Source organism: Spermophilus citellus (assembly GCF_964194105.1).
Source record: "Spermophilus citellus genome assembly, chromosome: 7".
NCBI lineage: Eukaryota > Metazoa > Chordata > Mammalia > Rodentia > Sciuridae > Spermophilus > Spermophilus citellus.
Window position 1 is genome coordinate 143455264 of NC_138188.1, and position 144179 is coordinate 143599442.

Below are 144179 nucleotides of genomic sequence, written 5' to 3' on the forward strand. Positions count from 1 at the left end.
GCCACAGGTTTGAAAACGGGCTTGGGAGAGACAGTAAGGACCCACCCGTTGCATTGGTCTCCCAGCAAAGGGAAACAAACTGTCGCCATTTGCAAGAGAAACCACCATGGCAGAGAACTGACGTCATCAGACTGCGGCGGAAAAGATAACTTCATTGAAACCTGCGGCTACAGGTGTGTAATTCCCTAGCCGTTCCTCTCCACACATCTGGGAAACCTTAAGGGCCCCTCCCAGCTCTCCCATAAGGGCCCCTCCCAGCTTTCCCGTGAGCACGATAGCCAGACCGAGGGAATCACAGGTGGCGCGGGACCCGCGGCGCGGAACTACCGCCCCCACCAGTGCTGACAGCTGAGGCCTCTTGCACCAGCTACCGGGGGCGTGGCTACCAGAGGGCAAGTAAAATTCGCTGAGGATTCTCAGCCCCAAGCTCTACAAACTTAGGGTCTGAGGAAATGGCAAACAGGGAGAGTGTGCCCAGTCGTTCATGAAAACAGGGCTCCCGGGAGCAGCAGACCTGGCATGTAGCCAGTATTGTGGTGAGCGGCACCCGTGAGAGGGGCCTGGCTAGAGGAAAAGTGGGAAGTGACTAGACACAAGAGGAGGCCCTAGGCACTCAGGATTGGAGACTCGCCCAGTCTGGGAGGAGCTGCTGCACAGTGATTGGTTCCCGCGTATTGACAGGAGAAACTTGGCCTGGTGGGCACAGCGCCACCTACTGGAAGAGAAGTTAATCAAACTCTAAGACTGCATTTATTAGTTTTTTTTTTCTTTATTTCTTTTCTCTTTTTTTTTTGATATGGGTATTTCTTTCATTTTCATATTTCTTTCTTGTTGTTTTTAAAATTTTTTTTTACAATTTAAAAAAAAATTTTTTTCTTCTAATTTTAATTTTAATTTTTTTTTATTTTTTTTTATTTTTTTCTTTTTTTATTTCCTATTTTTTTTCTTCTTTTGTCTTTTCATTTCTTTTCAATTATCTTATCCCCCCTTCCTTGAATTCTACCTGATCACTCTCATTCTCTTTAGGGACTTCTTCCCTTCCCTTCTAATACTTTCCTCCCAAACATCTAATAAATTTATAGAAGTAAACAGTAACTCATCACTCAAACAGAACAAGAAGTAACATGAGCAGCTTCAAAAAGCAAGGAAGAAAAGGAGTACAAACAATGCAGGACAGCCTAAATATTCAGGAGGACCTAGAGTCATCAGAAAAATGGTCATATAAAGACCTCAAGGAACACCTTAGACAGATGGAATGGAACCTTAAAGAGGATACAAGACAGCAAATTCAAGCAGCGAAAGAACACATTGAGAATGAATTATATAAACAGATAAAAGAAGAAGTTAAGCATCTTAATCAGGAGATAAAGATTATAAAAAATAATCAAACAATAATTCTAGAAATGAAGGAAACAATAAACCAAATTAAAAACTCAATTGAGAGTATCACTAACAGAGTGGAGCAAGGAGAAGCCAGAACGTCAGATAATGAAGACAAAATATATCATCTTGAAAAGAGTCTAGCCAACTCAGAAAGGCTGGTAAAAAATCACGAGAAAAACATCCAAGAGTTATGGGATAACATAAAAAAACCAAACTTACGAGACATCAGGATAGAAGAAGGTACAGAGATTCAAACCAAGGGAATGAGTAACCTGCTGAATGAAATAATTACAGAAAACTTTCCAGAAATAAAAAAGGAAACAGATATACAAATTGTAGATGCATACAGGACACTGAGCACACAAAATCACAGTAGACCAACGCCAAGACACATTGTTATGAAGATATCCAATATACAAAACAAAGAGAAAATATTAAAAGCTACAAGAGAAAGGAGACAGATTACATTCAGGGGTAAACCAATAAGGTTAACAACGGATTTTTCATCACAGACACTGAAAGCAAGAAGGTCATGGAACAATGTATTTCAAACACTGAAAGACAATGGATGCCAACCAAGAATTCTGTATCCAGCAAAATTAAGCTTCAGGTATGACAACGAAATAAAAATCTTTCATGATAAACAAAAGTTAAAAGAATTCACAGCCAGAAAACCAGCATTGCAAAGCATTTTAAGCAAAACACTACACGAGGAAGAAATGAAAAACAATAACCAAAACCATCAGTGGGAAGTGCCTCGGTAAAAACAGAGAGCGAGGGGAAAGAAAATCATGGAGAAACAAACTAAATTTTTTTTTTAAAAAGGATAAATAATCAAGCATGGATGGAAGTACAAATCATATATCAATAGTAACTCTGAATGTTAATGGCTTAAACTCTCCAATAAAGCGACATAGGCTGGTATCATGGATTAAAAAAACAAATCCAACAATATGCTGCCTCCAGGAGACACATCTGATTGGAAATCACATACACAGGCTGAAGGTGAAAGGATGGGAAAAAATATACCATGCACACGGTTCTCGTAAGCAAGCAGGGGTGGCCATCCTCATATCAAATAAAATCGACTTCAAGACTAAGTTAATCAAAAGGGATAAAGAAGGACATTATATAGTGTTAAAAGGAACCATTCACCAACAAGACATAACAATTATCAATATTTATGCACCAAATAATGGTGCTGCGACATTCATAAAACAAATTCTCCTCAAGTTCAAGAATCAAATAGACCACAACACAGTAATTATGGGTGACTTCAACACACCTCTCTCACCATTGGACAGATCCTCCAAACAAAAGTTGAATAAAGAAACTACAGAACTCAATATCACAATCAATAACCTAGACTTAACTGACATATATAGAATATATCAACCATCATCAAATGGATATACTTTTTTCTCAGCAGCACATGGATCCTTCTCAAAAATAGACCATATATTATGCCATAGGGCAACCCTCAGTAAATATAAAGGGGTTGAGATAATACCTTGCATTTTATCTGATCATAATGGAATGAAACTGGAAATCAATGATAAAAGAAGGAAGGAAAAATCCTACATCACATGGAAAATGAACAATATGTTACTGAATGATCAATGGGTTACAGAAGACATAAAGGAGGAAATCAAAACATTCTTAGAGATAAATGAAAATACAGACACAACATATCGGAATCTACGGGACACAATGAAAGCAGTTTTAAGAGGAAAATTCATCGCCTGGTGGTCATTCCTCAAAAAAAGAAAAAACCAACAAATAAATGAGCTCACACTTCATCTCAAAGCCCTAGAAAAGGAAGAGCAAAACAACAGCAAATGTAGCAGAAGGCAAGAAATAATTAAAATCAGAGCGGAAATCAATGAAATTGAAACAAAAGAAGCTATTGAAAAAATTAACAAAACTAAAAGTTGGTTCTTTGAAAAAATAAATAAGATCGACAGACCTTTAGCCATGCTAATGAAGAGAAGAAGAGAGAGAACTCAAATTACTAACATACGGGATGAAAAAGGCAATATCACAACAGATGCTACAGAAATACAGAAGACAATTAGAAATTATTTTGAAAACGTATATTCCAACAAAATAGAAGATAGTGAAGACATCGATAAATTTCTTAAGTCATATGATTTGCCCAGACTGAGTCAGGAGGATACACACAATTTGAACAGACTAATATCAATGGATGAAATTGAAGAAGCCATCAAAAGACTACCAAGCAAGAAAAGAACAGGACCGGATGGGTATACAGCGGAGTTTTACAAAACCTTCAAAGAAGAATTAATACCAATACTTTTCAAGATATTTCAGGAAACAGAAAAAGAGGAAGCTCTTCCAAATTCATTCTATGAGGCCAACATCACCCTGATTCCGAAACCAGACAAAGACACTTCAAAGAAAGAAAACTACAGACCAATATCTCTAATGAACCTAGATGCAAAAATCCTCAATAAAATTCTGGCGAATCGAATACAAAAACACATCAAAAAAATTGTGCACCATGATCAAGTAGGATTCATCCCTGGGATGCAAGGCTGGTTCAATATACGGAAATCAATAAATGTTATTCACCACATCAATAGACTTAAAGATAAGAACCATATGATCATCTCGATAGATGCAGAGAAAGCATTCGACGAAGTACAGCATCCCTTTATGTTCAAAACATTAGAAAAACTAGGGATAACAGGAACTTACCTTGACATTGTAAAAGCTATGTATGCTAAGCCTCAGGCTAGCATCATTCTGAATGGACAAAAGTTAAAGGCATTCCCTCTAAAATCTGGAACAAGACAGGGATGCCCTCTATCACCACTTCTATTCAATATAGTTCTCGAAACACTGGCCAGAGCAATTAGACAGATGAAAGAAATTAAAGGCATAAAAATAGGAAAAGAAGAACTTAAATTATCACTCTTTGCAGATGACATGATTCTATACCTAGAAGACCCAAAATGGTCTACAAAGAAACTACTAGAACTAATAAATGAATTCAGCAAAGTGGCAGGATATAAAATCAACAAGCATAAATCAAAGGCATTTCTGTATACCAGCGGCAAAAATTCTGAAACGGAAATGAGGAAAAACACTCCATTCACAATATCCTCAAAAAAAAAAAAAATACTTGGGAATCATCCTAACAAAAGAGGTGAAAGATTTATACAATGAAAACTACAGAACCCTAAAAAGAGAAGTAGAAGAATATCTTAGAAGATGGAAAAATATACCCTGTTCATGGATAGGCAGAACTAACATCATCAAAATGGAGATATTACCAAAAGTTCTCTATAGGTTTAATGCAATGCCAATCAAAATCCCAATGGCATTTCTTGTAGAAACAGATAAAGCAATCATGGAATTCATATGGAAAAATAAAAGACCCAGAATAGCAAAAGAAATTCTAAACAGGAAGTGTGAATCAGATGGTATAGCGATACCAGATTTCAAACTATATCACAGAGCAATAGTGACAAAAACAGCATGGTACTGGTACCAAAACAGGCGGGTGGACCAATGGTATAGAATAGAGGACACAGAGACTAATCCACAAAGTTACAACTATCTTATATTTGATAAAGGGGCTAAAAGCATGCAATGGAGGAAGGATAGCATCTTCAACAAATGGTGTTGGGAAAACTGGAAATCCATATGCAACAAAATGAAACTGAATCCCTTTCTCTCGCCATGCACAAAAGTTAACTCAAAATGGATCAAGGAGCTTGATATCAAATCAGAGACTCTGCATCTGATAGAAGAAAAAGTTGGCTCCGATCTACATATTGTGGGGTCGGGCTCCAAATTCCTTAATAGGAGGCCCATAGCACAAGAGTTAATAACAAGAATCAACAAATGGGACTGACTCAAACTAAAAAGTTTTTTCTCAGCAAGAGAAACAATAAGAGAGGTAAATAGGGAGCCTACATCCTGGGAACAAATTTTTACTCCTCACACTTCAGATAGAGCCCTAATATCCAGAGTATACAAAGAACTCAAAAAATTAGACAATAAGATAACAAATAACCCAATCAACAAATGGGCCAAGGACCTGAACAGACACTTCTCAGAGGAGGACATACAATCAATCAACAAGTACATGAAAAAATGCTCAGCATCACTAGCAGTCAGAGAAATGCAAATCAAAACCACCCTAAGATTCCATCTCACTCCAGTAAGATTGGCAGCCACTATGAAGTCAAACAACAACAAGTGCTGGTGAGGATGTGGAGAAAAGGGTACACTTGTACATTGCTGGTGGGACTGCAAATTGGTGCGGCCAATTTGGAAAGCAGTTTGGAGATTCCTGGGAAAGATGGGAATGGAACCACCATTTGACCCTGCTATTTCCCTTCTCGGACTATTCCCTGAAGACCTTAAAAGAGCATGCTACAGGGATACTGCCACACCGATGTTCATAGCAGCACAATTCACAATAGCTAGACTGTGGAACCAACCCAGATGCCCTTCAATAGATGAATGGATAAAAATAATGTGGCATCTATACACAATGGAGTACTACGCAGCAATAAAAAATGACAAAATCATAGAATTTGCAGGGAAATGGATGGCACTAGAACAGATTATGCTTAGTGAAGCTAGCCAATCCCTAAAAAACAAATACCAAATGTCTTCTTTGATATAATGAGAGCAACTATGAACAGAGCATGGAGGAAGAGCAGAAAGAAAAGATTAACATTAAACAGAGACATGAGATGGGAGGGAAAGGGAGAGAAAAGGGAAATTGCATGGAAATGAAGGGAGACCCTCATTGCTATACAAAATTACATATAAGAGGTTGTGAGGGGAATGGGAAAATAAACAAAGAGAGAAATGAATTACAGTAGATGGGGTAGAGAGAGAAGATGGGAGGGGAGGGGAGGGGGGATAGTAGGGGATAGGAAAGGTAGCAGAATACAACAATTACTAATAGGGCATTATGTAAACTTGTGGATGTGTAACCGACGTGATTCTGCAATCTGCATTTGGGGTAAAATTGGGGGTTCATAACCCACTTCAATCTAATGTATGAAATATGATATGTCAAGAGCTTTGTAATGTTGTGAACAACCAATAAAAAAAAATAAAAAATAAAAAAAATAAAAAAATTTAAAAAAAAAATAAATAAAATAAAAAACACTGAGTTGAGATTAACTCAGCAAAAAATAAATAAATAAATAAATAAAAATAAATGTTAGGGTTGGGGTTGTATTCATAAGTAGAGCACTCGCCTCATAGAGGGGAGAGGGGGCTGGATTCAACCCCCAGAACCACCTAAAAATAAATTAAACAAATATTACTCAGAAATGCATTTTAGCACACACATTTTTCTTTTACTTAATACATAAGTCTATTTTCCATAGGGCTAAGGTAATTTGATATCTCAGTATAGCCTAGAAAACTAATTTTTAAAATATATTTTATTTTAGGAAATATTTAAACTAGAGCAATTTTCCCCATATATAAGTGTTGTATGTGTATCTTCTTAGTGATATGTTTAATGTGATCTCATTTTAAGCTGATTCGATTCACAGTGTGTTTCATGAGTACTTCTGCATTGCGCACATATTGTTTAGTTTTTTTTTCTCTAAAAAAACATTCAATTTCAAGAATTTGTTTCATTTTTGTATGAAGGAATAATAAAATCCAGAAATTTTTAGGATTTAAAGACATTTTATATAAGTTTATCATTTTCCTTTTTATATTACACATGGTAATTGTGTGTACTTATAGGGCACAGTGTGTGACTTCAAGGTATATGTATAAGGTGTACTGATTCTATTAGAGTACTTAGAATTTCCATTTCCATATCAATTCTTTGAATTGAAGGCTTTGTGCTCCTCTCTTCTAGTTTCTCCTAAAATATGTCACAGCTTGCTATAAACTTTAGCCACCCTTCTATGTTGAAACACTAAAACTTATTCTTCCTACGTGTGTTTGGTACCTTTTATCAAACTTGCTTCTATACTCTTTCCTTCCTAAACTTTCTAGCCTAACCTTTATTCTACATTTTCTATTTTGAAAGCAACTATTTTAACGTCAAAATTCTAGAAAGATTATGTAATATTTGTCTTTCTGTGTCCCAGTTATTTCACTTAAAGCAATATCCTCCAACTCTAACCATTTTGCCATAAATGACAATTTTATTCTTTTTATGGGTGCATAACATTTCACTGTGTGTATATACCACATTTTATTTTTCCACTCACCTGTCAATGGACACTTAAGTTGATTCCACTTATCATGGCTATTATGAAGATTGTTTCAATAAAAATGGAACTTCAGCCATGCCTTTTCAACATTGATTTTATTTTCTTTGGATGCATAACCAGAAGTGGAATTAATGAATCATAAGGTAGTTCTATTTTTAGATTTTTGAGGAACCTCCATACGGTTCTCCAGAATGTGTGTAGTAATACACATTCCCATTAACAGCATATAAGGGCTTCCCTGTTTCTGCATTTTCAATTATATTTGTTATTTATTACTATTTGGATAATAGTCTTTCTGTCACAGATAATATCGACTATTCTTTTCTATCATCCATATGTTGGGGTTTTATATCAATCCCATGTTCTCTTAGTCACTATAACTCATAATATGTCTTAAAACAAGGAGTGCTGATTCCAGTTTCATTGCTTTGGGTCAAGATTGCTTTGATTAGGGCTGGGGATGTGGCTCAGCGGTAGCGCGCTTGCCTGGCATGCGTGCGGCCCGGGTTCGATCCTCAGCACCACATACCAACAAAGATGTTGTGTCCGCCGAGAACTAAAAAAAAATAAAATATTAAAAAAAACTCACTCTCTCTCTCTCTCTCTCTCTCTCTCTCTCTCTCTCTCTCTCTCTCCCTCTCTCTTTAAAAAAAAAAAAAAGATTGCTTTGATTATTCAGATTCCTCTTTGTCTTCATATAAATTTCAGGTATTTTTTTTTATTTCTGTGAAGAATGCCATTTAAGTTTTGACAATGATGGTATTGAATCTGAAAATCACTTTGGATTGCATAGATATTTTAACAATATTAATTTTTTTTCAATCCATGAACATGGGAGGCCTTTCTGTTGTGTTACGTTTTCAATTTCTGTCCTCAGTGTTTTATAATTTTTATTGTTGATATAATTCATTTTGTTTGTTAAATTTATTCATAGCCTCAAGATTTTGCAGCTGTCGTGAATTTCATTGCCTTTTTAATTTCTTTTGCATAAAGTTTGTATTAAGTGTGTGACAATCCTTGTACAATGATTCTACATCTTGAAACTTTATTGCATTTTTTTATCAGTTTTTACAATTTTGGGTGGAATCTTAAGCTTTTTAATATGTTTAGGATCATATTATCTGCAAACAGAGATGATTTTATTTTCTCCCTTCCTATTTGTATGCCTTTTATTTTTATATCTTGCCTAATTGCTCTAGCTAAATCTTCCCACACTGTGTTGATCATGAGAGATGAAAGTGGACAGCCTGTCTTATTCAAGACCTTAAGTGAAACACTCAGTTTTTTCCCTATTCAGTATGATGTGGGATGTGAAATTATTATATACTGTCTTTATTATGCAGACTATATTTCTTCTAAACCTAATGATGAGATTTTATCATGAAGATATGTTAAATTTTATAATTTTTTTTCTGCATCTATTGTGATGATCATGTTTTTTCTTCATTCTTTTAATATAATAGATTACTTTATTGATTTTCATGTGTTGAATCATACTTGCGTTGCTGGTGTAAATGCCACTTGACCATGATGTATAGTCTTCTTAATAATGATGGATTTGAAATACTAGTATTTGTTAAAAATTTTTGCATCTATGTTTATCAGGATTAAATTAATATCATTTTTTTTTTGCTTCACCTTTGTCTGACTTTGGGTTTTTTCCTACTATTTAGCTTCCCACAACACATTATTATATTTTAAAGTCTTTTTTTTTTAACGTAGATGCTTATTGCTATAAACTTCCTCCAATTTTAGTAACTTTTGCTATTTTCTATTGAAAATAGAAACAATTTGTATATACTGTGTTTTCATTTATCTTTTTTCAAGATACTGTTTAATTTTTCTTTTGCTTTCTCAATTACACATTACTTGATCAATAACATGCTGTTTAATTTCTATGTACAATTTTCAAAATTCTTTTTGTGTTCAATTTCTAGTGTCTTCCATTTTGGTCAGAGAAAATGCATGGTATGACTTTTATTTTTCAAATGTTTTTGAGACATATTTTGTGATCTAACATCTATTGCATCCTAGAGAACATTGCATAAGTTGATGAGAAAGATTCATTCTGTATCAAATGGATAAGTACCTATTTGATCCATTTGCTCTATCATAGAGCTTAATCATAACATTTCTTGGTTGTTTTCTTGGTTGGATGGTGCATTTGTTGATGTAACAAGTTCAAATAGTATTGTATTGAAGACTTTCTATTCTCTTAGATTAAGTAATATTTTCTTTGTAACATGGAACTTGATTTTTTAGACTAGAGTACAAAAGACCATGTTCTGTTTAGGATTTCTTACAGCATTGGAAAGTGTTGTCAGACAAGCAATACCAAATGTAATTATTCTCTAAAATATTTTTACTGTTCATAGTATGTTATGCAATAAATGTTTTCCCCTGAAATTCTCATATTGATGCACTAATTCCCAATGTGACAGTATATTATATGCTTCAGTTTAGATGAAGTTATGATGGTGAAGCCTTAAGATGTTATCAGCATCCTATAATAAAATAAAAAGACACTGAAGTTCTCTCTCTCCTTCCCTTTCTCCTTCTTTCTGCCTCTCTCCTCTTCCACACACCAAAATAGGCTTTATGAACACATAGTAAGAAGGCAATAATCTTCAATTCAGTAACAGACTTCTCTCCAGAACCCTGATGCTGGTACACTAGTCCATTATACTTGCTGGTACAGTGATCACAGATTTCAAACCTGTAGAACTATCAGTGTGTGTGTGGGGGGGTTATTGTTGAAGTCGTTCAGATCATGATATTTTTGTTATAATACCCAAAATGTCTAATACAGATCCAAGGAAAGAGCTATGATTCATATGAATCATTGTGACATTTTTAAAGACAAAAAGCTATACCACCACACTATTGTTTCTATTTAACTAATACATAAACTCTGAATGTGGCTTTAGGTAGCAAACACAAAATTCTTTCTTTACCCAGAGAAAGGAGATATAGTACATTTTATAAATAGAAAATATCATAGGTGTAGGAGGTTATTGTATCATTCAACAAAATAATGTTACTACAAACATGGGCCAAGACACCAAGTGGGAAGGCAATGTAGAAGGCATGGGATTTGATACAGATTTGCTAATTTTTCAAGAAGTCAGAAATATATTTAATGTCCCTCTTTGAGAAAGAAAACACACTCTCCTCTAAACAATAATTGGATGTTGTCATAATTATCTGCTCTATGTGTAGTTCCTTCAGATACAAAATAAACACACAGGCTGTAGAAGTAACAATGATATTCCATGACACAGTTACTGAGTAAGACAATCTACTTTTTGCCCCCATATGTATAAACAGAGATGATTCTCATCAGGCCCCTTGAAGTGAGGTACAACCAAGAAGAGGTATGCTACACTCCAAAATATCTTCTTGATTTTTTAATTAATACAAGAATATATTTGAGTAACATGTATGATAATGAATTTTAACGGTTGAGATGGAGGGAACATAAAATTAAACAAAACTCAATTTATTGATGTAGGACTCTTAAGTAGAGATTATTTAGTTTTGAAATCTGTGGAGTGAAAAATAGTAGTTTATTTGGCTGGTGGACTAAAATATGGATCAAAGATGGTATACTTTAAATGACCTGAAGATGTCTGGTACCCATTGATTTACTTTTGAAGAAGATATTTAAAGGCTCTGGGGTATTGACATGTAGAGTTAATTTATCATGAAAACCGATTCCTCCATACTGGGAGAATCTAGAAGATTTTTTCCTTCACCAATAACTTAAGAAACATATTTGTAAAGGGAATACCAGTGTCCGTGAAAAGCTCCATCATTGCTCTCTGCATTCAAAAACTTACAATGGGGCCTACAGTCACTCAATGGAAAGCATAAATGTAAAAAATATAATTTGAATCTAGCAAGTCAGAGGCAAATTTGTGGCACTCCACTGCCAAAAACAAATGGGTGTCCTTACCATAATGAATATATAGCAGAGTCAAAGCAATGATCAAAATGGTCTGACTTTTATAGACATATGTCACTGATAATTATGATATTCTCAAAAGTAAAATACATAGGTAACATGCTAAAATATTACTTGAATTGTATAATCAGAAAACAAAATTTGAGGATAATGATTGAAAATATACCTTGAATCATAGCATAGCAGCACAACCCCTCAACACATTACTAAACTTGAGACTTTTTACAATGAAGGACATTTGAATTAAGGGAAAGCCAGTTTTAGTTAAGGAAGAACACTAGTATGCTTCCAAAATCTTATAATATCAATCCTTCTTCCATTGTCCCCAAAGGAACCTAGGGCTTTTTACCAGGGTAATTGTACATTGGGGAAAAGGAAATAATCATAATATCCAAGGACTCCTGGATTCTGGCTATGAACTATTGTGGATTTTAGAGAATCTAAAATATTGTTATTGCCCTCCAGTTGGAGTAGGATGTTACGGAGGTCAAGTGAATAATGGAGTTTTAGCCAATGCCTAAGTCTAAGTCGGTCTAGTGTGTCCCTTAATCCACCCTGTGTTTATTTCCCCAGGCCCATATTGAATAATTAGGATAGGTATATCTGCAACTTGATAGAATCCCCATATCTGTTCTCTAACCCATAGAATAAGTTATATTGGTGGTTAAAACCAAATGGAAGCCATTAAATCTGCCTACATCTGGTAAAATAGTAAATTAAGAATAATATCACTTCCCTTGCAGAGGGAGGGAGCCACCTCTTAGTGTCACCAAGAATATGAAAGACCAAGGGGTAGGTGTTCCTAACTCTTTGCCATTCAGCTCTCCTATTTGAACTGTGCAGAAGACAGATGGGTCTTCGAAAATGACAATTGATTATCATTAGCCTAATCAAGTGATGATTCCAATTGCAGCCACTCTCCCAGACGTGGTTTCCTTGCTTGAGCAGACTCACAAATATCTTGATAACTAGTATGCAACTAGATCTGAAAAAATATTTTTGTCCATATCTATTCATAATATGCAATCAGAAGCAATTTTCTTGAGCTGGCAAGGCTAGTAATACACTTTAACTGTCCTAATTCAAAGGTATATATCTACTCTTGAGCATTTTGTCAGAACTTGGTTGTTATAGGTTTTGTTCATCTTTATCTTCAATAAAGTATCACTAATATCAGTAAGGTATCATCAGTATCAATAATGATACCTATGAGATGATAGTGATTGGACTGTGTGAGCAAGAGGTAGAAACAACTTTGGAGATTTTGGTAAAGCTTTTATGTGGCAGGCTATGGGAAATAAATCCAATTAAAATTCAAGGGACTCTTACCTCAGTGAAATTTCTAGGCATCCAGAGGTGTAGGGGTATGCCAAGTTATTCCTTCAAAGGTGAAGTATTGCACCTGCCCCCTCCTACAACCAAGAAAGAAGCACAATGCTTAGTAAGCCTATTTGAATTTTTGAAATAGCACATGCCTCACATGGTTCTGTTACTGTGCTCCTTTACTGAGTGATTTAAAGATCTACTAATTTTGAGTGAGGCCCATAGCAGAAGGTTTGTAACAGGTCCAGGCTGCTCTGCCACTTTTCACATATTATCTACTATACCCAATTTTACCTGAGATGTCAATGGTAGAAAGAAATGCTGCTTGGAGTCTTTGTTGAACCATACAGGTTGAAAGGGATATTTCTTGAAGCTACGTAGGTGAATCATAACAGAGGTCCTTAGGATTTTGGAGCAAGAATTTTCATGAAGAGACAACTATTCTCCCACTGAGAGAGAGCTCTTAGTCTGCTACTGAGCCTTAGTTAAAACTGAATGTTTGACCATGGGCCACCACATTAACTTGTGACTTGAGCTTTCCACCATGAACTGGATATTTTCTGCCCAACCAATCGATAAAGTCAAATGTGCATAGCAGCAAAAAAGTGTTATATTCAGGATTATGCCCAAGCAAAATTCTTAGGCATGAAGGCATAAGCTACATAAAGAAGTGGCTTAAGTATCCATGATTCTGCCCCTCCAACCTTGCCTTCTGTCTCCCAGCTTTATCCCCTGACCTCATGGAGCATACTCTATGATCATTTGACATAGAAAGATAAGACCAAGACCTGGTTTACAGATGGTTCTGTAAATTATGAAAACACCACTTATATGTTGACAGCTGTAGCACAACAGACCCCTTTTGGAACATCACTGGAGGAAGGTTGTGAAGGGAAATCTTCACAGTGGGTAGAAATTTTGGCTATGTGTATTGGTGTACCATGCACATGGTTGCTTAGAATGAAAACTGAACTGCTATACACTGAATCGTGGGATAGATCAATGGTTTGGCTGGATGGTTACAGTCTATGAAGAGATATGTAGAAAGACATTTCCAAATGGAAAAAGGATGTGAAGATATTTGTATCTCATTTTAATGTTGACTAAAAGGTGGACTCAATAGAGGACTTTAAAAACCTATGGATAGGATAACTCATTCTGTGAATCTCAGTCACCTCTTTCCTAAACTACTCTGTCATTGCAATGAGATAATGAAAAAATGAATGTGACAATGTGGTTGGAGTTTATGCATGGCCTCAACAATGGGGACTTCCACTCACTCAGGAGGACCCAGCTATGTCTACTCCTAAGTGGCAATTTGCCAGTAGGAGAGACCAACACTGAGGGCCTGATAGGGCAACATCCTCTAAGGCAATCTGTCAGCAGTCTGGTGGTAGGATGATCACATTGAAACATTGCAAACTTACGAGGAGCAGAACTTTGTCTTTACTGAAGTCGACAATTTGGTTATGGATTTGCCTTCCCTACATGTATAATGCTTCGAACAAAACTATCATCCATGAAGTTTTAGAATGCCTTATCCATGATCATATCTTCTGACCAAGGACCTCAACTCAAAGCCAAATAAGTAAAGTGATGGGTTCATGCTCATGGAATTCATTGTTATTGCCATTTCCCCACTCTCCTGAAATAGCTGTCTTGAAAGAATAATTGAACCACCGTTTGTAGATGCAGTTCACAGTGCCAGGTATGCGTCAATACCTTTCATAGCTGGTGAAAGGTTTTCCAGAAAGTTGCATACTCTTGGAATCAGCATCCAATATATGCTCACAGTTTTTCCCACAGCTAGGAACCACAATCTAGGAATTTAGGAATATAAATGGTTAATGGTGCCAGTCATTATTACCCTTAGTGAGCTATTGGCTAAATTTTTGCCTCCTGATCCTGCACACTTATGCTCTGGTGGCCTAGAAATATTAGTTTCAGAGTGGTGAATGCTTCTACCCAGATACAAAAGTGATTCCATGAAATAGGAAGACTGCCTTATGGCCACTTTGGCCTCCTTATGCCTCTGACTCAATAACCTAAGTGGGAATTTATGGGGTTTGTATTAATGATTTCCAATCTACCAAGGGGAAATGACTGTTACCTTACAAAAGAGGTGAAGAAGAGTATGAATGGAGCACAGGAGACGCCTTAGGGTCTCTTAGTGTTACCATGCCTTGGTACTAAAGTCAACGGGAAACTACAATAATCCAATCCAGGGACGATGACAAGTGTCCCAGATACTTCAGAAATGAAGAAGTGTGTTACCCTTCCAGGTAAGAAAACAACATACATCAAGGTACTTGTTGAAGCAGAGAAAAGGAAGAATGCTAATAAGATAACTGTAACTACAAGCTATTATCAATCAGTTATAGAAATGAGAATTGTAATCTTCATGTTTATTTCGATTTTAAGAATGTGCATATATTCATATATTAAACAATTATCATTGTTTTCTTGCCTTTCTTTTTCCTTTAACATGTAACATAATACTGATTGACTTAATACCAATACTTAAGTGTTGGTAAATATACATTCTAGTATTTAAGTTGTGGGATGTTAGAAGAGTAAGCATTGTTTAAAAAAAAAACTATGCCTCCCATTCTGAGGAAGGTTTTACTATGTTCTGCAATTTCAGTTGTACGCAGGATAGTTAATATCAAGCTAGGTGCAACTCTGACATCATTATTCTTTTTATTTGGAGATTAATTAGTAAAAGAAAATGTGTTTGGTGTTAAGTTGAAAAGGAGTGGATTTGTGAGGGTTAATGTTGATTGTCAACTCAATTAAATTGAGAGACACTTAGGAAATTAGTAAAGAGCAATTCTGAGTATATCTGTGAGGGTGCTTTCAGAGAGAATTCGAATATGGAGAAATCACCTAGAGAATATAGGTGTCATCATCTTACAGGCTGGGGGTAAAGATGAATCTAAAAGCAAGATTTTGCAAGCTCTTTTCTCCTTGGGCTGATTCATCTTTTGCTTTTCACCAACACCTGTGGACATAGACTCTAGTTTCTTCAGTCATTCAATGTGGACTTATCTGGTTTCTCTTCAGGGAGCCTCAGGGCCATTAGGTCTTAGACTGGGGCTGCCTCATTGGTTACTCTTGTTCTGACGCTTCCAGATTCTTGGATTGAGCAACTAGTGGTTTCTTTGACTCTCTAGTATGGTGGGATTTTTTATCATAAAAAACTAATCAAATAGGGACAGGGTTGTAGCTCAGTGGTAGAACACTTGCATTACATGCATGGGGCACTGGGTTTGATCCTCAGCACTACATAAATAAATAAAATAAAGCTATTACGTCCACCTTCAACTAAAAAAAATAAATTAAAAAATCAGATAAATCCCCTTTTATAATTATTTATATATATTCTATCATTTTTGTTCCTCTAGTGACCCCTTAAAATCCAATGTGTTTGAGGCTTTCGTTGAAAATTTTATATTTTCATTCTGTGCAGTAGTTTTCACCCAAAAAAGCCTTTTGATGTGTAGCCTGGGACTTCACTGAATTTGTTGTTTTGTTTTAATTATGGTATAGTCATCTGACTTTTGTACTTACTTTCCATAATTAGCATATTTCAATATTTCTGCAAAATTACCTTTCAAAAAGTACTTTGAAGTATAAATCTCAATGATTCATACATGAGCATCAATAAAATAGAAATACTGTTTTGAAATTTTTCTGTTTTACCCTTCATACAAATTTTATTTCAAAACCTGCATATATTCTCTGACCAGAATTGGATTTTAATCATAATCACACAAATACAGTCAATTCTAATTCCTAGTAGAATTATTCAAAACAAATTCAGTTTATGGAACTACAAAAAGAGTAGTTTGATCATTTACTTATAATTGATTTGACTAAGAAGCTAGTCAAATCAATTATAAGTAAATGAAACTTAGTTTTGTTTTTGCTACCTCATAAAGCTTTGAAATAAATAATGGAAGATATTTGACAATATGAAGTATTTTGAACATTCCAAAACAACATTATGAAATTTTAAGTACTATTTTTATGTCTGTATGCATTTATGTTAAAAATTATACATGTGTATCCATCCATTCTGAAAATGTAAATTTTTTTATTTTCAACTTCATCAGTTACCAGGAAAAAGATATAAGAAGACCGAGTCAACTGGATGTTCTTTCATATTTCACTTCTTCATACAACAATTAAAAAAGGATATAATTTTTAAATATCACACTTTGTTTTTTATCATTTGTATATTTTTTACCTAAACTCCTAATTCATCTCTCTGAAAAATGTATATGAAAGTAGAAGAGATTAATCTTGTCAAATGATCAAAAGTGATCCTTTCAACCTCCAAATAAAATTGAATAATATTTTTCACATCTTTCTGATTATCCATGCTACTTAAAAACTGGAAGCTAAAAAGTAGAAAGATTTTTATCTATAAAGTAACATTTTTACTGTAATAGTCATCATTCTTGTAATGCTCGTAAAATTCAATCAATGATAAATGTCAAAATTATAACTGAACATACTATGTGCTGTGTGGGGGAAGAGATACATGGAGAAAATCTACTGTGGAATGCTGAAAAAAAGATATGGCTTTTAGTCTCTGGGGAAATTTTTCCAAAGAAAAAAAATGGTAAGATTGAATACTAACAGTCTAATTTCAAAAGAAATTGGCTAAAGGGTAGAATATTTTCATTTGTTTCCAGCTTTCTCCAACCAGTGTTTCACTGAGTATGATTAATAGTTCCATTTAAAATTACTCAAAGACTATGAATAAGGAGATATTGTAAGTAGGAACACTTAGAATTATAAGCTAGTGAAAGAAAATAAAATGAAACGGGAAGTTAAGCAAAGGTAATTAGCATTTAAAAGTTTGTGTGTGTCAAGAACTTTAAATATATTCAATATTCACAATTAATCATCTATTATAGATATTATTATTCCACTTTACAAATAAACACAAAAAGATTAAAAGAGGTTCAGTAATTCTGGACAGGTGCACAACTTATAATATGAACATGAAGTGCTGACTTTATTCACTTGTTCTCCTTAGTGCTTCTACTTGGATAAATGAGGTGGAGAGTACTGCAGAGTAGGTATTTGATAAAATAGTGTTTGGCTTTGACACTAAATTCAGCTGGGAACATGTATATGAAAAATGTGTAAGAATCTAAGATTTGGGAATACTGGTCAAAGGTCTCTGCATTTGTTGAATCTATAGACTTGGTTAAATGGTGACTGAGCAAGCACTAATGTATGGGAGTTCAACTGAGGTGAAAAAGGACCATCTGGGGCAACATCAGGGGAGCTTAAAGGCACAATTCCTCTGAGAAGCTGCATTACTAGGAACTTTTGTTTGTACAGTTAATGGAAAAACAGAATTTTGTATAAATGTGTTGGGAGAAGTACAAATAGGTCACACCAGAAATGCAAAATTACAGAAATCAAAGGCACTCTTCAGGATCCTAAGATCTATAGGTCATGCTCTCCTTCTTGGCCAAGTGTCCTCATTGTATATATGTGTCACAACAGATTTTGCACCTTGTTTTAAAGAAGTGTTTGAGTACCTTCTCTTCCTCCCCATCAGTCATTAGGAAGATCAAATGGTTACAAAATGTAATGGAAAAAATATATCTTATGGAAAGCAGATTTTTTTTTACTTGTTCTTTTTAGATAAACATGACAGTACAATGTATTTTGGCATGTCATATATACATGGAATATAACTTCTCATTCTTTGTTATTGTACATGATGTGGAGTCACACTGCTTCTGTATTCATATATGAACATAGAAAAGTTATGTCTAGTTCATTCTATTGTCTTTCCCATTCCCATCCACCCTCCCTTCTCCCCAAGCCACTCTGTCCAATCCAGTGATCTTCCCTTTCTTTCTACCCTGTCCCACTTATTGGGAGTCAGCATCTGCATATCAGAGAGAAAATTTGGCCTTTGGTATTGTGGGATTGGCTTATTTTACTTAGCATGTCAGTCTTCAGTTCCTTCCATTTACTGGCAATTGCCTTAGTTTCATTCATCTTTATGTCTGAGTAATATTCCATGGTGTATATGTACAGTAATTTCTTTATCCATTCCTCTGTTAAAGGGGGCTAAGTTCAGTTTTATAGCTTAGTTATTGTGAATTGTGCTGTTATCAAAGTTAATGTGGCCACATCACTATAGTATGCTAATTTTAAGTCATTTGGATATAAAACAAGGAGTGGGATAACTGGGTCAAATGGTGGTTCCATTACAAGTTTTCTGAGGAATCTCCTTACTGCTTTCCATAGTGCTTGCACCAATTAACAATACCACCAGAAAAGTATGAGGGGTACTATTTTCCCCACAACCTCGCCCACACTTATTGTTGCTTGTATTCTTGACAGTTGCCATTCTCACTGGAGGGAGATGGAATCTCAATGTAGTTTTAATTTGAATTTATTTAATTGCTAGAGATGTTGAATATTTTTTCATATTTTGGTTGTCTAATGATATTTCTTCTTGTAAAGTGTCTGTTCAGTTCCTTTGCCCATTTATTGATAGGGTTATTTGTTTGTTTGTTTTGATGTTTAATCTTTTGAGTTCTTTATCATGGACATTAATGCTCTATCTAAAGAGCAGGTGTCAAAAAATTTCTTCCATTCTGTATGCTCTCTCTTGGTGTCCTGATCATTTCTTTTGCTGTGAAGCTTTTTAGCTTGATATCACCCCATTTATTGATTCTTGATTTTTACTTCTTGGGCTTTAGGGGGAATTTGGTTCGTAAACTAACATGATGAAGAATTGGGTCTACTTTTTCTTCTAGTAGCCACAGGTCTCTGGTTCAATGCTTAGGTGCTTGATCCACTTTGAATTGAACACTGTGCAGGGTGAGAGATATGGATCTAGTTTTATTTTGTTACATATGAATTTCCAGTTTTACCAAAGACATTTCCTGAAGAGGTTATCTTTTCTCCAATGTATATTTATGGCACCTTTGTCAAGTATGAAATAATTATATTTATGTGAGTTTGTCTATATGTCTTCTCTTCTGTACCATTGATTTTCACAACTGTTTTGATGCCAATATCATGCCATTTTTGTTACTATAGCTCTGTAGTATAATTTACTGTCTGGTACTATTATATCTCTTGCTTCACTCTTCTTGCCGAGGATTGCTTTGGCTATTCTGGGCCTCTTATTTTTCCAAATGAATTTAATTACTGCTTTTTTTTTCTATTTTTATGAAGATCATCATGGGAACTTTAATAAGAATTGCATTAAATCTGTATAGCCCTTTTGGCAGTATGGCCATTTTGCCAGTATGAATTCTGTTTATCCAAGAACATGGGAAATCTTTCCATCTTCTAAAAAGTCTTCTTCAATTTCCTTTTTAGAGTTCTGTAGTTTTCATTGTAAAGGTCTTTTCCTCTTTTGTTAGATGGATTCCAATTTTTTTTGAGACTACTGAGAATGAGATAGCTTTCAAAATTCATTCTTTCAGTTGATTCATCACTAATGTATAGGAATGTGGTTGTTTATGGGTGTTAATTTCATATTCTGCTACTTTGCTGAATTCATTTATGAGTTCTAGATATTTTCTAGTGGAGCTTTTGGGGGTCTTCTAAATATAGAATCATGTCATCAGCATTGCAACTCGTATTCTTTCAATTTCTTTTTTTTTCTATTTGCGTTGGGTAGAGTTTCTAGGACTCTGTTAAACAGAAGTGATAAAAGAGGGCATCCCTGTCTTATTCCAGTTTTTAGAGGGGATGCATTCAGTTTTTCTCCATTTTGAATGATGTTAGCCTTGGGTTTACCATACATAGCTTTTAAATGTTGAGGTTATGTTCTTATTATCCTATTTTTTCCTAGTGTTTTCAACATGAATGAATGTTGTATTTTGTCAAATGTGTTCCTTGCATCTATTGAGATAGTCATGTTATTCTTGCCTTTAAATCTGTTGATGTGTCACATTACATTTATTGATTTCTCTAAGCTGAAACAAACTTGCATCCTCTTGATAACAGTGCAAATATCTTTTTAATATGATTTTGTATACAATTTGCCAGAATTTTATTAAGAATTTTTGCATCTATGTTCATCAGGGATATAGGTCTGAGGCTTTCTTTCTTTGATGTGTTCTTGTCTGGTTTTGGTATCATGGTGATACTAGCTTCCTAGAACAAGTTTGAAAGGGTTCCCTCCTTTTCTATTTCATATAATAATTTTAGAAGTATTGGTGTTAGTTCTTCTGTGAAGGTCTGGTATAACTCATATGAGAATTCATCTGGTCTTGTCTTTTCTTTCATGGTAGGCTTTTGATAGAAATCTTCTATTTCATTGCTTGAAATTGATATGTTTAAATTTTTTATGTCTTCCTGATTCAATTTTGGTTTGTAATATGACTCTAAAAATTTGTCCATATCTTTAATATTTTATATTATTAGAGTATTCATTTTCAAAATAGTTTCTGTTTATCCTCTGTATTTCAGTAGTGTCCATTGTGATATTTCTTTTTTTATCATGATTTTTTTTAATATGGGTTTTCTCTCTCTTTCTTTAGTTTGGCTAAAGGTTTATCAATTTTATTTATTTTCTTCAAAGGATCAACTTTTTGTTTTGTTGAGTTTGGGGATTTTGTTTATTTCAATTTCATTTATTTTAGTTCTATTTTATTTATTATCTGTGTTCTACTGCTTTTGATGATGATTTGTTCTTTTTCTAGGGCTTCGAGATATGATATTAGGTTATTTATTTGGTTGACTTTCTGTTCTTTTAAAAATGAGCTCAATGCAATGAAATTTCCTCTTAGTACTACATCCATGGTGTTCCAGCAATTTTGTTATGTTGTATAACTATTCTCATTTATCTCTCAGTGATTTTTTATTTCATCCCTGATTTCTTATGCTATCCATTGTTCATCCAAACTATATCATTTAGTCTCCAGGAGATAGAGTAACTTCTATGTTTTTTTTTCACCACTGATTACTAATTTCATTCCATTATGATCTCCTAGAATGCAAGGTATTATCTCTATTTTCTTGTATTTACTAAAAATTGCTTTGTAGCCTAAGATATGGTTTATTTGGAGAAGGATCAGTGAGCTGCTGAAAAGAAAATCTATTCAGTTATTGATGGGTGAAATATTTGTATACATGTCTCTTAAGTCTGAAACATTAATTGTATTTCTTTTAGTTCCATACATTTTTTTTTATTTAGTTCTTATTTGGAGAATCCATCGAATGGTGAGAGAACTGTGTTAAACTCACCCAGTATTATTTTGTTATAGTCTATTTGATTCTTGAAGTTGATAAGGTTTGCTTGATGTACATAGATGCTTCATTGTTTGCAGCATAAATATTTATGATGGTCATTTCCTGCTGATATATAATCCCTTTAAGTATGAAATATCCTTCTTTGTCCTTCCTGATTTACTTTGGCTTGAAGTCTACTTCATCTGACATGAGGACAGAAACCCCTACTTGTTCATGCGATCCATGTGAATGATGTTTTTTCCCATCTTTTTACTCTCAGTCTATGGCTGATATTGCCTATGCTGTGGAGACAGCACATTGTTGAGTCTTATTTTTTAATCCAATCTGCCAGTCTATGTCTTTGAATTGATGATTTTAGGGTATTTAAATTCAATATTACTGTTGAGATATGATTTTTATTCCTTATCATTTTGATTTATTTCTGGTTTTTAATTTGAATCAGCTTATCCTTTGATTGACTATTCTTCTATTATAGTTCCTCCCTTTGCTTGTTTTCACTTTTATTTTTCATTTCTTTTTTATAAAATATTTTATTGAATGTGTTTGGTAGAGCAGGCTTTCTAGTTGTGAATTCTTTTAACTTTTGTTCTTTTATTTTGTCGTCAATTTAGAAGCTTAATTTTGCTGAGTATAGTAAACTTGGCTTGTCAGGTCTGAAAGTGCAATTTAATTCTTTTCCTTGCCAAATCTAGTTCAAAATCTGCTTATATATAAGCTTGAAAAATTTGTGGCTCTTAAAGAATTTTTTTCCAAAAAAATTAAAATAAAATGAAAGAAAAAAAATTTACAAGGTATATTGAGTGTTTTCAGAAACTGAAAAAGAAATTCAATCTCAGAAACATGGTCTAAATTCCATTTATTAATGAAGAGCTGAGAAAATATTTATTCTTCTTAAATGTACAATGGGTGAAAAATAAAAGAGAAGACTAGAAGTCAAATTATAATCTATCATTTGTTCATTGAAGGACCTTAGGCAAGTCACTTATATTCAGAGCTCTAGTTTCTTTTTGGGTAAATTTATCTATTATTTAGATAATGAGTGCATGCTTTCCATGTCCCTTCTCTCATTTCTTTGAAGAATTTATTATTACTTATCTTCGGTGCTTCGGTAACCTTTGTTAACTTCATTAGAATGTTCTGGTATAGATAAAAAATAAAACATATCTAATAAATTATTGAAATAAAGTATACATAAGATACTAGTTGGTAAACAAACTAATCATTAACACTTTGCTGTTATTGCAGAAAATAGAGGTGCTCCCCAAATATCTCAACCTCACTGATAATAACTGAAATTTTTATTGAAAATTTTGGTGTATAAACTTTTTCTTCTAATCAAATTTGGGTCATTGGAACTAAATGAAGCTTATTTAGAAAACCAGAGAAATCACTCTTTCCATTAGTGCAAAACTTGAAAATTCCATGAGGATTCATTATCTAAAATATACATTTAGGGTTATGCTGTGATGATAATTTCAAGTCTCATGGAGAAAACTAAGAATTCCTTTTTTTCTTCTCCCTGTGTGTGTGCCTATTTCTTTCATGGCACAGAAGACACAGAATGTCATTCTTTCATTATGTGTTTCTCTCTGTTGGACTATGATACCTCTGCATCAATAACTACTTGGGCTTTTCATATGCAAGAGATATTCCAGCCGAACACATATTATAGATAAAAAGAAAATAGAAAGAATGGTAAATGGTTATGAGCATGTTAAGTAAATACGTAATTCACATGTGGCTTTCAATTTTTTCTTACCTGAGTCCCTTAGAGTCTCTATTTTCTTGGATGAATAAAGGATTATTCTCTTTTCTTACTCTAACAACAACAACAACAAAATAGTTAAAACTACTAAGAGCCTAAGAGTCATTTCATATTTGTAAACATGTTCTGACTCTAACCACTTTCTGATAGTGGGTTTTCATGAAAGCCTTCAAAATCACAAATAGTTTGTGTTTGCAGTAGGTTTAGTAATCTCTACCTTACAAGGTAGATTTGAGAAATACAAAAGATAAAATATGGAAATCCCTACTATGGTACCTAGTGTGTGAATAGTAAGTATCTCTCAACAGTATTCTCATCACATCAAAAAAGAAGTTTCATCATGTAATGAGTTTCTCCAAATTGCCAAAAGATATTATAGCTCCCAAGATCACTTGTTAGTAAAATTTTTTCATTCTAATTATTTCTATATAGTGCTTATTCTAAAACCTTAGGCAATTTACTAACATTATGATATTTGTATTATCATGAGAACTAGGATTTCCTGTACACTAATCAAACATAAAGTCTTATTACAGTTTATAAAATAAAAAGAAATGTATTTTTCTTAATGCAGCATTTCACAACAGTTGCTAATGTTTAATTTCACTTTAACAAAATGAATAGCAATCCTACCACCAAAGATCATATTTTGGAAATATCTACAAAATTCTTGCTTTTTGCTGTATTATTATTTTTATCATCCTTACATAATGATGAAAATATGACATTTCCTCACCTCTAAAATTCTGATAATTAGAATTAATTGGAGGTTTTGAGACTTAAATGAAGCAACGAATTCAAGGTTCTTAGTAAATAAATAATTGTTTAACACATTTTTTACCAAGTATTTGACGATTATTGTTACTAAGACACTTACTCATGACTTTATTTATCTACTATCCCTAACTACGTGAAACAAAAAATGTTAAATTATACTTAATCTTCCTATCAGCACAGGGAAAAGTATTTCAATAATTGTAACAGAAAATTATATTTTAAAAAATCTAGATTTACATTTGTTTTCTCTTTTAGGCACTTTCATGATATTCTCTCCTTTGGTCTTTGCTGATAGTAATGATATGCCTAACTCCCAACATGTACAACTCAAAAAATAATCCAGATTATATAACCTTCAATTGTAACTGAAATGTTCTGTCTAACAAGGGCCTGATGACCTATTTTTCTTTTCTTTTTTTTTTTTGGTGGTGGTGGATGTTTCTGGAAATTGAACCCAGGGGAGTTTCACCAGTGAGATACATGCCCAGCTGTTTTCAGATAAGATGTCGTGAAGTTGTTGAGGCTGGCATCAATCTTGGTATCCTCCTATTTCTGCCTCCTGACTCACTGGGATTGTAGGCATGCACCACAACAGTAAATAATCCTTAAGAAACTAATGAAACAAATTTTACTGAAAGCTTTTCCCCCATGAAGGGATAGCATGAGTGCTTACTGTAAACATTCACAGGGATTCCACCTGTAGACATTATTATATTCATATCAAGGATGAGGAAATTGAAAGTTAATTTGTTGAAAGATACTATGAAAAATTTTGCAATAATGTTTAGTCTATAAAATAAATGAGTTTTGTTTCATCCCAGTCATTATTTTAAAAATGGATATAAATTTCCTTTTCAGAGTTGTTTCTACTCTTGAAATGTCCTTCCCCTGATCATTCTCTCTGCCCTTTTTCTCTGAGGGATAAATGTCCCATTTGTTGCCATCAACTATCATAAACTTTCTTTACTCTCTACCTTCCTGGCATTGGTAATGTTAGCTAGGGTTTGATTAAATTGGTGTCCTTATTTTATGTAAAACACATTTATTTTTGTTACATTATTTTTACATATTTTTTTAAATGCCCTCTGAAATAGCATACTTAAGACCTCTTGACAAAGAAGTGCAAAATTATAAATTCTAAGATAAAATTACTAAAAATAGTTTCTTTACATTAGTATTCATAAAAACATAACACTTAAAACCATATTTTCAAATTCAGAAAATATATCATTTGTAATGTACAAATGATAAAAGATGGTATAGTTAAAAGGTGGTATAGTTTACTAGAAAAAACATAAGATTGATTATGAAACTTTTTGGATTCAGTTCCTAGTTCTGCTGTTGCTCAATTTTGGCAAGATTTAAAATATAGTCAACTCTTCACTTATTTTATGCATATGAGCTAAATTAAATGATTCCCCTCCCACCCATATGGTGGTCTTTGTGCACAGATGCAGTTAGTGATACATGCTGTACAAAATCCCAGCTGAAAAGTGAAAATAAGGATTTCATTTATTTCTATTTTTTTTATTCTTAATAAGCTTACGAAGGAAAAGCAAAGAAAGAAACAAACAGATCATTCACTAAGTGATGGGAGATTAAAAAAAGGTTACAAACTAAAAGTCAGAGAAAAGAAATTTAAGTGAAAAATATATTCAAAATGGAAAAAAAATCACATTACTTGTAAACTTCTTCAAATACGTGTTTTCAAAACAACTGTTCTTCAAAAGAAGCACAAAATAGCTATGAATGTCCCCCAAAGTCCTATTGAAAAAAACACATTTTTAGATTAAAACTTGGGTTCTCCATTTTATTCCAAGAGTATAAAAATTCACAAATCAAGGTAGGCAAGCATAACCACTCTGGAAAGTGGTATGGCGATTACTCAACAACTAGGAATGGGAGGGCTGGGGATATAGCTTTGTTGGTAGAGTGCTTGCCTTACATGCACAGGCCCTGGGTTTAATTCCCAGCACCAAAAAAAAAAAAAAAAAAAAACCACAAAAACCCCCCCCTAGGAATGGAACCACCATATGACCCAGCTATGCCACCCCTCAGTATATATCCAAAGGATTTAAAATCAGCATACTACAATTATGCAGCCATATCAATGGCCATAGCAGCTCAATTCACAATAGCTAAGCTATGGCACCCATCCAGATGCCCCTCACCAGAGGAATAGATAAAGAAAATGTGGTATACATACAAAATGGAGTATTATAATGAAGAATGACTTTATGGAGTTTGCTGGCAAATACATGGAACTACTAAGTGAAATAAACCAGTACCAAAAATCAAAGGTCAAATATTTTCTCTGATATATTGAAACTAATCCAAAATAAGGTGGGTGGTGTTAAAAAAAAATAGTAGAAGATCGGAGGAGTAAACAAAAGGGAATGAAAGGATGAGAGGAATAATGGGATTGGGAAAGTCTGATCTAACTTTCCTATGTACATATATAAATATACCACAGTAAATCTCACCATCATTCACGTCCACAAAATACTAATTAAAAAAAAAAAAAACTATACACACGTATCAGAAAAATCAATAGAGTAGAGGGAAGGGAATGGGGTTGGAGGAAGGAGGGGAAGAGTAAATACTGGAGACTGAATTAAAACAAATTTCATGCTTTTATAAGTATGTTGTTGTATGTTCTATTGTCATGTGTAACTAAAAAGAAGCATAAAAATATTTACCAAAAAAACCAAGGTAGAGAATTTATAGTACTGCACATATTTAATTAAGACCATGCATAATTATCCATTTTTAATATTAAGCTCTAAGGTAGGTAGAATTTACATAAAATTAATCATTTTCTGTAATTTAATTCTCATAATTTTCTGTTCAGAATATTCTTTTCTTCCAGATTAATATGACATTTTCAGGAGAGAAGCAGATTTATAATTCTTCAAGGTAAATCTGATTTGAGTATATAGAAGGGTTTAGCATAGGTATGTGTATATATAATAGACACAAATCTACGTGACTATACATGTAAATTTACTAAAAAGATGCACACAGTAACTATGTCATTCAAAATTATGTTTTAGGTAAAATCATTTTTTCATCTGTATATGATATATTTTACTTGCCAGTTTATTCTTAGAAAATCTTAATTATGTCCAAATTGCTCACATTTTGAGTGAAAAAAAATCTTATTCTTGCAAATATCCTGTGTCCTTACTTCAAATAGTGAACAAATATTAGAAGTATATAAATTACACAGACAAAATTTGGTTAAAAAGAAAAATCTCAGATATTTTTAGCTATATGTCAGTCACAAACAGAGACTGAAACAATATTCTTGTTGGCATCTGCAAAATAGCCAATTAATGCCTGGCATGTTTACTTCTGGAGAAAGGACCAAAACACTGAAAAAGCAATTGCTATTCTACTGAAGTGTTTAGGATTGAATACTAGAGTGCAGTGGACTTATGGAGACATCATGGGGCACAGACACGCAATATATTCATATAAATAAGGAAACTGAGAACAAAGTATTTCTTGTCTTGTCTCTCTATTCACTATCAACCCTAAACAAAAAAAAAAAAAAAAAAAAAAGATAATCAGGAGGCTCTTAGAAGTCTCCACTAACAACATAGATGGTTGAAATACTGCTGCTGGAGACCAAAGAACACTCACAGGATCTAAGCTTTATTTCTGGTGCATCATAGCCCAAGAGAAAAGCACAACCCATGTTGTGTCCTTTTCCACTTATGTGGCTGATGCAATGTGTCAACTGGGAGTCCAACCACCCAGGACCCATCTCGGGTGGCTACTCCCAGTAGCTCAACCAGCCTGGCCTTAAGAACCAGCCCAGTGGTCTAGCCTTCCCATTTCTACCATGTAGCTTTGTAAAGTGGTCAGACAGCCTGCCCAGAGCCATGAAGCCCAAAACCCTAGACCAGGAGATGGACACCCATGCTGGATAACACTCAGCCCCAGGAAGCAACCAGGCAGCCTGCCCTAAGAAATTCCAGCTACGAGGACTTGGGAAGATGCTAAGTGGCCACACTCACCTACATGAGTCCCTGGAAAACATCTGGGGAGCCTTTCCTGAGTGGCTTGGTTCATTGTGACAACTAAGAAACAGCTAAGCAGCCGTATTTACCCTCCCTTGGTCTTAGGTAAAAACTGGACAGTCAATCTTGATCAGGTTGACCCCCTGAGATCAGGTTTTAGACACTGACTCCCCATAAAGGCTCATCAGTGTGGCCTTGATCCAACATGACCCTTAGGTATCTCACTCCTAATATCAGGCACACTGCACTACACCTGTCTGAACCCTACAGAACAGGCCTTCCTTCACCATGTTCTCAGAAACTAATGAGTGACCTGCTTTTCCTACCACACCAGCTGCAGCTTGCATGTATGGGCCCAGAAGTGTGGACCTGAAACCCTTTATGACCCCTCAAAATTGACAGTATCCCTGAAACCTCAGCTCAAAAAACTGTACCCACAGCTGCTGCAAAAACTGCCCCACCTAAAAGAACTGCATCCCAGATGGAAGAACGATCCCACAGACTCCTGCAATCTATAATAGTGAGTCACCTGCAGGACTTACTGATCTTGCTACAGAAGTTACATGAGTTCTGCCCTACTGCACCACCTAGAACAATAGACAATATATTCTTACCAATTGCCTTAATGAAAATATTTCATTACCAATGTAAATTATGTAAATTAACATGACCATTATGGTAAACAGCATGGAGGTGTCTTTAAAAAGAAAAATAGAACTAACATATGGTCCAGCTATCCCATACTGGATATGTATTAAAAATAAGTAAAAATAGTAGATTAAAAATATATCTTGGAAGTGAACAGGGGGGATCACAAACTGAAATTGATTTTCATGCATGTATGAGTTTGCCCAGATGAACCCCACTACTATGTATAAACAGAAAGCTCTACTACCAAAAAAAGTATCTGCACTTCCATAATAACTGAAACACTGTTCACAGTAGCCAAGAGGTGAAATCAACCTGAGATGTCCATTAATAGATGAACAGATAAAGAAACAGAATACATATACACAATTGGATATTGTTCACCCATGAAAACGAATGAGTCTGTCACTTGAAGCAACATACATGGAATTCAAGGATGTTACGTTAAGTGAAACAAGCCAGACAAATATTACATGTTCTTGCTCATATGTGAAAACTACAGTTTGATTCCACAGAATAAGGGAGTAGAATGGGCATCAATAGAATTTATAAAGGGTAAGGGAGAGGAATGATGGAAGGAGATTAGATAATAGGTACTATTGCAGCTGCACAGGAGGAATAAGTTCTAATGTTCTACAGCACAGCAAGATGAATATTTAACAATAATTATACATTCTATAAAGAACTAGATGAAAGAAGTTCAAAAGTTCCTAATACAAAGAAATGATAAATGTTTAAGGAGATGGAAATGCTAATTACAATGTTTTTATCATCATACATTTTATACATTTATTGAATTATAACAATGCACCACATAAATATGATCAGTTCTTATACATCCATTTTAAAAAGGCAATGATCATACCAATATTCTAAGATAACAAATGAAATGTTGTATCTCAATCTATGGCACCATGCATACAGTAAGAAGTAAAATGTTAAAAAATTGCTGTTCTGAATATCTGTAGCTGTGAAGCTAGCCACATCAAGAGTTAGTGGTTAAAAATAATTATTTGCTCGGGTCATAGCCCTGAAATTTTAGTAGAATTGAGTGGAACGGCCCTTGCTGTTCCATGCGGTGCAACTGCTACCAGGGGCTGGAGAATCTACTTGCAGGTCACTGCACTCATGTCACTGTGAGCTTCACCAGCTTCTCCAGCCAAAAGTGTCACCTCTTTCCTAGTGAACATCTCCTCACAGCTGCTTGAGCCTCTTCCCAGGATTAAACTGGCTTTCAAGGCAGATTATTCCAAAAGGTAAGAAGTGAAAATTGCCACTATCCTACAGCCTGAGCCTCAGTCTAGAAACATATGCTCTCTATCAAATCTATCATAGAAACCTTCCATTTTCAAGGACAAGGGATGTCAATGGTAGAAAACAGTCCAAGATTTTGCATCGCACTTTCATTTTCATAATATTCAGCAAAGCTATAAAGGGCAAATATATAACCAGAGAAATCAGTGAGGTAGTATGGAAATATCCACTAATTATAGAACTTTATTTGCCAAACTGTCTTCTTTGTGTGTTCCAATATATGAGGACTATATATCATTTTTCAAGGTATCAAAATTACATATTCATCTTTAAGAGCAATTGAGTGAATAAATTCAACAATTTTACCTATAGTGAGGAAACAATTTTATATGCAAGAAATATAAAGTTTATTTTCCTTTTAATTCCCTTACTATTTTGCTAATAGAAAAAGTTCAATTTAAAATGGTTAACATGGATGGCATTAGAGCAGATTATGCTAAGTGAAGCTAGCCAATCCACTTGAATCAATCTGTGAAATATGGTATATTAAGAACTATGTAATGTTTTGAACAACCAACAATAAAATAAAAAAAAATGCCAAATGTCCTCTTTGATATAAGGAGAGTAACTAAGAACAGAGTAGGGAAGAAGAGCATGAGAAGATGACTAACATTAAACAGGGATGAGAGGTGGGAGGGACAGGGAGAGAGAAGGGAAATTGCTTGGAAATGGAAGGAGACCCTCAGGGTTATACAAAATTATATACAAGAGGAAGTGAGGGGAAAGGGAAAAATAATACAAGGGGGAGAAATGAATTACAGTAGAGGGGGTAGAGAGAGAAGAGGGGAGGGGAGGGGAGGGGAGGGGGGATAGTAGAGGATAGGAAAGGCAGCAGAATACAACAGACACTAGTATGGCAATATGTAAATCAGTGGAAGTGTAACTGATGTGACTCTGCAATCTGTATACGGGGTAAAAATGGGAGTTCATTACTCACTTGAATCAAAGTGTGAAATATGATATATCAAGAACTATGTAATGTTCTGAACAACCAATAATAAATAAATAAATAAAATGGTTAACATAATTATGATTGTTCTATTAAATTATAAATAAATCACTCATCATTTTAACAGCTATTGTTTTATGATGCCTAACATCCATGGTTAATAAATATTATAATTATAATTATTTGATAGAATTAGGACTTATGATTATTATAATTGTTATTACTTTATTCAGTTCATCCTAGACCATCATAAAATTTATTTTTAGATTAATAAAATTTTTAAAATTCAATTTAAAATGTGTTAATTATATCCCTCATTCAGCAAAACTCAAAGCTAACTATATCACTTCTTCAAAAATTTAATTTATGTTTTCTTAAATTGCAAAAACAAGTGTAATAACTTAGCACACCAACGTCTATAAAACAATGCTGTGATAACCCATAATCAGAACTACCTCTCATACAAATGAGACACAAGAAAACCACTGAAGTATGAACTTCTATAACAAGGATTTTTTTTTTTTTTTTATAGAGATAGGATCCCTGTGTTTGCTGACTTTTATACAAGACACTAAATCTATTGGTGTTTGTTTCTTTTTCTGGTCCATTTGATTTCTTTCATCTTGCATGGGATATATTCCAGAGAAATCCTCTCTCTGTCTCCTTGGAAAAGGCCCTAGGGAGGCACCAGAGAGCTGTTTCCACCCACACACCTCTTTACCAGGTAGCGCCTTTGCAAAGATTCTTTGCTGAGACAGTGGTAAATGGAAGTGACAGTAATTTTAGCTGAGTCTGAGTTGTCATTCCTGCCAGTCTTTGAACGCTGAGTAGGCTTTGTAGACTACTTCACAAATTGACAGAGCTGCCAAAGGAAAATACTACTGAAAGAAATGAATGCTGAAAAATAGAAGAGATCTTAAGGGGTCATATATTCATAATCCAAAGGGCAAATACTATTTCATCCTGTCTTAAGACTATCTGACATATATGTTCTTCAGTACTTGAAAAATGATACACTTATTTGAATCTTCGATTCAAATCCTTCAAGTAAACAAAATGTTCAACACCAGCAACTGTTAAATCGACACTTAAAATGAGGAAAAAATAAGATATTTTAAGGAATCTGCCTCTTATTAGATTCATGACTTGGTCACGATTAGAAAACAAAGTAAGGATTTGTGTCTAGCTAGGTGAGATGGCATATACCTGTAATCCCAGCAGCTCAGGACACTGAGACAGGAGGATTGTGAGTTTAAAGCCAGCCTCAGCATCTTAGTGAAGCCATGTCTTAAAATAAAAAAATAAAAAGGTTGGAGAGTATCTTAATTGATAATTCACCCCTGGATGCAATTCCTGGTCCAAAAAAATTGGAATTTGGATTTAGGTTACAGTTTAGAGCAATTATAGTTATTATCAAAGGTTTCTACTAATATATGTTCTACTAATATATGTTCTCAATGTATATGATATAGCAGCTTTTTTTAATCTTTGTTATACTAAAAATTGTATAAGGAAATTGTTTTTATATAAATAATACCCTGGAAAAACTGTACATTATTAAAGGAAACTTGGAACAGATATTTAGTTTAAATGATAGAAGACTGTTTTTGTTCTATTTAACATAGAAGAGTTGAATATAATATGTAATAGAACCATTTCTTGGTTTTCATGGGGGATTGTTTACAGGGCCTTCATGGATACCAAAATCCACAGATAATCAACTCTTATTTAAAATGATCTAGTATTTATATGTAAGCTTACCCATCCTCCCATATATTTTAAATCACCTTCAGATCACTTATAATCACTTAAAATTAAAATGTAAACACTTTGTAAATCATTTTATACCATGTTGTTTAAGGCTTAATGACAAGAAAAAAATATATGTACATGTCCAGATGACATTTTTCTGAATAATTTTGATCTGTAATTGGTTGAACACACAGATATGGAACCTAAAAATAAGGAATCATAGACACAAAACCAAAACCAAATATATCTGTGATTTTATATATATATATATATATATATATATATATATATATATATATATATAGATATATATATATAGATATATATATATAGATATATATTATATATCCATAATATTTCTTGGTCTATTTGTGCCAAAATAACAAAATGCCTGAGATGGGTAATCTAAGAAGAACATAAATAAATATATTTTCATGGTTCTGAAGACTGGGAAGTCCTTAATGAATGCTTTCACATCTAATGAAGACTTCTTGCAGCATGGTGGTCTGGTGGAGCAATGGAGAAGCAAAAATGGGTTAGAATGTTATGTTCTTACCTGACAAGACACTTCAGGGGAGGAAATCATTTTCTCTCACATACCCTTTTCAATGGAGCCCTAACCCATAAGGAAAGAGTGCTTATGTTCTGATTGCCTCCCAGGAGTCTTACCCTCCAGTAATTGGTGATTAGGTTTCAGTTCAGCAGGAACTTTAGAGGAAATCAACACTTTTAAACCATAAGTAACCATATCTATATCTACATTTAATTTCTTTAATTATTTCTCTAAATAGACATTTAGATATAGTGAGACAGAGAGGAGAAAGAACAGAGAGAAAAAGAGGGAGGCAGATTGAAATTAATAAAGGGAATTGTTCAGATGCCATAGCCAAAAATAAGCAACTGGTTTGGAAGATACATGGCATATGTATAAGATGACCTGACTTATTTGGAATGTTCCAGAAAATAATTGTTTTACTGGCTTAATTAATAGCATCATCTTTTATGCTTATATGTTTTCTGAGTTAGATAAAATATTATCTGGTCACTACAGATATGGGGCTGTGAAATCCAAAGGCTCCAGTCAAGGCCCCTGAATTGGTATAGGCTTCAGCCCATGACATGACCAAAGGAGAAGACTTTGTTCATGCATGAGGAAAGGTGCTGCCAACTATATCAAGTAGTAGTCTGAAATGGGAGATCACAAGTTGAAATAATGTCAACTGAGACTCAACGGGAACCGAAGTCTGAATCCCAAACTCTTTGGTGACTACTCCTGTATCTGAAAACTAACATAAACATTGTTCCTGAAAAGGCTTCTGGAGGAACATTTCTACACTTTGGTTCCATCAGAAAAACAAACTGACTTCAATGAAACAACTGGTTTAATATGAATTGTGATTTCATGATGATGGGGAGAGCTGAGAAAACTACAGAGAGATTGTTATCAAATATAAAATGCTTACACATGAGGAGTAAGGAAAACAAGTGTTAAACCTTCCTAAGCACTGGTGCAGGTGATTATCAAAGGCTGGGATGGATGATCAAAAGGTCTCCCCACCAGTTTCCTCAGCAGAGCCAGGTAGGTTTTCTCACATTTCTGAGTTGATTATTCAGTCTACCCAGGAGTCTGAAAGAAAATACTTTGTAAATATTGCATGCTTGTGTTATTGTTAAACTATAACCTAGCCCTGTGTAAGATAAATGTTCTGGAAATTGAACTTCCCTGCTTTTGCTCAGCAGAGCAGAGGAGACCTCAAAAGGGGAGTATGAATTTGATACCAAGTTGACATTGGACATACAGTAGTCCCTAGCAAATACATGCCCATACCCAATAAATACCTCCTATAACTCAGGGACTTGTGACACGTCTCCTGAGGAAAATTCCTCTGAATCAGTCACACATAAAATTGCAAAGTACAGAAATACTTCCTTCCTTCTGAAAACAAATTAGCAGAAAAAGGAAATCTTCATGCCCTGACATCTACATATATTTAAGAATCTGGAATATATTTTACAATACAATTTTACATTTGAATAAAATTATTCAGCTATAAAAGAAGAAATAGAGGCCATATGAGCTTAAAATGTTTTTAAAATGCAAAAATTCCATAAATAAATAATATTGTCCCCTAAATATAAAGTGATGTTTTGGGCTGGAGATACAGCTCAGTGGCAGAATATTTGTCTAGGGAGCAGAAGGTACTGGATTTCATCTCCAGCACTGGACAAATAAAAGTTTGTACTAAAGAGTTAATTAGTTGCTTATTACTTATTTAGTTATTTTGCAAGTGTATCTGAAGAAAATATCAAGACTACATCAGAGTGAATTTCAGATGATGATTGAGCCAGTCTGATAAAATGAGACTCCAGATATATGTCTAAAGTAACAGAAGAGGTTGAGAAAAAGAGATAGAAATGAAAAGCTATTTTCAAACAGAAAATGAATTTAATTTTCTCTACAATATATAAAGCTATGTTCTCAGACTGAAAGAGCACAATGAGTTCTGAGTAGCAAAAGGAAAGCAATCTCCACTTTGATAAAATCGAGGGCTTCAATTTATTTCTACATATACGTAAGGAATTATAATTGAGCAATGAAGATATATATTAACATCTAAGTCACTTCCAACTCTACTGGCTAGCAATTTGACCTTAATCACATAATCTTTTCAGCCTTAGTTCATTCCTCTGAAAAATGAAAGCAATACTAATGATTCTCTCTATTGCCAAGGCATATGCTAGATGCAAATACAGGCATAATATTTGGAAATGACTTAAGAAATTATAGAAGAATATGCATATACAAGCCATTTGATTAGCACCATCATTGATTAGAAAACTCAAGATAAATATATATAATATATATGCATAAATATATGTATGTGTGTGTATATATATAGAGAGACAGAGAAAGAAATGAAGATCTCTCTATATATACATATATATCTTTTATTACAAGTATGATTGCTTTGAAGTTTATTTAAAGTGTTTACTAGGAAGAAAGAAATTCAAAAAAGAAAAAACATTGTAAAGTGACTGCAATTATTTAGGGCAGAACATTGTTAGACAAAGGATGGATGAAATATATATATTTTTTAAATTCTCATATCCATTAAAGCATCATAACTGTACTCAAATGATGCTATTATGTGAATTAAAATGCTGCAATAAGAGTACAAGCTCAAGTTCAAAACCCCTTTCAAATACAAGAATTTCTAATGATGAAGACTGATGGTTTCAGGTTGTTCTGACCTCCTTAGAATTAGATGTAAATAGGGAGTTCTTCAGTTTTGGAGACCCCATATTAAACTGTCACTTTTCATACTGAACTGAGTCATGGGGTGAATATGTAGAACATTAGCTGTACTGATCTAAACATGTACAAAATATTTTCTTTTAAAAAAGAATGATTTGGAAAATCAAGACTAAACACAAATCTTCCTGCTAATAGTCATGAAAACCACCGTAAAGCTTCTGGACCTGGCATTTATCATTGAATCAATAATAAAAATTAGCAGTAGCAAAGTTGAGACTTTAAAAATGACAGATTGAAAGATAAAGATGTTTTTGATTATGATGCTTTGATTTAACATATTACTAAGAAAAACTTTGCATATATTATAAATTACAGTATATTTTAATTATAGATTTTTTGCATATAATAATTTCTCAAAATACAGATCCCTTAAGACCAAGTTATTTCATTAAAGGAGAGAATTAATTTTTATAATGAAAACAACTGTGAGTATGAGTACCTTTGTGATAGAAGGTCTCCGATAGCTTTTTTTCTCAAGGAGGTCAAAATAAATTGGGCCAAACTTAATCAAGGTTATAACTTCCTTGAGGCTTATCTTCTGACAGATCATTCTTTATAATCATTTTCTTTTCTGTAAGCAAGTATTGTCTGGGGTTTTTCTGCTTCCTTTATATTCCCCTGTCTATAAATAAAAAAAAAATGATCTGAGGGTCAATTACTCTCGCTTTTTTGAATAGTCTATATTCAATTAGAATTTATTCATATTTAAATATAAATTAATTATAGCTTTCAGGTTTCTGGTTTATGGGTGACAGTCTAATTAGACAGTGAGCTTTAACAACACTGTCTGAATCCAGATGGAAAGCTGTGTGTATTGGGAATCGAAGAGGAGACAGGAAGTCTGTCCCTGTGGACAGGAATCCTACAGAGAGAATGGATATGTTTTTATGATCAGATTTTGACCCAGCATCAAGGCCTCTCACTAAAACTTCACAAGACATTCAAATACTTTCCTTGCTTCCAAAACTATTGATTTTTTTTTTTTTTTGAATCGTAGGTGATGTTGAATGTTGACTCGCTAAAATACACCAAAACAATTTGTTCATGAGACAAAGAAAAGTTCATTTCTTGCCTTGGTAAAGGAGAACAGTGCTCTAGCAGCAAGGAACACATATTGATTGAGATTTTGAAGTCTGGTTCAAGATAGGTCTTTCAATATGGGGACTTAAGATTTAATAAGCTTCAAAATAATTACTTAGAAATGTGAAAGGGTCTTGATATATATCATTCTCTTATTTCTTGGAATGAAAAATACAATCACTTTAAGTTTTACTTTTCTGGGAAAGAATTTTTTGTAATTCTAAAGTTAAGTTGATAAAGTCAGTGGAGGATAAAAGGCGTGTTAAGGTAGACAGTAAGCTCTATGAATGTAGACAGTCTCAGCACTCATCAGGGAGTCCCAGGAAAACAATATCAAGCCTGATGAAGCAAGACTGAGCATAGCAGACACCTAACAGAGAAACAGGAGGATCAATGAGGAGAAATATTTACACAAAGAAACAAAGTTATAATACTGTATTTTAAAATAAGTATGGCTTAAACATACAAAAACATGAAATGCAGAAACACTAAAAAATAAATAGCACTTTTATTTAATTTGAAAAAAAATGTTCATAACACAAAAAATAAATAGCTATTGGCTAGATGGGTAGTGCCAAAAAGTCAACTAATGAGCAGATGGTATTAACTGAGAATTATTTCTATAGGAAAAGGAATTTAGAAAGTTTGAAGGAAACTGTAAGAGACATGGGGAAATCATATGATTCAACATTCAAATTGCAACTGTACCAGAAAGAAAACACCAGGACTGTTGATAAATCAGTGATAAAACAATTCCATGAGAGCTTGTCCTATTTTCAGAGTTAAGTATGCATTTGTATCATAAACAAGCATATTTTTCAATGTAGAATTTTTTTAAAAACTGCTTCATGGAACACAGCCTTGCGACTAATAAAAGAAAAAAAAATACTATTGGTGCTGCCGAAGAAATCCTAAAATCACACTATCTGACCATCTTAGAAAGAGCGCAGTACCTTGACAAGGGGTACAGTACCTTGGAAAGGATGGTCCAATCCTTGGATGGAAGTCTCTTTCTTGGATAACATTTATTTCCATGAAGCCATGAGATGCAAAAAGATTTTCATACTTTAGTGACCCAAAATTCTTAAAATTGAAGAACCTATATCCTGTTACATATAACTACTTCTATAGCTTGGAATTTATTGCTTTCAATAGCATTAGATAAACAGATAACAGATCACTTGCTTGCAATTTTTTATTAGCTTCTTTAACTGAATTCCAGTCTGGCTGCATTTCTAATTTCTAACAAAAACTTTCTTCTATTGTTCCAGACCACAGCTTCAACCTTCCTTCTTCAGTCCCCTTTGCACCTCCTCGCCAAATCCACCCATTGATCATTTTAAGAGTCATTTGGTGGAATGGTTTTCAGGTAAAATTTAACATTTCATAAAGAATATTATAGAAAGGCATCAAAGATAACTGAAAACTATGTCCTGAAATTTCAATGCAAAATATTTCTGTATAATCACTTACAATCACCCAGTTAAGGTGGAAGGAAAACATCTAGAGAGTCTTACTTGAGTGAAGGAAGATTCGAGCAGAGTCTAAATCTAGCTGATGAAGTATTAAATTTTTCTCTATTTTTATTTTAAGTTAACACACACATATCTTTATGTGTGACATTTCAATACATGAACACATTGTATAACAATCAGATCAAGATGAGGATAATTGGCATATCCATCACCTAAGATGAATATTATTTCTTTGTGCTACGAACATTCAAAATCCTTTCTACTAGCTGTTTTGAATTATTCAATTAATTCTTGTCAACATAGTTATACTATTGTGTGTCATTTATTATTTGTCCTGAGCAGTACATAAAAACAAACAACAACAACAAAACAGTGTCCTTTACTATTAAGACACTTAGAAACCATGAGATTCACATCTCTAAAATTAGTAATATTCTTATGGACTTCATTACATATGAGTCATTCAATGTAGAATGGGATATTCATTTTATTCAATCTTAGAATATAGGTACAATAAGTGGCTAAGATTTCTATTTTCTCAAAGTATAGCAAATGACTGGATAATTTTTCCAAAGTTATGTATAGGCTCTAACTCAAAATAACTATAGAATATAGAGTATAAGGTTTCTATGGCAAACATTTATAAAGTACCCAGGTGATTTTGAATTAGGACAGTCTTCTACTCTTAATTTTGCAAGTTAAGGCATTAGTTTTGTTGCTATAAGATTTTCACTTCTCTGTGCATTATTTTCTACACCTATAAATTGATTACTTCAATTCTGTAATATATAAACATAGTTATGCATTTACAAAATATGGATTAAAACCCTAGTAAAACCAAATAATAAAAAATAAAGGCAAAAATTTATTTCAATACATTTATCTATGAATTAATTCTGTTAATATGAATAATAAAACATGATATCTAAATATGGAAGCTGACAGTTTGTCAAGTTAAAGTGCTACAATTATGAATTTATCCACTTCCTGAATTCTTTCTTTGGTCTCTTTACAAACTACACACACAAAAATTCTTACTCTTGTTTTTTCATAGAATAAAATCCAAAAGCATACCATACTCATATTTTTAAATTTTTGGAAATATTCTTTTCTACTAGCACAAAAAATATGAAAGATAGATGAAGTTTCAAAAGCCAATCATTTTCATGTCACACCCCTAGAGTTTCCTCAACATGCATAATAATAACTGGGTCATTATTCCTCTGAGAACTGAAAATGAGTGTTCATAAATAATTGAGTCTTTAAAACCCATAATAATAAGAAATTTTAAATGTCACATTTACTTACCAAATTTGCCTTTTGTTCTGCCATGTAATTTTAATATACCTTTATATGTACTGTACATGATACTTTCTTTGTAATATCTCTAAAAAATGTTGGATTTTTTATAACACTCTCTGCAGGAAAAAAAAACTATAGGAATACTTGAGATTATCAATTGTAAAAGGAGATACTATGATTGACTGCTGGGAAATTGTTAATCTTAATGAGGATCATTGATAATAACACTACGCTTAATAAGACTGTCAGTGCGGTGAGGTGAACCATAATCATTTAAGCGCAATTAACAAGGAAATTTTTGTGGCTTACTTCTTCCTTTTATGTCTGTTTTTGTCAGGGAGATTTCATTACCACAGTATAGCACATCTTTTTGGCAACAATGATATGAGTCTGTTAAAAAGTAAATTGGGCCATAACGCTCAGAGAAAATGGGACTATTCCAGAATTACATGCAATTATCTGAGGGCCCTAAGGAGAAAAAGTAGAGCATCTGTTGCTGAGGGAAGAATGAGTAGTCAGTGCCTACCTACATGCAGTGAAAAAAAACAAGTAACACAAGTAAACATTTTAATACTGCATTCACCTTGAATCCTCAGCTCACCTTGTACTTAACCTGAACAAAAGTCACAGAGTCCAGTAGACCAAAATCTGTTAAAATAGTGTTAGACAAAGTAATAAATTCACAATGTTGAATTTGTAATGTTGGTTGTTTAATATATTCTTATTTTTTTAACTCAGTCTAGCAAAATGGGGTATAAATTAAAGTATAACGATAAAACAAACCAGGAACAGTGGCACACGCCTATAATCCCAGTTATCAGGAGATTGAGGCAGAAGGATCAAAAGTTGCAATCCAACCTTAGTAAAACCCTGTCTCAAGAGAAAAAAGCAAAAAAGATAAGGTCTAGAGATGTAGCTCAGGGGTTGAGTGCTCCTGATTTCAATACCCAGTACTGCAAATAAACAAACAGGAAAATACACTTGAATTAGTTTCCCCACGGTCATTTTTATACAGGCCACATATACTTACCTACCAGTTGTCCTGAAAACACACACAAACATATATGAGGAATTTTATTCACAGAATACTTGGTGGCTAAGAACAATAAAACAACGAAAATTTATTTGTTACATGTTAAGTCTAAGTAAGCTTTTCTGATCCAAAGGAATACTATATTTTTATTTCCTAAGGTTTATTACAAATGTTTAAAATGTGTACATACAAGTTGATTTTTTTCCCTTGTGAACACATGAGATACCATTTCTATCTCCCCAACAACAGTGCTTCAACTTCTATTACAGAGGAGTTTACCAACTACAAATAAATTAAGTGAATTTGCAGAGTTGTAACGCTAAAACTGCAGAAGCCTTTGGAATAGAACTTAGATGGGTTGATTCTAGAGGCATTTCACTAATATTCTGTGCTTTCCTCCACTTCCAAGTAATCACTTCCCTAATTTCCTTTTTTTATGAAACTCTGGTGCCAGTAGGGAAACTAGAATAGTGGGAATGCATCCATACAGCACATACTATTATCATCTGTGTAAGAATTCAATAAATTAAGTATATTTTCCTCTTGAAATAGTCATACAAAAAGTATTCTTTTTCTTCTTCTACTGACTTATATTAGTTTATTTCTGTCCAACGCAAACTCCTACTCAATGTAGAGTTCCTAGGAGCCAACTTACCTCTAAAAATCTCTCCACCAGTAGGAGTACAGGTATTGGCCATAGTGTGATATAAAGCTCAACAACTGGTTCAGATCCTGCTGTGTTTGAAATCCAGCAAATGACTTCTATTTGTCCTGTGATCTTGAATATCTCACTACACATCTTTGCTTCACTGCATAAGGGCAATAATTATTGTGCCGTGTTAAACTGCTGTAGCTACAGAAGGCTGGTGAGTCTGGATTGTGTTACTGTTATGGTATGATTATACTGAAATACATTTGGCCTGTTGAAAAGTAGCATCAGAAGGGGCTGATTTTCAGGGCAGCATTTAGTTATAGTTTTGGCAGATAAATGGTAGAGCAGAGACAGAAATGAAGAAAATTTGACGACTTCCATCCACCATAAAGTCCAATGAATGGGTGGCAAATCTTATGAAGATGTTAGTTTTAGCATAAGCTGCCAAGACTCAGACTTGCAGGTCATGAGGATACACTTCATTTCAGTACTAATAACACACTCTGGAATTCCGCTGTGTCATGAGTGATCAACAAGTGGGCATTAGTAGAGTCATACTGGAGATTATGTTGGTTAGAGGAAAATATTAGAAGCAGGTTGGACACATACTGTTGTTTAGAGAAGATATCTAGTAAGAGAGGAAAAAGACTCCCCATGAAAATGGTGCTATAATAGTCACTTTCAGTATGTCCATACTTCAAATATGTGTATGTGTTAGGTTACCTTTGGTAATGCTAAAAAGAGTGCATTTGGTGTTCTCTTTTACTTTTGATAACTTCATGTCATATTTTAACTATGTAGCTCAATTATTAAATACTGCATAAATCATAGATGGCTAAGTGTGATTAGCAACTTAAAAATACTCTTAGAGTGGTATTTTTTATACTTTAGAAGATAATACTTTAACTCCTGATATTGGTGTTCCCTTTTGTTACAATTTATTCTCTGGTATAAACTTTCTAGATTAAATGACTGTTGATAGCTGAAAGGATCTTTTTAAAAAGTCATAGAGTAGGTGACATGTAGCAATGTAGCTATTTGGTATTTTTGCTATTGCCAAGAAATCTTGATTACATACTTTGCCCTCTAATTGAATTGTGGTAACCATTAGCTTTCAATGCAAGCAAATTTCTCCTTCAAAAATACCAACCATGACAGGAGTAAACCTCCTTCTTAAAAGCACATTACTCTTGATTCCTTTAAATGTGTGACAGATAAGAGTCAGAAGCTCAAGATCATGAATGAAAAGTTGGCTTAACAATATAGTTATTATTATAAAATTAGCAATTAAAACAGGTAGTATCACAGAAATGCCAAGCATAGAGAAGGCTCAACGTTTCTTGTATCATTATCACAAATCATTCTTAGAATTGGAAGAGGCATATTCACAAAGATTCTGCCCAAGCAACAGGAGCAAAATCAAATTAATTAATCCTATATATGATTATACAGAAAAGATGTCAACTACTTGGTACAGCGCCTGATGTACATAAAACTGACTAGTAGATGAATAGATGCATAATAACTACTATTATCAATCAAAATATCTTAGTGCCAATAAGATTATGTAAACTCAAACCAACTTATGTAGAAAATAAAATCTTTGGAAAGATAATAGAACACAGAATGGATGGAAATTTCATTAGAAAATCTTAAAGAAAAATGGTAATCAGGAGAGTGATTTCAGAAATAGGAAGGAAATTCAAGGATGGGTCACATAAAAATTAGTTTGAGAAGTCATATGGGTAACATTGGTGTAGAATACCAGATGCCAAACTTCCTGACATAATAGTGCCATCATGTTTTATGTAAACATCAAGTGTAAGTGTTGTGGTTTGAATATGGTTTGTCCATTCTGAAACTCATGTTTGAAATTGCCACTGTGACAACAGTGTTGGAAGACGGGACCTCAGAAAAGTGACGGGTCTATTTATTTATTTATTTATTTTTTAATTTATTTTTTTTATTGATTGTTCAAAACATTACAGAGCTCATGATATATCATCTTTCATACATTTGACTCAATTGAGTTTTGAACTCCCATTTTTACCCCAAATACAAATTGCAGAATCACATCGGTTACACACTCACATTTTTACCCAATGGCATATTAGTGACTGTTGTATTCTGCTACCATTCCTATCCCCTACTATCCCTTCTCCCCTCCCCTCCCCTCCCATCTTCCCTCTCTACCTCCTCTGCTGTTGTTTGATTCTCTCCCCTTATTTTTTCCCTCCCCCTTGCCCCTCACAACCTCTTATAATTTTGTGTATCATTGAAGGTCTCCTACCATTTCCATATGCTTTCCCTTCTCTCTCCCTTTCTCTCCCCCCATTCGTCTTTGTTTACTGTTAGTCTTTCCCTCATGCTCTTCCTTCCTGCTCTGTTCTTAGTTGCTCTCTTTATATCAAAGAAGACATTTGGCATTTGTTTTTTAGGGATTGGCTAGCTTCACTTAGCATAATCTGCTCTAATGCCATCCATTTCCCTGCAAATTCTATGATTTTGTCATTTCTTAGTGCTGCATAATACTCCATTGTGTATAGATGCCACATTTTTTAATCCATTCATCTATTGAAGGGCACCTAGGTTGGTTCCACAGTCTAGCTATTGTGAATTGTGCTGCTATAATCATTGATGTGGCAGTATCCGTATAGTACGCTCTTTTAAGGTCCTCAGGGAATAGTCCGAGAAGGGCAATAGCTGGGTCAAATGGTGGATCCATTCCCAGCTTTCCCAGGAATCTCCATACTGCTTTCCAAATTGGCCGCACCAATTTGCAGTCCCACCAGCAGTGTACAAGTATACCCTTTTCCCCACATCCTCCCCAACACTTATTGTTGTTTGACTTCATAATGGCTGCCAATCTTACAGGAGTGAGATGGTATCTTAGGGTAGTTTTGATTTGCATTTCTCTGATTGCTAGAGATGGTGAGCATTTTTTCTTGTACTTGTTGATTGATTGTATGTCCTCCTCTGAGAAGTGTCTGTTCAGGTCCTTGGCCCATTTGATGACTGGGTTATTTGTTATCTTATTGTTTAATTTTTTGAGTTCTTTATATATTCTGGATATTAGGGCTCTATCTGAGGTGTGAGGGGTAAAAATTTGTTCCCAGGATGTAGGCTCTCTATTTACCTCTTTTACTGTTTCTCTTGCTGAGAAAAAACTTTTTAGTTTAAGTAAGTCCCATTTGTTTATTCTTGTTATTAACTCTTGGGCTATGGGTGTCCTATTAAGGAATTTGGAGCCCGACCCCACAATATGTAGATCGTAGCCAACTTTTTCTTCTAACAGACGCAGTGTCTCTGATTTGATATCTAGCTCCTTGATCCATTTTCAATTTTTTCAATGTTTTTTTTTGCTTCAATATCATTGATTTCTGCTCTAATTTTAATTATTTCTTGTCTTCTACTACATATGCTGTTGTTTTGCTCTTCCTTTTCTAGGTTTTTGAGGTATAGTGTGAGTTCATTTATTTGTTGGTTTTTTCTTCTTTTGAGGAAAGAACTCCAAGAAATGAATTTCCCTCTTAAAACTGCTTTCATTGTGTCCCATAGATTCCTGTATGTTGTGTCTGTATTATCATTTGTCTCTAAGAATGTTTTTATCTCCTCCTTTATGTCTTCTGTAACCCATTGATCATTCAGTAACATATTGTTCATTTTCCATGTGATGTGGGATTTTTTCTTCCTTCTTTTATCATTGATTTCCAATTTCACCCCATTATGATCTGATATGGTGCAAGGTATTATCTCCACGCCTTTATATTTACTAAGAGTTGCCTTATGGCATAATATATGGTCTATCTTTGAGTAGGATCCATGTGCTGCTAAGAAGAACGTGTATCCACTTGATAATGGTTGATATATTCTATATATGTCGGTTAAGTCTAGGTTATTGATTGTGCTGTTGAGTTCTATAGTTTCTTTATTCAGTTTTTGTCTAGAGGATCTGTCTAATGGCGAGAGCGGTGTGTTGAAGTCACCCATAATTATTGTGTTGTGGTCTATTTGACTCTTGAACTTGAGGAGAGTTTGTTTTATGAATGTTGCAGCTCCATTGTTTGGTGCATACAAATTGATAATTGTTATGTCTTGTTGGTGGATGGTTCCTTTTAACAGTATATAGTGTCCTTCTTTATCCTTTTTGATTAACTTAGGTTTGAAGTTGATTTTACTCGATATGAGTATGGCCACTCCTGCTTGCTTCCAAGGGCCATGTGAGTGGTATGATTTTTCCCAACCTTTTACCTTCAGCCTGTGTATGTCTTTTCCTATTATATGAGTCTCCTGAAGGCAGCATATTGTTGGATTTGTTTTTTTGATCCAGGTTACTAGCCTATGTCTCTTGATTGGTGAGTTTAGGCCATTAACATTTAAGGTTACAATTGAGATATGATTTGTACTTCCAGTCATGTTTATTTATTTATTTATTTTAGTTTGGCTAGTTTTACTTTTTGGTTATTTTCCTCCCCCTTTACTGAGATACCTCCTGCTGTTAGTTTTGGGCACTATTTTTCAATTCCTCTTCTTGTAGTATTTTGCTCAAAATGCTTTGCAGTGCTGGTTTTCTTGCTGCGAATTCTTTTAGCTTTTGTTTATTGTGAAAGATTTTAATTTCATTGTCAAATCTGAAGCTTAATTTTGCTGGATACAGTATTCTTGGTTGGAATCCATTATTTTTCAGCGTTTGAAATACATTATTCCAGGATCTTCTCGCTTTCAAAGTCTGTGATGAGAAATCAGTCGTTAACCTAATTGGTTTACCCCTGAGTGTAATCTGCCTCCTTTCTCTCGTAGCATTTAATATTCTCTCCTTGTTCTGTATGTTGGCTATCTTCATAATTATATGTCTTGGAGTTGGTCTATTATGGTTTTGAATGTTTGGGGTCCTGTAGGCTTCCAGGATTTGGCAATCCATTCCATCTTTCATCTATGGGAAGTTTTCTAGAATTATTTCATTTAATATGCTGTCCATTCCTTTGGTTTGAATCTCTATGCCTTCTTCTATCCCGATGACTCTCAAATTTCGTTTTTTTTATGACATCCCATATCTCTTGAATAGATTGCTCGTGGGATTTAAGCATCTTTTCTGTGTTGACTATATTCTTTTCAAGTTGATAAACCTTGTCTTCATTATCTGATGTTCTGACTTCTACTTGATCAAGTCTATTTGTAATATTCTAGTTTGAGTTTTTAATTTGGTTTATAGTTTCCTGCAATTCTAGGATTATTGTTTGATTTTTTTTTAAGATCTCTATCTCCTGGTAGAGCTCGTTCTTTGCCATTTGAATTTGTTTGTTTAATTCATTTTCAAAATATACTTTTATTGCTTGGACTTGCTGTCTCATGTCTTCTCTAATATTCCTTTCCATTTGAGTTAGGTATGCCTTGAGTTCTTTCCCTATCCCTGTTTCTGCTGTTTCTATGTCCTCCTGTAGAATTAAGTTGTCCTGCATTGTTTGTACTCCTTTTTTCCCTTGTTTTCTCATGATGGTCACGTTACTTTCCAGCTCTATTTGATTGCCGTGTTTCTGCTCTCTTCTATAGATTTGTTTTGGTTCTGTATTACTCTGTTGTTTCTTCTTTGTGTTGTTAAACTATGCCTGCTAATGTGGATTCTGCTGGGAAGGAATTCCGATGGCCGAGCTCCAGTGACATCACTTCTCTGCTATGACGGGCCCCAGGCTCCTTGCCGGGGTGTCCTAATGGGGGTGTGTGACTGGACTGTCTCTGTTTGGTTTCAGCTCCCGGTCGCGGCAGGCGGGCGGTCGCCAGCTGCCCAGTAGCGCAGGCAGCGGGCGGGTGATCGGTCGCCAGCGGGGGGGTGGACTCCAGCCATCCAGTCACGCGGGCAGCGGGCCGGCTGTCGCTTGTGCGCGGGCGATCTCTAGCCACCCAGTCGCGTGGTCGGTAGCCGGCAGGCGGGCGTTCTCCTGCCGCCCAGTTACGCGGGCAGCGGGTGGGCTGTAGCCGGCGGGCCTATGGTTTCCAGCTGCCCAGTCACGAGGGCCTGGCCTCTAGTCTCCTGGTTTCTCCTGTTAGTCTTGGTTTCTCCTGCTAGACCAGATTTCCCCTGAGTGATGGCCCTCGGCAGTTCAAACTGTACTCTGGGCCTGCCGTTTGTTGGGTGTGGAGGGTGGCTATTGGGAACCCCGGCACTCTATTGTTTTGTTTCATTGTGGGGGATAGAACTGTACCGCTTCCTTCCCCGTCTGAAATCCCGTACTCAGCCCGGGGGTCAGTGTGGGCTCAGCCGGCGGGATTCCACAGAATTGCAGCCACTTTTCTCCCTGCTTGCTAATTAATCGCTTCTCTGTGGCGCCCCGCCATCTGTAGTCGCGGGACAGGCTGCGCGAATCAGTCAGCCTGGATCTCCCGTCGCACAGTTGGCTATTGGGATCCCTGGCACTCTATCATTTTGATTTTTTCTGCTTGCCCCTCCCCCAGCGCTGGCTAGACAGGTTTCGTTTGGGCTGCTGATGGGAGGGGGAGTTGAAGGTCAGGTGTCTCTAGTTTTCCCCTAGTCTTTATGCAGGCTCACTCTGATACTCCCTCCCCCGGAAAGCCTAGGAGAGATTTTATGCGAATTCCCCGATGTATGGGGGATGAGCTGAGTGACATACACCTGTTTTATTGTTGCAATCTGTCGGAGAGTGGCGGTGGTTACTTCAGCTCTCCAAGATGGTGGCCGCTGATTGCCTTGGTGGAGTTTCCGTTGTGGGGGATAGGACTGTACCGCTTCCTTCCCCGTCTGAAATCCCCTACTCAGCCCGGGGGTCAGTGGAGGCTCAGCCGGTGGGATTACATGGAATTGCAGCCACTTTTCTCCCTGCTTGCTAATTAATTGCTTCTCTGCGGCGCCCCGCCGTCTGTAGCCACAGGACATGCCGCGCGAATCAGTCAGCCCGGATCTCTGGTCGCACAGTTGGGTCTATTTAATACAAAATATGGTATTTATATACAGTAGAACAATTAGAAGTAACGAAAAAACAATTATTAGAAGATTTTGGATTTTGAAGACAAATGTGAAATTAAATATACAGCTCATTGTTTGGTATTCTAATAATATATCTAAATGGAAAGAAAGAAGAAAGCTTTCATATAAAAATGAAGTTTCCATGTTATCCTTTTGGAGAAGGCTAAATATGCATTTCCACTGGTGGTACATAGTAGTTAATCCATATTTTATTCATCATCTTTCTTATGGTTAAGGACTAAGTATCCGGGAATATTGTATTTGTGTGGTATATTTCTATAATTACAGTACATGAGAACTCAAAAAGGAGCAAGATTGAAAGAAATATTTATTTCAAATAATTTCATGAAGATGATAATGTGGCTTTTATTCTGATTTTCCCAAAGGGAAGGAAGCACCAAGAAAGAATGTTTTTGGTGTCTGCTAGTAAAATAATAGTGTTATCAATCAGTTGTCTCATGGCCAAGTAAGTGAACTCAAGTATGTCAGACTTCTATTTTAAACTATAGGAAAACAAGAGTTTGAGATTTAATATCAAATATAACAACTATATAAACAGATAAATAATCCAAAGTGGTTAATTTCATTGTGAATTTTAAAAAAAGCAAAGGTTTTTATATGCAGATCAGGTATAGAATCACAGAACTTGGTACAAATGATGACAGATGGGGTAACAGAGTCAACCTTAAGCTTATTAATTTATATTATCTGTTACCTACACTAGGAATAACATGGAAAATGATGAATAATTTATGGCTCAAAGGAAGCAGGTTCAGTCTTGGATTTTGCCAGCTTAGTGTGGCTTTCGTGACTTATATAGGCATATCAGTTAAGTTCCTCAGAATGTGAGTATAAAACACAAAATAAATATTTGTTTTCAAATAGGCCATGGTCGATATTTAAGTACAGATGGGACAAGGAACAGAAATAAGCCACTGGTTTTGACTAGTTAGTTATTAGTTATATGTAAAATTAGATCAAGAAGTGTTGTAGCATGATGTGTCATAGAAGTGATCTTGCTGAGGTTTGGTAATGAATGAAGAACACTGCCAAATCCTAATTTTAAAGGTACATGAAATAAAAATAACAAAGATGGACAATTTCTCAAAGAGGGAGAGGAGAAAATTGATTCATGAAATCAAGAAAAAGGTAAAAACTTACACCAAAAGAAGAAATAAATAATGTCTTACAGGGAAACGTTGATTTAAAAAAAATAGAAGATTCATTTTTAACTTTCCAATTATGAAATTATTAGAAATTAAACTACTCATGAATAATGAAAGTATATTAGCAGTACATTTTAGAAAGTTAGAAAATGCTTAGGAAATGAAATGAAAGCATGTTAAACATTAATAGATTCATCAATGATATTAATAGGTCACCTGAGTAGACAAATCCTAACTGTCCAGTGAATTCAATGCTATTCTGTAGGTGTATCCAGTATATTTTCAAGTAAGAAGAACTATAAAGAACATCAGACATCATATTGATGCAAAATTAACCACAGCAAATGAAGCAAACCATAATAGGCATGACAATTATGCTTTATGTTAGAGAGTATCTACATTAGACTGAATTCCATGGAGAATATATTCTTAAAGAATAGGAACTTAGTCAAAGTAAACAAAAATCACAGTAAGTTTGAAAAGTGCTTTTCTTAAGAGTAAAGGAAGTAGATTCTACACAAGAGATTGTGTAGATGCTCCCATCCTCAAAATGGTGCTATGAGCCATCAAAATATTGAAATAAAAAATATGGGAGCTGTTCAGTGTGATACCCAGCATCATTAGAGAGGATTATACTGTATACAGCTACTTTAGGAAAATATCAATATTCAAAGTTTAGACTATGGTTTCTAATGAAGGTGTATTACTTTTGTATCATCATAAAATTGAAAAATTGTAAGTCAAACCATTGCAAATTGGAGATTGTCTCCATTTGTTTTCTTTATCTGATGGTTGCCAGGGAGTGAACTGTGGTGCAAATGGAGAAACATTGGCAAAGAATACAAACTTTTAGTTGATGGTGAATAAGTTATGTGAATTCAATATATAACATCATGATTATAGTTAATAATATTGCTATCATTATGATATTCTACTGTTTGTTAATAATTTACCAAAACAGTAAATCTTAAGTGTCTTCGACACCCACCAACACAACACAAAGAGGATAACTGTGTTATGTACTAATTTGATTATGTTAACTATTACACATTGGATACACATATCAAATAACCATGTGCACATGTTAAAAAATATGTATTCTTTTTATTTGTGAATTATAACTTAATAAAACTTGGAAAAAAAGACTACAGAAAAAAAGAAGGTTGTAATGAAAAGAGGATAAGATTAATGACAAAGGTTTCATAGATAGAATAAAGTTGTTCCATATTATTTACAAAAAATATCTAATTTTTTTGAGAGAGAGACAGAGAGAGAGAGAGAGAGAGAGAGAGAGAGAGAGAGAGTTTTTAACATTTATTTTTCAGTTTTCGGTGGACACAACATCTTTATTTTATCTTTATGTGGTGCTGAGGATTGAACCCAGTGCCCTGCGCATGTCAGGCGAGCGCATTACCACTTGAGCCACATCCCCAGCCCCTAAATAAATGAATTATATGATTTTGAAACTGTTACTAGTAATTATTCTTTTAACACTTTATTAATATAATTTTCAAATACATAACAATGTTGAAAGAATTTTACCACGAATACTTGTACCCTCTATATAGGAGTTTATAATTAACATATTATTGTACTTACTTACATATATTTTGGTATTTATGAATTCTGCTATTTTTTAATTAGTTTCATTTTTAAAGAATTGTAAACTACTTTTCATAAGGTAACCATAATTCTGTAAATTTTAGGATTAATATACTAAACTTACTATGATATATTGTAAATATATTTTAGATGTTTTATATCTCAGTAATTTTATTTCTTTTACTTTTGATATCCTCAAAGGATGTAGGAAACATTTTTAGATAAAATTCAACTCTCATCCCTGGAGGAAAACACTTAGAAAGATGAGATTGAAGCAATATTTTTTTTGTGTGTATGTGATAGAGGATATCACAAAAAAAAAACATACAGCAAATGTTATATTATGGTGAATATTGAAGACATTCCTTCTGAGATTGATAAAAAGAAAAGTACACTTGTTATAATCATTTCAACTCAACATCATACAAGATGCCCTTGCTTGCAGAATAAAAACAAAGAAATGAACATGTAAAGATTGAATGGCAAGAAATAAAACTGTTATGATTTTTCCTATGGTGTTATTTCATACGGCTTCCTAAATAAGTTAAAGATAAACATTTTCCTAAACTTTAAATGTGTTTCATCTCACAAACATTTAGGTGCTATCAGCTTGGTCTGTGGTATTGCAGTGCCAAGGTGGTAGAACTTTAAGAGGTGGGGCCTAGTGCAGGGTAATAAGTTCATGAGAACCCCACTCTCATGAACAGATCAGTGCTATGGAGGTCTCCTATGACTGGATTAGAACCCAAAAGAGTGGGTTGTTATAAAAAGCATTTTACCCCACACCTTGGCCCCTACTACGTATGACTTATAAGCTTCCCACTTTTCTGCCATGTGATGACAAAGACAGCTTTATGCTGTTTGGATATTCCATCCACCACAGTCATAAGAAAACTAAACTCCTTTTCTTTATAAAGTTCTCAGCCATGAATGTTTTGCTACAGCAGTGAAAAATAGAGTAGGACAAAATGGAATTGATAAAACAACAAAATTTTCAGCTCATGATCAATTTATAAATATTAATTTGTTTATATATAATCAACAATAAAAATATAAAATAACATTACTATTTTTAATTATATCAACAGTCATACAAAAAATCAATCACATATAAAATCTCTGTATAAAATACATTTTAAAATAATTATAAGTAATGTAAGTCTTAAATAGTTTGAAATATGTCATGTTTAAAGATTAGTCTACTCGGTATTTTAAGATATTTGTGTTAGTCAGCTTTTTGTTGTTGTTATCAAAACACTTAACTAAAACAACTTAGAGGAGGAAAACTTTCTTTTGGAATCAGTTTCAGAAGTCTCAGTCCATGGTTGGCCAACTCCATGCTCTCTGTCTAAGGTGAGCCAGAACATCTCGGTAAAAGGGTTTGGCAGAGGAACACTTCTCTGTTTACGGCAGCCAGGAAGGAGAGAGCATATGGAAGGGCCATGGGGCAGGCACAGATATAGTCCAAGACCCCACCAACATGACCTAACTCCTAAAGCAAACTTTACTGTCCTACAATTACCATCCAGCAGTCCATTCAAATTATCAATCCATTAAATGAATTAATACACTGATGAGATTACATCCTCCATGATTTAATCACTGCTGAAAAACCTGAACCTTGCTGATGGGGATCATGTTTTCAAAACATTAACTTTTGGGGGAACATTGAAGTTCCAAACTATAACAGTATCATTTCTACCATGAACTATACATGAATTCAATATAATTTTCAGACAAAATTCTTGCAGAATGTGTGTATGTGTGTGCATAAAATTGTAAAACTTAATTCTAAAATTAATTTGCAAACACACAAAGCAGATAAAGTTAAAGCACTCATCTCCTAAGATGATATGGTTTAATATATATTTATACTAAATAAAATTCCATAGCTAATTACAACAAATGTCATTTGCATACAAAGATTAAAAATAATTTAATTGCATAGAATAGTGCACAGACTGTCCTACCTTCACCTAGACATTTTGATTATGGTAAAACTAGTACAAAAATAATGAAAAATCATGAATCTTAACCTTCTTTCATACCATACACAAAATCTCATAATAGCTGTACAGTGGAGGTAAAAGAGATAAATCTACAAAATTACTAACATTCCTAGAAAATCATTTTGAAGAAAAATTATGTGACCTTGAAATAGGGTGAAATTTCTTGAACAAGATAAAAAGTGCTATATATGAAAAATATTACAACATTTTTAAATATTAAAAAGTATTCATCAGTAACTACAATTAACTGCATTAACTAAAACACCTGATCCTGGCATACCATATTAACCAGTAATTTTATTCCTAGGCATATGAACAAAAAAAATTATACACAAGATTAAATATTAAAAGCAGTGTAACGTATAATAACTAGGTAGTAGGAACTTATTTCCAACAATAGTAAAATGGAAAAACACTGGTGAATCAAGCAGTGAATTACATTAAAACAATGAAAATGAATGAACTGTAGGCACAAACAATGGCACACATGAGTATCACAAATGTTGCTGTGGTTTAAATGTTTTTATCTTTGCCAAAGTTCATTTTAATACTTTATCCACAATTCAACATTATAGAAGTGTAGCTTTTGGGATGTGATAGAGGCATGTGGGCTCTGGTTTATTGAATAAAACGAACATTATAAAAGAGGAAGTTCATGCCTTTCCTACCCTTCTGTCTTTTCCACTATGTAAGGACTTCAAATTGCTTTCCTTTGGTGAATGCAGCATCAAAGCACCATCTCAGAAGGAGAGAAGCAATGACCTCACCAGCAGGTATCTAGAGCTGGACTTGCCAGACTCTAGTACTTGGAGAAAATAAATTTTTGTAACTTATAAATTACCTCAGGTATATTATTGTAGCAGTGCTGATAGACTAAGACAAACATAATGGATGACAAAGAAAAAAAGAAAAGAAAAACAAGGAAGATGAAAATGAAACCAAATACAAACCCTACTTTCATAAAATTTTAAGATTTCAAATTATAATCATAAAGTCAATTATTGGGGTTCTGTGTATTAACCTGATTGATAATTAGTAGATGTGCTCATTTTTAATAAATCCCTTGAGCTGATTTTTTTGTACATCAGCAGTATAATTAAATTTCATGAAAACCATTAAAAATCAAATAGGGTAATGTGTGTGATTATAATGTGAAACGCAAAAATGTTATACAAAGGTCAGGTCATGTTATGGATCCTTCTGTCCTCTCTGTAGTTTCAATTTCCTTTTGCCTGTCCCATTTCATCCTCTTTTAGTCAACTTTGCTTTTCATGTTGGTCCTCTTGACTCCAGATCAGATTGGATGAACCTCCCTCCAAAACTTTTTTTTTTTCTTTGCGGTCTTCTAAAATGTTCTTCTTTATTCTCTTTTAAATTTATTCTATTTTTTATATATGACAGCAGAATGCATTATACTTCATATTACACTATTAGAAAGTAGAGTCACACCATTCATGTCTTCATACATGTACTTAGAGTAATGATCTCATTCTACCATCTTTCCTACCCTCATGGCCCCCACTCCCATCTCTTTGCCCTATCTAGAGTTGGTCTAATCCTCCATGATGAGGTCTAATCCCCCATTATGAATCAGCATCCTTATATCAGAGAAAACATTCGACATTTGGTTTTTGGGGATTGGTTAACATCACTTAGCATTATATTCTCCAACACCATCCATTTGAGTTGGCCAATTTTAATATATAGATTTACTGGTGTTTGTGTGTGCATGCGCACACATGCTTGCATACACATGTATGAATGGGTGATTGATATTCTGAATTGTCAACATGATTGAATTAAGAGATGCCTAAAACAAGAGGCTTTGGGGTGTGTCAAGAGGATGTTTCCAGGAATTATTTGCATGTGAGATAGCAAACCGATGGGGAGACCCACTCTAAATATTGGTGCACAGTTCAACAGGTTGGGGTCCTGGACAGAAGGGAAAAGGTGGAAGAATGAAAAAGTCCATGCCAGATGCAAGCTTGATTCTTCTTGAGCAGGTGCTTCAACTGCTGCCAGGATCACCTGAAGCCACAGGACTCCAGCTACTTCAGTTTTTCAAAGCTGGCTCTAATCAGTGACTCTTGGGGAAGTGACTCTACAGGTGGATTCCAGATCTTTGGACTGGAATTACATCACTAATCCTTCTTTTGAAGCTCCAGTTTCTTGAACTGAGTAGGTACTGGTTCCTCCAGCTCTCTGGTTTACAGACAGTCACTGTGGGACTATCCAGCTTCTGATTCTATAAGTCAATCTAATAATCCTCTCTTTATAATCTTTTATATATAGGTACACATATATAAATGTATATGTGCATGTGTTATACACATATGAATATATACATATACACATGTTACATATATATGACGAATATATTAGTAATACATATGTCTGTATGTATTTGAAAATTATTTATCTGTGTTCAAACCATTTCTCAGTTTACTGATTACATTGTTAATAAGTCCATAATTATTCTGCATTTTATAATTTAATTTTCATTGATTTTTATACTTTTCTCTGAAAAAAAAATGATTTCAGAGTTTGCATTAAATTCAAATATTTTTAACTTATATTATCTGAAAATTTCATGTATAAAAAGAGACAAATTTTACATATTTCCAATGATTATTATTTTCCAATGCATAAGTAAAATGCTCATCTTATATATGGCCAGATCTCTAAGAACTCAGATTCTTAGAATATCAGGTAGTAGAGACTGAGAAAGCATTCAACTTATCTTGATGATTTAACTGATAAGATAATATCTAAAGTATAAAATGTATGGAATTTAATTATAAAATTAATACATGGAAAAATCTGAATTGGGTTTTCTCACTATATTTTAATATTCTATTCTTTGGCACTCTTGTATAATTGAAGGAATTCTCTTGGAATAGAAATTATAGGTTTCCCATTCCTATATGTGCCCTTTGTTATGTCTTGATGTGTGATTTTAACTGGTCATAAATTTTGAGAAAGTAATGCTTTTTCCCTGAGGGTAAGTTTAAATGTAAACTTTCCATCATCTTCTCTCCATCTTTCCTGTGGGTATAAACCGTAATCCAGAGGACAGCCAATAATAGTGATTTTCTATATAAATATAAAATCTTGTGATATAGTAGGATTTCAATTGAAAAGCTAAAATTAATAAATATGTTTTCCTTTGAGACTTTAGCAGGACGTGATGAATTTTCTGATAATTCTATCTAAATTTGTAATATACTTACATCTTCTTTGTGCTACTGATATATATTTTAAATATATAAACTAGACATTATCAAGGATATTTTAAAATACTTCACTGAAGCTTCTCCAATGTGGAAGCTCTTTTAAAAAGGAAAGCCTTCTTTCCTAACAGAAATAATCTTTTTATAGTTAATTTTCTTTCATGTCTGGTTTTCTAAAATTTAGTTTTACAAAACTGGAGTATATTGGGCAAAAGATCTGGACAAATATTAAAGAATATATCTACATGGCAAATTAGCAACGGAAACATGATTAACGTTTTATGTCATTGAGAAATGTAAAGCAAAATAACTGATATGTCATAGCATACCTATTACAATGAGTAAAATCCAAAACACTGACATTACCTCACCAAATGTTGGCAAGTATTGGGAGGAACTGGAAGTCTCAATCATTGTTGGCCAGAATGAAAAATGGTTTAACCACCTGGGAAGAGAGTTTGGCAGTTTCTGCAAAGCTGAACATTTTCTCCATATGCTGCACTTATCCCACTGCTGGAAACCTACCCAAATTACCTGAACACTTATGCTCATCACACAAGTGTTTATCATAGCTTAATTCTTATTTGTCAATAATGGAGAAAACCAAGATGTTCAATAGATGTATGGATAAACAAATTGTGATGCATCCATATATTAGCAAGTGGTCAAAAGAAATGAGCTATGAAGCCAGAAAAAAAAAAATAAAACAGAGGAAGCTTGAATGACTAATACTCAGTTAAAGAAGTCAGGATGAAAATTTTATTTACAATATGATTCCAACTATATCACAATCTGAATAAAGCAAAACTATACATAAAATTAAAAGTTTAGTGATTGCCAGAGGGTGAGAGGTGGAGTAAAAAGAATCAACAGTTGTTATGTAGGTATTATGTTTTAAATATGAGGCATCCGCTGAAAGTCCATGTATGAGACAATGCAAGAAAGTTTAGCAGTGGAATATTTGGGTTATAAGAGTATTAATCTAATGAGTGCACTAATCCACTTATAATTGATATGGGGGCATGTCTTTGGGGTCTACATTTTGTGCCTGGTGAGCTGAGCTTAATATCTCTGTCTCTCTCTGTTTCTGTCTCTGTCTCTCTCTGTCTCTGTCTCTGTCTCTCTCTCTCCTTACTGGTTGTCATGTCCTGAACTACGTTCCTCTTCCACCATGCACATCTACCATGATGGTCTGCCTCACTTTTGGTCCACAGTAATAGAGTTGGCCATCTACTGACTGAGAACTCTGAAACCATGAGTGCCAAACAAACTTTTCCACCTCTCTGTTGTTTTTACCAGGTCACAGCAATGAATATAATTCTGACTAAAACAACAGGACATTTTTAGGGCACTGAAGTTATTCTTTATGATACTGTCATGGTTGATATATGATATTGCACATTTGGCAAAACCCACAGACCTATAAAGCACCAAGAGTGCATCCTAATGAAAACCATGGGTTTTTAGCTAACAATAAGGTAATGGTATATATTTAATTGTTTTTTATGCACTCTCCCAATTCATATATATCCAAACACTAACCTTGCAATGACTGTGTTTGGAGATCAGGCTTCTGGGAAGTATTTAAGGGTAAATGAGATCATAAGGTGAGGTCTTAATGTTATAATGTTGATACTCTTATAAATATACTCTCCTTATTCTTCTTGGGATGATGTGAGATGGAAAAAATGCCTCTTGGATGAAATGATTGGCAGCCATGGTGACATAGCAGTAGCCAGTGCACCATGGTTGTCTGAACACAGCACTGCAATACCATGGCAATCTGAGAACTGAGACAGCTGCTTAGTGATTGATGGGAGAAAAGTTTTCACCAAGGATGCACTAGACAGAAGGACAATCCATGCCCTACACAAGACAGAGTGGACGGTGTGAGATTTCATCATGCTACCCTCAACACAAAGCACAATTTAGTGTAGTTTTTTTTAATGACAAAGTTTAGAAACTTAAGGCACTCATGGAAGTATGCTATGATTGTGAGTCACAAAATTATAAGAAATTTATTTATTTAAAAGAACTGAAGAAATGACTTACATAGTTGGATTATTCTGTGATGAGTCATGAGGAGCCCTGAAACTCATCAGTGGGCAATAGCCCATACTTCAATATCACAGCTTTAGATCACATCCATGTCATTGCTAGTGTGAGTCGCCAAAAAGGCTCAATCCATCTTCTTTATCCCATTCCAGGAAGAAAAAAAAATCAATCAAAAGCTTATTATGGACTTCAGAATTTTTAAATTCTGAAATTAAGGATCCTTGTGAGTGTGAATGGATATCTATAGGTCCCTCCTTCTCTCTACTTTTTTTTTTCAGTTTTTGTACTTTCATCTTGTTCCATTGTTTGTTTATTCTGCCTCTTCTTTATGCAAATGTCTACCACCTCCATTTTGAAATTTCAGAGGATGGTTTAGAGACAAGTGATTATCACTGGGAAGCAAAGAATAAACCATTTGCTGAACCTGCTTCCTACAACCAGAGTCCCTCTCTGTAATAATGATATTCCCTTTGATAATCTTCAAGATTACAGAAGAACAGTATCCAACACGAGGTACCCAACCGTCATCCCATGAGCCGAGGTGCTAGCCAACACCCAGCGGCCATACCAGAGGGCCAACACCTGCCTTGTGGAGAACCTGGCCTACTATCAATTGTTCCTTTCATACAGTGTTCTCATTTAAACAGGCCTAGGCCATCTTGGGGGGGAAAAATGATACTTAGGACTCTGTGTCTGTGTGGTATCAGTATCCTAAGCAATAAGACTGTTTCACTTGTGTGTGTGTGTGTGTGTGTGTGTGTGTGTGTGTGTGCAGTCATCTCCTATGTGTGGTCTTCAACACTGACTCAAAGGAAACACTTTCAATCATTTTCAAAAAACCATGCCTCTTTGAGAATGTTTAAAATTAAGTACTCTTGTCAGAAAAAAAAGCCATATATACAAAACATTTTTACATAATTTCAAGGGTTAGGTTAGTGTTAGGTCTGACCCTGTTTGCAAATTCCCTAGGTGAAAAAACATCTCTTCCAGCCTGGGAGCCAGACCTGCTGAAGCTGAGGACAGACAGAGGGCACCAGTTGTGGCCTGGTAGAGGAATGTATGTTATCAATAGATGAGGATGATTTGCTCTCCAGGGCACACTCTGTAATGTCAGGAGATTTTTGTTTGTTTGGTTGGTTTTTGTTTTGTTTTGTTTTTAATTGTCAGAACTGGAGTGATTCTTCAGGCATCCAGTGGGGGCAGGGGTGGGAAAGGGTTGCTGCCCATCATTCTACAATACACATGATTATCTGGCCGAATATATCAATGGTATAGGAGTTGAAAACAGTCAAAAAAGTAATGGAAGATATAGAAAAAGAGTTGAGAAGCACTTTGTTTTGAAAAAGCCATGCCAGAACTTTCAACTGGAATATGGTAAGAAGATTGAGGAGGAGGAGTACATACAGCACGACTGGGTGGGGATTTTATAAATCTTTCTCTTTATAGTTATTGTTAAAAGAGGCTGCCCAGCTTAATGGGCACCCCTGATTTTAACATATCAAAATCTCCCCCTGACTACTCATTTTGCCTAATTTACCTTTAGCCAAATTTCCAAGTGAGCAATGGTGACTAAAGATTTTAAGAATCCCATTTGCTGCAATTTCATTGGTAGACAAATCACTATTTGTCACAAAAATAAGTGAATGAGAAAGGTCATTCAGTTCAAGACACCCCTGTGTTAAAGTACATTTAAGAGCTCTACAATTTGCTAATTCTAGAAGAATTTATGTAAGTCACTGTATTTGTCATGTCTCAGTTTCCATTTCCATGGCCTGGAATACAACCTGCACTATATTAGGAGAGAAAGCCTGGAAATGTGGCTGAGAGCATGGCCTCTGGGCCAAGATTCTATCAACTCCCAGTTCTGCCACTCAGCAGCTATGTGGCTTCATCTTAATATCTAGCCTCTCAGTGCCCCAGTCTCTTCAACAGCACACAATTTAAGACTTATGGACTGTTGTTTTTTCATTTAGCATTTCAGACAGCAGTTGACTTTGAGTATCTAAAACTGCAGAAAACAAAACTCCAGGTAAGGATCGATGACTGTATTTTGCCTGCTTCTTCATCTAACTGTATTTTTGCATATTTTACCTTTATTTCATTAGCAGATTATTTTTAGTAGGGAAGCTGAAAAGTTAGTTTAATAAAACATACAGAATAAATTCCTCAGTTCAAAGTTGTGCAAAGGCAGTGCTTTTGTTATTGGGTCTGGTGGTTTTGAAATGTGTGCTTCTATGTGTAAGTACACATGTATATGAGAGAGAGAAAAAGAGATCAATTTGTTCAAATTTTAAAAAGTGAATTAAAATTAATAGTTATGACAATATGGGATTCCTGAAAATTTTTGAAATGTGATAAAATGGGAGTTTTCAAATTTGTATTTACCATAAATAATAAAAAACATATTCTTTACTTATAATGAATATTGATAGTGTATACTTTATGTTTCTCTTTATTTTTGCCATGAATTAAATGATATTATTTGCCTTTAACATCATTATTTGTCACAAAATAATACTTAAGTTTTACAAAGAAAAGATAACAATAACTATGAGAAAAACTAACATATATTTGCTGTTTGTAGCAAGATTAATAAGTGAATGCATATTGCAGGCCATATATAAATATCACCTTTTTTCTTTGTTGATATCAGCAATTGTTTCCTTTTTATCTAATTTGATTGGATCACCTAAATATTTAAAAAGTACAAAGAAGCAGCTGTAAAAATATTTTTCCACAAAATTACATGTGATTTTAATTTAGAATAACATTTTCTAACCTTTGATAATTGTTATAGGTCATTCTGTTTAAACTTCCTTGTGAGTAACTTTGAAGCCACATCTTTTAACTGAAAAAAAAAATAATAAGCACAGATTTCAATTACCATTGTGTCATTAGGTACATGTGCTATTCTTCAAGTTCAATCATTATATGACTCACTACTCATGCTGTTGCTAAGCCTATAAGGAAAGATTAATACAATAACTTGTCTGTGCTTTCTCTTAATTAGTTTAGAATATGCTTCATTCTCCCAATTCCACTTGATTGAAAATTAGCAAGAAATAGTCGAGCACAGTGTTTTCAAAAAGTAAGTTGGGGATCCTTGCTCTAGATATGCTTTGGTGGTTCAAGTTGAGATGATTTCGAATGAAGCTCAGGAGACTGCTTTTTAAAAACTCCTCAGTGATTGTTATGCATACCAAGATTTGGGAAGTCTAATGAATGTCATTTTTCTCTTTCCAGATTATGTGTTGAAACAAGGAGCTTATCTTAAAAACCCCAAATCTACTTATTCGAGTCATGTTTGATGAAAGCTTCCTGTGTATCTGAAACTGCTGCATGTACATAAAGAAATATTGAATCAGAATAATGTCTACAGAAAACCCACAGACCAATTAATTACACTGGAAAAGAACAATTAACAAAACCAGATCATGGCCAATTTTTTTTAACAAATAACAAAAAGACACTTTCTGATCTCAAATTTGAGAAGTCCAGAAAATATTAATAGGGGTTTGATTTTGATTTAAATGTAACAAAATTCAAAGTACAATATTTACAGTACTAATAGCAACAACAGCCACAGAAATTTTAGAAACCCTAGGTACTGTGTATGATATTGACTGTCCTTTATTCAATCCATACAATATCATAATGTGGTACTAAGAGTTACTTTTGTTTATGAGTAAGAGCATGGAAAGATCAAATAACCTGTTTAAAAATCATACAGCTGATAAGTGGTGAATTAGGATCTGATGCTGCTGTGTGTTATAATGTGTCTTCAAAAGTGGGAAGAATTTTTTTCCCACAAAAATAAATTGCATTTATTTACTTAATAGACAGGAATCATTAGAATATTCTAGGAATTATGACAAAATATCAAAGAAATACCTTCAATAACAAACCAAGCTAGGCTTTGAGAGACATATTTAGATAAGTGTGGATAACTTACATTCTTGATATCACCTTCTGCAATTCAACAACAACAACAGCAAAATTCTAGACAATGGTGTATGTCTTACGGACCCCTCAAAGTATGAAATTTTCCTGTGCTATGGAGTCTCCCAAAAGTTTTTCAGAAACAGCTGCTGATTCTTTGTAAACAGCCAAACATATCATGAGGGAATATATAAAGTTCATGCTAATATATTTGATTGTCATTTAATTTGTTTTTAATCATTAGTTCAGGCTAAGCATGGTGATAAGTAGAACATGATGTTTTTAGTAGAACAGAGAGAAGACCAAGGCTGAAGGAGTTTAAGTCTAGTTAGTGGAATAAAATAATAAATAAAATAAAAAGAAATAAAAATAAGTAAAAATAATCTGAGTAAACACTGTGAAATAAAAATATTATTATCTAAGATAGGAACATGGTCAAGAAAGAAATTTGAGGGAAAATAAATAACATCTGAGCCTTGAAGATAAGAAAGAACTAGACAGAGAAAAATTTAGATGCAGATCATTCCAGGAAATGAATGGTACCAAGTTAGTGAGAATAAAGAAGACTCTGGCCTTTTCAGGAATTGGTAGCTGGACAAATGTGCTGAGGTAGAGTGATTAAGAAATAATGGTATGAACTGGGGTTGTGGCTCAGTGGTAGAGTGCTCACCTAGCATGTGCAAGGGCCTAGATTTGATCCTCAGCACCACATAAGAATAAATAAATAAATAAAGTTAAAAAAAGAAATGATGATGTATAATAGAGTTGACATAATGAAAGGAAAATATTCCTCCTTGGAACATGTGATGGTTAATTTTAGTATGTGTCCCAGTGAATCATCCATGTACCCAGATATTTGGTCAAATGTTATTCTAAATATTTCTACAAAGATATTTTTAAAATGAGATTAGCACAGATCAGTAGACTTAAAGTAAATTCTTTCACATTAAAATATGTCTAGGCTTCATCTACTCAGTTGAAGGCCTTAGTAGAACTAAGACTGACCTCCTAAGAAGAAGAAGAGGGAATTCTTTCATCAAATTCCTTGTGGATCAAATTCTCTTTATTAAATCTCCAGCCTGCCAGCCTGCAAGCCGAATCTATAAATCATAGACTCCCCATCAAACATAATCACATGATCCACTACCTTGGAAACATCTCTGTCTCACCCCTCCACCTCCCTCCCTCCCTCCCTTTCTCTCTCTCTCTTTCTCTCTCTCTCTCTCTCTCTCTCTCTCTCTCTCTCTCTCTCTCTCTCTCTCTCCCCTCCCACCCTCTCTCTCTCTACACACACACACACACACACACACACACACCACACACTAATTATTGTAATTATCTAAAATAACTTAATACAGAATCTCAGAATCTCAGAAACAAAAACCCAGAATTTGAGTAACAGAAAAGGACACGTGGATCCTTCCCTTGGATCCCCAGGGCCTTTGTACAGAATCTGGGAAGCATGTTGACCAGTGCTTACGGAAGATGAGACTGATTTGTAGAGCCTTGGGATTTAATGATGACTACATTTTCTGGCATTTGTCATTCATTAGCAGTTTTATGATCCTTTTCAGTTATCCCTAACCTTTCAATATACACTTGTTAAAATCCTATTTTTTGACACTTGAGGGCATTAATATAAGTGTATGCACTTATAAATATAATCTTCTGAAGAAGAATAGCCACCTAAGGTATGTTCATCTTGACTATGAAGATAAATCTTGGATTCCTGTCTAATAGATGGAGGGGAAAATAGCTATCTGAACCATGTATTAGAGAAAGGTAAGACAGAGATAATGGATTATTTAGCACTTTTTTGTATTTTATTTAGAGACAGGGTCTCCTGAGTTGCCTAAGTCTTGTTAAGTTGCTGAGGCTGGGTTTGAACTCACAAACCTTCTTCTTCAGGCTCCCAATTTGTTGGAATTACAGGATTGCACCACTGCAGCTGACTGATAATGAATTTTTTGAACTATGTAAAAATTATCTGAGGACTGCAAAAATACTTGGTATAAGGAAATTTTACAAATGGATAAACTAGCAATTGTATTTTACTATTAGGATCAAACAAGAATGTCCCCTTTCTAAACGAAAATATGATGAGTTCTGCAGTTGTCACTCAATCCTAAAAACAAATTTAAAATCGAACAAACAAAATCACAATTTCTATATTTAAATGCATCAGAGAAGTTATGTCACGAGGCTAACTGCTGCCCGCCACCCAAGTTAGAGACAGACAGATGCATACAGTTTCACCTTCCCTGAGGAAAAACATGACACAAGAAGAACATACCATTAATTTTATTTTTTATTTTTTTAAGAGAGACAGAGAGAAAGAGAAAGAGAGAGAGAGAGAGAGAGAGAGAGAGAGAGAGAGAGAGAATTTTTTAATATTTATTTTTTAGTTTTCCGTGGACACAACATCTTTATTTTATTTTTATGTGGTGCTGAGGATTAAACCCAGCACCCCGCGCATGCCAGAGGAGCGCGCTACCGCTTGAACCCCATCCCCAGCCCCACCATTAATTTTAGACTCACCTGTATGGACATCAATCACTTCTCATAAGAAATATTGAGAGCAGTGTGAGACCAAACCTTTAGATCTAAGAATGACACAAATCCCCACCCTGGAGTTCAGACATGCTTCATTCAGTATACCTCTTCAGGAAGAGGTTATCATTATTCTCCAGGCAAAAAGAACCATTTTTCTTGTTGAAAGGATAGGGGAAACACTTTTTTAAAAATATTTTTTAGTTGTCTTAGAGTAGTTTTGATTTGCATTTCTCTAATTGCTGGAGATGTTGAACATGTTTTCATATATTTGTTGATTAATTGTATATCATCTTCTGAGAAGTGTCTGTTCAGTTCCTTGGCCCATTTATTAATTTATTATTATTATTATTATTATTATTATTATTTGGTGGTAAAATTTTGAATTCTTTATATATATCCTAGAGGTTAGTTCTCTATCTGATGTGTTTTTGGTAAAAATTTGCTCCCATTCTATAGGCTCTCTATCCATCTCACTGATTGTTTCTTTTGCTCAGAATGGCAGCTATTAAGAATAGAAACAACAATAAGTGTTGGCAAGGATGTGGGGAAAAGGCACACTCATGCATTGCTGTTGGGACTGCAATTTGGTGCAGCCAATGTGGAAAGCATTATGAAGATTCCTTGGAAAATTTGGAATAGAACCACCATTTGACCCAGCTATCCCACTCCTCTGTTTATACTCAATGGACGAAAAAACACATACTACAGGTACGCAGCCACATTGATGTTTATAGAAGCACAATTCACAATATCTAAATTGTGGAACCAACCTAAATGCCCTTCAGTAGATGAATGGATAAAGAAAATGTGGATATTACTCAGCATATTACAATGGAATATTACTCAGCATTAAAAGAGAATAAAATCATGGTATTTTCAGGTAAATGGAGTTGGAGAACACCAAGCTTGAAGTAAGTCAATCTCAAAAAAAAAAAAAAACAAATGCTGAATGTTTTCTCTGATGTGAGGATGCTTATCAATAATAGGGGTGATGGTGGGGGTGGGGGGCAGGCAAGGGAGGACTGGACCAATTTTAAATATGGAAAAGGGGAGGGAAGAAAAAGGAGGGAGCATGTGGGTAGGAAAGACAATTGAATGAGATGGACATAATTACCCTAAGTACATGTATGAAAACAAAAATGATGTGATTCTACTTTGTAATGGTGTACATTGTGCTCTATATGTGTAACATGAATTAAAATGCATTCTGCCATCATGTATAACAAATAAGAATAAATAAAATAAAAAAAAATATTTTTTAGTTGTCAATGAACCTTTATTTTACTTATTTATATATGGTGCTGAGAATCAAACCCAGTACCTCACACATGCTAGGCAAGCGCTCTACCACTGAGCCACAACCCCAGCCTCTTGGGAAACACTTTTTATTACAAGATGAGTCGGGACAGGGAAAATATTGAAGTCAAAATTCTAAACTAAGGGAGAGTGGTTGCCTCGCATGTACAAGTCCCTGGGTTTAATCCCTAGCATAAATATAAATATTTTTATATTTATATAAAACAAACAAACAAACTAATATTGCCAGTCCAGACAATCAAAAATTATTGTCATATAAGACAGCACAAATACAAGGAAGAATTTGGATGACAAGTCAGAAATGGATGAATGTGGAGAAAAACCAATCCCAGAGCCCTGCCCCAGGTGCATAAGATTTGCCTTAGATTGAGGCTATACAAGGATAATGGAGAAAGTCACATGCTCCCCACTATCTGCCTAGCAGGCACTGAATAATATGCAAAATAGACTATCACTTCATGACTGGGAAAAATCAGAGATATAAACTTCAACTGAGGAAAAAATGCACAAAGAAAGCTTAAACTAGGGATAGAGGGAAGTGTGAATAACATAGAAACATTTTTTTAATACATCACCCTAGGTACAAAATACTCCTGTTTGAAACCAATGTTGCTTTGAAGATAAAGACATCAATATTTAAACAATAAATATAACAACAGCAACATAAAAATTCAAGTTGAAAAAAATTGCTTCAACCACCTTTCCACCATGTGCATAGGCATATATGCTTGGATATATGCATACTTGGATTCACACAAATAGGTCTATTGTCAGGAAGAAATAACATTCACTTCAATCTCTACTAGTATATGTAAGATGTCTAATGCCTTATTAAAATTATAATACACACAAGAAAATGAAAGAAATTGCAGCACATATGAAAAAATAAAGCCAACTACAAAATGTATTCTGAGCTGAACAATATATTAAAACCATTAGAGAGGCATTTAAAATAAGTATGGTTAATATATTAAAATCCTTAGTGGAAAAGATAGTAGAACTTGTAGGAAGAAAGGAGTATTTTAGCAGAATGAATCAAATAAAAATGGTAGAATTAACAATCATCATATTAACAGTGAATAATTTAATCATTTCAAAGGAAGAATTTGAAGATATGTCAACTGAAATTTTCCCATGTCAAACACAAAGAAAAATAATTGGAAAGGTGCTTTAAAATCTATGAGAAAATATCGAACAGTCTATCACCTTGTAATTAAAGTTCAAGAGGAAAAAAAGTCATATATAAGACAACTGGATAGAAAATTTATAATGGTAACAGTTCTGATATTATTGTGGGAAAAAAGAAACAAAAAAGATATAACAGAAATCAAACCGCAATTAAAAAGACTTAAATACTGCAATACCAATAATTAGATTAAATGTAAACGGTTTAACATCCTAATTAAAATCAGAGTTAGCCAAATTAGATTAAAAAGTAGACTCAACATATATCCTGAATATAAAATATTCTCTATAGAGTGGACACATAAGAAATTCAAATATCAACCCTTTATGCAAACATTAAAACACTTACCAGCACTGTTAAAATCAACTTTTTTAAAAAATCTGCATATTAACCAAGGCTTTGCAGCAAGTTGGGTAGAGCTTATTTTAAAAACAAAGCAAAAGCATGAATGTCATCAAACACATAAAACTGTGGTGTGGTGCTTTAATTTACCCTAGTTTGATCCCCTATTTCTTAGTTCAGCAGTGAATGTGAAAATAAGAGACCCCTTTTCAACACCAGATGAAGCAAACCAGACCGGATTTTCAAATAATGCTGTTTAGTATTTTCTTTACCTATCCAGTCAGTCATTCCTTGGATCAGTTTGAAAGTCTTTCTGATACTTCATTTTCCACAGAACTGGCTCAGTTCTAAAGCTACTTCCAAAGGCATTGTCAAAAGCATTTACAGGGTAATGTTTTAGTTCTTGATAACAGAGGTGTTTATAACAATTGAAATAAATGAGTGACAAATTAGAAATGTTGAGAAAAAAATATGTTTAATAAAATGTTCATAAAAAAAGTTCATATGGGCTTTGAAAAGCTTCAATATATTCCAGTAAAGCTGGACGTTCTTAGACATGTACAGAGGTATACGCATGCTAAATAAATAAATAAAACAATAACCTCCCCCCTGCCCCCCCTAAAAAAAAACTACATTAAGTAGCACCAAAAACAAAGCTAAGGGAAAGAGGTGTGTCTGATTTCCAGAGCTGCCACAATATAATATTTATACTATACAGGTTTTAACAAAAATTTTACCAAAAGCATAAAGTAATAGGAAACTATGACCCATACTCAGGGGAATGAAAGTTATCATCATAAACTGTACTAAAAGAAGCCAACATATAAAATTTTAGACAAATAATTTTTTAAAAAGATATTTTAAGTGTGTTCCAAAAGTTAAGAAAATCTGTCTAAAGGACTAAAGGAAAATATAAGAATGATGTTTTACCATATAAAAAATATCATGAAAGATATAGAATGTATAACAAAGAAAGCAAATAGGAAATTTTGGTGTTTTATAGTACAATAACTGAAATGAAACATTCAATAAAAGACTTAATAGCAGATATTAACAAGTAGAAGGAATCAGCATATTTGAAGATAGGACAAATGAAATTATTCAGCTTAAGCAAAAAAATTCACTGAAGAAGCACCTCAGAGACATTGATGTAATATCATTAAGCTTATCAACAGACAAATAATGAGAATTCCAGAAAACAAAACAAAAAAAAAGGCAGAGAGAAAGAAGGAAAAGAAATATTTTTAAAAACTTCCAAAACCTTCTGAAAGTATCTTAAATTGTCTACATATTAAGCAAGCCAAAATTAAAACGATAAAGTGTTATATGCCTTACAAAATGAAATATATACCAGAAAAGGATAATTGTCTCTAAACGTAAAATCAAATTATGTAATACACAACAATAATAGATTAAAGAAAAAAAAAAAACTTTTTGATAGTTGCAGGAAAATCAACTGGAAAAAATCCAATACATATTTATGATAAAAACACTCAAACTAAGATCAGAGGAAACCTTCCTCATTATGATAAAGTTTTTCTACAAAAAAAAAAATCTCACAGCTGACCTTATGATTAATAGTGAAGTATTAAAAGTTTCCCAGCTAAGATCAGGAAAAATACAATGATGTCTGATCATACCTCTTCTGGACAGTATTATACTAAACAATTTAGCCAAAACAATAAGGCAAGAAAACAAAATAAAAGGTATTCAAAACTGGAAAGGAAAATTAAAACTATCTCTATTTTCAGAAGAAAGGATCCTGAAGAATAATATATACACAAACGCACACAAATGTACCCCACATAAAACTATTAGAAATCAATTATTTCAGTAAATTTGCAAGATACATATCAACAAACAAAATTAGCTGCATTCCCATATATGAACACTGAACAATGTGAAAGTGAAATCAATAACTCCATTTATAATCACATCAACGGGACTAATATATTCATGAATGGATCCAACCAAACAAAATCTAGCAATATACACTGAGAACTATAAAACCTTATGGAAAGAAAGTATAGATGTAAATGAATTGAAAGATATTCCAAATTCATGTACTGAAAGAGGTGGTGTTTGTGAGGCAACTATATTTGCCAAATTGATCTACAAATTCAATATGATCTCTATCAAAGTTATTATTATTATTATTATTTTGAAAATATGGACAAGCAAATCCTAAACTGAATGTGAAAATACAGTTACCTTGAATAAACAAAATAACAATGGAGAGGAAAATAAAACTGGAGAACTCACTTTTCAATTTAAAAACTTACTAAAAATCTATAGTAATCAAAATGGTATTAATACTGGCATAAGGATAGATATATAAACCAATAGCAAAGAAGTGAGCAATCAGGAAAAACTCTGAACATTCATGGTCAATGGATTTTCAAAATATATTCCAAAACCAATCCATGGGAAAGAAATAATTTTTATAAGAAATGTTATATGAATTTACACATGTATATTCAGAACAAACACACTAAAACCTAAAAAAAAAACTTACAGCGTATCTTGCACCACATTATAAAACCTAACTCACAGTGAATATGCAAGTATATATAAAAGCTAAAACACTCAGATTTTAGAAGAAAACAGAAAACTAATAACAAAAGCAATAGCAAAATCTTTTGTGACCTTGTTTTAGGCACTAATATATTAAGTTTATGAAAAATTCTTAAATCAGAAAAAAATTGATTGACTTCATTAAAATTCAGATTTTTGTATATCAGTAACACAGTTATGGTCTAAAAATGACAAGATAAAAGACTGGGAATCCGTAATCTGTAATGAGTTCTCAAAACAAAATTAAAAAAAATAATTTTTAAAAATTAGAGAAAAACTTTGAGCAGATATTTTAGTAAAGAAAATATCCTAGTAGTAAGTACACACATAATAAAATGCACATTGTAATTATGAGATGCAAACAAAAATCAGAATGGGATGCACTGCACAACTCTAACAATTAACCAGGAAAAACAAAGCCCTGACTACACCAAGTAATAACAAGGATTCAGAGCAAACAGAACATTCATATATTCCTTGTAGGAATACAAAATGGCACAGTCAGACTGGAAAACAGTTTGACATTTTCTTTCACAATTATATAATGCACTAATTACATAACCAAGAAATCTCTTTTCTAGGCACTTGTCCAAGGGAATGAAAAAAAAAAAAAACAACATATATCCACACAAAAAGTAAATGCTTGAATATTTAGTAGTATTTGTGATTACCCACCACTGGAAAGATCTCCAATGTCCACTGAACTTTGGATGAGGTCACAAAATGATATTTATATATACAATGAAATCCTACTTAAATACAGTATCAATAAATCAATGGCATTATTCTGAGCAAAAGAAGCAGTTCTCAAAATGTTACTCAGTATATGGTTTCATATGTATAATATTCTGAAAAAGACAAAGAAAAGAAAAAGTTTCCAAAGAAAAGAAAAAGTTGAGAAGCAGTCCAAATCTGGCGTTGAAGAGAGGAGACTGACTTTCTTTTGTTGTTGTTGTTGTTGTTAGTTTGTTTTGTGCTGCTGGGATATGAACACTGGGGTCTCATGCATGCCAGGCAAGTCCTTTACCACTGAGCTACATCCTCAGCCCTGAGATTGACTTCAAAGAGACATAGAAATATTTTTTTCTGATAGTATAGAAATTACCTATGTAACATTGCAGTGGTGGTTGTGCAACTATGTAGAATTTTTTTTTTCATTTTAATACAACTGTATTATAAGTTATATTTCTGTTAAATTTGGCCCAAAGCTCAGTCTTTGTGTAGTAAACTACAACCTAACATAATATGTAAACTAACTGCAATTAACTGTAAAGTATATTCCTGTAACAAGTTACAACTTGTGTTGTCCAAGTAAAATGTTCCTGTTCAAACCTATGCATTTAAAATTTTATCTCCAGGTCAGATAGTTTTCCTGCACTTTTTAATCCATTTACCCAACTGTCTATTTGTTTTATGTTCCTTCATATATTGTACAGGTCATTCAAATTCATTATATTCAAACAGAAATCTCTCTGTCACACATTGGTTTCCCATTCTTTTTTGGCTCATATAATAAGGTTAGTGTTCAAAGTAGAATTTTGGATACTGTGTTTGTTTCCTTTTAAGATATTTCTCATATTTAATCAGACCAAATCAGTATCTGACACAAAACATTGAAAAAATTTGAATGAATATTTATCATTAAAGAATAATGCTTATGAGAATGGGAAAAAAGTTTGCATGGTATTAAGGACACCTTGTGCCTACAGTTTAACATCATAAAACAATTGTTCTATGAGTAAAATTAAGCAATTAAGAGCATATGTGCGGTAAGGGCAAAGATACTCTGCTTCTAAGATGCACAAGTTCATTCTTTTTAGAGCAATGAGTATATATTAGCTATTGTTTAGCTCCTTAAGTTTTATGCCCTACATCCTCAACCTTATTTATAATTCTTTTACTGGTCTCTACTTATAAATTCATAACTGTTTTGTTCTCTCAAAGGCACTCCATTTCTCTATATTTTATGTCTGGCTTTGCTAAATCAATTAAGTTCAATTGAATTTAGCTAAATAAGTCACAAAACTAAACCCAGAAGACCACATTAACAAAGACATACTGCTGCATTCGCTCCCAGTGAATATTTAGTAGTCCTCATATTTCCTTAATCTGAAGGTTTACTTGATTTATTATTTAAGTCTGTAAATAGAATAAAATTGATCAGTCTTAAAATAATAACCACCATTATCTAAAGAGAAGAAAATGCAGTAAACTGAGAATGGTAGTATTCATGACAGCTGTCCTGGTTATTCAAAAACAAAATTTAAATAAGTGCCCTAGTGGGATGTGACAAGCCTTCTCCTCCCCTCCTTCCCTTTACCTGTTTCTGCAGACATCACACTAAAGCTAGAAGCTGAACTGAAACTCCACATGACTTGTTTTAACAGACCCTGATGGATAATGGATAATGGGCAATAGTGTGGTAACAAAGCATCATCATTTGAAGAAAAGAGTTATGGGACTTGAGAATATTTTAGTGCTTCTTTTGCTTCACAAAAACACCAGGTTTCCCAGAAGTACTGGCCAATAAAACTACCAGAACAGGAAAGGTCAAAACACAAAAAATCTAATAAGATCTCAGGGGAAGAGTAGTGCAGCTGGTGGTTATTACCACTTATGCCTAACCCAGGAGGTTGCTAAAATGTATATATATATATATATATATACACACACAAACACACACACACACACACATATATATATGTATGTATACATATATATAAACACTCAAGGTAGTCCCTCACAGTGGAGCACCTGTAATTTGGGTCAGTGACAGTTTTAAAATACTTAAATAATAAACACTGAATATTAGAAGGAATAATTTAATTCATCAGATTATTATCTTGTTGTAGACTTGTGATCTATGTTCATAGTTTTCATGGTCTCTAAAAGTAATATATTTTAGGAAACTTTCCATAAATTAGATTTTGCATATGTTAAGTAACTTAATTATATTCTTTTGTGTCTAGAATTTTATAGTTTCTCATAAAAATAAGATGTTAAAATTCACTAAGAAAGAAAAAAAGTCAATAAACTTATGAAATTTGTTTGTATACCTTAGAGTTTTTTAGAAAATATGGATATTGTTAATGTAACTCAAAATCATACATATGTAAAATTTTAACAACTACAGTTAATTAGTTAGGGAATTCCTAAACTATATCAATGTTCAGAATTCAATTGTTAATCACTTTTGCACCCAGGATTATCATATGAATTGTTTTCTGTATCACTGAGAGTTTTAGAGGTGACATTTCTTACACTAATTTATCAAGTGACAAAAGGTCAGTGTTGTTATGCTCCTAATACAACATCACTAAAATTCCACTTTGAGATTGTTTCTCAGCATTTCTGATTCATAAACTCACCAATGCCTGCCCATGTAAAACCTCAAAATAAAGAGAAACTCTGATATTGCCCTTTAGATAATTGCCCATGCTTCCACCCCACCAATTTTTAAGCTGAATATTGATTTTTCCAAAAGGTGGGATGGTGAAAACTGTGCCATAACTATTTTTGCAACTGACATTAATTTTAAGACAATATCAATTGTAACACACATTCTGATTAAGGAGATGCCTAGTCTGATGGAAGCTCATCATCATGCCTAAAGACATACAGCTAATAAAAGGGTCAAGCCAAACAAGAGTCCATGCTACCAACATATTTAATTAGGTCAACTTACAATATCCATTTGCAAAGTCTTGAGAAGAAAAATGGGAATTTCAAATAGACTTTGCCTCGGCCTTCTTTCTCAGTCATCTATAATCCTCTAACTAATATCTTGTTCTCAGCAGATGCAGAGCACGAGGTCATTCCAACCATGAGAAACTACCTGTGTTCAACACAAAGATCCTTTCATGCTTTATGTAGTTGTCTTAGTCAGAGTATTGCTGGCTCCTGTCACAAATAGACCTCCAAACAAAATAGCTTCAACAGAGTTTTATGTAACAATTTTTATTGGCAGATTAGGTAAATTTTCAGGGGCCACAGATAATGGAACCCACCTTTAACTCATAATTTCCATGGTGGTTTTATCCTATAAATCAAAACAAAGTACATTATCTAACAGCCTCATAATAGTTAAATAATGAATGAATAAAAGAATGAATGAATGAATGAATGAATGTTTGGATCTTTTTGTTCAGTTATCCTGAATAAAATATGAGTTTCACTTATTCTGGATAAACTCTCTAAGAAAGTTATCAACATCTCCTTACTCCCACTATATTTAGCATATTGAAAACATTTGCCCTTTAATAAACAATTTCTACTTATCCAATTAAACCAGTGTAAAATTAAAAGTCAACTCCCACTTTAATTTTTACTCAAGAACATATCCTGTTAAGAGATGAAAAAGACTATTTTATTTTTAGTAGACTGGTTAAGACAAAAATGATGGTGAAATGTGAATGACTAACAAGTTGAAATGAGGACAAATAAAACTTTGTAAAGGCAGAATACATCAGTCACTAGAAAGGCAATTTGTAAATCAATGGAAATGTAACTGATGTGACACAGCAATCTGTATACGGGGTAAAAATGGGAGTTCATAACCCACTTGAATCAATCTGTGAAATATGGTATGTTAAGAACTATGTAATGTTATGAACAACCAACAATAAAATAATTAAAAAAAAAGCAGAAAAAAAAAAAGAAAATTTTAAATTATGCATTCAAGGGGCAGCTGCAAGGAGATGGAAGCAGGGTCACCCAAGTAGTGCACATAACTCTGACCTCATGTATGTTCTGTAGTTATCAGACTTGAGGCAAAAAAAAAAAATGTTTTCTCTGATATAAGGATGCTGATACATAATGGGGTTGGGAGGGCATGGAAGGATTATACAAACTCTAGATAGGGTTTGAGGTGGGAGGGGAAGGGCGGGAGCATGGGAGTAGAAAAGGTGGTGGAATGATATAGACATAATTACCCTAAGTACATGTGTGAAGACATGAATGGTGTGACTATAGCTTGCGTACAGAGATATGAAAAAATGTGTTCTAATATGTGTAATATGAATTGTAATGCATTCTGCTGTCATATATAACAAATTGGAATAAAAATATAAATAAATAAATCAAAAAAAAAAAAAAGACTTGGAGGACATCTTCACTCCCTTGTTAATATCATCATCATTCACAATATCCAAGATAGGGGGCTAAATATGCATCTGTTGACAGGTGAATGAATGCAGAAAATGTGATATTCATGCATAATGGAATATTATTCAGCCCTTCAAAAGCAGGAAAGTCTGTTGTTAATGACAACAGAAATACACCTAGAAAACAACATGCTAAGTGATTTCCAGTAGAAGAGAAAAGAGAAAATAAGGAAATAATGGTCAGAGAGTACAAAATTTAATATCGAAAGATGAGTAAGTCCTAGAAATCTACTGTTCAATATAGAGCCTGCAGTTAAAAATATTCTAAGGAGGTAGATGTTGTGGTTTATAATGAGATACACACAAATAATAAATAAAGAAATTTAGAAGTGGAAATAGACATGAAAATTGTTTACTGTTCAAGAATACATCATATAAAAGATACCATACTTCATGTAAGATTATTCAGACAATACATGGTAAGATGATAATTCCTACTGGTCTCTCACCCAAATCAATGAACACTTTTGAGGGTCTGGCAAAAAAAAAAAAAAATCCTGGTTTTCCATAGGTTTTGAGAGTGTATATTATTGAACCAATAGATATATGTGCATTTCAGAGCACATTTCCTTATATTATCTCACTGTGGAGTCACAAAACAATCTTAAATTAAGACAAATGTTATTACAATGATTTCAGTAATAAAGAAGCCAGGGCTCAAGTCAAGCCCTAACTGACAAGTTGAAGAAATTCAACTCCATGGTCTTCCTTAACCTCACACTCACAATCTCCTCTTAGAAGAGCAAGTCATACATCAGGTCATTCATTTGTCTCTGTAACCAGCGGTGCTATGAGAAGACTGTGCACATCACTATTAATCTGATTTCTCAAACTGATAATCCTTGAAGCTATTTTATGTAATTCACTTACCCAGACATAAACTGTGCTACATGCACCCACTAACATTATACTCAAGGTCCCCAGGACTTGATCAGAATTAAGCCCTTGCTTTTTTTATATTGTTTGTTTTAGCAGAATTATATTGCTTTTCCCTGACACTGTTTCATATTAATTTAGTTGTCTTCTGTGTCCAAAATGAAAATTCTCCCTAATCTTTCATTTATTTTTGGAAAAGTTATTGCTTGTGTTTTCTCAAGGCATAGAAACAATATAAAAGCATAAAAACGTCATCTCAGTCCATACCTCCTTAGGAAATCATCACATCTTTAAAGGACTGTCTTATTCAAAATGTTCTTTCTGACTGTTCTACAAAGGAAGGAGATTAGCCAATTGTGAACTATTGCATTGGAAAACTTGGCTTGGTTTAAAAATCCCCTTTCAGATATATTTTGTTAAATTTAATTGAACTTTCAAAAAAATGACCATGGGAGCTCATTCTAGACTTCCTGGTTCATCTATGAGCCAATTGAGATAGTTGGGACCATTCTCTCACCACAGGGAGATAAACCCAATCTCAGCTTCCCAAGGGAAAAGTTGTCGCCTATCCTTGAGAAGCCTGAATATAACATCTCATGGGCTCCCATCTCCCCAGGTGCTGCACAGCACCAAACAACTTTTGTCAATATCTGGCATCAAACAAAATTTCAGACTGCCTGAGGCTAAGCTTCTATTGTTTTCCTATCCACAACATTAATTTCTCACCCTTGCACCATAAAATTACGAATAAAGGCAAGGCAATGTTCCTCCACAAGAGCATCATCTATTCTGCATGTCATGAGCACCCAGGCTCTGACAAACCTTTCTGTGGGAGAACCATGGAATTTGGGCTTTGTCTAGGCATGTTGACCTGACCTTGCAAGTAGTACTCAGGGGAACTCATCCAAGAGTCTATACAGGAAAACTTAAAACAGAAGAAGAATATTTTGTACAATATAATTCTTTGCAAACTCCCCTTCTGAGTCATAACTTTAAAAAAATCATGGAACAAATCCACGCACAGAGTGAGTAAATAAAGAGCAGTTTGCAAATACATGTTATGGCTCTCCTTATTTCTCTCTAAGCAGCCAATTTCTTTATTTACATTGCTTCTCTATAACAGTGACTTAATTATTTGGAAATAATTTATTTACTTAAACAGACCTTATAGATGTTTTTGAAAAATCTCTTGTTCAAATTGTAGTCTATTACTTTTCTTTGGGACATTTAAGCTCCCATTAAGAAATATTTTATAGAAGTGCTATTTACAAAATATTTATGTTATCATTTTCACCCTAAGAAGATGCTTCCTATTATATAAAAATATCTACTTCAAATTTTTACCATTGTTACCATTATTATATAATAACTTCCTTGTGTAAATTTGTACATCTTACTGCCTAAGTGTTCTCCTGTTATAGATATTGTATTTTCTGTATTATACCCTATTCTCTGAAATAGAGAATATTACCCAAAATTGCAAAAAAATAAGAGAATTAGAACTAAATTTATAGTTTTATTGTACACTAATGATGCTGTATTTTTGTACTCTTATATTTACCATAAAGTTTTTATTACTTATATTTAATATGTAATCAATCTCCATATACATTTTAAATTATCTAATTAAAAAATAAAATATAACAGGCATCAACTCTGAGAAGTGGGATTACAAGTGACTTTGATTCTTTTTATTAATACTTTATAGTCTCTAATTATTTTAAATAACTTTATTATTTCAGAACATAAATATATGTTTAAATCCAAAGGTAGCATATGGACAGCTTTCAAAAAGATAAAGGTTTTTTCTCCAATTTTTATCAAGTGATTTCTAGAAAAAAAAATATTGTTCAACTCAAGGTTTCCAGAATAAGAGCTATACAGAAGATTTAAGTAGTAAGATTTACTTATCCTTTAAAAAATGTTAATAGAGATGAGACAATCATTTCAACTCTCTTTAGGTTTCAGGTTTCTCACTTAGGTACTCAACTAGTACATTCTCCACTTTGTCACTTTTGAACATACTGATCCTATTATTGTCCTGCTATTTTTACTTAGTAGAAATGTCTTTTTGATATGCATCATGACACCAAGGACTTTGCAAAATATCACATATATAACTACCACTCATTGTTTTCTGTGTGCCAGGAATAGCACAATTTTATCCATCATAAGTATAAGAAATTTACATTTAATTAGAACAGTTTAAGATCAAACAAGTTAAGACAAGTGTCATTGCAATAATTTGCCCAAGGTCACCTCCTAGTAAGCAACAGAATCAAAATTCAGATCCCATTCTCTCTCCAAGGTCACCACCTCATCCAGCACTAGCAAGAACCATTATTGGGCAGCCTAAAGGAAAAGGCACTCCCATCCCATCAAACACTGAAACTCTCTGCTCTGACTGCAGAATTGCTGTCAATTCCTTCTCAATATACCCGGCTGCCCCTCAATCACTGATAGTCAAATGTGGCAAATAGTTTGACCTTAGAGCATACTGCTAAGTGCACTGGTGATCATAGACTTATCTTCTCCCTCTGTGAATTCATCATTGAACAGACAGCTGCATTCTTGCTGCAACGAGAGGGGAAGCCACTGACTTAAGCTTACATTGTCATTACTGTCTTTCTGACTTAACTCAGAAAAATAACATAAAAATGAGAAAGCTGACCTGTCTATGGATTCATTTTTATACAATTTTATTTTAGAATAGCCACAGTCAATGAAAGTTCTGAAATTCATATTTGACCAGCCACTGGCAGGTATTAAGATCCTTTCACCTCTACTGACTGTGTTATGTGAAAGGCTAAATTTCCTGACTTCAAACTACCCCTGGTTATTTAGCACAATGCCAGGGCAATATGTCTAGACCCCAGGGAAATTTGCTTTTACTTTGATAAGCTGGGATTTCTAACATTCCTATAATAGCTGAGTGACCTCTCTTGTTCTAAAAAGCATGTGTCTGTGTTTAATCTCCCAAGGGATTCTCCTATTGGCTTACATGAGGGCCTCCTACCTCTTTCAGATCACACCAAGTGATGTGGTAGGGAAACTGGGGACAGAGAAGAAAAGTAAATCATTGGCTTTAAATAAAACCTCAAGTGAAAATTCTGCTAAGTTTCAAGTACGAAGAAGCTATTTTTTTAAAGGAAATTACCTGCTATGAAAAAGACAAAACATATATATGTATGTATTTCAGCCCAAGAATTTTGCTTCTAAAGAAGATATTTTAAATACTGAAATGTTCTCTTCTGAAAATCTGTTGCTTTTTACATCAGAAAATGATATCAAATTAAGGATTAGTAATACTAATTAATTCTAAAGGAATTTCAATAGCTCTTGTTGATTCTTTTAGATTTTTTTTATTTAGGGATTGGTTATATAATAGACGCAGCAATATCAGTAAGTAATTTTATATGTTGTGTGAAAAAAAATGAGACTTTTCTCAAAACTTGCTATTTTTATTGAGCAGATTTTGTTTATACGGTTTGTGGCAATGAACTTGTTGCAGAATCACCACAGAATATGTAATCTGGAAGAAAAATGTGAGTGCGGGGTGAAGAAGACACCCTCTTTGAGCATTCATTATAATGCTGGGTTCCATGGGAAAAGGAAAATGCATTAAGTTAAATTTCAAGGCATGTAACATCTTGTAACATTTAGTGCTCAATAAATCTGGGTGGAGAAAGGAGGGAGCCAGTATTGAAAGGGACAAGGGAGTAAAAGATCTTACTTTGCAGAAATCATTATTAGCTGGCATTATTGGTGTCCTGACACAGATGGCTCTTTCTGTAACATATGCTCCTCTCATGACTCTCCCTACACAAAACGGTCATCCTAGATTTCAGTATAATACCCTCTCTGGCTCCCCTTAAGATTTCCCATAATAAAGGTTCACTATATGTATCTATTCTTTTCTGATGAAATTTCTTCACTTTCACAAGTAATCTACTTAGAAAAGACTGAAATATCTCCATATCAATTTCCTTCTACAGTTTTCACTTAACAAAGTGGTCTATGTTTTTCCAAATCAAATTTTGAAAAACAGAAATAGTACTCACTGCAACCTAGAAAAGATTTAATTATAATCATAGGTAGCTTCAAACAGCTTCTCATACTGAAATTGTTCTATTAAAGAATTAGGCAGTTTTCTTGCTTTAATGTTCAAGTTGCCTCCCCAAATATCTCACTTTGTTCTGCTTTTGTCCCATAGAAATACTGGAATTATTGTAAAAGAAAAATAAAATCCAATGGCATATAAAGCATAATAAGGTTGACTTTTTTTAGGAATATCATGATAAAGACAGGTCCTTGGCAGTGGAATTTTGCAATGGGAAAATGGATTAGGCTCCACTCCAAAAATGGAATGGGCAAGTGAGAGTTTATAGCCCAGGAAGAAGGTTGGGGTCAGTTGGAAAAGTACTAAGAACATCAAGAATTAGGATATTCTGTCTAAATTGACCTAACAGGATTCTTGCAAAAGACAGGCCAACATGATCAGACATCATCTTGCTGAAGTGGAGGATGAGAAACTGAACTATATTGAGAGTGATAAAAAATTTCAAGGCCTAAAAGGAATTAGCACCATTCTTGCTAAAACCAGATAACACAAGGAAGTACACTAGCTTACACAAGGGCTTGAATCTTTGGTAAGGCTCAGGAGCCTGACTAAAGTCTGATTAAGCAAAGAATTAGGGCAGATATGGAGATAAAGTCTACAAGTAAAATCTTAATAGTATTCATCATACCCACACAAATACACCCACCCATACACACACACAAGCAGATACAGGTATCCCCCCTTTGGCAGAGGATTCATTCTATAACTACCAAGGCATTCCTGAAACTGTGAATAGTACATTCCTGAAACTGTGAATAGTATATTCTACATATACATCTATAATAAAGTCTGATTTATGAGTTAGGTTGGAATAGAGATTAACAACAACTAATAATGATGATGTACAATAATGCAGTACCTGCATGATGAGACCCAGTGAGGTGACTGATTTGGGCACTGTGACAAAGCCTTAGGGTGTCAGTGACCTTTTAACCATACATCAAAAAGAGCACCATGGAGCCAAGGCAATGCCATTTGATCTCAGGTAACTAAAATGAAGGAAGTAAAACTGCAAATAAAAGAATGCTGTACACAAATTTCACGTTTGCAACAGAGCTGCAAAGTCATTCATAAGACAAAATTGAAAAAGAAATACCTGCTTAATAGTAAAGTGGAGAAGGATAGAGTGGAATTGAAAATCGGTGGAAACTAAGAAGAAATAACATTTTTATAAAGTTAGAATTAAAATTTAGGAGAATGCATGGGGATAAAACAAAAGATACCAGAGACAATGTTCTAAACTGGCAAGACAGTTATCACATCTCAAAGATAATTTGACATAACAGTTCTTTAGATTTGGATTTCTTACTTTGATAACATTAAGCACCATTCACTGCCTGCCAAAAAGAGGAAAACAAGTTGACTACTTCTTAGGGGAAAAAAAAAAACCTGTCTACTGAAAAGAATGAAAATAATGCTAAAATATATGCTGTGCCCAGGAAATCATGAAGAGTTGTCAGAGAAGGATTTTGAATAAATTTATTCTGAGTTCCCGGATTTATTTTTGAAATATAAGTGTTTCAATAAACTGGAGTTTTTTTCCTAAAATTATGATAATTTTAATATGATATAGATTCAAATTTTTAGAAAATATCTCTTTTCTCTTCCTTCTGTCTTTCTAGGATAGATTTGGACAATTTCCATGCTCTAAAAATCCCAGTATTTCAACTTGACCCCCCCACATTTTCCACTCTGTTCTGCTCTTGTTGCTTAGCTAGACTGGAATTACTATTTTAAAAATTCCATGACATCTGACTTCTCTCTCTCTCTCTCTCCCTCTCTTTCTTCCTCTTCTTCTCCCACTCCACATGCACATGTATTATAAGATAGAGTCTACATTAATCTGCTTTTGTCCCTGGGAACCCCAATTGGGGTTTTTAGAAGATTTGGAAAGAGAAAAATGAAAAGTGTCTGAATAATAATATGAAAAAATATTTCATTTTTTCATTGATTCATCAAATATTTATTGAGAACCAACTCTAAGCTACACTAATCATTAATAATTCAATGATAGTTAAAAAACAGTTGTTTTCCACCCCATGTTCTCCACTCATAAAGCTAAGAGTTCAGTTAGTAAAATTGTATTTAAAAAATCTCACAAAATAAATAGAGAACTACTAAGTAAACTTACATTCTAAAAGAGAAAAATTATGACATTATAACCTGAATAGTAAGAATTGATTTGGTCATAACTATCGCAAGAGCTATCACTGAGGAAACAGCAACTGAGCTGAGAAATGAAGAAAAGATAAGTATTAACAGAGAGACGCTGGGAAGTTGTTCTAACAAAATCTGTTTGTGTGAAGGCATTTTCTCAGGAGAGAGATGAAGTGAGGAAGGAACTGAAAACCTTCAGGAGAATGGAGGATATCTGACAGAGGCTGGTGACGTTATCAGATTCATATTTCAAAATGAACAATCTGTTTTGTGATGTGTGGAGAATTGATTTCATGAGGCAAGATTATATGAAAAGTGATTATTCAGGAGAATATTGCAATATTTCATATAAACAGGATGGTAGTATTAGAGAAAAGATAACTTGAGATACAATTCTGAGGTAAAATTGACAGGGTTTGGTAAAAATTGATTATTAAAGAGTCTAAAAATGGGCTGGGGATGTGGCTCAAGCGGTAGCGCGCTCGCCTGGCATGCGTGCGGCCCGGGTTCGATCCTCAGCACCACATACCAACAAAGATGTTGTGTCCGCCGAGAACTAAAAAATAAATATTAAAAATTCTCTCTCTCTCTCTCTCTCTCTCTCTCTCTCTCTCTCTCTCTCTCTCTCTTTCTCTCCTCTCTTACTCTCTCTTTAAAAAAAAAAAAAAAAAGAGTCTAAAAAGGAAAATACTAAGGAAAACTTGCAGTGGCCAGCTTGTTTTTAAAAGGAGATGTTAGTTCACTGAAGGAATATCATCTTTGGCAGATAAAAGGAAAAACAAATCACAACTTTAATTTAAGTTGAATTTAAGCTGCTTTTGCTCAAATAAGCAAAAATATCAAGCATAAAAATGACAAGCAGATTGTGAGATGAGAGTAAAGGGCATGTGCAGGGATATTTTTAAAGAACAAATCTTATGAATATAGGTAATAATTTGAGCCCTGAATTATAACTTGCTATAACTCAATCAATAAAAACCATGAAAGGGTTGGATTTTTGTAAAGGATCAGAAAGGATAATTTTCCTTTTTCTATATTCCCCTGAACAGAAATGTAATCCCCTTTCAACCCCCATTGTGACTCATTTCCAGACATTTTTTTTTCCCCATTAAACTGGGCTTTTTGTCTGAAAATGCCCTTAAAATAGAAAATATCAGAGTTCCCTCTCCTTCTTCTCTCCTTCTCCCCTCCCACCCTCAACCATGTGTAAACAAGGCAAGAAGGTGACCCATTTCAACCCTGGAGAAGAGCCCTTACCAGTATCTCAACATGCTGGAGCCTTCATGTCAGACTTCCAACCATCAGTGAGTAAATACATTTCTATTGGTTAAGCCACACATTCCCTGTTATTTTTCTATGGCATCTCAAGTCAACCAATACAGGGTCTTTCCAGAGAAAACCAGGTGCATCTTTCCACCAGTCCTCTCCCAAATGAGTCACACAGTATGTAGTATGTGCGTAATTCCTCCAGCAACTACTTGTGACAACATATGCAAAGTGTTGTCTACCCAAGAAACTCATTAGAGACAGTGCCCAGTGTTTCAATGGAAGGCTGTTTGTGTAAGCACTGTCTGTCCACTATGTTCCAAAATCTCAGACGTCCAGAAGGAAAACAGCAGTTCAACATACACCATGTTGTTTGTACAAACAGGTGAGACACAGGGAGTCCTTTGTATTAGTTGTGGGAAAGATGGGAACCCTCCCTAAATCCCCAATGCCAGTGAAGGGCCAGAGTTATGAACACACTTTTCCAGAGATAGTGCTTTCAGACCTGCTGTGTGAACACTTTTCTGCAGATAAGCCCACTGAGGATTATACCAGGTAGAGAAATCTTCAACACCTTTAAAAGGAAGCAAAGAAAGTGTTGAAAGATGAAGAATTTGGATGGCACACGGCAGCATAAGAAATCTGAGAGCTTGAGAAACACTTTATTCAAGCTTCAGGGCCTTAGCCTTCAGGTGGTTTCTGGGGTGAAAGCCAAGACTGCAGCATTACCTGTACTTGACTGGTTACTGGCAATACATGAAGAGTTTGACAGCTTAGAATTGCCAAGGAAACATATGTGGAGAGTGAGACCATCTGGCATAAGAAGTTGAAAAGAATTTTAGCTTTATAATAATATGAAAATATTATTTGTGAAAAAATATGCAGAGGAAGTCTGGTGAATGTGGCTCAGAGACCCAAGCAAGTATCAAGAACATGAGTTGGGCTTACATTTTGAGAATTAAGCTATTTGAGCCTGAACCCCAGACTTTCAAGGATCCTAAAGCTCCCTTTAAATATTTACCTTTAATATTATAATTCTTCAGAGCAGAATAGGAGGAAGTCTTAACACACAAATACATTCCATATTTGGAAGGACATAATTTAACGTGGTAACAGAAACTTTAAGATAGTACAGTGCCCTGTCCTTGAGGCAGGGAAATATGGCCACAGTGTTATGTCCTGAGGAAGACTCAGGACACTGGAGAAAACTTTATCCCCCACCATGAATTCTCTACTCTTCTGCACTCCAAACAAGGAAAACAAAATTATGATTGTATTTTTGAAAGTATTCAAATTGATGGAAATAAAAAATTCAAGAACCATTGCCAATAATGTTCAAGGATATTTCTAAATAAATTATTTAACAGAAAATTACTAAACAAACAAAATATTCAGCCCAGAACACAGCAGCCAGTAAAGCTATCATATGCGTTTTCTTCTAAAATCATAACAATTGGAAACATCAATTTCATATTCTATCTCTTAATATTTAGGAGGGAAAGTGCCTTGTTGTCCCCTGGGTACAAATGACAATTTTAGAAACTGTTTACAAGTGGTGTGTTAGTAATAAGTTTTGGCAATATAACAATGAGCTCTGGTTATCTGTGTACTCCCATAGATATGTAAATACACACCTATATATGTATATTTGCTGTTGATATTCTGTGTTAGGAAATGGAAAATTTTTTATTTGGAAACTAACAGCACATGGAGATATGAACTACCAGTTCACTGCTTCTAAGGAAAATTTTCATTTGAACTCCTACATATCAACATAGTGATACTTTTGAAAGCTAGCTAGAACTAGTTTTCAAATGCTTATTCAACTAAATGTAAGCACTCAAGTAAGGGACTGTCTTTGAGGGACTCTCACAGACCTTAGGACACTTAGGATGACAGCTATGATTGGCTTTGCATTTGTCCTGCCTCACAAAGATTTGCCTTTGTGAGTCATATTTTGAGAAAAAAAATATGGAATCCACTGGCACTGCTTGGTATGTGCATTATACAACCACACTTTAGTTTGGTGTACCCTTCTACAGACTTTTCTGGAAAGTATAATGATCAAGACTACAAAGAACATCAGTGCATTTCAGTTAAACAAATGAGTTTGATAGGTCCATGAGGCAAAATTAAAGAGAAGTATAGGAATGACTCTTACAAAATGCAGACACAGATTTAAATATACGCATAGGTATAAGCATATTTCAAAACATCCTCAATAAGTAAAAATACAGAAGCATTACAACATTAGTTACATTTTAGTTGGAACAGATTCACAAACATAAATTTAAGTAGACAACCGTATTACACTCCAATAGAAAAATTAAGAAGCACTTGAAATTTTATTATTATTATTATTATTATTATTATTATTATTATTATTATGGAGTTTACATACAGTACTTGAATGAATAATTTTTTTTCCTGGAAAATTGCCTTCCTAACATTGTTCACAACTAGATGAAAAGTGAAGATGATGTTCTTCTAAATGTGTTTCTTTGAACTCTGGTTTCCTTGGTCAAACATATATAAAAGGTATTACACAAACATATACACAATATTATATTGAAATATGTGGGAAACACTAAATCAAATAAATTTTCACAAGTTTTCTTGATACAGATATGGAGAATTACATTATTTGCAGTCAATTGGCACAGAAAAGATGAAACTTTGTGTTCCAAAATGAAATCTTATTTAGGGGAAACCAGTAAGGTTCAGAACACATTTCAGTAAAAGGCCAACCTCAGCAGGGATTTTCAGGCTTTTCTTACACGGAGAATATTATTTTAAGGGACTGTGGTATAATTGAAGATAGATATTTGTTATTTGGCATCACGTCCTGACACAGAGCTCTAGAAAGCCTTGGAATTCCCTGAGTATAGGAGAATCTCTGTTATTCACAAAGAACCACTTTAGACCACACCTAAGTTTATGTGGAAGAGATGACTCATGGTGAGGTCCCTAGATAGCTTCAGGATACAGCTTGGCCACCAGAAATACCAAACAATTGATTAGTGATTAGAGCACTGAAAATTTTAGCCCCAAGCTCTGACCTCCAGCCCAGGGGAAGAGAAATGTTGATTGGGTGATAAAGATGCCTAAACAAGGTTTGGGAGACAATCCTGGTTAAGGAGCACAAGGATGGGCTAGGAAGGCAGCATGCTTAGGGAGGACTTGGGAACTCGGCACCCCAGCCGCAACCCCAATACTTTGTCCTATGCATATCTTCCATTTGGCTATTCTTAAGTTGGTCTCTTCCTAAAAGCCTAACAATTATAAGCACATTTTTTCTGAGTTTGCAAATCAACTAGTAAAGTATCAAACCTGAGGAGAGGGTCATGAGAAATCTCCAATATGTACCTGATGGAACTAAAGCATGGGTTGTTGCTTAGGAAGCCCATTTGCAACTAGTATATGAAGCATGTACACCCTTGTGGGACTGAATCATTAATGCCTGTGCACTAACTACAGGAGTTAGTATCAGAAGTGACTTGAGTTGTTGGATTCCCAATTGGTATTGGAATTTTTGGTTGTTGAGGTGGGAAAAGAACGTGTTTTGCAGTATAAAAAGCTACATGGATTCAGAGTGGCTAAATTAGAAAGCAGCTGCTGCTGAAGTTGAAGGACCCTAGCACCAGCCCTCAGCCCTCAGACTTACCTACTTACCCAGAGGGTTGAGAATGGTGGACGTCAAACCTGCTTGCAGAGGAGCAGTTTCCCCAGGCTCCTCTCCAGAAGCATTTACCTTTGCCTTTCACTGTCATTGTCCTGTAGTATATTTAATGGAAGTGCATGATACCCATCTTATAAATTTCCATAAAATGATGTGTATAATGATGTAACCATTTTTTCTTTGTTTTGTGGGATTTTTTGTTCTATCTATGAGATTTTTGCTAAATACATAAATTGTAAAGTTGCATTTCCACTTTGTAGTTTCCATTTTTGCCTTCTTAGATCATCTTTTTTGATTAATCAGAGCTCTTATTTTTAATGTAGTTTAAATTGTCTTTTTCTACAGGTTTTGTTTCCTCCTTAAAAAATATTCACTCTATTTTCTTCTCAAATCATTATTATCTTATATTCAGATGTGCAATCCACCTGTATTTTGTTTTTGTCTGTGGTGTAAGGTAGAGGTAGATATATGTTCTAAGATTTTAAAAAAAACAATTCCTTCTTAAACCCTTTTCATTTTTATCTTGCCTTTAGATCTACAATCCATTTGGACTTCATTGCTGTATACAGTGCGAGGTGGGGGTTTTTGTAAATCAATGTCCAAACGACAGAATCACTTTTCTACTTCACTAAAGCAACATCACTACCATAAATTAGGTGAAATTAACATGGATTCAGGGTGCTTCTGTAATCTATATCATGTTCCATGTGTTTTTATGTTCTTCTCCTAAAATCACAGTATTTTAGTACAACTTCAAAGCTTTTTAGTAGAATTACTTTAGCACTGTAATGTCCCTGGGTTTGTCCTTCCATCGAAAGATCACCTTGTCTTTTCTTGATAGGAATTTATAATCTGTTTGTACACTTCTGGGGAAAAATGTCTTATGATTATTTTGATTGTTATTGAATATATCCAGTATATAGATAAATTTGAGAAGAACTGACATCCCTATTTTATATAGATGTATATATAAAAATACATATTAATTATTTATATATATATATATATATATATATATATATATTAGCATTTGAATATGAAGTATCCCCCAAAAGTTCACATGTGAAACAATATGAGAAGGTTCATAGGAGATATGATTGGGTTGTCAGAGTCTTAACACTTTCAGTGAATTAATCCCCTGATGGGATTAACCAAGTGGTAACTGAAGGCAGGTAGGGTGTGGCTGGAGGAGATGGGTCATTAGGGCTGTGGCTTTGGGGTATGTTTTCTATCTGGCAAGTGGAGTCTCTCTCTGCTTTTCTAATCATCATGTGAGCTGCTTTGCTGTACCACACTCTTCCACCATAATGTTCAGCCTCTCCTCAAGCTCTGAGGAATGAAGCTGGCCTTGTATGGACTGAGACCTCTGAAACCATGAACCCCTAAATAAACTTCTCCCCTAAAATGGTTCAGGTCAGATCTTTTAGTCATAGCAATGAAAAAGCTGACTAAAACAGTATATATGTGTGTGTGTGTGTGCCTATATATTTAAAATATATATTATTATATATGTAATATTGAATGTATAATATATATTATATTAATATATATTATATTATTATATGATATTATAAATTACATTTATATATACACATATATGTGTATATATAAAATTTGTATGTTCTGGGGGCTCAATATTTTACATATATACACACATATGTATATATAACTTATAATATGATTTATGTATATATATACACATATGTGTGTGTGTTTGTGTGTGTATAATTTATAATATTGAGCCTCCAGAACATACTTAGGGTATTTATTTTGGTCATTAATTTCTTTAACATATTTAATTGTAAAGTATTTACAGACCTCTGTTTTTATTTTAGATATTTAATTACAGATGCTTCTCAGTTTACAGTGGGGTTATATGCAGATAAAACCATAATATCTAGAAAATACTCTAATCCAAAATTGCTTAAAAGCAAATTGCAAAAAGCATCTTAGTTTACCTCAGGAAGGAAACTTTTTACTGATACATTTCACTTTTGCACCATCACAAAGTGAAACCACTTAATCAAAGCAGTGTAAGTCAGCAACCTGGATATATTTATTGCTTTAAATATGGCATCACTTCTGAAATTTTCAACTCTTTTGTTTCTGGAAGAAATATATTAATTGTTTTGCATATTGATCTTGGATTTATTGATAACTATGAACTAATTAATTTATTTAAATAATAGAATAATAGAATTTAGTTACATAATAGAATAACAAAATTTGGTACATAATTTCTCCTGTATCTCCCCTTTACCCTCCTCCAGACTCACTTGCTCCACTCCATTAAACCTCCTTCTATTTTTCATTATTATTATTTTATTTAGTGCATTATAATTAGATATAAATGCTGCACTCAATGTGTTTTTCTGTTAGTTTTTCTGTTAGACCTTTTGTCATCTTTTAAAAATTTGATGCTTTTCTTGTTCACTGAAACAGTGTTCATGAAGGGATATTAAATTAGTGTAATTATTTTCCCCTTCTTCTATTTTTGTCTTATGTTGATATGATTATTATTTTCTTTTTAGAATATCCTTGAAAAGATTTTGAATCATGGTAGTCTTAGTCTCAAGGAGAGGTCACCTTTATTTTTCTCTCCTTTTCAGATATTTTGTACAAGATTGGGGTTGTTTCTTTCTTAAACATTTGGAGGGATTCATAATTAAAGCCACCTGGTTCTGGAGTTTTCTCATGGGACCTTTTCAAAGATGTAAAGTAATAATAATAATAATAATAATTTACTTGACAGATGCCTCACTGTCAAGATGGTGATTTAGTCCTATTTGTGTCCAAGAACAACTTAGAGGAGAAGAAGTTTATTTGGGGCTTATGGTTTCAGAAGCCTCAGTCCGTAGAAGGTGGTCTCCATTGCTTGGCCCAAGATGAGGCAGCACATCATGAGGGAAGGACCTAGTGGAGGAAGGTTACTCAGCTTATGGAGCTGTCAGGAAGTAGAAAGAGAGGGATGGAGAAAGGGACCAAGGGAAGATGCACCCTGCCTGAGCATACCTCAGTGACCCACCCACTCCAACCATTCTCCACCTTCATTCAAACTAGGATACTTACACCTCTCTAAGTCCATCTCGAACTTTCCTGCATTCACCCAGGAATTATGGGGGACATATCTACCCAAACTATAACAGGTGGAATATGTAATCTCATAACTTTGGTAAATTATATTAGTGAAGAAATATGTTCATTTCAAGCAAATTATTAGTTTTTTTGCAAGACTTTTTTGTTGGTGGTGGTGTTGGTGGTGTTTTTTACAATGAACTTTTTTATTTATGTGTTTAAAGTTTGTATTTATGTCCCCACTTTTTTATCCTTTTTTCTTCTTCTCTTCTATCTCTTAGTCAGTGTTTTTAAGTATTTATTAAAATGGTTAATCTTTTTAAATTTTAATTATTTACTTTTATATTTCTTCTTTTCTATATAACTCACTTAATTTATTTCTGTGCTTATCTGTATTATTACTGTCTTCTTTCCATAGATTTGCTTCTGGAGATAGAAACATAAAGTGTTGATTTCCACTCTTTATTGTTTCATAGAAGCATTTAAGTTTGTTTTTTTTTCTTTAAATATTGCTTTAAATACACCTCATGAATTTTGATTTGTCATGTTTTATTATAATTCAGTAAAGCGATTTTCTAATTTTCATATTGATCTCTTCTTTGATCTTCAGGTTCTTTAGAATTTTACTATTCAATGCCCAAGAAGTAAATTGTTTCCTAGTTACAATTTTGTTGTTCATTTCAATTTTAGTCCCATAATTAGAAAACATATTTTGCATTATCTCAAAGTTTTTAATTTTGTTGGGTCACTGTAACATCTCATCACATGTTCAATTTTGATTAACTTCACATATACACTTGAAACACACAGAAAATTCTGTGGTTATTTGGTGTAGTTTTATATATATATATATATATATATATATATATATATCTCAATAAGTTCAAGCGAGTCAATTGTTACATTCAAAATATTTTGTCTTTACTTATTTCTGAGTGAATTTTTATTGAGAACAGAGAGATAATTCAGATAATTAGAGTAAAAATTCCACTAGGGGTGTTGCAAGAAAATGAATACTGGTTTTTAGTATTGCCTCTGATGATTCTAATTTTCAGCCAGCTTTAAGAAGCTTCAGTTGAGAAACCAATAACTTGATCATTGATATAATCCTTAAATGGATGATGGCAGTCCATTTAATGCACAAATTTATACTAAACATACATCTCAGGATGTTTTGCAGGATAATTCATTAATGCATTTTTGTAAATGCAGTCAAGCAATGGAGTGCTTTTTCATTAAAAAATATTTTCTCTCTAACATTAAAGCATTTCATGAAGTATTTGGTTAAAGTCGTAAGAAGGCATGATACATCCAAAAGATCTGTCTTTAAGATGTCAAAGTTTTGAAAAAAAAATCCGATATTTTTCATTGCTAGTTATCCATTAAATCACGAAGTACTTCCTTATTATAAGTTATTTTCCTCATTAAGTAGCGTCAGGTTACATTTGGGAGTAGCAACTCCTCAAAAAAACTGAAAGAAAAAAACATTGAGAAAAAATGTAATGTACAAATCATACATAGCAACTGGTAGTTTAAGAGCAAAGATTGATCCTCAGTTTTGTTTGAACTATGATTTTTTTTTTTAAATTGGGCAATATTGTTTAATTAAAATGCTTTGTAAAATGTGACAAGACCAATGACATAAACTGATCAGAATCCTATACCATCCCATGTTGAAGCAAGAATCTGCATCCTCTTTCACAAATGGAGATAGTTATCAGTCAGCCTTGTGGCAAGTTCTATAATCTTACACATTCAAATTATCATCTTTTATCCCACACTTTGTCATGTAGTGTTTGCTTTGGGTATTGATTGGGTGAAAAATGTTATAAATCAATTTATGGTTTAGATTGCAGGAAGCAACTGGCAGATTATGTGAAGAAATATGCTCAAATTTGTAAAATTCTAGAATTGGAAATATTTCTTAAAAAGTTGTTAGCGGAACTTTAATCACATGGAAGCTAAATCTGAATGACTAAATCTGAAGCTAAATCTGAAAAAAAAATGGATTTAAACAGTCCTAATAAGTGGTGATACAGGGTCAGACATAGGAGTAGTGATGAAAAACAGAACTAGAGCAAGAGTCTGAGTCTTAATTATTCCCTCTAAAATGAATCCCAACTTCCACAGTTCCAGGTCTTTGAAACAGAGCAGCAGCAGAAAATTCTCCCTCAAGGAGCAATACATATTATGTGGATTTCTTAAAATAGCCAGAGAGTTCAGTGTTCAAACTCCAGGGTCAATGACACATAACAGCATTTAATGTTAACAGAATTTAATAGTAGTTTTTGGAATGATGAGTGTCATAACATTGTGTCATTTTCTGGAATCAGAATATTAGTTTTTACAGAACCTGTAGAAAATCTGACTTGATGATAAGCCACCAAGTTGTGAAGAATAAGAGGTTATCAACATCATTCTACCTAAAAAATATTGTTATCTCAAGTGTCTTCGATGAGAATACATCTTCAGAGAGAAAGAGGTTAGTCTATCCAGCAGCTATGGCAGAATGAATATTCACATTATTTCTTAAGGCAAGATAAAAAATCTGCTGTGAAAGAAAAGAAAGAAATCTATTTGTTTCTTCAGATCCAAAGATGCCTAAAGTAAACAGGGTTTGGATACACTTTAGAACTTAAAGTAAACTAGTTGCCTGACTTCTGTGAGTCCCTGTAGATTCCGGGATGTGCTTTAACTAAGAAAACAGGATTGCAACATTTTAAACATCAGCAGCTTGCCAGGCAAGGAGGTGCACACCTGTAATCCCAAAGAAGCCTGAGAAGCCTGAGGCAGCAGGATTGCCTGTGTGAGGCAACTGCAGCAATTTAGTAAGACCCTGTCTCAAAATAATAAAGAAAGAAAGAAGGAAGGAAGGAAGGAAGGAAGGAAGGAAGGAAGGAAGGAAGGAAGGAAGGAAGGAAGGAAGGAAGGAAGGAAGGAAGGAAGAAAGACTGGGGATGTACCTCAATGGTAAAGTAGCCCTGGATTCAATCCCCAGTACAATATTGCATTCATACATACATACATACATACATACATACATACGTCCCGACAACTCTTTCACTAAGAAAAAATGTATGAGAAAAAGACATGGTTTAAATGTAATAAAGAAACAATTGAGAAGATTTGGAACCAGTTTAGGTTACTAGACAGAACGCTGAAAGATGGAAGATTTCTCTTTTTGAAACTTAAGAATAAAGAATTTCTTTCCTAATTCAATGCAATTAACTTTAGTTGTCAAGAAAGAAAAGAATAAGAATGTCCAGGAACACAATATCTGAAAAAACAATATAGTTAATCAAAGATGCTTTTTCATTATAGTTCAATTACTCTTTGGGTCTTGTTTTCAAAATTTTTACATCTGATAAAATGATAAAAGCATCTATAAATTGAGTTAGACATTCCCTTAACTCTGAGGAAAATAATTAATTGGAAATTGCTACTTTTCATGTAATAAGTTTTCACTGGTTTTTATAGACCTGTTTGATAGGTTAATATATAGAAGTGTAGTTCTCATGAAGCTAGAAACCTTTATTATAATGTCTTCCTGGATTTTGCCATAGCCTGGACTTTCCTTTTAAATTGATACTCCATTTGTATAATATTGACATAATTACTCTTTAATGTACTGAAAATATTATAGTGTCATTTATTATAAAGATTTCAGAAGCTTTTGGTACATAATGCTGTAATGTGCATGCATTTGAAAATTAACTCTTGCCTCCTGTTTAACATTTAAGTCATTTATTAGAAATAAATATATGCATTAAACTAATATTTATCGAAATCCTATATCGTATGTAGTATAAAAATGACTAGTAGAACTAGAAAAATAACCAAATAACTGATATAAAATGAAACACTCAGATGGTACAATACAGAAGAGATGTTATTTATTTGCATAGAAATGCTTCCTAAAAGGAATGTCTTTTCTGAGCTTTTGAAGTTGAGTGGAAATCAACACAGGAAAGAGGTATTCCTGGTAACAAAGATACAGGGCTGTTAAGAAAATAGAACAGCTATAGCCACAGCAAGTAGTCTGTTGTGGCTCGAGCAAGGATTTGAGTAATGGATTTGTGAGGCCTGAGTTATTTAGATCATCCAAGACCAACTCTTGAAAGTCCAGGTGAAAAACTTGACATTGATGTTATTGAACAATTTTAAACTAAGAGTAACCAATTAAGAAATATTATTCCAACAGCTATTTTGAGCAATAATAGAATGAAGGAGGGTGAAACAATAGGCAAAAAGAAATAAAGCATGGATAAGGGGGATAAAGGGAAAGTGGGACAGTGTATTACAGCGATAGCAAATTCAATGGAAAGGATCTGGATGCAGGGAAGAGAAAAAAAAAATACAAGTTTTCTTGGACAACAGACTGATTGGGTTGTTGGTAACTCCCTCAAGCAGAATATAAGAAAGAATTGACACATTTCAGAAAGAATATCAGGATGTTGGTTTGAAGTATACTAATTATATATTAAGATTTATTAATTATATATTAAATTTGCAGTATGACTCCTACATAAATAATTACCTGTTCTGAAATTTGATAACTAATAGAGCAAAGGCAAGGATTAATAAGGATGGATGCTAGCCAAGTGGAGTAGGCATCTGGAAGATTCCTTACAACTGGCATCAGTGAGGAATGAGGGACTTACCTGTTATTTTTGGAAGGTCCATTACATCAGGGTCACAGCAAGAATCACCAGTCCAGAGCAATCATTCTTAAAGAGGATAGGACAACAGTTTTAACTGACTTACATTATGTGTTTTATATATTCACAGCCATATATTAGTAGATCAGGATATCAACCTTGAGTAGTGGCCCTGCAGGTCAGGAGGGCAATCAGTATTAGAAATATATACCTGGGACCTTTCCCTTTTTACTGCTTCCAGAGTACCTAATGAATAGACTCTCTTCAGTTCCCCTTGTATTATACAACAATTTTATTCAATATTTTTCAGGATTATTCCTTAAGAACAGTGGATGCTCCTTTCTCCATGAATGTACTGAATTAATTAAATGTTTCTTTTATATAAAAATATCAAAGAAAGAATAAAAAATTCTAAAAGATGAACCCATTCATTTGGAGTTTTAGGCAAAATTATTTTAAATTTCTATTTAAAATAATGTTAAGCAATGATTAACTACAATTTCCATTGGTTTCTTTGTACTTTTCTTAGTAATATTATTTCCTTTCTTTTTTTTAATCAACTGGCATAATAATAAGTACTGTACATTATAAACCTTGCAAAAGCTGATTTCAACAAGTAAAAACAAGACAGCCTGCTTTAGATTTAGATAGTTTACTACTTAGGTACACTGTGAAAGAAAGCTAGTCGAATGTGCCAATCTCTCACCTCTCACACACCAAAAAATGCTTAAACAAAAAGAGCAGTATGACTGCAATGGATGTCATGGAAAACTCTGCTTAGAGTCAATTATTAGGGGCTTTATAGGCTTCAACTATATTCTAGGTGAGTGGGTACATGGTTTTGCAGAACCCTGGAGCCAATGAGGAACATGTCTAAAAGCTTTCTAGGGGAAAAGGATAAATCAGAGACTTTCTTGGAGCAGATGACTACAAATCCCCATCTAGTCTTATTCAAGGAGGATCACAAGACACTCTGAAGCATCTCAGCACTGATGCTTTACACAAATGACCTCTGTGGGTAGGTAGAAAGTTATCATGGCACCATGGAAATACCTTTGCCCCAGGATTCCCCACGGGTAACTGTTCATGTAGCCCAAAGTGAAGAATTAGATTCATTTGCAGACAATCCTACTTTTAAATTACATATAGTAATTCAACATTAAAATATACCAAATCATACATAAGAGAAATTATTTCTGAGTTTTGGTTTGAATTACAAAATAAAATTTAAATATTATATAGACGTGATTTCACCCCAAGGTCAAAAACCAACTTGGTTTTTTTTTTTGGGGGGGTGATTAAATATGGGATTGAAGAAAAAGATGCATTAATGGAAACTGAGTATTATTTTTGTCTTTGATCTTTTTGACAGTAATATTATTGACAGAAATTTGGTCATGCTGTGGGAGGTTATTAGGGTCCTTTGTGTATAAAAAAGGTTTCAGCAGATGTTTTAAATTTCAAACCACCACAGTCCTTTTAAAGTCATTTGGCATTTAAATTATTCATTGTTGGCAGATATTTAAACCAGCTTATAAATGGCAGTATCTCTGGGTTGTTTTCCTCCTTCATGTAAATTACAGCACATTGTAATGATGGGTTAGGTCACTTGGGGTGTTTGAAGGCAAGAAACTTTGAAGGAAATCCAGCATTTTTTTAGAAATAGAAAATCTCTGTTCTACATTTTACTCTAATATGAAAAACCACAAGATTGGCATCATCATACTGAGATTAAAATAGACTCATTCAACAAAATGTCTCTTTAGATGTGGCATGTATATTATCTGATTTTTCAAAATGCAAGAAACTTAATCTGATTCCCTGCCATAACAGCATGTGATTTTGTAAAATACATATTCACACAGATAAATTAATGTCATTAACCAAATGATCATATAATTTTAGTTCATCACCTTGGCAAGTTAAGAAAGAAAATACATTGCATCATAATACCTTTAAGTGAAACATTGCAGAAGTAGACAATTTTAATAAGCTATAGTGCTCAGGAGACATGAAAATAGAGTACTAAGAGTTATCTTGGGAATACACAATGAGGATTAGTCACATTGCTTATTCAGTATCATACCCCATAGCATCTAACTAAATCTGTGTTATGTTTGTCATTAACAGGAAAACAAGCTCACAGTTGAAAAAGAAGAAAATCATTAAAAAATAGGAAGAGATCTATATTGGTTGTCTAGTACAGCAGTTTTTATTGAAGACAGCAAAACTTCAAGGGATTTTCAATATGATCAAATGAGATGCTGAAACAAAGTATTAGGTATTCCAATCACAAGTGTTCTATATATTTTATTTCTATTTTATTGTACATCATTTAAAGGTATATGCTTATTAGTATTATACAAGTATGACTATACCTTATATAGTCACACATACATATGGTTTATAAAGAAATATAAATATGTTTCTTATGTATGCTGATTTATTTTTGGCCATGAAGATGAGAAATAAATTTAGGAAATAAAAGAATAATAGATTCCTTTTATTTTAGGCAAATTGCTGTTATTCTTCATTCTGTGTTTATTGAAAATAGCTCCCCCCAAAATGTAAATTATGTTATTGGTAATGGAGTATTAAAAATATTTCAATAACAATTATTAATAATAGCCAAGGAGCTCAAAAATCAACTTTTTGTTTGTTTGATTGATTGATTTAAACAATGTGATTAATGACCTCTCAAAATAATCAACTTTTAAAATAACACATTGGATTAATCTCCTATTGCTGCTCTAATAAAGTGTCACAATTTACTGACTAAATCCAACACATACTCTATTTGTAATGATTTCTATCTGACTCTGATTCCTGCTGTGACCCTCTAACATGGATCCTTGTGATGCCAGTAGGCTTACCTGGATCAATATCCTGTCTCAAGATCTTTAATTTGATCACATCTGGAAACTCCCTTTTTCCATATAAACTAACAGTCACTGATCCTGGGGAGTAGGACCTGGGCATCTTCAGAGGCATTATTCCGCCTCTTAAGTCATTTTTGCCTTTCTAAAATCTTCTAAACAAAAAAAAAAAAAAAAAAATTGTAATTAATCCTATTACTCACTTGAAAATCTAGTTGGGGTTGGGGCCTGACTTCAAAGAATCCCAATATACCATGCCAGCTATTCAGCCTAAGAGAAAACCAAACAGCAGAAGCAATGGTGAAACAGGAAAGAAATTTAGTATTTAAGATAGCCACACTGGAAAGAGCAGGACACCAAGCCTTCTCAATCCAGTTGTTAGGGTTCTAACTTAAGCTCCAAATTTGAATAGGGGAAGAACTCGGAAGGGTACCAAGAATATATGGATAAGGAGTTTTCATCAAACTGTGATTAGACAGATAGTTATCTCATATCATTTTTTTCTCAAAACCTAGAGAATCTGTTATCACTTGAGAGGGCAGTTTGGTGCCCACATTGAAGTGATTGTTCCAACATAGTGGAGTAGCCTTACCATGAGGTGAGCTGTCTCTGTTCCTGGAATTCAAGGTCAGTGTAGGAGAAAATGACTCAAAGTAAATAAAGGACAAGTCAGAAAGGCAAGTTAGAATTAACTCTTTCAGGTTTAATTCAATGACTAGAGACTTCTAGGTGCTGCTGTGAAGATCTGGAACAGGACTCTGTAGAAAGACTCTTTACAAAGTTCCTGAAAATGTTGAAAATCTCTTGGTGTATTGATCCTTGAAGGTTGATAAAGGAAATTAGGTAAGCTTAGGGCTAATTAACACAGTATTATGAGTTTTCAGACAGACACTCTTTAAATGATTAGCATGTCTATGTGCAAAGCTGAGAAGGAATCTGACCCAGAGTTTGCAGGAGAAAAATACAAAATGAAGGTAGAGATGTTAACTGTATATCCTGCTTTTAGCTGGGCATCTTCAGGCCTAAGTGAAGAGTCCATGCCTTTAGCAAAAGCAGTCTCTAAGTTCCTGTTATACTTCCACATTTTTTTTAACAACCACATAAAAATAAAGCTTTTTTTCTACAATTAAAAAGAAGCATCAGTTTGAACATTTTGTTTTCCTTTAAAAGTCACAAGAAAACCATCTTTGAATAAACTATTTTCAACTGGTAGAAAATTTAATGAGGCTGTTGTGGAAAAGACAGAAAAATTTATATTACAGCTGCCCATTATTCATGAGTAAACCTGTAAGACCTCCTACTCAATTCACATCCATGGAAATGGGCTGTTCTTCCTTATTCTTTCCCCCTTTTAAACATTCAGTGTTTCTTCTTCTTTTTTTTTTTGCACATGTAGTGAAACTACTGTTACTATTTTGCTTTCTAATTCTCTTGCTGTATTTCATCCAGACAAATTCAGTTGACCTCTAAATGGGTTTACTACAAAAGGGTTTATATTATAAAATTATAAATTTTATAATATTCATTACAGAAGATTGTGGGAATAAGAAGATAATAATAAGGAAAAAGTATTCAGATTACCAGGGCCCATTGACAACTTCTAAAATTATTTTCTCAGTCTTACTGATATATATTTATTGATATAGAATTATTTTCACAATACCTATGCAAAATAGCATCTGTTATTTTTACTGATATTTCAACTTACAATAGCAAAACAAATATTCAGATGGGGGAAATACAGAAGTATTAAATCAAAATGTAAATTCTTTGTGGTCATTCTTTGTGGTCAAAGAAATATATTGTCAGTCCTCAGAACTATTTCTTCACATTTTTCATTCTTTCCCTACACTAACAGTACATCCTGAATCTTCAGTTTAAATATTCAGAAATATTCAGTGATGCCAATTTTTAAATAGTTTTATTAGGCCTTTGACAACAATAAAATACTATATTCCAATATTCTATACTTACCAATTAAAGCACACCAAAAGAAATTAAATAAAAATTTAGAGATGAAAAAAAAAAATCCTCTGATTAAATTTCTTTTTTTTTAAAGAGAGAGAGAGAAAGAGAATTTTTTAAAATATTTATTTATTTTTTTAGTTTTCGGCGAACACAACATCTTTGTTTGTGTGTGGTGCTGAGGATCGAACCCCGGGCCACATGCATGCCAGGCGAGCTCGCTACCGCTTGAGCCACATCCCCAGCCCCCTCTGATTAAATTTCTAAGTAAATAAAAATGGACATTATACTGTTTTGAAGTTTATTTTTAAACAGGAGACAACAATACTTGTTCAATAATTCACACAATAACTCCATAGTTTTATATTATAAAAATAGAAAAGGATTTCCTTTTGTAAGCTCATCTTGATAAGAATTTATCAGGAAGCCAGCAAGAGAAGTTCATGTCAGTTCTGTAATGGAGCAAGAGTCATTATGGAATCAAAGGGAGGTCAGTAAGGAAAGGAACCAAGGCGGGAAGCAGGTGGGGAGGGGGAGTGCTGGGGAGTGACACTGGCCGAATTATATTGTAATACTGTATTCATGTTTGAATATGTAACAACAAGTTTCATCATAATGTACAATTGTAATGCACTAACAATGAATATGGGGAAAAATGAGTCATAATGGACAGAATTTCTGCTCTGGAAAAGAATCAAAAGTAGACAAAATGAGAAAAAGGAAAAGAAGAAGGACAAGAGGGAAAAAAATAGAGTAGGTGGGGGAATGAGATGAGGAAAAATGGGGGAAGAAAAAAGGAGGATAAGAGGAGAAAGGGGAGAAAAGGGGGAAGATGAAATGGAGAAAAGAAAGGAGGTAGGGAATGAGAAGGAAAGAGAAGGAGGTAAGGAAGGAAGGTCCAGTAAGTCCTATGTTTACTCCAACATGTGATATTAAATGACACACTTACAAAATAGCATTCAATTTGAGATTGGACTTTAAATGGAATAAGGGAAGTCTTGCTCAGTCATTTTTTCCATAATTCTAATCTTGAAGTATTAATTTTGCCTAATCCTTTTGTACTTCTCTAGGGTCTATTATTAGGTAATTCAATTGTACTAGATTTCTGTGTCCTGGTATATATGAGAATACATTCTGCTTTTACATATGAAAAGCAATTTCACTAGTTATAAAATACCTTAAGGGTGCAGACCATGCCATTGTAATTCTGAACACATCATTATTTTCTGAAATTACAGCTGATCTGATCTTTCTCCCATGTGTATATCTTTCTTTTTACTTTTACCCTTTACCTTAGTAATGTCTGAATATTAGCCAGGATCTTTAAGAAATACTTGACTTGGATTAGTACCTTTTATTTTTACAAAAATATTGAGATTTATATAATCATTAGCCCATTATAAAGAAAACTGAGTCATGGAGAGGACAAGTATTTTACATAATGTGACTAAAGAAATATGATCTGATTAGACTAGATTATGCCACTATAATTTACAAGTTCAGATATGCACAAAAGGCAATTTTTAATAACAATCTGGTCCAAGGCAGGAAATTTGTTAAGGCAACTGTGCTCCTTGCATCGGTGACAATGCAGACAGCTTTGATCCTGTGTCCCATCTTGACCTACTCTGGCCAAGATTGTTTAGGAAAAGGGTGCATAAGATTTTGCACTGGCAATTAAGTGATTCACAGCACAGTGATACCGATTAACAAAAACTCCTTGGCCTAACTGCAAATATAGTGATAGGTAATTATAAGCTTACCCCATGGATAACATAAGAGAACCAGTTATGGAATCTTTACAATCATCTAATACAATGGCAAAAGCAGGGTTCCAAAACCTGACAGTCTTAGTTCTAGAGCTCTCTTAAACTATGCCATATTGCAAAGAAGCATGTAGTATAATTCTTCTGAGTTTTATACTTTAAAATGAAATGAGGATTTAACAATCAATTCAAAATATTTATTTATTTATTTATTTACCTACTAAATACTTGGCATTGTTCTGGGAGCTATTAATACGACAAAAAACAAAGTCCCTGCATGAAACTTAAATGTTAGGCACTGATCTTTTGAATTTAAGGGCTTGTTTCAATCAGTGCCCCTTAGGCTTTCAAATATTTTTTTTCTCTTTTTTTTCCTTGATACCTTTCTCACATAATGACTTTTATCAATTCTAGGTTGTGATTAGGGCTCCCTTGCTCAAACCAGGTCTTTCCTGAGACAATACACATCCTGTTACAGAATCAGGCAGGAATGCAAATGCCCTGTTGTGTCAGCTAAAAGGCAGACAAACCTCCTGGGAAATATTCACTCCAGCATTTGCCAAAAGCATTGGTGAGCCTGCCTTGTAATTCAACTAATCCCTTTCACAGTCTCACTTCTGTTCTTTCACAAATATAGATCCATAATGAATATCTTGCACTCTTAACTGTGTCAAAGAATTATCCTGCCACACAAACGATATATGTTTGGCCCCAGGTTTATATTAACTTTCCCACCTCTGTTGTAAGATCATTTGAAAAGAACTAGTCCTGGAAATCTTGCAGAATATCACATTGATTGACTGCATCAATGAGATCATGTTTATTGGGCTTGGTGAACTACACTTGGTTAATACACTGACAGGATTTTTAGGACTCAAACTGAGAGGAATACACTGTAAATATTCATTGCCTCCACATAACAATACAAATTTTAGGGTTATAAAGATCAAGGAATCCCCTCTAATGTAAAAGAAAAATAGTTGCGCTTAACTATTCCTACAATAAAGCAAGTGTATTGTCTATTGTACTTTTTGGATTCTGGAGACATTGCATTTCATAACTACAAATATAACTATGGTGGGTAGACTTTGAATGAGACAGGCTGGCAGATCTCTGATCCAGAGCCAGAAAAGAGTTTGTAGCAGATCTGTAGCAGAGTGTAAGCAGCTCTGGCATGTGATCCTTATGATCTAATAGAACTGATGATAGAGGAAACATCAGTAGTAGAAAGTATGAAGTTTGGAGTAAGACTGAGTAGGAAAGTCTCAGGATATCAGAGATACCAGAGAGAGATGATACCAGAAATCCATGGCTTCTAGTATTGTTATACCAGTGCTCTCTCTTCAGAATATACTTTCCTAAAGAGTTCTATCAGAATATTGGGTTTTTTCCATCAAGGTGGTGCCAGCAGTAGCACAGAATCATAAACCTCATGACAGAGATAAAGAGAATCTAGGCATATAACAGGCTTGGGCAGAGAACAAGCTTCTTTGTACATCATTCTCTCTCTCTCTCTCTCTCTCTCTCTCTCTCTCTCTCTCTGTGTGTGTGTGTGTGTGTGTGTGTGTGTGTGTGTGTATCCCTAAAAGTTTGACTGATCTGGTCAAGCAATTTTAGTGTTCATTTTCTCTCTCTCTCTCTCTCTCTCTCTCTCTCTCTCTCTCTCTCTCTGTGTGTGTGTGTGTGTGTGTGTGTGTGTGTATCCTAAAAGTTTGACTGATCTGGTCAAGCAATTTTAGTGTTCATTTTCTCTCTCTCCTTCCTCTCTCTCTCTCTCTCCCCCCCCCCCTTCCTTGTGCCTGTCTCAGAGAATGTCTTACATTCTAAAATATGTAGTATAGGCCAGCAAGCTGGCCAATGAGGGAAGCATTAGTACTGTAGACCAAGTCCCAAAGCCATCTGCTAGATGATTTCCTTTTACGTAATGTAGGTTAGTATCTTGGTCTATTCAAACTTTCAAGTTAGTTACCAAAGCCCATGTATATTAAACAGGGCAATCAGCTCTACTCCAAAATCCACGGATTTAGGTATCAAATTCCTTCCGAAACACTCTCCCAGAAACATTTAGCACAATGTCAGAACACAAATCTGGGTACTGTGGTCCAGCCAAGTTTATAGATAGAAGCAATCATCATACCATAGCATATAAAGTAACCAGGAAGCTAGAGCAGCCCACTGTTAGCTGGATCCTGTCAGATTCATGAATTCATGAAGTTAGGTGTTCTTAGCATCATTAATCTTAACAAGGAAAGGATTAACCCTGAACATAATCAGTGGACAGAAGCAAGCTACAAACAGGACACCAGAGATCCATGGCCTCCAGTATTGTTATACCAGTGCTCTCTCTTCAAATTACACTTTCCTAAAGGATTCCTGTAAGAATTTCTCTGGGCCTCTGCAGTCGGTAATTGTCAGATTCATATCGGTTCTGTGTCCTTGGATTCAACCATCTGTGGACCAAAAACATTCCAAAAAGCTGCATCTTTACTACACATGGACAGACTATTCACTTGTCATTATTCCCTAAACAATATAGTATAACAAACATTTACCTAGCATTTACAGTTTATTAGGTATTATAAATAATCTAGAGGTGATTTGAAGTATATGTAGGATAGGCATAGGTTATGTGCGAATAGTACTGGCCCATTTTATACAAGGTTCTTGAGCATCTGTGTATGTTTATTCCTATTGGGGTGGCCCACAGATGGTACCCTGTGGATACTGAGAAATTACAGAAATTTGTTTTTCTTGTGCATCTTCATGGTAATGTTTCCTCTGTTTCGCGTTATAGCAAATTTCATAGGAACTATGTTTTTATGTCCTTTTAATTTCCTTATTATAGCTCTAGCAAAAATGAAGTTAATCAAAATTTTACTTTTGCAGAACAAAAAGTTGTGAGAAAATCCTTCACCTGGGCATCCTTTCACATAGTACTGCTTAAATGCCTTTTCCATATCTAGACCAATCAAACAAGTTGGTTTTAAAGACTGCAATGTTCTGCCCTGTTCCCACTGCCAATTGCATTTATAGAAAGCAAGTTTCCTGTACTCTGCCCCACATAAGACCTTTGCTTGGTATTCTGATAATCTCAAAGAAATGATAGCATAATACTGAGAATTCACTATTTCCAGGAATTTTCTCTTATCCATCCTGCTGAAAGTGCTTTATTTTGGACAAAATTGTTTCTAAGTTTCAGTTCTGCATGCTTCCACACCACTTTCAGTCTTTCTGACTCCCTGCTGCATTGATTTTTTAGAATCACAATCCCCAACTGGCCATAAAACTATGGGCAGGAGTACAAAAAACCCTGTCAAAATATATCAAGTGTACATGATAATAGTAACTATTTGGATTTCTGGTTAGCAGAGACCTGGGTCTCTGGATCAGACTTTTGAGTTAGAAAGTAATGGAAATTTCTTTTGGTCTTTCAGCAGTTGCATCTGCTCCATTTCATAAATATATTTAAGTCCACAGTCACTTTTTACAATTTTATTCCTTTAATTTTACAGTTAGTGAAATTATTCTAAATTCTGAAACCGGTTAACTAAATATTTGTCTTCTGATGGTTAAACAAAACAAACAAAACAAAACAAAACAAAGCAAAACCACTAGATTCTGGTCTCAGTCTACCCCAAACTATCCTGAAGTCACAAAGTTACAGTGTTTTAGTTATATCCTTCTTTCTTGTTTTTTTTTTCCTTCCATTCTCACCATTCGTAAATGTGTACTGTCAATTATTACAACAGTTTTTATACTTGTCTCTTTCCTTGTGGTAGATGTTAAGCTATTGTGTCTCTCTTAAAACTCAGCACCCTATGATACTTCAAGATCATTGTACTGTCATTGTGTAACTAATTAAAACAAATTAAAAAAAAAACTCAGCAACTTTCAAAATTTCAGAGACTCTATAAACCATCTTTCTCAATTGACTATCTGACACCTATGATATATGAAGCAACATGAATGAATTGTGAAAATGACATGTTGTTTGAAAAAGGAGCCAGAACCCTAAATATGCAAACTATATGATTTCATTCCTATAAAATGCTAATATTAAGCATAACAGTTTTAAGGTGATGGAATTCAGAAAAGTTTTGTCTGCAGTGTGTGTGGATTAAATAGAAGAAGATATAAGAAAACATTTTTGGATGACTCAACTTATTTATTTATTTAGTTAGTTAGTTTTGTAGTTGTAGATGGACAGAATGCCATTTATTTATTTATTTATTTATTTTTATGGGGTGCTAAGGTTCTAATACAATGCTTCACACAAGCTAAGCAAGTGCTCTGCCTCTGAGCTACAACCCAAGCCCTGAATGACTCAATTTTTAATGGTGGTTTTGATTATACAGATAAGTAAATTTGTCAAAATTTATCAAATTGTATACTTCATGTGCGTACATTTAAATTGTGTACAGATTTTAACTCAATCTTTAAAATGCTTCAGAAAAATGACACAGTGCTAAGAAAAAAGAGAGGAATACAATTACAGAGATAAATGTGTGTGTGTGTGTGTGTGTATGTGTGTGTGTATAATCAAAGTTATGATTGTCTTTCATGAAGACCAGAAGTGATCAGAATGGAATGTAATTTGGATCTTCATTCAATGGGTGTGTTCAAATAGTTAAAATTAATCAAATTGTGATGTATTTATTTTTTCAATAAATTTAAAATGACTTTAAGAATTAATATGTTTAAAAGCGAATGACTCAATAAAAAGCTCTTCTTGAAAGAATTGCCTTAACTCAAATAGTTCTAAAAACAAAGTCATCCACAACTTTGAACATTATTAGTATAAGAAAAAAATAAAAAAGCAGAGAAGAGAGTGATGAACAAACTAAAAGCAAGGTAAATTTGTGAGAAGTTTTGACTCATGGATTAGTGGAGTCTGTTCCATGCTTCATGTGCTGTGATAAATAAATTTCAGCTCTGCCCTCCTGGCTGACAGCTGTTTTCCCGATGAAAGAGAGAAATAAAAATGATTTCTTCCCTAAGAAAACAGATGGTAACTTAAGTGTGTAAATTTCTGCAATTAAAGATTACAAAAGCAGAAAAAAATTCACTTTGCACAGTCTTTATTTTTATATTTTTATTGAAACTTAGCATAATACCTCAATTGTCAATTGTTATTTTCTGTCGTCACTAATGTAACCAAAATAAAATTGAGAAATAAATATTATGGTCATAAAAATGGTGGTTTATTTGGTATGCATGGATATTGTCTGTTCAATAGATGTTTCTCTTTTGTTATATGTTTATTTTTCAATTTTATGCATTTGTCTATGCACAGTTTCTTTCCATATATATTAAGAGTTGCACGATTAAATTATTATTGGCATAAATATTAATAACTGCAAGTCCACTATAAAATAACAGCCATCCAATTTTTCTATATGAGATAGATGTTTCTACTCCATTTTAGTAACTGAACAACACTGGTTCATAGCTATAAGTACTTAGGCTATTGCAAAGATATTTCAAAGGTTTGGTAATATTCTTCATGATCTTTATTGGAGAGGAACCAAAGGTACTAAGGTTGCTATTCTATTATGAATCTGTTAGCCTTTTCCTGTAAATATCTATCTAATTTTCTCTTCAATAGCACTGCTAAATTGTCCTCTTTACAAGAGACTCAGAAAGTCATAGATCTTTGTTGGGTCAAGTTTCTTTAATCCTTAAAAGGTAAAAATAAAATGTCATCTTAGCCCCTCTTTTGAATTCTTAATAATGAGATGGGAAATGTTTTGGCAAGGAAATGAAATACAGGAAAGTTCACACTATGAAAAAAAATCCTCACTAAGTGGAATTCCCTGTCATGATTGCTGGGCAGCAATAGCAAAGTCAAGTCATACAGAGTGTTTTAAGTTCACCTTCTGGTTGAGGCAGGGAGATGAGAGCTTCTTTGGGAAGGTTGGTAAAACCAAGAGAGACTGAAAAAAAAAATGGCTAATACCAGGCTAATGCTCTTTCATCTCATCCACAGACAGAGTCTATCCTTTAATTTTCACAGGATGATGGCTCCAATTCTGCCTTTACTACACATGATCTATTCACTGTTCTGTTCAGACTGATTTACATACCAAGATACACATCCAGTAACACTCCAAAGACCTGTGGAAATAAGCCACACAAAGGTAACAATCTAACAAATTGTATGGATGTCACTTTACATAAGGAATTTGAAACATGTCAGAAACACCGCTGCTATTTGTATGTCAGAGTTAAAAAAAATATTCAATCTAAATTTGAGTAATTTTAGATAACTTCTTTTGTTCTAAAAATAAAAGTTGTTTTCACTTATATAATTCTTAATTACTTAAGCAAAATTAAGACAACCATCAATGTATGTACTTAGCTTTACACATAATGTGTATGTATTCTAAGAAAAAAATATACATATATGTATACATACACACACACACACATATGTTTAGCTTGAATTAGGACAGAATTTTCTGAACGTGTACACAATTAAAGATAGTATGTGCCTACATACTTATTTATATATTTAAATATATGCTTCTTTTTAACATCATGATTAACATAAATGCAGAGAAATTCTGCATAGACTAAAACCTATGGGTAGCAAAAACTCTCATTTTCAATGTAAATATTTGAAACAACATTAACCAAGGAATTATATCAATTCTCTATTTTGAATAGCAATACTAATCACTACATGAACATTTACATGAAAGGGGTGCAGGTTAATTTCTATCTAAAACAAAATTTTGTGCTCCATATTAGAGAATTAAATTTGAAATTTAACAACTGTGCATACCCTAGTTATTTTTATAAATTATGTTACATTTTTGTGCCATAGATAACAAAGGCAGAAATAAAAAACTCGATGTTTATTTATAAAGAATGGACCATTAGCAGCCTAATAGTTAAAGATAACTAACCTTGAATCATTACTTAATATGTGTGACATCTAAGTGATTTATATTTAATTAATAAAATCTGCATTGCATTTATGACTGAGCTGATTTTTTAAATGAGTAACATAGGGCAGAGAGGTAAAATATCTTTATTCAATTTCACAGTTTATATGTGGAAGAGTGGGAATTTGAACTCTGACATTGGAACTAAATTAATCATATGCTTAATTCTGCACCATGTATTTTCTTTGCCTTATAATGGATTGTGTCTCCCTACATTTACATTTTAAATCTATATTAAACTTACTTCCTGATTATTTCCATTAAGAAGATCTTAAATAGGAAAACAACATTTTTGAAAATATGTGTAAAGTTGTGTTGCATCAAAATGTGGGAGGATATAATTCAAGTATTAATAAGTATAAAATATGAGTAGAAACATCCTTGTGATTTGAATGACTTTCCTGTTATGAATGACAACTTTGTGCTTTTCATCTTTGAGATAAATGAATTAAAAGAAATAAGGAAATGATAAATGTCTTAACTAGATCCTGAAACATTCAGAAACAATTACCATGTTGTATATAGAAAATGTCCTGCTTTTCTTTCTGCTTTCAAAGACTGATGATATGTTGAGGAAGACAAAAACTTACCCATGTGGGTTTCTGACACTTTCCTGTGACTTTTGAGCTATTCCTTTCTAGAAATTTTGGAAAATATAAGCAAGATGTGCCAAAAAAATAAGTAAAATATGAAGACTCGAATGGCATATATGCCTGCAAAATAACAACTCGAAAGATGACATCAATATGAATCATGATCTTCTCTCTCCTCCCTGGAAACTCATTCTAGAAAAGACATGTAAAGGTTGCTAGACCTTTAATCTCACCCTAACCTGTTTTGTGCTTGAAGTCTAAATAAATTTCAAGTGACACATGAGACTAGATAGGAGAAACCCTTAAGTAATGTTCAACTCTCTGTTCTTAATGGGGACTTTGTTCTTCTTTAGATCTTATGGCATTTCCTTCTTACTTGTCCCCAGTGATGACTCTAAATCCTTTGAAAGACCCTCAACCAATCACTCTTGTCATGCTTGGCACTGAATAGATCTGTGCTTCCCAGAAAAGAAGAAACTAGATGTGTTAGTGGCATTGACCTAGAGGCATATGTCAAAATAGATATATACAAAGCCACAAGATTTATTAAAGTCATTGTCAAATTCCTGCCTTAAAATTTTAGAATTAGCCACATCAAAATATAAAGTTACTCTTATGATGCCTTTTCGTATTCTCCTATAGTGTCTCTTTCTTTTTCTCTCAAAAAACAAAACAAACATAAGACATAATTCAGATATAACATTATATTTAGAATGATAACTCAACATTGCTGTTGCCACAACTGATGTCTATAATTTCATTAAATACATAGACAAATGACAAATGGCATATGAATACAATATGTTACCAATCTTAATTCTTTCTTAAACAATCACAATTTTCCCAAAGAATGATAATGACCACTTTTCCAATCGAGAAGTACCATTTGTCATTAATTTGTTTTGCATTAATTTGATATGAAAAAAGTCTGAAAAATTTTAACAATGAAGTCATTAAGTTCCTTGTAATCATATATATTGTTGTCTCTATTCTTATATTGTTTACCTTTTGAATATTTAAAAGTAAATTCAAGTTAAAATACTGAGATCACAAAGCATTATTTCAATCTCTTTTGGCAATCATCAGCTACTGATTCAGCAAAACTTGTCTCCAAAATATTCACTTTTGCCTGTTTATACTATCTATGCCCTATTAAAATCTCACATCATCTTTTTACTTGGGCCATCTCTGAATTGTTCAGTCTCTAATTGACTCCTTAAATGCATTTCCATGAAACCTCAAAAATGATAGACAGAAAAGGGAAATGTTGCCGTCCAAAATCCTGATTTGAACTCTTCATAATCATCCTGGCATACAGTGTGGTGATTCATATCCAGAAAGACAGCTGGAGAAATTTTTCTAACACATGACTTCCCAAACTACTCCATTTTGTTACACATTATTTTATGGCATAAGCTCAGGAATTATTCTTCTCAAGTTCTTCTAGGCAATTTTGCTTCAAACATCATCCCTATAACCTTCTATCATCCATCCTCTGAATTACTGACAAAAGGCTTAATTACTTAAAGTAACAAGTGAAATCCTCATCCTGTTCTTACATCTCTCCACATGTCCTATTTTAAGTCTCATCACCCTCAAAACTTTACCTTTACATACCATGTATGACCAACTCATTCAAGATTCCCCTGCAACAACATTTATCTGCTCTTAGATGCTACTGTCTTTCCTAGAACAGAGATCAATCCTCTGCCTACCTGAGTTGTTTTATTGCAACACACCACATCCACTCCCTGATATGTTGCTTATTTTTACTCACTACAATGGTAGAGTTGAGTACATGTGATAGACACCATATGGCTTTAAAGCCCAAAATATTTTATATCTGGCCCAAAATGTCTGCTAACTCCTGAGTTAGAATGTATTTTTGTTCTTTCAACTCTCTAATCTCTGCTCATGTTCCAGTTTCATATATGCATTAGTTTTACAGGGAATATAAGATAATTTTCATGCTGAATGCTGAAATTAGGTTATTACCTCTTGTCTAACTAAGCCTCTCTTTTGAATAACCTTACTCCATAGACTGCCACATATTCTATTGAAATTTCCTTTTTAGTTTCCTGTTTTCTTTTCTATACTCAGCTTTTAAGGAGATGCCTTCCCATCTGATTATTTAACCACAAAAGCATAGAATATAGCAAGCAAACAATATGTTTTACACATTTTAACTGCTAGGGATTGTGCTAGGAAGTCAAAATTCCAAGATGATTAAGATACTGTGAACATAGTCAAAGAGATAGAAGAGTAGTAGGAAAACTATTTTGATTACTAAATAATATAATACAGCAAATAACAATAGTAGTTGATAATAGAGATAATAAGAAAAAAACCAATGGGAATTATTAAAGAGAAAGAAGACCTAATTTTAAGAAAGAAAGTATGCTAGGAATGTTTATCCCAAAGAAAGTGAAAATAAATAAATAAATCTGGGGCATCAACCAAGTACTAAGGACTTGGTAGGATAATATTAACAGTGCAACTTTCCTCAATAACAAATAATTCTAACAGAAAATAAATAAGGCTAGGAAATAGAAGAATGTTGAGTTCTGTTATTTCCTAAAACTAATTCTCATTTGACTAGATGGAACTCAGTTGCCCTCATACCCTTTCTTTTAAGGCAGTATTGTAGGAATTTAGTGTTTTTAAAATAATTTCATGTAGGTAGCATACTCATATAAAATGGTTTGATTTGTCTCCTTTACCTGCCCACAGACAAAAGAATTCTAAATTTTCTTTTCCTGATGAAAGGCAGAAAAGTTCTCTTACGGTAATATCATGTGTTATTTTTCTCTTCCGTGTTCTAAAGATTTGGCCCAGCCTAACTAAAAATAGCCATGTCAATGCTCATTCAAATCACATCTGCTCTTGCTTTAGCACTGTGTTATCCTCTAGATGTGAGTTCATCCCCATATATCTCCATCAAAGAAGAAGAAGACAAGCTGAGGTCATACTCATCTCCTACAAACGTGTGACACCTTAAAGCTCTCCTCTGAATCCTGTCCTCACACCTCCCAAGTCTGGCCACACTGTTGTTTGTTTGTTGTTGTTGTTGTTTGTTTTTTTCCCCACAGATTATCAAACTTCCTGCCAGAGCTTAAGATTTTAGTTTCTCCTATCTATAGACACTTCCATATCTAAGGCTGAGCATTTCAAAAGAGTGTCCCCTTGCTTAGCTCAGGTATGGGAAATAGAACATCTTAGAAGTCCCCAGGTAGGAGTCTCCATTCATTTTTCTCTGTAGTCTACATAGATGGAGAAAAATTGTCACAAAGTTGAGGTGATACTTGTAGGATCACAGCTGGTACTATAATCTTTTAATCAATTCCCCAAAATATTTCTGAGTAATCTTTATAATGCTTCTGCAGTTCTGATTTTGAAATGTGGAGTATTAAAGGTCTATTTTTATTTATGCTTAAGTCCTAGTTGCAAAATTCAGGGCACTTAGAAAAAATCAATTCAAGTGTGATCAGATGATTGAGAAGGGGGCATTGAAGTCACAGAGATAATCATAGTAAGATATATTGAGAGAAAATGACAAGACATGCTAAACAACCCTGATGCTAGAATTTTGGAATAAGAATGTAATAAAAAAGGAAGATGGTGAAGAGAGAAAGATTGCTTGGGAACATGAGGAAGAAGTGTCTTATATAACATATTTAAAGTTTTGGGGCCAGTGAAGAAATTTTATTTATTAAAGCCTACTCTGATGTACATAGGAGAGAAATTTTCAGAAAATATGTCTTACAATATTTTGTTTTAGCAATTCTACTAACATCAAGTCTTTTTCCTTTTTTCAAGGGAATAAAGAGCTTCATTTGCATGAAAGGAAAAATTTATGTGTGTATGTATGTTGATGTAATTAATTATCTACAAATATTCTCCACATTATTTTTGTATACTCTAAATGTTAGCATCAGAATTTTAATGAAAGACAATTCAGTTTAAACTCTTGGGGCTAACTCCTGAGAACTAATTGAAGTAAATATAAAAGAGAAAAATCTTAAGGATGACTTAACGTTATCTAGTAGGCAGACTATCTTGATATCAGTTAAGAACACACACACACACACACACACACACACACACAAACACACACAGAGACTATAAAAGCTCTCGGTAGTCTTGAAACTATAAATTACCCTGAGTTACTCACCTACTTAAAGAATATGAACTTTGTTGGGTTTTAAATGGATATTAAAGGAAGTCTCATTATGCAAAGAGCAGATTTTTATAACTCTGTAAAGAAAATGCCAAATAGTCTAAAAATGTGGAAACATGGTTGAATAACATTATCAGTTTCCAAAGATAAAATAGGAAATTCTAAGAATAAAAGTGTTGTCCATTTTGATTCTATATTTTCCAGTAAAAATAACCAATGTCTCAACTGATGATAAAAAGTAGGGACTGGGAAATGCAAACATATTACATAATTAAATGGCATTACATTGTCAAAGCTAGGAATGCATATTCAAAGGAAATGTACAAATATGTATAAGCATGCTATGAAATATCCAAATACAGCTCAAAATTTGAAATCTGATTAAATATAGACTAAGCATAAATATGATTCTTTTTTTAATCATACATATTCTCAAATGAACAGAAACCTATTAGATTTGTGGTCTTCTGAAACTTTCTATTCATTCCTAAAGAAATAAATATTATGTAAGCATAAATATTTTAAGTATTACATTAAAAAGTAAAGACTTTGTGTGGCTCAATGGTACATGAACAAAAGATGCTAAAATAATCCACTAGCAAGACAATTATCAGGGATCAATTCTTATTTTATAATTTAAAATGAGCAGCTTGGTTAAAAAGTAAAGAATTTTAATTTACAGGGAAGTTTTTCAAGAAAGGTGAGTCTAAATATGTGTTCCAATAGCATCATTTACAATGACTAAATCAATTTTATTTTTTAAATAAAAATAAGAAAGCCTTTTTCCCTGAGAAAAAGATTTAGTCAAAGATTACATAGTATAAAAACTATTTCCAGATATATCTGCACAGAAAGCTAGGCTTTATAAGCTTCTGCTATGAAAGTATGATTTTTCTGCATTTTTTTTCCTAGGAGTAAAAACATGATTTCTCAGAACAAACATGAATAGTCAAGGTAAGAGAAGAGTACTAAATTAAAAAAAAAAAAAAAAAGGAAGTCAACTCTCATGTCTACTGTATCACTTGGAAGTCATACTTTATAGATAATAATGATCCCTAGTGAAGGCACTCATAATACTGCTAACTCCTCTGCTTCTACTTTGGGTTTGTAATAGGTCTACATAAAAATCATTTTAAGCCAGGCATGGTGGCACACGCCTGTAATTCCACCGGATTGGGAAGTTCTAAGTCAGTCTCAGCAACCACAAGGCACTAGGCAACTCAGTGAGATCCTTACTCTAAATAAAATACAAAAATAGGGCTGGGAATGTGGCTCAGTGGTTGAGTACTCCTGTGTTCAACCCCCAGTACCAAAATAAATAAATAAATAAATAAATAAATAAATAAATAAATAAATAAATAAATAAATAAAATTTGAGTATTGAAAAGAACTTTACATTTTTAAACACATTCTCTGATCATCAAAGTTTGCAAATTTTCACTGTGTCCTGTGAGCCTCTGTTAATCTTAAGGTCTCTTTAGCTCTAAGTTTATTCCTGTGGTACTTTGTACAAAACCACTTCATATGTAAGAAAGAAAAAAGTTACAATTATGATAAACTATATACCTAATACTTTTAATTATCCATTCTTTTCTTATTAGCCTCCTGAATTCCTATTTTTCCAATAAGATGTGTACCCTAAACTTCACATGGTGATATTTTCATTGAGTGATGCTCCATACAGTTTTTTCCCATTTAATTTTAGTTATGATCTTATATAGCTACCTTTAATTAATCATCTAGGATGTTGACGTAGAATTCTTTTATAGGTTATCATCTCAAGAGAACCATAATAAGAACAAAATGAAGGAGGCATGTTCAAGCCATGAAGATACCAAATGAATGTGAAAGAGAAGTTAGAATCCATAGTCCCACAGTCCTATGGGGAAAACAGGTACATTAACAGTTCATTAAAACAACATAACTGAAATTTACATGGTGTTGTGGATTTCAAGTGACAATATATTGCTTAGACTTGGGAAACTAAATACTATGAATGCTAAATTGTTCTAAAAGAATGAACTAGGACTGTTATCTATTATGGCACTGGGGAGAAGGCAGCGAAGGTGTTTCAAGTTAAGAAAATTAAAGGAAAATATTAGTGGACTGAAAATATTCTGGGGATTAAAGGCAGTAATAGAAGTATAAATTCTAAAGGCAGAAGATAAGGGTAAAGCGTGTGGTTGTGAATATTACTTTCAGCTAACTTGGTTTGGACAGTGAAGGAAGAATAGGGATTGGAATGTAGCAACATGTTTAGTGTGGTGAGTTGTGGAAAGTTGCCAAACAATAATCCAAAATTTGTACCTTGGGTGGCTGGGTAGATCATAAGAGCATCAGAAGATACATAAATACAGAAAGAGTAATGCTCAGTAGTTTATCAGCTAGAGTTGTAGAGCTATAATCAATGGAAGACAATCCTGGCTGTATTAGGCATAAAGGGAATGTGCTGAAACATCTGCTGGGAAGCTTCTAATATGTTCCCTGGTGATTTGTGTCCCCTTAGAGTCACAGTCTTGTATATTCCTCTACATCTATTTGTGGGCTGAATTTATTGACTCACTTTTAAGGAAGAACACAGAGCATATGGAATAGACTACCACCTCAGAAGCTAGTTATAAAGACAGATTTTAATCATGATTCATTCATTCATTCATTCACTCATTTTCCTCTCCTCTGCTTTCTCTTCTCTTCTCTTCCATTCCCCCACCCTTGGCATCATTGATCTTGGTGAATATCAATCACCATGTGTGTTATTAGCCTCCTGAATTCCTATTTTTCCAATAAGATGTGTACCCTAAACTTCACATGATGATATTTTCATTGAGTGATGCTCCATACAGTTTTTCTTTCCATTTAATTTTAGTTATGATCTTATATAGCTAACTTTAATGAATCTAATGAACTTAGAAACCTATTCTGAGACCTGCCAACAGTGATGCAGTTGGGCTTAATTTGGGTTTACCTACCCAAGTTCATTCTGGCAGTGGCTGCATTCCCATCAACAGCATGATCACAGTCTCTTTAGAAACCAAGGGCACTCAAATAAGCCACTCCCAAATCCTTTAAGCACAGAACTGTAGGATACAATGAATGATTGTTATTTTTAGTGACTCCATTTTGAGGTAATGTGTTACACAGCAGCAAATAATTAACACAAGAAGATATCAGATTTGGTATAATTGGAATAATAGCCAGAAAATAAGAGAGAGCTCGGAGAAGGAACTAAGGAACTAAGGAGAGCAAGTACACAATTGTGCAAGAAAGATGACACCACTGAAATAAATGGAGTAAATGGACTTTAACTTTTCAGTCTTTGTATCACAGTATGAACAATGGGAAGTTTCCAGAGAGACAATCCAGTTGTGTTATTTTACAAAGGCGTTGATCTGTAGATTCTACAATATAGTAAAAGACCTAGCAAAACCAACCTTTTATGTTCTCCAAAAACTGCACTGGCATCTGTACTGAGAGGGAAAGGAATGCACACAAATTAGAAAGATGTTTCTCCAAATTTAAACTGAGGAGGGGTGAAGAAGGTCAAACTACTATGGAGTGGAGAATGCACAAAGATTTCCACTGTCTAAGGAGAAAGGAACTTAATATTGAGCATATTAAACATTTTCTAACATTCAAATGAAAATAGGCATGCATAGTTTGATATTAGAATCTAGACTTAAAAGAGAGAGGCTAGGGACAAAGTTAAGAAGCACCAGCATTTAGCTAGTATTGGAATTCAGATAAATTTGATCACCAGGGAAATCAAGTTGAGTAAGAAGAACATTTAATTGAGGGCAGAATGCTATGAAATACCAGCATTACAAAGAAATATTTTTTTAAAAAATGAACCTTTTAAGGAAAAATATAAGCTCATAAAGATTAATAAGAAATAATAATGAGAAACACTTTAGGAAAACCAGCAGAGTTATGGTAATCAAAGTCAAGAGAGAAGAGGATTTCAAAGATGAAATGACTTGCAGTGTCAAATATATTGTAATATTTCAACAAAATATGAAATAATAAAATAATCTTCACACTTGTAAGTCAGTGGTGATAGTTTCATTTTCCTAAAATAATATCAAAATCAAAATCCTCTTTATTAAATTTGGTGACTCTTTCATGCTCAAAATCAAGTTCAAAGTTCGAGGCAACTTTTCAAGATTACTACATAATCTCTTTCTTTACTTCAGCTCCTGTAAAAACAATTTACCACCCAGGCAAGATTATATTCCCTTGAAGACAGGGACTGTGCTCTACATTTCAATCTACTGTAATATATTATCTAGGACTAAGAATATATTATGCTTTCAATGAATCAATTTTAGATAAAATGTGTTTATATTGTCCACTCTTTCTGTATCTGTTTATCAACCTCAGATAGAGTAATAAAATAGATTGCTATCATTTCTGTATTCACTCTTTTCTCCCTTTTTCCTCTAATTAGCAAAGGGAACAGAGACTCACCACTGAGTTAACATGTTCATAATTAAGTTGCTTTTCATTATTGAAAACAAATTTTTAAAAAAACAACTAAATGCCAATATATGGTTAAGTTTCTGATTTTTCTTAATTATAACCTGTACTTCCATCAAAAATCATAATTTTTCTACAAGTACAATTGAGGAATGTGTTCAAAAACAAACTTCAATTCTCAATGAAAAAGAAAAATGTAGGCCTGAAATAGAAGTGCAAAAGTCCTTCGTGCAAATTCTGACATGACTTATTTAATTCTTCTGTAAAAAGTGCTACATTATATATTTCTTACTGAGGATCCCTTACCACTACACTCCCTTGAAGCAGTGCAAGTGTGTCGATATGGGTTTATACAATATTGCTATAGCTGCAGTCTTTTCATGATTTAGTCTTGCATTTTAACAGTGTTTGGAAATCCATCTGACAGGAAAACATGTGTCCTGAAAGAATTATGTATGTATTTATTTAAAACTATCATCATCAACAACAAAATTTTCTCCAGGGAAATGTGGTTTGCACAGGGCATTAACCTTGTTCAAGGTGTTATGTTGCATGGTAAATTTTGTCCCTTTGCTGAAATGAACTGCTATTGAAGTACCATTTTCATGATTCTCAATTTTTCAAATTTATTCAGGTGCTGTACTGCATGAGAATATCAGTATTTAGTATGCAAACTAGAATCTGCAAAAGACGATGGCTGCTTTCCTGCTAACTTAAATAAGTCATGTCACAAATTGCATGTAAGATTTATAAAATATTAACACCAGGTGACATTGAAACAAATCAGTATTACTATTAACCTGGTGAAAGATATCTCATATATATCCAAATTAAATTAAACAAATACTAAAAATGTTTAAAACCAGGCATATGAAATATTTCCACCAAGGTTGTGTGATTATTAGGAAAGTAGCCCCAGAATCTTGTTTCCCCATGAGCTTGTCTAACACTTTCTCCTTGTTACTGTGCACTAGAAAATCCTCAGACATGATAAAATACATAAAAAGGGGGAAAGTATAGATAATGCAAATAATACAGTTTTACTTTGGGTTCACTTCTTTCTTTTTCTTTGTTCAAAAATTGAAACTTATTATAGAACACACCATTGCTAAATTCAAATGTTATGACAATTCTGATAAAATAGGAATGTGCAAAACAGTTATCTGAATTACACATTTATTGTCATTTTGCATTATTTCTTTTAACCAGAGAACATAGTCCCGTGTTATTATAAACACATACACAAATACACAGAGAGAAACAGACAGAAAAAGAGAAAGAATATAACATTTTGTTGCCTATTATTGATTTATGAATCATTACTTGGGATTTGGTCTAGCCTGAATTGTCTAAAATTTAGATAATTTGTAGAACTTGAAAATATGTAATAAATAGAAAACAAAAAACTGTGGGTTATATACAGATTCTTGAAATGGGCTTCTGTATCTCCCATCCCCTCAAGTGTACACACAAAGACATACAAACACACGCACACACATACACACAAATACAGGCAAAGAATTTTTCTCAACAAACATTGAAAGCAAATCACTAAAATCATTAATTTTTATTAAAAAAAATAAGAGCTATTGCAGAAAAGCTGAACAGGCAACACTAGACATCATGTAAATAAAGCATACCTAGCTTGGTATAGATTTATAATGTTTCTATTTTGTGTTTTTGAGATGAAGTTGTTCATATTATGTAGCTGGCCCACAAGTTTAAATTTGCATACATATAATATGAGAGTTTTCAAAGTAATTGATGTAATAATTTGCAATTCCTGTTTTCACAATTTGTTTTTAAGATGCAGGTTAAAAACCAGCCCGAAGTGGCTATTATCAAGATAAAAAATAAAAATTATTTAAGAGGACATAATACACAGTTGCCTAGTAACTGACAAGAGCATCTTCATCTTCAGCTTGATAACTGCTAGAGAGATGACAAAGGAAGAGACTCACAGACTTCCTGTCACTTAGGCTTGATTTGATTGAACAATGATTTAAATTTCCATAAATACATATGAAGTATTTTAAGAAATTAAACTTTGAATCTTTTTGATCTGAAAGAATGTATCCCTCCAAATATATGTATGCATATGTGTGTATTACACATATGTAAATGACTGCATTATATTTGTATAGGGGACACTAAAGCTGGCTCAACACACACAAACACACATACTTAAATACATACCTTCTTTCAGGGAGTTTCACATGATAAAGTGGTATGGAATTTTCTTTAAAATATTCTATAAAAATAAAAAAAATAAATAAAAATGAAAATGTTGTGTCCACCAAAAACTAAATAAATAAATAAATAAATATTTAAAAAATTCTCTCTCTCTCTCTCTCTCTCTCTCTCTCTCTCTCTCTCTCTCTCTCTCAAAAAAAAATCACAGAAAAACAACAGATTTTTAACATGATTTTATACATATAACATCTAGGAAGCTCCAATCAGTGCAGGTGATGGGGAGGACACTGTAGACAGGTAGGACATGAAAGATGAGCGGAGAAGAAAAAGGCAACTCTTGAGGTGATGAGTATGTTTATTTCCTTGAATGTGGTAATGACTCCCCATGTGTACACAGATGTCAAAATTCATCACATGGCATCATTTAAACAGACACAGACTATGTATGTCAATCATATCTCAAACAAGTTCTTGAAAACACAAAACAAAATATTTGATTTCTTCACAAAAAAAGATGTTAAAGCAAAATAAAAAATGTCCCCCCAAAAAATAATAAAATAAAATATTCTATTTAGACACTGTAGGTAATATGAAAAGATGGTGAAATATTTCCTACATTGATTTAATTAAGTCATGTATATTCTTATTAATAATGCAAAACTTAATATCTATGACAGGCTAATAGGTAAATGTGTTATTTTTGTAAAAGTGCATATTTCTTATCATTTTGACTATATATAAAGAATATGAAATAAAAATTTAAGATTATTTAATCTGTTAGATGGTGGAGAGTGTTTTGGCTTCAAAGCTCTAAAAATTGTGAAAAGTCAATAGTATTTTCTTTGACTACATTTTGAATAGCATTTTGAATACTTTGATTAGTATTTTCTTTTTTTAACTTTTAATTTATTACATAGGATTTTATTTATTTATTTTTATTTATTTTTATTTTTTTATTGGTTGTACAAAACATTACAAAGCTCTTGACATTGACTATTTCCTCTGCCATATTATTGGTATAGAAGAGGGACAAAGATATATACCTTCCCTCAAAACATTAAGATTTTCTTTATGCTCCCCATGTTCCAATTCTTCCCTCCCAAGCATATTTTACCTAGGTATCAACATCTTCACTTTGTTTTCTGGAGAAATACACATGCACATTCTTACAGACAGCATTATTCCTGTAAGTACGGAAGCCTAGTTCCAGCCTGTCAATGTCAATATTTCCATGGTAATCATTCACATTCTAGATTTTCTGTAGTGAAAGGTAATTCATCTGTAAGAATAAGAAAATGCTTATATCTCAATGTGTGTGTGTGTTTTTTTTCTGATTGAGAGATTAAACATAATTTGTTTCAGGAACGGATTTATCTGCAAGTGCCTGTATTCACTTCAGAAACTTCTATAGATCATCTTAAATGTGTCACACAATCTACTATGGTTTCAAAAATCAAAGGAACAGAGTGTCTAAAGTAAACATTTATCTGAGCAAGTAAAATAAAAAGAGAAATGGGCTACAGAAAATAATTGAAAACAATAGTCAGTGTATGTAAACTCTTTACCCATAGAAAATTTCTATGAGAAGAGGCAAGGAGAGTTAGGTAATAGGTGCTCTAGGCATGAAGTGCTTAGAGACAAGAGATGCTGCTAAACATACAATACAGGCTAACCCCCAAGAGCAAAGGGTTGCTTAATACAAAATGTAAACAGTAACAGTACTGAGAGGCTATATAAATTATAGCTGATGTTCAAAAGGAAAACAGCAGCATGTTCTGTGACAATATAACAGCTAAAATGAAGATCAATGACTATGATAAGACAAAAATTAAGAAAGAAGATCTCAAGTATAGATTTACAAGATTCTTACACAAAAGAAGAAAACAAAACAAAACAAAAAAGATTCTTACACAAAAGGTAAAATGGCATTTGAAGAATGACAGTTATATATTAAAAATAACTTTATAAACACTAAAGTATAACAATTTTTGACAAAGGTGTGTGTGCATATAATAATATAATAATGGAGATCAGATTGAATTAGAAAAATAAATAGAGAATTAATGCACCATTTATTTTTTTTAATGAACATACAGAAACATAACAAAAGAAATCAGTAAGGCAGTGGATTTAAATCCAACAGTATAAGTGGGGCAATAAACAACTTGGTGAGACCTTGTCTCAAAAACAAATATGAAATACTACCTAGTGAAAAGTGAAAGACATCTATCAAATACTTTTAATTATCATTATTTGTAATAGTATAAAACTGCATCCCTTCCTACAAAGATCATGAACAGAGTCAAAAAACCATTCTTACCACTTCCATTAGCACTTACACACTGCAAAACCCTGAGGAGAAAATCAAGGAATATCTGAATAAGATATTTGTGAACTGGAAGATTCAATATTATTTTGGTGGCAGTTCTACAAATTATCTACAGATTTAATGCAAATTCAACAAAAATTACAATAGATGTTTTTATTTATTCATTTTTTGTTTTGCACTTAGGAATCAATAAACAGCCTCTAAATTCCATCTGGGAAAGGGAAGGAATTAGATAAGTAAAAATAGCTTGAAAAAGATAAGCAAGTAATAATAATCTCTTGGGACTGAGGTCTAGCTCAGTTGGTAGAGAGCTTGCACAAGGCTCTAGTTCAGTCCCCAGCAACACACACACACACACACACACACACACACACACACACAAAGTAATAATAATCTTTTTAAATGACTTTTTAAGTAAATAAAATGATAAGCCACCAAATTGAGGAAAATCATAACAAAACATTTTATCATGGGTCTGTGCACAAAATATGTAAAATAGACGGAAAATTAATAAGATGCAAAATTGTCTGATTAATAATGGACCGATGATTTGAACAGAGAATTAAAGAAGATAAATGAGTCACAAATAAATGAATGAAAATATACTCAACATCCTAAACCTATAGACAATTACAATATGACATTACTACACATGCAAGTTCACAAAGATTTTCCCCTTGCTTTCTCCTGCAAATGTCACAGTGTTACCTTTTATATTTAAGGCTATGATCTATTTTGAGTTGTTTTATATGATTAGATATATGGGTCCATGTTTGCTTGTTTCTTTCTTTGTTTTTGGCATATGGATGTCAATTTGTCACAGCACCATCTGTCAAACAGGCTATTGTGTCTCCATTTGAATCTACTTTGTACATTTGTTGAAAATCAATTGATTATATATGCATTGTCTATTTATGGAATTTCTATTCTGTTCCATTGATTTAATATTCAATCTTTTCATCAGTACCACACTGCCTCAATTATTGGTGCTTTACAGTAAGTATTAGAATCAATTAATATGATTCCTTTAACTTTCTTACTCACTTTATTTCTTTACCTTTTTGTTGATATACTAAAATACAAAAGGGCAAAGGCAAATATTGTTCTCAGAGTATTTTAAAATCCTTAATATTAAAAACTAAGAATAAAATATAAAATGAATACATTAAAATACATGTACAAAGTAATTTTTAATTTTTTTTATACTTTTATGAGTGTCTCATTATTAAAGATATTATGTTGTATAAGGAGTTTAATGGTTGTAATTGCAAAATAGTAGTGCATATAAAATAGAACACACATACCATATCTCTAAAGAGATAGGGGAAAAAATATGTATCACTTCCATACATGTGTATTTAACAAAGCACTTCAAATACTTTAGTTATTTGTTATTCTTGTTTATTATTGGGAAAAAATTCATTTTCAAATAAAGGCTAGAAATACCAGTTATGTAAGTTTTTTTCCCCGATCTGTATTCACTGAATACTGTTCTGTACATTAAGCTCCTGAATGAAAATAGCAGATTAAGAACCTCTGTTTGGTAGAAATATACATTGTTTCAAATGCTACTAACATGGAATAGTAGTTTGTCATTAAAAAAATATGCAACAATAATCAGTATCATATACGTATACACACACATATATTTACGTACATACACACGTATCTAGATCCATAGACATTTTAAGAAAGAAAGCAAATTGAAATTGGAAGCAAGTAGAAATAAAATTTATAAGAAATTTTCTTATCATGAGTGAATCCAAGAGGTTTTCTTCCTTTACAAAATAGTGTTTGCTATAAAAATGAGTATCTTGGGATCCTCAGCTATTTCACAGAAAAAAAAAAAAAAAAAAAAAGATCTGAAACAGTCTGGTGCTCAGGTTCCCAGAGTTGGCTGCAGAACAGTTCTCTTGAAAGCTTCTGATAGAATCCAGAGATAAAGAGCCAAAGGTAACAGGGAGGTCTGCCAGAAGAGTCTATAGAATTGCAAGTATTTGCAGAGAAGTGCCCCTAAGGTAATTGATAAAAACTGAAGGTAGTGTCCACAGAGATAAGAAACTACCAACAATAAGAGAGTGAAATAATTCTGCTGGGAAATAGTGAGCTAATCCATCAATTTTACTTCATTTTATTTTTTTAGTCCCTTTTTGTTTCACAGTCCTTCAATAAAGTCTTTATTTTGACAATCTAGAAAGGTTTACACAAACAGCCAGTAATGGGAAAATATAATAACCCTGAATTCACTTTCTAGGAAAAGTCTACTTGCTCTAAAGAAGTCTTATCATATTTGAGCTAACTAGAAGCAAGTATAATTTACAAAAACATTGTGGTTAGTTTGGTTAGTTGAATAGAAGTCTGGATTTTAGTGGAGAAAAAAAACTGTACAGCTTACATAAAAAAAAAAAAGTGGCTCCATACAATATAGTAACTCTCTTGTCTTCATAAATATTTGAGCATTAAATCTGTATGTTACTTATATAAAGTGGCATGTAGAATTGTATGAAGAACTAATATTTAAAAAAGAATTCAGTTGTTGATGGACACAATATCTTTATTTATTTATTTTTATGTGATGCTGAGGATCGAATCCAGTGCCTCACATGTGCGAAACAGGTGCTCTGCCACTGAGCTACAGCCCCAGCCCCAAGAGAACTAATATTCTCTTGATCACTAATATTCACTACACATTTTACTTGGTATAAATATGCTCTGAACTTAAAGATCATGACCAACATGCAGTAGCAGTTCACTTCTGATTTCCTTAGACTGCCAAACACCATCCACCAAAAGTCAAAAACACAGCATATTAATCTACAGAAGCTTTAGGAGTCCCTAAGATAGGAGTATCACAGAAAGCCCCCTGCCTTGTGACCAACACAGCGATCACTGTCTTAATTGTTCTCTTGTCATGCCATTGACTTTTTGTCTGCTTGCTTCTTTTCTATGGCAGTCCCCCAGCAGCGGTTTGCTCTGTGACAGCTGCTTTTCATGAGCAGACTCTTTCAAGTTACCATACTATACTGGATCTCTGACAATCTTGGGGAAATTAATCACTAGGCAGTCACTACGTGGAGCCCATCATCATCTTTGTCTGCCTCTGTACCTTGAGTTTTACTTCTCTCTTTGGCACAAAAGAAAATAGATTCCCTTTATCAAGTCTGATTCTTGTAGAAAAAAAAAAAGATTGTAAGGCAGAATTTCTTGGCTTTCTAGAGATACAGTTCCTACCATACCGAAATACAGTTTTAAAAGATCTTAGCACAGGATGTGGCCAGAGATGAGAATGCTGACAACTTACAGAACAACCTTACATAGTATCCAAATGTCAGCTACATTCTAGCATGTGGGCCATGATGTCTGTCCCACCACACCAGGGTCTCTCTCATTAACAAACTTTTTTTTTTTTCCCCTCAAACAGTTCATTGTCTTTTCCTGTAATCCAGATTTTGTGGCCTTTGGTTCCTACCACCAAAATGATGTATTGTGTGTGTGTGTATGTGTGTGTGTGTGTGTGTGTGTGTGTTACTGGTGATTGAACCCAAGGCCTTGTACATGTGAGACAAGCACTCTACAACTGAGCTTTATCTCCATTCCCCAAGATGGATTTTTAATACTTCTTTGCTATGTCTAATGGGGATCTATCACTGTGAATCTGAGGCACTAATTAGATACAAGCTTAAAACAATCTTACATATTGGATAATAATTAATCTATGATTGCCCAGAAACACATTTGATGATCCTTATCAAGCTAACTAATCACATGAGCCATCTTAACCTGTGTATGCCACATTCAAATTAAAGCCAGAAAGCTTAGCCTATTACACTGGGACTGACACATACATCATTCCACTAAATTCTCACTATTTCCCAACATTGTTTCGAATTCTTATACTTTTTAATAAAAAAAGATAAAGTCACAAATCAGTAAGTTTGGATCAAAACAAGTTATATCTAGATACTAAGATACAGATATCATTATTCAATACATCACTGGAGTTATCATAACAAGTAATTGACAACATAGAGGAATACAATACAGTAAAGCCATTTTTTGTTTGATCTAAGCACATGAATTAACATTATCCAATGAACTCAGGTCTAAGAATTTTCCTTCCAGGGTGGAAATTAGCATAACAGCTCTTATTTTTGCAACATCAGAAGACAATATAACCTTTATTTTTTTCTCCCAATTCTTAATCATACTGTTAACACTGTTTTTTAAAAAAAAAAAAAAAGAGAGAGAGAGAGAAAGAGAGAGAGAGAGAGAGAATTTTAATATTTATTTTTTAGTTTTCGGCGGACACAACATCTTTGTTTGTATGTGGTGCTGAGGATCGAACCCGGGACACACGCATGCCAGACGAGCGCGATACCGCTTGAGCCACATCCCCAGCCCCAACACTGTTTTTAATAGTTTCTGGAAGGCAATATCTGGATCTCTGAAATCCAGAACCAAACCTTTCGCAAACCCCACATCAGCTACTAGCTGATGTGATTTGAGTTAAAGTATTTAACATCTCTCTTTTCATTTTCTTCTCTGGAAAGGGGAATAATTGTGGCGCATAATAGCACTGCTTTATAGATTAAATGGGATATTACCAACATATGCAATATTGCCTATTACTCAGCAGGCAATCAACAAATAACAGCTATTTTAAATTTGAAAATGTGTGTGTGTGTGTATGTGTGTGTGTACAGACAAAATAAAAAAGGGACTGAGGAGTGTTTTAAAATCCCATTTCTGTATCCCAAGCATTTTTACTAAATTGTTATAGAACTATCACCATAAAATATGGTTAATATCTAATTTAAGTGGATTGAGTACTATGTTTTATACTTTCAAAATAAGATCCAAATTTGCCTGTGAGTGGGAGGTTAAATTGACTAGAAAAATTTGGCTGAACTGCAGGACAAGAATTAAGGTGCCACATGCTGTTAGCAGTCCTGAATTTAAAGTTCTACCAATCAGCAAATTGTTTATTCTTTTTCAGCTATATTCAGTTGCATGGTTATAGCTATAAGATAAAATAGGATTTAACCAGGCTTGGCTTTTTACTATGAGGATACCAAGAATGGAGAAAGCAGATATTTCAGTTAAGAATAGGTAGGAAAAGGCTGGTGGTGGAACCCTTCCCTAGAATGCACAAGAGAGATTCTAGGTTTCAAACCCAGCACTTCATAAAATGAAAATGAAAAAGAAAGAAGGTAGGGTATATGGCAGATAATAAATAATAATCATTAGATGTAAACAATCTAATGATTATTATTTATTAGAGAATTTCTTGCTCATTCTACATGCACATTGTGATGAGAAGGAGCAGAAGATAGCTAGTTGTAGTCAATATCTGGAAAGTCTGAACTTGACATTTCAAGCTCCAAATTCATGGCATACTTAAATCATTTCAACTCACAATTCATAGGTAAGAGAAAGACATATGGCTATTATCTAACAAAGAGAAAAACAAATTCCTACTTGATTGGGAAGCAATGAGAATATTTTGGATCAGGATTGAAGCTTGCTACATTTTAGAAGTGGAAAGATCATTTGTGTTCATACTAATATCCATTATAGGTATGGATACTAGGTATCAAATTATCCGTGTTGAAAGGTGTTTCAGTGAATGAAGTGCTAAAATCTGAAAGGGCAAATGGCTAGATAATCTATAAATAAGTGTGAAAAACGAGGAGAGTAGTATATAAGATATGATTAGAATAGTTTTAGGACACTGATGGGAAAAGGGAAACTCAAGTATGTAGAACAATAGTAGCCTGAGGACGTGTGAAAAATATAATTTGGAGCAAAAGAGTAAAAACTGTGCAGGGACATCTGAGGTTAGAAGGGTTTTTACTGATAAAGTTTTATGTGATTTAGAGAACACATTGGAAAGATTTCAGAAGCTGGTGTGAATGGCAGGTGGAGTCAAGGAAAGCAAAGTACAGATTCACATGGAGATTTTGGGGGGGAATGAAGCAAGACCCTGATTTTCCTGGGAGGCTTATGATGATTGGTACACAAAGACAAAGCGTGTAAGATTAGCCTTCATGCTCTCTAAGGCTGCTGATTGTGGTAGTTGTATGGGAAGAAGAAAGGGGCTCATGCCAGGAACGTAGAAAACAGATTACTTCCACCAAATTTACAACATCTTCACCTAAAACGTTGAAGAAGTCAAAGCAAGAAGGCAGTTTTAGGATAGTACTGACAATGGTTTGAAAAATTTGTGCTACCGCAGCAAAAAATTTCAAACAATACGATCTCAGAATGCATTTAGTGTATTTCCCAATTTACTAGAAAATGTGACCACAGTCTATTTTCAATGTGGATGAAGAGCCTAATAAAAGTCCTAATTAGCTTGACATTCACTTCTGTGAAATAAGTAATGGGTATGTACATAATTAGATGTTGGACTAGAGAGATTGTGGGAATTGTGTATATGATTTCATTGCTAAAAATTTGTTAGAGTGATGAGGCTTTTCCCTTTGTATTTTATCTAGCAGAATTGTTGAGTAGGTAATTATTTTAAAAAATAGATCTATTCAACTAAGGAATTAGAATAAAAAGCTATTAAAAAGATAGTGATACAATTGGTTTCTGACCCACTAAATGGTAACTTAAGGAAATAAAAAAAATTAATCACTTAATTTATCACATACCTTTTTTAGTTTCCTGTAATTTAAAGCCATAATCTCCCCCTTTTCATTTTTAATGAACTCTTCTACTGATTAGATCAACCTGACTATTCCTCTAAATTTAAATTATTAGATGTTTATAGAATAAGCATATTATATACTTTACATGATCAATTAAGAACTCTCCTCTAAACATAAAAGGCTTTGATTAAGCAATTTTTAAAAGAAGAACATTGTATGATACCTTTGAAAAAGAAATGATATATTACCTTAAAATTAAAAGTTTAAAAGTTCCACTGAAGTTATATAAAAATGGATATGTTTTATTAAAATGTGAAATGAATCTCAAGAAAGCATTTCTAAAACTTAATAGCATGAGAACAAAGCACTGAATAACAATTATGCTGGGTTTATAGAGCACTGACATTCTCAAATCACTTTCTATTTACCTCTAAAAATCAACCCACAGTGAGGATTTTTCCTATCAGAAAAAAAAAATTCACTGGTGATCTTTTCTTATGCTTTTAAGTCCAAGATGACGTTATCTAACAGGTAACCCTTGAAAAAAAATCATTATGCATTGCCACTACATTAAGTTGCTTCCAATTTCAATAAATATGTGATTGCCTGATATGCTAGTATGTAGACCTTAACTGGCTCTAAAACTGTGATCCCACGTTTAGAAATTAAAAAAAAAAATTAAATCCAAAGGGCAATTTACCAAGTTTCTCCTGTATTCTTTCTTATGGAAGTTAATGCAATAAGTTTGTAAATTATATTCAATGCTACATGTGAGGAAGTTTCAAAGAAATATATTGGCCAGAGGTAGTTCAGTTGTAAAGTGCTTATTTCTAATGTTCCAGGCTTAATATCCAGCACTATGAAATACATAAATAAAACAAATAGACAGTTTAACATTTACATTCTTTAAAATCAATTTAAAGAAGTGTATTTCTTTATTTTCCATTGCTATGCCAAAATAACTATAATACAAAGAGATTTATTTAGCTCACAGTTTTCGAGGCTGAAATTCGAGATCACTGGGCATCCTCTCATACTTACTTGGTGAATGTTCCTCTCCCACCTGCTAAATAACAGCATGATGAAAAAACAGAAAGGGAATTGTCCACACGTGTGAGAGAACAACAGTGTATGTTGTACTCACTTTATAATAATCTGCTTTTATTAGAACATACCCACTCTGATAGGTCAGTATGTGTTATGATTTGGATGTGAGGCATTCCCAAAAAAGCTCACCTGTGAAACAATGCAAGGTTTAGAGGAAATGATTAGGATATAGCTTTAAACTGATCAGTGAATTTGTCCCTGATTGGATTAACTGAGTGGTAACTGGAGGCAGGTGGGATGTGGCTGGAGGAAGTGGTTCATTGAGGGGTGTAGCTATGGGGTATATATTTTGTGTCTGGAGAGTGGAGTTGCACTCTCTCTCTCTGCTTCCTGATTATCAGGTGAGCTGCTTCCCTCTGCCATTCACTCTGCCATGTTGTGCTGCCTCACCTCACCTGGAGACCTGAGGAATGAAGTCTGCTGTCCATGGCCTGAGACATCTGAAACCTTGAGCCCCCTAAATAAATTTTTCCTCTTCTACAGTTGTGCTAGTTGTGTCTGTTAGTCATAATAGTGAAAGAGCTGACTATAGCAGTGTGTATTCCCTCCACAGGCCTTGCCTCTGATGACATTGCACTAGGCTCTCTCTCTCTTAAAGTTTCACTATCTCAGTACTACCACCTTGAGGATCAAGCACATGAAGCTTTGAAGGACATACAAACCACATCCATACCATAGCAGGCAGAATTTGAAGATGATTGTGGAGATTTTATTTATTTTAACACATGTTGTTGATATTTTACTGAAGTGGTATCTAGGGACTTAGAGCTGCTCAGAGAATCATTTATGATTCATAAATTGTCTACAAAATATTTTCCAGCTCAAAGTTTTTGAATACTTCCAAAATAAAACTACCTTGTATCAGAAATGCAAACAGTTGATATTGTGGGAAAAGATTTTTTTTTATGGAAGAATTATTTGGTTTGTTTTCTTTCCATGAATTTTTGCAAATTATATATATATATATATAAATGATTTACACTTTCTAATACTTTACTAAACACAGTTTAGGTTATTTAAAACAAAACCAGGATTGGATTGGAACTTATAAAATTTCAAGTTCAATAAATAAGTGTATCCTGAGAAATGAACTGAGAGTTGTGGAAGAAATATATTTAGCCTCAAAATAGTTATAATTGTTTTTGAAAACTATTATGGTTTGGATGTGAGGGGTCCCTTAAAAGTTTACATGTGAAACTGTTGAGAGCCACAGACGAGTCAAGATGGCACCTGGCATTTTGCCATAAGGAGTGGTTTGAGAAGTAACACCAGTGAGCCATTGAGGATGATAGAGATTCCTTAATGACTGACTACTGTATCTAATGATGTTAATTAAGTTAAGCTGTGTATAATTATTAAGATGATGAGGATTCCTTAATGACTGATTGCTGTAACGGATGATGCTAAATTGAAACAAGCTGTGTATTCAGTTAGGTATAAATACCTCTGCAGTCTGGCAATAAAGCGGCTCCCACTGTATCAACCCTCACAAGTTGTTTGTCATCCCGGTTATTTTGCCCAGTCAGACTGTGGCATGAAACAATGTAAGAAGATTTAGAAGTGATATGATTGGATTATGGTGGCCTTAATCTGATCAGTGAATGAATCCCTGATAGGGATTAACTGAGTGGTAACTGCAGGCTAATAAGGTGTGGCTGGAAGAGGTGGGTCATTGTGGATCATGACTTTGGTGTACATACTTTGTATCTGATGAGTGGAATTTCTCTCTCTGCTTTATGATCATCATGTGAGTTGCTTCTCTGTGCCAAACTCTTCCACCATGATGTTCTGCCTCACCTTGAGCCCCCTAAAATGGAGCTGGCTGTCTATGGACAGAGACCTCTGAAACTGTGAGCCCCAAAGTAAACTTTTCCTCATCTAATTTTGTTCTTGTGAAGTCTTCTAGTCACAACAGTGAAAAAGCTGACTAAAACAGAAAACTGATATCTACTATACTGAAACAAAGCATATTAGAAAAGAGTAAAAAATTAGTGTGTGAAGAAGGCAATCATTAAAGAACGAAATCATAGAATAGATTACTGCCCCAACTTTTGATTCTTTATCAAGCTCACTCATTATCTCGTGATTTTCTCAAGCAATCTATGGGTGGAAATTGTACATATATCTCACTAACTTATGACTTTTTATTATGCTGCATATTTTGATCAATGGAATTTGATCAAAATGAATGAATGTGAAATTTATATCACAACAGAACTTTACATATTTATCCCTATTATACTTACTCTTAGAGAGCACACCATGTGCCAGATAGGGGCTGCTCCTTTCAGTCTCAGAAGGAGAAGACATGTGGAGCAGAACTGAATAGCAGCTACCACCTTGTCCTCATCCTCACTGTAGCATATATGAGACATATATGTTTTACAAATTGCTGACAACTGAGACATGTTATTGCAGGACTCTTATATACAAACTAGTACAAGAATGGGAGTGCTACCAGGAACACAGAAAAGCCGAGGATGTGCTACTGACTCTGGACTGAATGACAGGAAGTGTGGAAATTGTTCATCTAAACCAGGTTTATGTTAAACAACAACCTATATTATTTAATCTAAAATATTTTATAAGTTTGTAGTCTACCAAAATTTAAGTAATATACCTAAAGCATTGTGTGCCTAGATTTGTTATCAACTGTATTTGGTATAGTAGCACAGGAAAGATGTGAGCTCAGGAAAAAAGACCTTAGACCGTTGGAAATTAGAGAAGAAAGAGACAATGTGATCTCCCAAAGTTCAGTATATGAATGTTTTAAAGACTTGTTCAACTCCAATCCATTTAAGATAAATGTGAGAAAAGGCAGAATCATGAGTCACAGAAGCAAAGGAAGACAACCCCTGGGATAAACATCATCACATCCAGGGGAGGGCAGGAGAAATCATCAAAGTCTTGCTAAGACTATCACTGACATATTATCAGTGAAATAGACCAATGTAAGGTCCTAAGGAAGCCTGATAAGATCACGAATTCTATCACAGCACACAGACAAGAGATATATCTCAAAAAAAAAAAAATGCTTGTTGGATGAGGAACTAACTGAAATCAAAACAAAATATATTTTACAAGTTTTACAATCTTGATATGAAACAGAATGTAACTCTAAAACAAAACAATCCTAGGTCCACATTTACTCTTCACAGCAAAGTTGCTCATCTGCCATGGGGGACATCTGCTCCTATAAACCTTCCCAACACAGCCAAAGAAGTTTAGGGACAGGCAAGAGCCTCCCTGAGGGCAGAGCTAAAGTTATCACAAATAAGCATTGGCAATCCATAGTCAGGGGGCGGACCTGGCATGTAATTGTGGGTTTGTTTCTCCATTTGGAGATAGCAGACTTTAAAGATTGTCACACAGGGATTCAATGCCATGGAGATGTGACTCTGAATGTCATCTCTTCTTCCTCTATTTGGCTAGTCATATTTATTTGTTATAGTATCCCTATTTCATTATTAAATATTGGGTGTGGATAGGGATTATACTTGTATTATTAGTTCATATGTTTTCAGTTAAAAAGGAGCTGCATCTGGACCTGAGTTCATGAGGTATAGAACTTTGCATATTATCCTTTAATTACCAGAGTCATTTGCTTTATTCCAAGGGGAAATAGTGAGCTCATGATTTTTGTAGGAGGAAAGTCAATTATGTGTCATCAAGAGCACAGATTGGGGTAATTGGAATTATTGTTTGAATATTGGCTCTCTCCCCTCTCAGACTATTATATAATAGTCTCAGAAAGTGAAGCATGCTTCCTGCTTCAAGGTTAGGCTTAAGTAAGTGAATTGTGTTTGCAAATGGAATAATGGTAGATATGACATTTGACATGAGTTTGAGGAAAGGCTTTGAATTCATCTGTATAATTATTTCAGATTCTTTCCTTAATAAAAATGTATTACAGGTAGTGAATACCTAGGTTGTGTTCTGAAATTGAAAAGCAGATAGAGTCAAACCAAGCACAGTCCTAATCCAATCTAACCTAGCAAAGCTCAGTTAACTGAACTGATCTATAGTCTGTCTTCAGGTAGCATATAGAATTTCATTATTATAATAAAAATAAATCTTTCCTATAACACTAAAGAATAGTCAGAAAATAAGTTTTGTTGAGCTTGTGTGACTTAAGCCACATTGCTAAATTTGGCATCTGGGTAAAGAAGGGGTGAGGCAAGACACATTTGAAGCAAAAGTTAAGAGTATGTACAAAAGCAAGTTAAAAGGCATAAAATTGGTTTGTTGGAGATAATTCTGATAATTGAACAGACCATACTGTGAAGAGCTAAAGAAAATGGACTGATATTCTAAGCAACTAGGAAAGTCAATTATCAGTCAGCAAGAGCACAGATTGGGATAATTGGAATTATTGCTTGAATATTGGATAAGTGTTGAGCCAATGAGAATATTGAATAGTGATAAAATTCACTGTCTTTGTTGCTTTAGGAATGGCACATTAAAACAGACCCCACTTATGATGATAAAAGTTGATACAAAGTAAGCAGAAGCCATGCTTCAAGCATTGAAAGTTGATTCTTGTGCAGGCTGGTGACATGCAATAGTATGATCTGAACAGTGACAGCCACCTGCAGCTCTGGTCAGCCATGCCCCCACGAGGGTGAGTGACCCATACTCTACAGTCTACTATGATGCCAGGTTATCATGTACTGTATGTTCAAATTATGTTCAAATTAAATGCATCTTGGCATATGATAACTTCAGTGTCTAATGGGTTTATCAGGATTAACATCATCATAAGTCAAAGACCATCTAAATAGAACAGCCTGTTTTATGGTGAAATGTTTGTGCCCCTCTAGTGTTATGACTTGTGTATATCTAAAATAGATCTCATCTCAGAAGCCTTATAATCATCATGAACAGGTTCTAGAAAATGAAATATATTTCCAGTGTTCATTTTACAATCTCTTGGAACATGCTTACATCTTACTGTGTTAATGTGAATTCCTTTAAACTTTAATTAACTCCGAATTCACATCCTTAAAAATTAGTCTCAATATTAACCTGAATGTAATAAAGAACGAAAAATACAAAATGTATCTTTATGTGAATTCCCATTGTTGAACTAGATTTTTACTCTTAAACATAAGCAGGTAGTAGTTTGTGTAACTGTAGTAGTTGTGTCTTATTCTGGAAGAAAAGAGAATTGCCAGCTACTGAGAAAGGCTCTATTTGAACTATGTTATCTAAGACCTGTGGTAGACCCATCAGTGACATTTATTTCAGTCTTGATGTCATCAAAGCCAAAGTTTTGGGGACAAGAGTTTACTTCAAAATGACAGGTGTAGCAATTTTTCTTTCTCCCTTTTGATGAAATGATGACTTTCAGTATGGTTAAAGTTTTTTATTAAATCATTTATAGATCATAAATAGTCTGCAAAGGAGAACTTTGTTTTCTTTTATTTAACCTATGATTCCCTATGTCATGAGGCATTTAACTCCTCTAAAAACTGCAACTTTATCTATGACCACAAAGTTTTAACATGAGGATACATGGCTCAATTCAATAATTCAGACTCATTCAATTTATTTTATATTTTAGTCCCAACCTAGTGGCATCAGTTTCCTTAAATAAAATGTTATTTTACAGAAAAATGAGTCCTTCATAATTTTCTTTTCTGTGCAATATAAATGTGGGCTTATTTCTGCAAACTACATTTGAAAGCTAATCACACCACTTTAACAATATATCTTATGTAAAGATTTCCATAGATAGGAACCCAAAGTAATTTTTCAGTACTTATCCTGGAATTGAATGTTGAAAATATAGCCACATTGTTTTAATGGACTTAGCAATTTAATTTAAGATTTTCATTCCACAATAACACAATAGATAAAGTGGCACTCAGGTTTTCAGGAACCTCCGCCCAATGCTGGACCTGGCTCAACACTAATGATTATAAAAACTCACCATGAAAGTAAGAGAACTCCTTCCTACATCTCCCTGATACCAACCTGCTTTTCTTCCCATCCACCCAGCTTCTGTTGCCTGGGAAGAAGTATATGCAATTCTAATTACTATTTATTTCTGTTTAGTGTTTGGATGCTTGTAAATATTTAAATTAAATCAATAATACATATCAGATATTGTACTAGGTATAAAGAAGACTTTCTCCCCTTGACCAGAATATAATCAATCTCCTCTAAATCATACCCACCTCGACATGGTGTATATCCTTGTTTGGACTGCAATGTTCATGGTAGCAAGAATCTTGCTAAGTAGGGTTAGTGAGAATACCCTACCCTTGAAATGGAATCACTCTCAATACTTAATTAAATTCTTCATCTCCCTTCATACACCAGCTAATATTTGATCACCTGGTCTGCCTTCAGCAAGAAACTGTCAAGTGGGCTGAGCCAGAATCACCTCTACTAGAGATGTTTCTGCTTAGAAATTTTCCACATATCAACATCTACCTCCTTGTTTGTAAATTCTCATTCTTTTTATATTCAGAGATGCCGAGATCTCGATCCCACATTGCAGTAGTTCCTGAATATATCTGTTTTGACTGTCTTTATTACTACCCAGTTATGATTTTCTTAAAAGGTACTCAGCAAGTGCATTTTGATTATTTTAAGCCTTTTCTAGGGTTGGAGCATATACCATATCACACACATACCAGCAAAGGCTTTGTATAAACTGTTTCTTATCAACTACCAGATGCATTCCAAGCTGCACATCTGCATCCAGATCCCCTGATATTTTTTTCTTCTAAGTTTCATCCATCACAGAGCCTCCAGTTGCTGGGTCACCATGTCCACATCTCTCTTGCTCCAGTTAATGTTGCCTCAATCTTTATTTCTCAGGACCTAAATCACTTTTCTTTGAAATATTTTCTGAATTTCTAGACTAAGTTAGATGATCTTATAATATCCTTTCTCAGTAAAATATACAAGTGTCTTTCTAATATTTATATCCTAATCTTAATTTAATTTTCTCTTTAAAGCTATATTAAAGAATAATATAAACTTAAGTTTTCTGAAGTAACTCCATCTGTATTAATTTTTCTGAATGTTGCTTGACCTTGGCTGACTAGAACTTCATGATTATGGAAAGATGGAATGTCATAGGTCAAGATCCAAAATTAGCTTGGGCTATCTTAAGCCTCTTATTTAATAGCTATTTACCTTAACTTCTGTATCTAACATTCTCATATTTATTGGATAAACTTCTCAAAATATATTACTAAGCTTAGCTGACCCCTGATCCTCCACCAACCTTAATGCTAAAAATGTTCCAACATCTGAAACCTATTGAAAAACTTTACCTGTTTTTCTGCAGCCTGCCTACCTGATACTCCAATTTTGTGTATGGTAAATATATTGGTTCATTATTTTCTTTCTGTGACTATAAAAGTCCATGTAATTGTCAGCCATTATATAAGGCAGGCATTTTTTGGAGTAGTCTTCTGTTAGAGTCTGTAAACAAGTCAGGATGGCGCTGCCTGGCATTTTGCCAGAGGGAGTGGTTTGTGAAGTAATGCCAGCGAGCCACTAAGTGTGGAGATTCCTTATTGGTTGACTGCTGTATGTTAATTAGATAAGCTATGTGGAATGTATAAATACCTCTGTTGTACTACAATAAATGGCTCTCACTCCTGCTGTATCAATCTACACAAGTTGCTCGACACACACCCCCCCCCCCACCCCCGGTTATTTTGCTGCAGCCGGACTGCGGCAGATGGTGGCCCGTACAGGGAGCCCCGGGACACTCAGGGGTAAGTGACGAAAAAAAAGCTGCCCGTCCCTAGAAAGATAGGACTGGAGCAAATCTGCTCGTCCCTAAGCAGACAGGGAGAGAGAAAGAATGACCATTTTAAGAAGATGGAGAAGATTGATACAGTATGTTTGTGTCTTGTTTTGTCTTGAAATGTTGTATTGTCTTTGTGACAAAAATACTAAAGGGGTGAGAAGTAAATTACTAAGGGAAGAAGGCACCCCAGTGGAACCAAGAGCAGTAAGGACATGTGTTGATGGAAGCCCGGGAACTCTATTCAGAAAGAAGAAAGTTCAGAGGAGGATGGATTATCAGGAAAAAAGTTGCAGCAAAAGGCTATTACTGAATACTTTTTGTTGCCGGAGGGTGCTTGAATTGGTGCAGTGGCTGCCACGTGTGTAAGCCGATCATGGCGCAGCAAGGACTTTCCAAGCGGTGGCAGTGGGCTCTTCCCTGCCCCCCACCCGGGGAGTGGGACACCACTGTGAGAGCCCAAATCCAGACCTGACCTGGAGGCACAGTCTCGTAGGCTCTTGCTCCCTGTGCCAGGTGGCAGTTTGAGTCCAGGACACTCCCCGTCTGGGGCTGCTAGCAGCGGAGGACAGGACACAGCCGTGTCCCTAAAGTTTGATCATTTCCAAGGCCAGTAACTACAATGGTTCTCCCACACCTGGAAGCTAATGAGTAATGAGCACCATTAAGGCCTATTTCAAATGTAATAAAACCTTGATATAATGTACTAAATTGTTCAGAAGGTTGTTTTCTTAGGGCCTGCTGGAATACTACAGGATTTTCTTTAGCCATTCAGAGTTCCTGCCTTCATCCCAGTGCCAATGAAGACGAGGGTGGAAGAATTTCCAGTGTTGCTGAGAACCGGACGAGACTTCAGATCAAGTTAGCTGCCTGCAGAACTTACTTGGACTGTGATTTACCTGGACTGTGAGTTAATTTATTGAGACACTGCTTTACCTGGACTGAGACAACAAACTGTAATCTACAACAAATTGTAACTCGGTATCTTTGCAAACAGTGTCATTGCTGGTATAATTTTTCCAAGGGCTTCTTGCATGGAGCCATCAATTGGCTTGGTATTGTGGCATTTTGTATCCTCCCCTTCTGCTTGTAGCAGATTATTTATGGTGTTTGTGTAAAAACCACTATGGTCGTTACTTAAATTAAACAAAAGGGGGAAATGTTAGAGTCTGTAAACAAGTCTGGATGGCGCCTGGCATTTTGCCAGAGGGAGTGGTTTGTGAAGTAACACCAGCGATCCATTAAGTGTGGAGATTCCTTATTGGTTGACTGCTGTATGTTAATTAGATAAGCTGTGTGGAACGTATAAATACCTCTGTTGTCCTACAATAAACGGCTCCCACTCCTGCTGTATCAATGTACACAAGTTGTTCATCACCTCCCTGTTATTTAGCTGCAGCCGGACTGTGGCAGTCTTCTATTATTATAAGGGAAAAATTGCTGCCTCTTTAAAGACTTAACATACCTTCAAGGTTGTTTTATTAACAAAATTAAGGTAAAAGCCCCTATTCCTGGGATCCCAACAGACCAGATTTTGTTATTCACCCCCAAAATTCAATTGAAGACAACAACATGGGCAGGAAAAGAGCTTTTATATCTTCAGTGTGTCCTCACTGGGAAGAATAGAGTGGTCTAGTTCCTAAGATCTGTCTTTGAAGACCTGATATGAACTTCCTTTTTATTTTTTAAATTTTTTTTAGAGGGAGCAAAATACAAGGATTGGGAGTTTGCATTGCTGGGGAGCTTGCATGTGTAGCCAGCCATCTTGGTAGTCTGATTGACAGTTCTCTCAGGATTGGTCATCTAGAGCCTCATCATGGATAAGAAAATTGCTGTTGTTTGGTGGTAAAGTCAATTCCTATCACAAGATGTTTATTCATCAGAACCATTATCTGTGGAATCCAAGGAGACCACAGAAGAGAATGATTTGGAGGACTCTGAAGGAAAGAGAAAACAAGTCAAAGAGGCAATTAGAGTCAGAGAGACAAAATGAAGTTGGTTAGGTAAATAACTGGGCCTCCTTTTGTTTCTTTTGTTTTAGCTAAGACTCTCTGAAGAAACTTACAAAGACTAATACATATATGCTCAATTATATGTACTTATTTATTTATGTATTCAGAACATGTGATCATGAATTTGAAATGAGTGTACTCAAGAATATAGCCACCTGTACTTGTGATGATGAGTCTTCCCTCTGTAAGTTCCTGATAAATGTCCAATTTCTTTCCTTGTTTAGAGAGAATACCAATCAGCAAATGATCTCTAGTGCTCTCCTCACTTGCTCCAAGTACTAAACCTTTCTCCACTCTTATCTGCTGGTTGTCCTTATCAGTTTGCAGTTTACACTTGACACTTACCAAGAAGCACATTTTTTTGGTCACAATACTCTCTTCTACAATGGAACCTGTTATTCAGACAACTTGAATCCATGCTCCAGGGCTACCCTCACTCCTATTTGGTGAAGAATATACTAGTTTCTCATTTCCTTTATAGCAACACTTGTATTTTATACCAGGAATAATTTAATATGTTTGCCAATTCCTTCTTTTTTCTTTATATCTGGTAAAGATAGTAAACATCATTAATTCATCTTACGGGTATTACCTAAATTGGAAAAGAGACATCTGGCTGAAAAGCAATAGTTGCTAAATTGTCTACTGTGTACTCACAACATTAAACATGACTCGGAGAAATCCAGTACACAGAAGAAGCATGTGACTAACTCTCTCAAGTACTTTTAGAATTAAGTAAATGTCTAATCCATTTGAGAATAATATTTTCACTGAATTCAAACTCTTTTCTGGCCCACTTTATCTGCCTGTCTTGATAGGTATTTGATAACTGTAACATACGAGATTGAATAAAATCTTTAATATGTTCAGCAACTTCCAAAGCCTTCCTTCAAGTTAAGTGAAAGTATCAGATAAGGAATTGCAATAACTTGAGTTTTTTTTTCCTAATTAGAACAGACCTTTTATTGCCATTTTGAGTATTGTTATTTCCTCTGTGATCTTGAAGTAGCTACTGCCTGATGATTCTGGTAGAGGATAAAGGTCATGGCTAACTTGGTATTAGCATTTTGCTTTTGTCTAGTCACAGCAGGGGCCATTGCTCTCTGTGCTCTCTGGCATGTTTAAAGAAAAGAAGAAATCTATGGCTTTTATGATGATTGAGAAACTGTACAATGCCTGGGTAGGGGGTTAATTAGGAATGAAAAAGGCTTAACATCTTTCTCAAAGCAGATCTCTTGGGGAGGTCATTTTCACAGGGATGCAGATGTATTCATCTCTAAAGTGCTTTTTAAAAAGTATATTATTTTATAAAATGAAGAAACAGCCAATAATCATAAGGATCAGAAGTAGAAAGGATATGTTAATGAATAAGAAGTGATTTTATATTAGATTTTATATTAATTTATATTATATATTATTTTATTATTAATTATATTAATTTTTATATTAGATTTTATATTAATTTGTATTAGATTTTTAAATAAAAATAAAATTTATATTAGATTTTATTTAAAAATCTAATATAGTCTGTCTGTTGAAATCATGCAGTTTGGGTGTAGTTTACAACAGAAACAATAAAAAATACAATTTTTATAAATTATCATAAATAATTAGGTATTATGATACATAAATGTATTACTAATTTTTTAATTGACTATTTTTTTCTCAGCTTAAATCAAATGAAAGGACTTGTCACATTTTTGTTTGTGGTTAAATTATGTCCAGAGTAAGGAAAGAAAATTGTTTATTATATGTGTGTGTTCCCACTCATATCATAAAAAGACATTGTGGTGACTTTAAAAGAAAGTTTGTTTATTTATTGTAAGTATAAGTATAGGTATAGAAATTTTTGGTTTGACCCTATACAAAGTATAAGTGTACATAAGTATGAAGTATGCATAAAAATAGTGCTTTATGATAAGCACAAGAGAAAAATAAGAAATACATATAAACTATTTCTATATTCTGGTGGCTTAAAATCTACTAGAAGATAAGTGACAGTTTAAAAAAATTAGCATGAGATACTTTTTGCTGTGAGCTACCCACACATATCATTAGGATTACCTATGTATAGAGTAAAGTCAAGTCTATTCCTACTGTAGTAGGGGAAGTGCTACCTTGACAGAAGGTGCTACCTAAGACAGTAATACCTTAGATAGAGGATTGCAGGGGTAGCATATTCAAAATGTTTGTGTGGTCACATTTAAGATGAATTTTCTCTTTTCTTTTTAATGTATTTTTCTTTTTAAATTTAGTTTTATTAGTTCATTATAGGTATACATTAAATTGGGGTTAATTTTGACATAATTATACAAGCACAGAATTTAATTTGCTCCAATTCAGTCCCCAATATTTCCCTATTCTCTTCCTCACTCTCTCCCTCCCTGTTCCTTTTTCTCTACTAGTCTTCCTTCTTTTTTATTCTATTTATTTTATTTTTTATTATTGGTTTCTTTTAGTTATACATGACAACAGAATACATTTTGATATAACTATAAAAGCATGGAATATATCTTGTTCTAATTCAGTCTTTTGAAGATGAAATTTAATTTTTCTCAATTTCTCAAAGACTAGGAATCATCTCTGAAATACAAACATTGAAGGAGATAGGAACTCAGTCTTCCAATTGCTGTGGGAAATTTGGAGACCAATTTTGGTAGGCACCTGTCTCAAATTTGCAAAATTATCTGCTATTCTAATCTAACAGTGGTCTACCATATGCTGTGAATATAGACCTTGCTGCTCTGCCACTGCAATTTATTTTTAAAAGGACATGTTCTTTCTTTCCTCTTTCCCTCCCTTTCCCTTTCCTTTTCCTCTCTATAATCTCAGAAAACAGGACTACCTTTCTTTCCTAATCCTAGGCAGAGTTATCTGTTCTTGAGTATATATACCCAAAAGAAACCAAGTAATTCAGACTTGGAGAAGGTACCAAAAGATCTCAGAAATGACTATCTCCCAAATTAACAAGTGATTTATAACTCCCAACAGAGAACACGTGGAATATCGCCTTTGATTGACAACTTTAAAATTCCCCTTTCCCTCTGTGGGCACAGAGCTTCTGGGACAGGAGTCTTCTGTGTTTCTACTTATAAAACTTCTTCTTCTTCTTCTTTTTTTTTTTTTTCTCAAAACCAT